The sequence below is a fragment of the Ixodes scapularis genome, unplaced genomic scaffold, assembly GCF_016920785.2.
Source record: "Ixodes scapularis isolate PalLabHiFi unplaced genomic scaffold, ASM1692078v2 PGA_scaffold11__112_contigs__length_91849675, whole genome shotgun sequence".
Taxonomy (NCBI): domain Eukaryota; kingdom Metazoa; phylum Arthropoda; class Arachnida; order Ixodida; family Ixodidae; genus Ixodes; species Ixodes scapularis.
In genome coordinates, this window is record NW_024609837.1 from 11,815,633 (window position 1) to 11,959,238 (window position 143,606).

At 46.7% G+C, this 143,606-nt stretch overlaps 4 protein-coding genes, 2 long non-coding RNA genes and 1 pseudogene across 6 annotated transcripts; all 7 read right to left on the bottom strand.

Annotated features, from left to right (window-relative positions):
* Positions 1-26,050: 26,050 nt before the first annotated feature.
* Positions 26,051-32,169, bottom strand: LOC120844410. The gene is made up of 5 exons (XM_042289140.1): positions 31,673-32,169; positions 31,229-31,288; positions 28,023-28,085; positions 27,868-27,927; positions 26,051-26,124 (listed from the first exon to the last, which is right to left on the bottom strand). Exons 1-5 carry the CDS (start codon positions 32,130-32,132, stop codon positions 26,051-26,053), a joined length of 717 nt encoding a protein of 238 aa, XP_042145074.1. The 5' UTR covers positions 32,133-32,169.
* Positions 32,170-36,220: 4,051 nt separating this feature from the next.
* Positions 36,221-37,193, bottom strand: LOC120844409 (annotated as a pseudogene).
* Positions 37,194-37,433: 240 nt separating this feature from the next.
* LOC8039250 lies at positions 37,434-86,294 on the bottom strand. The gene is made up of 19 exons (XM_040503050.2): positions 84,480-86,294; positions 81,483-81,555; positions 79,049-79,108; positions 49,824-49,877; positions 48,513-48,575; positions 48,359-48,418; positions 47,280-47,321; positions 47,146-47,205; positions 47,027-47,077; positions 45,838-45,897; positions 44,289-44,342; positions 42,802-42,864; positions 42,636-42,695; positions 42,497-42,550; positions 42,361-42,420; positions 42,242-42,292; positions 41,358-41,666; positions 40,619-40,678; positions 37,434-39,239 (listed from the first exon to the last, which is right to left on the bottom strand). The coding sequence occupies exons 1-19, from the start codon at positions 84,969-84,971 to the stop codon at positions 39,082-39,084; spliced, it is 1,884 nt and encodes a 627-aa protein (XP_040358984.1). The 5' UTR covers positions 84,972-86,294; the 3' UTR covers positions 37,434-39,081.
* LOC120844404 lies at positions 60,296-68,246 on the bottom strand. The gene is made up of 7 exons (XR_006077414.1): positions 67,806-68,246; positions 61,970-62,059; positions 61,677-61,784; positions 61,328-61,433; positions 61,092-61,245; positions 60,639-61,005; positions 60,296-60,313 (listed from the first exon to the last, which is right to left on the bottom strand). It is a non-coding gene; the product is annotated as an uncharacterized LOC120844404 (long non-coding RNA).
* Positions 65,831-66,438, bottom strand: LOC121834994. The gene is made up of 3 exons (XR_006077415.1): positions 66,246-66,438; positions 66,013-66,102; positions 65,831-65,864 (listed from the first exon to the last, which is right to left on the bottom strand). It is a non-coding gene; the product is annotated as an uncharacterized LOC121834994 (long non-coding RNA).
* Positions 86,295-93,094: 6,800 nt separating the features above from the next.
* Positions 93,095-94,082, bottom strand: LOC121047633 (UBX domain-containing protein 1-like). The gene has a single exon (XM_040503048.2). It carries the CDS (start codon positions 94,064-94,066, stop codon positions 93,296-93,298), a length of 771 nt encoding a protein of 256 aa, XP_040358982.1. The 5' UTR covers positions 94,067-94,082; the 3' UTR covers positions 93,095-93,295.
* Positions 94,083-100,713: 6,631 nt separating this feature from the next.
* LOC121835173 (vicilin-like seed storage protein At2g18540) lies at positions 100,714-102,021 on the bottom strand. Its single transcript, XM_042289141.1, has 2 exons — positions 100,958-102,021; positions 100,714-100,766 (listed from the first exon to the last, which is right to left on the bottom strand). Exons 1-2 carry the CDS (start codon positions 101,796-101,798, stop codon positions 100,714-100,716), a joined length of 894 nt encoding a protein of 297 aa, XP_042145075.1. The 5' UTR covers positions 101,799-102,021.
* Between the last annotated feature and the right edge of the window lie 41,585 nt (positions 102,022-143,606).

Here is a 143,606-nt window from a genome sequence, read left to right on the forward strand (position 1 = left end):
AAATATTATATAGGAAAAGTTTCATCCTAAAAATTTATTCTTAGATTTGTTAAGAAAAATCGCCGAAAACTGCCTAATATAAAAGAGTTACGGAAGATGCCAAGTTCGTAACTTTATTTCACTTAAAATATAAACTTAAATAAACTAAATCTAACTGCGTCGAGGAGATCAGCTGGTGTGCTTAATACATAAAAATGGTTACGTTGTAGAATTTTTTTTATCCCTTTGGCACTCACAGTTGAGTCTACGTGCAATGGACCTTTTTCCAGTAAGGAGTGCCCCATGACGGTTTCGCCGCCTACTACAAATGGAGGGCAACCGGACTCGCCTTCTCCCATAGGAACAGATTAGTGTCGCAAGAAGACAGTGCCCCCCAAAAATGGCGAAAGGGTGGTCAAGGTCAAGTGGAAAGGGTGTGCGCGTGCGCAGACGCTTACTGGAAAAAGGTCCAATGTTCTACGTACCTCCCCTCAGACGCGACAATTCTTGGCGAAAATCAGGAAGATTTTTTTGCATAATTGAGGTACATTACGTTGTATGTAAAGCCCCTCAATGTGTTTGCGTTTGTCTTTCTAGTGTCAAATGCTTTAGTGCACGAGGAACGTGTCTCGAGCGGCACTTGGAGGCAAATGGCGGCGCAGCACTGAAATCAGTGGTCCTTGGAAGCGAAAGACGGCGAAGCACCCGTTCGTGGCACGCGTCTTGCAAGATTCCAGAACAATGCTTGGTGGTACTTGTAAGCCTGAATTTTACCGAGGGACTTTAGTTGTTGAATTCGTTTTTCTACCTCATACAAAAATGTAAATTAAAAAAAAAATTCGGCAGAGACATTTAAGGCTGTTTATGTGTAGGAATGCGAAAGGCATTTTTACAAGCAGCGCATTCCCACGAGCAGCGCGCCACGTCTTCCCTTTTGCACACGGCGCTCCGGCGGTGACATCACACTCCCTCACTGCGCAGGCGTGGCGAACCCTGCCGGCTTCACGACGGCTTCCGTGACGAAGCATCGGGTTGCTCTGCTTTTCTTTGTGTTTTATTTCTGAAGCGCGTTCGCTTTGACCTTGAGCACACCCGCCGGCTTTCGTGACGAAGCATCTGCGATGCTGGGCGTTCCTTTGTGTTTTATTGGGAATGCAAATTTATGTGCCGTTTTTCTGCTATAGACGGTTGCAGACAACGCCGGCTTCGCTCTATGGGACAGTTAATGCTTTCGCGGCGTGGATGTCGTGAAGCGTAAACACGGGTTGCGTAAGCTTTGTTCGCGTAAGCGCCGGCGAAACCGTCCCATCCGACGTCCGCCCAGGCAATACGACGGTCGGAGGCAAGGGCTTTCAACGCTCTTCGATGCTACGAAAACCCTCGCCTCCCAAGGTCATTCCGGCAGTCCGCACGTCGGACCGGAAGGTTTCGTCGTACGTGTGTTTCGCGCAGGCCGACCAACAAGCAGAAAGAAGGAAACTCTCCCTCAATTCCTCCGTTCCATTTGAGAAAGAGGGAGACCCTCCTCCTCTCTACCGGGAGTAGTTCACAGATCCGCTCTTGTGTGGAGAGGAGGGGAAAAGGGGGCGAGTGGGAATGGAGACTGGGAACCGGTTTTTTCCCCGGTAGAAGACGATTCTGTAGGTCGGACTTTAAGTTCGTATGTGTCGGTAGCTGAGAATGACGTGACCCCTTGACGTTGTCCTAGAGGTCGCCCTAAAGATCGTCCTAGAGGTTGTCTTCAAGGCCGTCCAAGAGGTCGTCCTAAAGTCCGTTCGCGTAGGCGCCGGCCGCGTAAGTTCGTAATTGTGTCGGTAGCTGAGAATGACGTCACCTGACGTCGTCCTAGAGGTCGCCCTAAAGATCGTCCTAGAGGTTGTCTTCAAGGCCGTCCAAGAGGTCGTCCTAAAGGTTGTCCAAGAGGTCGTTCTTGACATCGTCCTCTAGGACGTCATCCTCGACGTCGTCCTAAACGCTGTCCTTGAAATCATCCTCGACGTCGGTTTAGACGGCGTCCCAGACGTCGTTCACGAGGTCGTCCTGGATACCGTCCTTGACATCCTCCTGGGGGTCGTCCTCGAGATAGTCCTAGACGACACCCTGAACGACGTCCTAGATGTCATTCTTAACGTCGTTCTAGACATCGTTTTAGACGCCGTCTTCGATGTGTGCACGGCACATTGCAAACATGTCATCACCATACCATTTCCTTTCCTAATCGTTTTCACTAACGACGTTCCAGTAAAGCTACCGCATTTCATCGCCCTTGGTCGAATAAACGTGAATGTAATCTTTTTTTTTTTTTTTTTTTTTTTTAGAACGTTGCTTTGAACATTTGTGAGGCGCGTCCGCGAATACTTCTGTCTTTGTGTCTGCAAAGAACACAATGTCTTTTGTAGGATATACAAGCTGCGCCTTTGCGGCTTTAGAATGTGTAGGTGCGCCTAGAGGTCACTGACTTATTGAGTGACACTGCGCCCATGCTCCGATGTACGCGCTTCGATGGCCTCGCCCGGCGATTGCACGGAGGAGGAAGCTCCCGATTGTAAGGTCGTAACTACGTGTACGGGTGCAGAGCTTTTCAAACCGCCACCTAGCATTTTTTCTTACTCAGCAAAACGAACATCGCGTTGCTTGGCAGGATGAGCCCAAAGACTTTGATGTGGGCTCTCTGTGGACATTCTGGAGTCTGTTTAGCTGCAGCTCCAGTTGGGTCTGTTTTTGTTTGGTTGTGCGTTTTGTTGACTAGTAGCAGCTCGGATTTTTTCTGCCGAGCGGCTAAGGACTCCATTGAATGCGTAGTCTTGCGTGGTATCATGGCCACTTTTTGAGACACGTCTTTTTAGTTCCCGATTCTCACGACACGTGGCGTATCAACCCTGAGCAAGATAGAGTGCCTTCATGCACACGCACGCTTTTGCTTGAGTGGTGACATCTCAGCCATTTTTTCCGCCCAATCGTTTTTTTTTTTTTTTATGCATTTTGAAGCGCGCGCAATCTGGTGTCACTCAGCTCGAGCGCGTAGTTTTGGTTACTGCATAGACGCCATTTTACCGCCCAAGTCACGCACCGAGTGCGCGAGAGCGTCACGCGTTGGCACATTCAGGGCAACAATGAATGTCTTCGCCCTGAGACAGACAGACATGTAGGCATTCTAGAGCAAGATAAACGGAGAATTCGAAGCGTGCGACCGCCTATCTGAACCTCCTCTCCTGTGCATCTCTCCGGCCTCCCACCCTTTTCACCGCTTGCGTCTGGCCAAATACTTTACTAGGGGGAATACATTCCACTTCGCTCATTTGCATCATTAACAGAACGCCTACAGCGCCGAATCCAGCCCTGACGGAGGGAAGGTCCGCGCCGAGTCTTGCTTTTTTTTTTTTTTTTTGGAAAATAAGCTATTATTATCATCAGTCGCAGACATTTCACGACTGCGCGCTCGGTGCGCCAGTGCAAGCCAGTGTCTCGAGGTGTGAAACAACGTCAAATGTGTTGCGTGGGGTTTTCGTTTGATACTTTTTCGAAGCGATGCACACGATATACCCCGAGTTTCAGCAAACATTAGTTTAGTTTAGGTTTCTGAAGTTGGCTTTCAGAAACAAAAAGTTTCCCCAATTATGCGTATCTTGCCGTTTTGCGTTCAAGAGACCATCTGTTATTTTCTGTATAGGAAGTATGCACTGGCGGCCATAGCTGTGTGCCCGACTGCTGAGCGCGTGCTGATGGCGAACTTCCACAGTTCTGTTGTAACGTGCATCCCTTACCCTCAAGATTGCCGGTCTTAGCAGCCTATAATTGTGAGCTCGTTCAGAGCATGCGCTCTAGACATCACCCACAAATATGGCGCCCAGTGAATACTCCTTATTGCGTGTGCTATTTCAGTGATGTGCGCTATGGTGTAGCTTTGGAATTTGTATCCTCGAAACGAGGAAACACTATTATTCTTTCTTTTAAGGCGCTACCGGCTGTTGGTCAGCAAAGCATTTTGACTTGAGTCCTTAGTTTTTAGTCTTTATTTATTTGGCTCTGGAGAGCCGCGGCACCGCGGAAAGACAGCAGCCCGTACCATGGAGGCCCGCGGTGCCAGGTCTAATGAACATTATAATGTGATGAGTACAGGGTGTCAAAAAAGAAAATTTACAGGGTTTTTTTCACCGCAAAAATACACTAGGCATCGCCGAACGCTCATTCTCCGCCCAAAGGTAGCGCTAGAGGTCACAACCAGATGCCAATTTTCTGAAATTTCAATGGAAAAATGGAGCCCATTTTCGCCCGTTTTCGGTTTCTGGTGCCATAGAGCCCCGTGTATTCGAGAACTCCGTCGGACGCCATTTTCCCAATTAAATTTTCAGAAAATCACTTATAACTTCTGATTAAGGTATCAGATCAAGCTGAAACTTTGGCATCTGGTTGTGACCTCTCGAGCTACCTTTGGGCGGAGAATGAGCGTTCGGCGATGCCTACCTAGTTTATTTGCTTTGAAAAAAAACCCAGTAAATTTTCTTTTGTGACACACTGTATATACATGCACGATGACGACGACACGGATTGTTGGTATTGGGGAGGATGGCAGTTCAATTCGCAGAAGTCCAGATTTCGTGGAGGTGGATTCGGCCGGTCAGTAGCGAGCCATAGGGATCTGGCACGCCGTTCGATCGGTGCATGAAGGAGCCCCAGGAACATGATGGCGCTGTTGCTCACTGGGGTCCACTGGGGTCGAAGCATCCGGCTCCAAGGAGGTAGCCCAGTCAAAGTAGAAGCTGCCGCTTCCGAGCAACCAGGGCTCAGATTGAGGCACCGCCGTCGCCCGGTGTGTCATCCTCTCAAAGTCGTCGTCGTCGTTGTGTTCTTTATTTATACGCGTATATATGTATAAATAAAATAAGATAGACAAAAAGACACACAATCGAATGGCCAGCGGCGCACCGTTCTAGTTATATTTCTAGTTATACACGCCTGAAAACATTCTGTTCAGTTTGTGTCTGTAACCGAGCTAAAACTTTACGTACACAGGCAAATTCAACGCAAAATGTACACAATGCAAGTGTTTCTAACCCTACATAACAATTGCTTACATTTGAAATCCAGGGCACAAATTTTGATTCTAAACATCTAATTATTATATAGCCATAATATAACCGCCACATTCTTCTTCAATATTCTGTCACAAACGCATCGCACAAATCTTTTTTTCGATAAGGCTATGTAAAGGTAGCTTGGCCGCAAGCTACTTGGTGCACGGCGGAGTGCTAACTTTACAGGGGCAAAAAGCGGGCCGAATTCGAAAGTCTCGAGGAATAAAACGTATTAATTAAAATACCGAAATTTTGACTGCGGCGTGTGATATGAGTCGGCAGCTATCATATTCCTCGGGAACTTTACGATTCTTCATTTCAGTGAGAAGAAATTTAAAATGTTGTTAAAGTGGCTCATAGGACCCAATGCAATATTATATCAGGCCAAGAATAAGAAATATACAATCCTGAGGTTCAAGTAGGTATTACATAAGAGTGTATTAGTGCCCTCTATAGATACCCCGAAAAACTTAAGAACTTTTGCAGTAGTTTGGCTGAAATTATCATTTTACTGCGTTTTGCTGATAATAGCCAAGAGAGGGCGCAAGGAGACCGTGTCCAGTAGAGTTCCTGTATAGGCTCCCTACGGGAGCCAGAGTTGCGCATTTGTTTTCCCCGCGCCGCCACGCCGCTATTCGCCCAGATCCATCACGTGAGGAGCAAAGCATCCGGTGGCGTGCAAGAAAGCCACCTTTACGGTCGCTCCGCCGACGTTTCTCTTGCCGCGGCGTATGTTTCCCTGCTTTCCGCCTCCTTTTCCTCCTCTCCTGTTTTCCATGCGCGGCGGCGCGCGCGGCGCCGCTATTCGCCAAATTTAGTCACGTGAGGAGCAAAGCGTCCAGCTCGTGCGGGAAAGCCGGCGCTACGGCCACGCGCCGAGGCTGAATGCGCAACTCTGCTACCGTAGGTAGCTATACAGGAACTCTAGTGTCCAGGAATGCTGGGGATATGATGCTTCGTTTCCTGCCCTGGGTACTTTTTTTTTTCGATACACCGGAGACTACGTCCAGGTATGGAAAATGACCTTATTCAGCCTCTTGTGAGTAATTTATTTGAACAGCGTACTATTCTTTATTTATTTATTTCACGAGAGGGTTTGGGCCTGTTGGCGCCGCTTACTCAGCTCTACGCGAAAACGGTCCAGGCTTTCTTTTTTTTTCGGAACAACTGAGCGCGAGAACCCAAGGATTATGCAACCGTAATAAAAAAAAGTTCAATGAGAAGTAACGTGGGAAGTAATCGATTACTTTAGAGCAATTTTTCGACAACTTTTTTTAGGCTGTAATTGTAATTGTAATCGGTTACTTTTCACAGTGAAGTAATTGTAATTGGTTACTTCTTCAATAACGTATACAATTCTGGTCGTAGCTTCCACAGTTTGCCAAGTCGTACTGAAACGGGCTTATTGGTGTGCAACCAGCAATGCAGTTCGGCGCTACACTTTGCGCCATTTAGCGGCCGCAAAATAAAACAAATTGGGTAGGCCAGGGCAGAGCCTTTTATACTGGCCAGGGCGGCCCGGTTCGCGGGGACTGCGGGCGGGCGCATTTAGAAACCACGTGTGAACGTGGCATTTCGGATCGGCGTGCGCCTTTTTGGCGCACGCCCCCCCCCCCCCCCCTTCTCCTTCCTCTGCCCTCCACAGCTGGTTGAGACATTGCGGAGGGCGCAGGCAAGGAGGAGCCTGCAAGAACAAGCACCCCCTCCCCCTCCTCCTCCGCCCTCCACAGGTCCCAGCGCGTGTAGATGGCGGAGGAGCAGGCGAGCGACACCCAAACCAATCCTGAATCCCACGCAGTAGTTGCGAAACGAGAGTCTCCTCGGCCAGTAAGATGGCCCGGGAGCTCACGCGATCAACCCAGCTAATACCAGCGCTCACCGCGACTCATCATGGCCATGTTCCTCAGACTCGCGTCATCACGCAGGCTAATGCAATCACCAAACTCATATCCACCCTATGACTCACGTCTTCAGTCAGGCTCATACTCATGAGCCTCGAAACTCACAATCACACTCAAGAGATCTCAAAACTCACACTCATGAGTACTTCACTTAGAGCTCAAGCTCACACTCATGAGGCCTCAAAACTCACGCTCGCACTCACGCTCATCAGTTTTTCAGAACTCACACTCAAACTCATGAGTTCTCAGGACTCAAACTCACACTCAAGAGTTTTCAGAACTCACAATCACACTCACGCTCATGAGTTCGCAGGACTCACACTCACACTCATGAGTTCACATAATTCACGATCACACTCACATTCACAATTTTTCGAGACTCGCAGACTCACTCACGATCACCTCAAATCTGACGGTGAGCGTGAGTGATCGCGAGTGATCGCACTCATGAGTGAGGATGCCGAGGTATGCATCTAGCACGGGCGGACAGTGGCCTTGATGTAAAAAAGGGGCCAAACCAACCATATACCTATAGTATCCCAATTAATCTTTTTTAAATATATTTATATGTTATTTCTTCTTAAAGGGGCCCTGCAAGGTCTTTTTTACTGGTTTTTAATTTGCACCGAACCTGAGCGCACTCAACGCAGTAACTTAATGCAACGGTTCTTTTCTCGAAATTCGCTTTATTTTTAATGTTATAGGCAAATTAAAATCACAAAAACAAGCAAAAATAACCTTCATTACGTCCTTGGTTGCTTGAGTGGCCGTGAACTAGAGGAGGGGTAGTGAGCTCAGCGAGCGGTCACGGCTGCCGCACTCCGTGTCGACGGCTCGAGAGGGCGCCACTAAAGCATGTTCTGGAAAGGCTGTATGAAGCGGGCAGCCAGGGCGGCTCGCATTGCATTTGCTGCGCGATTAAGCACTAATTCGGCATGACACTTCATTGGCCACAAACGACAGCAGACACGGAGTAAAGATCAATTCAGAACGGGAGCCACTTCGCGCTGCCATACCGCCAAAAGGCGCCAAACCGCAAGCGAAAGCTGCTCGCTTGCGGTTGGGAAAGCTCGGAACCGGTTGGATCCTCCAGTCCGTACGACCGCAGCGCCGCCGCGTATATCCGGGACTTTTCTATGTTCGCCGCTCGCGTTGGTGGCTGATATCGCTACACGTTTCTAGTGTGCGCAGCCTTTTCCACCGCTTGGGGGCGGGTATGTCGACGGGTCATTTCTTGCTCCGCACTTTCTAAACTGCATTTGTTTCTTTTCTGATCTAAGGTAGTGAACAAAAAATTGCGGTGGTTTAGCTCGGCTATGCCAGGATATACGTAGCATGAGCTTATGCGCACAAAATGAGAGGCGCTATCAAGCGGCTCCGGTGCAGCGTCAGACTTGACTACTGCGCAACGGAGGCGGACAGCTGGGCACGCGGCAGCGCCAGTGAGTCTGCCCGGATATGACGTCACTCCTCTCGAATGTGCAGACCGGCGAGGCGCGCGCGGTGGCGGCGGCTCCGGCCAACGTTATTAGATTAGCTCAGTTACGGAAGTGCTCAAAGACGCCGCATGCACGAACAGTACCCCCCTCACTCATTACGACTCGCCAAGCGTCGCTCGACGCGCCACCATACGGCTGCTTTGGTAACTGAATCAGGATACGTACGTTTCAACGTTACTAGAAACGTAAAAACCAACGGAAAAAACTCTTTTTGTAGTAACTTTTATTGGAGTTTAGTACAAAATGAGGGGCGCCTGATGTTTTCTAAAATCTTGAGTTTGCAAGGTTTTGCGGTACAATTAATATTGTTTTAATACAACCATGCCTCAGCGGTGATTTCAGGTAGCGCGTCCCGACCTATGTTCATCTTAACTTCGGGGCAAATTCGCGGCGCGTCCGCTGGGGAGACGGGGGTGGCATCCCTGTAACCCTTTCCACTGTATCTGTTTCGACTCCGAAATGGCCGATTGAAGCCAAAATAGATGTTACGCGCAGTTCCTTGAGTGACCGCTGCAGGATAAATGGCGGCGTTGTGATCGCCATTTGGCGCTTCAGCTGGGGTTTTTGGAACGCAGTTATGAAACGAAAATATAGATGGCGCTTCGAACGACGCTAGGCGGTCTGGAGTGAGGGGGGTACCCCCCTCCGCGGGAGTTCCACAACTGAGGTAATCTAATAACGTTGGCTCCGGCGCGCCAGCTGTGCGCCGTGTGACGTCATTGCTCCTCGCGCATGCGCAAACCGATGAGGCGCGCCACGCGCGGTGGCAGCGGAGCGCGCGGCGGCGGCGTCTCCGGCGCGCCAGCTGTGCGCCGTGTGACGTCACTGCTCCTCACGCTTGCGCAGCACGGCTCTTCGGGAGCCACGCGAAACTGCTCAACTTCGGCTAGTGTAGCTAACGCTACAAAAACTACCTTTTATAAATAATTGAAACGGTTTGCGCCACTTATATTTTGTATTTCGACTAAAAAGAAGCTTTTAGCGGCTCTGACCAGTAGTAAGCCAAGGACCAAAGACTTCACATATCGCGCACTTTCGGCACCGCGGGTCGCCCCCGTAGGTGGACGAGGTTTCCGCATCGTCCAGTTAAAATATGACGCACTGATATTTAGTTACTCTCTCCGTGCCCGCTGGCTTACCCGAACACCAAGAGACGTAGAAACCGCAAAAAAGGTAGACGCCTTCATATTTAGGCGTCTACCTTTTTGCGGTTTCCACGTCTCTTGGGGTTCTGGCAAGCTAGCGGGCACGGAGAGAGTAACTAAATATCAGTGCGTCATATTTTAACTGGACGATGCGGAAACCTCGTTCACCTACGGGGGCGACCCGCGGTGCCAAAAGTACGCGATATGTGAAGTCTTTGGCCCAGGCCTTACTACTGTTGAGAGCCGCTAAAAGTTTCTTTTTAGTCGAAATACAAAATATAAGTGGCGCGAATTGTTTCAATTATTTATGAAAGTAGTTTTTGTTCAGTATTTCAAAATCTGCAAAGAAACAAATGCAGTTTATAAAGTACGGAAACAAGAAATGACCCGTCGACATACCTGTCACCAAGCGGTGGAAAAGGCGGCGCCTGTATAGTGGGATCAGGCACCAACACCGACGAGCGTGGAAAGGTCCCGGATGTACGCGGCGGCGCTGCGGTCGTATACGGGCTCGAGGATCCGACCGGTTCCGAGCGATCCAAAGGCCTTCGGCGAGCAGCTTTCGCTTGCGGTTTGGCCTTTTGGCTTTATGGCATTACGAAGTGGCTCCCGTTCTGAACTTATCTTTACCCTGTGTTTTCTGTTGTTTGTGGCCAATGAAGTGTCATGCCAAATTAGTGTTTAATCGCGCAGCAAATGCAATGCGAGCCGCCCTGGCTGCCCGCTTCGTACAGCCTTTCCAGAACATGCTTTAGAGGCGCCCTCTCGAGCTGTCGACACGGAGTGCGGCAGCCGTGAGGGCTCACTTAGCTCATTACCCCTCCTCTAGTTCACGGCCGCTCAAGCGACCAAGGACGTCGTGAAGGTTATTTCTTGGTTGTTTTGTAATTTTAATTTACCTATAACTTTTAAGATAAATCGATATTCGAGAAAATAAAAGTTTAAGTTACTACGTTCAGTGCGCTCAGGTTCGGTGCAAATTAAAAACCAGTCAAAAAGTCGTTGCAGAAATGAGCTCCAAAATTTGATTTCCATACCGCTTTAAGTAAAATGTACTTAAAGTACTTCCCAAAACTGCCTGCCACCCCTATCGATGAGATAGGGGTGAGTAGTCATATGGCTGTACGATTTCCTGGTGGGCCTTTTGTTTGGGGACTTTAACTTTCCAACTATTAGGTGGTCACACCCTTGTACCTTCTCTGAACCTGCTTTCGGTGAGGCGGTCATTTCTCTTAATGTGTGTTCCAACTTCAATTTGTCACAACTTGTTAGCCAGCCAACGCGTGCAACACCTACAACATCCTCACTGCTCGACCTGGTACTTACATCCTCTCCAGACATCATGTCACCACCGAGTCGCATACCAGGTTTGAGTGATCACGATGTGCTTCACTTCACAATTCCTCCTATTGACCGTGATGTATTTTTCATAGCACACGAAAACAAATACGTTCCAGGCTTGAGGAATTTATTTAAATCTACAGTTACGTGTTTTATTAACAAATATATTCCCCTTAGAATCATTTTTCGTACTTCAAATGCTTCCTGGTACAACAGATATCTTAAAAGCTCATCTAATAGGAAATATAGGCCTTTTCTTACGACCAAAAAGTCCTCTAATACTGATCAGTGGTCAGCGTATACTAATGCAGCAGAGGCCTATACTAGTGCCTTGAAAGCAGCTGATTCACCTTTTTAACTTAACTCTCCCATCATTACTGGCAACTAACCCTAAACGCTTCTGGAATACTTTGAAGTGCAGCAATAATAACATTTTATCCCTTGTCGACCAATCGGGTGACCCTGTTCCAAACCACCTTTGCACCTCATTATTGAATGATACTTTCACTCGCTCATTAACTCGTTCATTAGTTAGCAACCGTCCTTTGTTCCCCGAAGCAAATTTTTCTCGATGGGCCCCACTCTTCGTGACCCTGCTGGAATTAGAGCAATCATAAGCTAAAGCGATAGTCTTGAGGCATTGATGGTATTAATTCACAGTTTTTTCAAAACACAAGTTAATATAGCTTTTTAATTTTGAATCGTATTTTCGCTAAGTCTATTAGCAATGGTTGTTTACCTAAAGAGTGGAAAACAGGCGAAGTTGTTCCACTTCGTAAGTCTGGCGCTACTCATATATTCCCTGTAACTATCGTCCAATTTCCCTTACCTCCGTACCTTGTAAAATATTGGAACATGTCATCTTCACACTTCTGGTTAACTTTCTGGAATCCAATCCGTTTTCTCACCACTCTCAGCATGGCTTCCGCAAATCTTTCTCCAGCGAAACGAAAGTGCTTTTATTTACTAACGACTTGCAAACATTTTTTAATTCAGGCCATGTAAACGACCGGATATTTCTGGACTTCGCAAAAGCTTTCGATAAGGTGAAACATCAGCTTCTTATACTAAAACTACAGCACCTAAGCATTGACTCTCCGATTCTTCAGTGGATTCAAAATTTTCTTTTTTAATCGCACGCAATACGTAACTGTTAACGAATCTGACTGTACTGAGGTATCCGTCGGTTTGGGCATACCCCAAGGTTCCGTTTGGAGTCTATTACGACAGGAAAAGTTGAGCAAGTTGGCGATACATATTTGGGCAAACCCAACTGAAAATACAATTATCAACCATCCATAAAAATGAGAAGAAAAGAAAATGCGCATTCAACCGCTGGACCTACCGTACAAGAATTGAAAAGTAAGGACCTTAGGCTGTGCATATCACACAAGGCAGAAGGGTTTGTAGTTCTCGAATCCGGAGCATATGAAGAAAAAGACCCAAAAGCCATAATCGAGAATTTCATCCCAGTTCAAAACAAAAAAACAAAAGCAAAAAAAAAAAAAAAAAGCCATTCTCACATTGTTAGAGAGCAACCACCAGGACAGTTCGTGCACCAAAATCAAAACCGCCAAGAACCACCAACTATCCGTGTGCTTCTCAGCAAAAACACACAAGGACGAAGTTCCGTTTCGGGCAATTCTGTCGGAGAGAGCCACCTGGCAAGCATGTGGTTCCAAATTTTTATCCAATCAGATTTCCCAAATACAGATACCAGACCCCTCCCGGATACTTATAACTCGAAAAAAGTGGTATCCTATATATGGTTTCTCCTCCTAGAAGTCCTCCGATCCACCATTGAGGACCAAGGCCTCGGATCGTTCCAGAATGCGGCGGGCATGCACTTGGATACCTTCTTGGAACTTTCACGCTTCTACTTGTCAGCGAAAGAGGTGTCCCACTAAGGCCGCCAGGATGCAGAGGAGCGGAGTTTGCATAGGTTCCAAAGTAGCTCCTTATCGCAGTGAACTGTTTCTCAGTGCGTGTGGACTTGCCATTCAAGAACATTCGGTTATGCGGACGATTTTTTTAAATGTTGTGTACTACGGTTTGAAGTTGACAAACAAAATGATGGGTGTCTCAATACCATCATGAGGAGTTTCCAACAATGTTCCATGTAGCTCAACTTCACATACAAGATTCCCATTAGGAAAACCATCAAATATCTTGATTCGGCATTAGAATTCAGAGAAAGCCATGTATGCCGGAGGTACCAAGCCCGATCGGGTTAAGGGTTCCTCCCCTTCAATTCTCAGCACTCTCCAAAATTGTAAAGCAGACAGTAGCCACCACAGCCCTGTCATCCAGCCTAAAAAAGTCACGTGAACATCAAATCCCACGAAGCTTCGATACACAAGTATTCAGACTTCAGAATACTGGCTACCCCCAACACGTACTGGCCTTTATATGCGAAAGAATATGCCATAACATCAAGACCAGGGATGGGCAGTATTTCAAATACAAGTATTTTAAATATGTATTTCAAATACTGTGTATTTTGCATTTGTATTTAATTGCAAATTGGGTAAAGTATTTGACGTGAGTATTAAAACGTGGGTATTTCAAATACAATTGTAATTAAATACAATTTTGTGGGCGAAAATACATCCCTCAAATTTATTGTCACTGTCCAGAGCAGGAAGAAAAGTACGTTCTGCACCGAATGCAGTGTCTGTCAATCAAGCACAAGCGTTTAGTGAGTTTGTGATTACGGCGCTAGTCCACGGCAAGAATAGTGACGAAATCGACGTTCACAGGCAGACTGGCTAAATAAGTGCCTGTGACAACTTGTGATGCTTTCCAGCCTGATTTCTATCCATATTTTTGCCTGGAACATTCTAAATGCGCGGGTCGTCCAGATTTTCGTAACTGGTGCGAGTTGCAACAATAAAAATCTCCAGCTAGTGCTGCGCGTCTTGGTCGTCTCGGTTCTTTGTTAGTCTATACCGAAATGTAATCGACAAAAAAAGCTGCTTGAAGCTCGGTACTTTTTTCACCTATTACCCCCCATTTAGGGGAAATTTTTCCGCTAAATTTAGCGGGGAAAATGTTCCGCTAGATTTAGCGCGGAAAATTTTCCGCTAGATTTAGCGGGGAAATTTACCCGCAAATTTAGCGGGAAAATTTTTCCGCTAAAGTTAGCGAGGAATTTTTTCCGCTACATTTAGCGGGAAAATTTCCGCTAAATTTAGCGGGAAAATTTCCGCTAAATTTAGCGGGAAAAATTTTCCGCTACATTTAGTGAGGAAAATTTTCCGCTAGATTTAGCAGGGAAATATTTCTGCTAAATTTAGCGGGGAAAATTTTCCGCTAGATTTAGCGAGGAAATTTACCCATCATGCACCGCGCGGTTACGCCGACGGTGACGCCACTCAAGCCGGAAACGGGCACCTAGAGCTGTGTTGAAAAAGCCAAAAAGAAATGCACGACGCATTTCTTTTGTGATTTGCTGCTGTTGCCAATTGGGGAGGGGGCTCAGGACTCTGCAAGCTGCACAAATGTAGCTTTTTTTGCTCAGTCCCCTTCCATCATGTACTTGTACTTGATGGAAAATAATTTTTTTTTTATTATTATTTACGATGATGATGATGATGACGATCAAGCGTACCCGACTGCCGGCCTTAGCCGGCCGCGCACCTCGCTGCCCTCTGGTGACGTCACGTTTGGATGGAGGGGAAAACTGGGGAAAAAACTGGAGAAGGATGTATTGGTTTTGGCAGCAAACAAAATGTCACTTTTTTTTAATTAACTATAGTGAATCTAGAGGAACGAGATAGCATTTCGGAATCCGGAAGCCATTCGCATTCAGATGAATCCTTTGGATTAGGTAGCTCAACAAATCGGCGGAGCATAGTACACCACTTCGCGTTCTCAATTTTTGCTCAGTTCATCCCCTTCCATGCCCTCTTCACCTTTGACTGCCTTGGTCGTTTTCTCCCCCCTCGCCGTTTATGAAGCGGCAGGATTATCTTTCCTGAAGAAAACCGAGGCCGTACGTCGGTGGTGGAGTTTAGAGCTACAAACTAACAAATATTAAAAGGACGAGCGACAGAAGTGCAGATGAAATGAATAGCAGGTTTTGTTTTCCACCAGCTCTGCATGATAATCAAATTACCTCATTTCTTCATACTGGCTACTCCAGGTCAGGAACATCGGTGGTTTTGCAAGAACCGAGTTGGATGGACAACTCGGAATTCTAAGTTATCAGTGACTATATATGCAATTGAGATCAGCGCAGCTGCTTCGAGAGCCTCTTCCAAATGACACGTAGCGGCGCTTGCCGCCACTTAATTTAGCAGAGGCCACACTTACACTGTTGGCGAATGCCTTTGCTGCGTGATTGAGGGGTCGATGTCGGTGGTTTAGCGATTGCTACGATTCATATTTTGAAAAGTCAGTTACTCTATTTACTCGCATAATGAACGCACCTTTCTTCCCCGAAAAATCAATGCAAATTTGGGGTGTGTGTTCATTATGCGAGGTTAAACCTCAAACAATTATCTTAACGCTGAAATGGGAAACACATTAACAACCAAAAAACTGCATCTTAAGACTCACCTTTATGATAAAAAGACAGGTACGCTCTCGGCCACAATTGACGCTGTCAATTTATTGTTTTTTACTTTCACTTCACTCCTAGTCGAAAAGCTCAGCGATGTCACTAGCCGCATCTTTGTCTTCGTGGTCCCAAAGAAGGTGGTCCTCAGAACCGTCAAGCCTTTTGGAAATCCCGGTCTCCTTAAAACTCTCGACGATGATGTCCCCAGGAATCATGTTCCATGCCTCCAAGACCCACTCGCAAGGCATTTCGATTGATGGTCTTTTGATTTTGCCCTTGGGTGTAAGCGCAAAGTTGCCGGCTTCCATCCACCTAGCGTAGAGCCTCCTCACATTGTCCTTAAATGGCTTGTTGAGCGAAACATTGAAAGTCTGCAGCACTGAAGTCAGGCCACCCGGAACGACGGCAATGTCGGTGCATAGCTCCTTCAACTTGAGGTGAACACTGTCCAGGGGATGCCCAAGAATACTCTCCAGCACGAGAAGCGATGGAAGAAAGGCATTTGGCTGGAAACCCCACACTGTCGTAATCCAGTCCACCCTCAGGTCCGCTGAAATCCACCCCTTCTCTTGTACACGAATGTGAATGACATCTGGAAACTTGCCCTTGGCAGGTGTTTTCCTTTTGAAGATCATGTATGGTGGCAGCTTACAGCCATCCACCGTCACTGCCAGCACCACAGTGCACCTTTGCTTTTCAGTTTGTGTTGTCCTGATGTGAACTCTCCGTGCACCCTTCTGGTCTGATCGGCATTTCCAATCTGGGACACGATGAAGATTTTTTTCTTGGCGCATCCTTATAAGGTAACGGTGAAAATCAGCGATCTTGTCCTCGTAGCTTAAAGGGAGCCGTTGGCACAGTGTCATACGTCTTCAGAGACAGAGTCCGTTCCGTCGCATAAAGCGTGTTGCCCAGCCAATACTGGCCTTGAAATCCTGCGCTGAGATGCCATGTCTTCTTGCAATGGTCCGTGCGTGATTCTGAATCAGCTCATGTGATACAGCACAACCCTTCTTCCGAAAGTTCGTCACATATTCGAGCACTTCCTCCTCAACGCGAGGAAACTTTCCCTGCTTCGGTCCTCGGAAAGAACGACGCGTCTTCTTTGCGGCTTGCAACTTTTCACGTTGCTGTTTCCAATACCGGACGCGCACCTCGTCGATGCCAAAATGTCTTGCGGCCGCGCAGTTGCCATGTTCAATGGCATGCTCAACAACCTTCAGCTTGAGTTCGCACGTGTAGCTGGCGCAACGGACCATCCCTGCATCATGAATCAACACGAAGATGAAGATGTCGCCAGTGCCGTCGCAAAATGATGGAAATGGGAAACTCTTGCGGAAACTTTCTTTTGCTTCCCGCAGCCGTCACGCGCTCTGCAATTAGTTTAATTTTTCTCTTCTCTTCCATTCCTTTCAAATCGAGTCAAAATGTGTTTTCATTTGTAAACAAGATGTTACGAGTCAAAATGTGTTTTCATTTGTAAACAAGATGTTAGTTGATTACACGAGGACTTCTCCGTTTCTCTTTCTTATCTCTTCGTGCAACCCCGCAACAAAACTGCACTGCGCAAAAAAAATGCTCCTCTCCATATTTTTTAAGCATTTTTCTTTTTTTGTTTTCGTGGGATCCATCCTTTTTTACTGCCTCCCGCAAGGCGCTTGTTCGCCCATGCTGCCCATGTATTTGCAACCTTGCTGCACCAGGATAAAGAAGTGCGTTCATTTCGCACGGGGGGGGGGGGGGGGGGGGGTCAAAATATTGATGACTGAGTTGGGGGTGCGTTCAATACGCGTGGGGAAAAAAATCGAAATTTTGATAACCAACTTAGGGATCATTACACTGGTGCGTTTATTATGAGTGGATACGGTAAGTTTGTTGTGTGGAAGTTTGGACAGCGGGAAATTCGTCTGCAGCAAGCAGCACCTGGTATCTCGGCTGTAGATGACAAACGTTTCCAGTCTGGGTACTGGTGGTTTGACTGCTAACCTGGCGTCTTCAAATTGCGTCACGCAGCGGTGAGTTCACAAACACATGCCAATACAAATTTCATTTAGAGACAGAAAAATAGGTGCTGGTCGAGCCCAAGGCGCCTGGATTCTGCGGCACGAGCTTTCGCTCCATGTGTTCCGAGGTGAAACGCACTAGCAGATTCTGCCACCGTTTCCCTCTCGATAAGTCAATTGTCGACATACAAATCCTCGTTTCTGATACCGCTATCAATACCATTTGGCACCATACTGTTTCCTAAAACACCTTAAATGTAGTGCAGATACGTCAGTATGCGATGACCCTAATTCGGTTTCACGTGATTTCATTTTTCGTGCTAACTACAACCAAGTTAGCTTCACTAGGAAAAATTGTGTCAGTCGCGAAGACTTTGTCATAAAGGCGTTTGACGGTGCGAAAAAGCCAATGAACAAAATGCAATTAATCTTTACACAAAAGTGTCTTGATGTGGTGCATTTTTCATACTCAAACTTGGCAAGCAAAGGTTTTTGGGAAAAAAAAAATGCAAGAAGAAAAACCTATTTTGAGGAAAATAACAGGCAAAGCATCCTATTGATGCTGCCACTCGCATATGGTACCACACACGCCCTGATCTATTTATTATGTTTATCTTAAGAAGAAGCTTCAAGTTTTAGAGCATAGCTCTTTGGTGCTCTTTCCGGGTTGAGCGGCGTCGCTGTCGGCGTAACCGCATGTTGCATTCCGGGACATTTCTTCCAGGGACGTCACACGTGACGCGTGTGTAGTAGCATCAGCTGGACAGTTTGCTTGTTTTCATTAGTTTCACTATTAGCTCCGTTCATTAGCTAATTTATACAACTTTTTTTACGACCGCAAAGAGCTCAGGAACATAATATATGAAGAGTTTTCAGAAAACGCAATGTTTTAATGTGAGGACCGTTTCCCCCCATACCCACATGGCGGGTAGAAGCCAAAGCCACTGGATGCTGGGAAGGTAGCGCCATTGCCTTCCCCACCTGCTAGCCAAAGTCAGAGGAATACTAACATAGAAACGACCAAAACCATGCGAGGTGACTGGCTGATAGGTTTTTGATGACATGGCAATTGCCATTTCGGTCCTTCCAAATTTTCGAAGCTTCGAAAAGGTCAATCCGAACCACTCGCGCCAAGATAGATACGCAGCATCGTACTACTGGAAGCGTTCCTAGCCAGTATACAGTAAACACTCACTCGAGGGAACTGTGGTTGAACGAATATTTCAGAATATCAGGCTTTGAAAAAATCCCCGGCGGTTGTCCTACGCGTTCTATGCAAAAATGGTTCAGGTAAACGAAAAAAGAATTTCGGAATAGCGAGTATTTCAGTTCAATGAACTTCATCGGTGGACCCAGGATTATTTTTGCAATCAGTTCAACCAAGTTCAGTGCTCTGCAGCGCTGGCTCAGCTGGCTTCTGCCAATGCCCGGTGCCGCCACCTCTGCAGCAGCGGCGTATCACTGCTAACGTTTACAGAGCCGCCAAGGCAAAGTGGCGGTGTGCTAGACGAAAACGAACCACATGGTGTGGGATTTTTCTTTGTCATCGGTTCCGTTCGGCCATCTTACTTTAAGGTATCAACGGCAGGATGGCAGTTTGTGCGCCCACTTTCGTAATGAGTACAACGCAACGGAAGCGGTTGTCTCTATCAGACAAGCCCAAAATCCTTCAGCGTCTGGACAACGGTCAAAGGCAAGTGGACGTTGCGAAGAACTATGTGATTCCATTGTCAACGATAGTGAACCAAAAGACAAAGCTTGAAGGAGAAACAGCTATCAATCCCAACAGGAAACGACTTTGTACAGGATATTTCGAACCAGTGGACGATGCTGTTGCAGTATGGCTTCGTCACTCTCTGGACAGCTTTGTTACTTCATGCACCTGAAGAGTGCTGGTGCAAATTAAAATTAAATTTTTTTTTTTTTTTTTTTCAATGTGAAAAAGGCAGCAACATAACTGTTACGCACTTTGTATATATCGATGTACACAACTCCATAAATTGCATTTCACACTTTTGACTTGTATGCTGTGCCCTATGCTGTTCCATATTCTAGTGACTATATTAAGTTTAGTGAAGGGACTATTTCCTTGGATCCCTTGAAGTTTGCTCAAGTGAGAGTTTACTGTAAGCGACTCTGGCACCGTGCATGCAGTCAACCAATCAATCGTGCTTATCTCCCCCGATTTCTTACAAAGAAGTCGTTCTTCCATATTCTAAGACAGAAAATTGTTTGTCAATACCGCCAAGCACCGAAGCCCCACATGACGGCGGGGCAGGGACTTGCTTTCGCTTTGCCGGTGCTTGTATAACATAATTTTGGTATACGCCAAGTGCCTTTATAAAGCAACCCGTTGCCGGGAATTCGGGTCAGCTCGCCAAGATCGGGTAGGTCAAGGAGAAACTGCTCACTGCCCAAACGAAAATAGCGACCGTACGGCGCCACTTTCCCAGGATCAGGCGACCTTGGTAGAAACCAGACGTTCACAACAGCGACGCGTCGCACAGGGAGCTTTTGGCAATTTTCGTTGCACACTTTTTTAACCTACTTTCACGGCTCGATTTTAGACCGCGAAGCACCATGAATGATCAGATTCCCCTAAAAAAAAAAAAGCTGGCAAGCGTGACAGTTTTTTAGAAGTCGCCAAATGTCGTCGAAAGGGATGAGAGCGACAGGACGTCTCCAGCAAGCACCCAATGCCTTCCGCCGACCGAAACTCATCCGGCCAGCGACCATAGGAACAGAGCCTTTACGCCTCAAAAGCAATTGAGTTGAGAGTTTAATTGTGGTCTTTGCTGCGATCCAAGCTGGCATAAAGTAGCGTACACGAGCAGTTCCTTTACCACAGTAAGTGTGATGGCTGCATCTCACAGCCATAAAAAAAAGCCTAAACTGGGAAAAATAAAATAAAATTAAGCGTAACTACATACCCGTCTCCGCGGGAACTGCCCGATTGTTCACTTCCGTCGGATCCTCAGGCTCTGCAGACAGAGACGGTTCCAACATTCAGAATGGCACCTAGCTGTGAAATGACGAGACAACAAACCAATCTCAGCGGCCACCGCTGCGTTGCCACGTTGTTGGGCCCCTTTGAAAACCTGCGGCTCTGCGAAGGACGACGTTGAATTCAAACTGTTGCCAGCGATCGAATGTCAAAATTGCCATTTAATGAAGCACAGACCTGGATTCGTGTGGAACGTAACCTTTGTCACATCCGTGTAATCTGGTGGTTCGCCTGGTGGGGAAAACAATATGACGAGAGACATGACGTTCTGGTTACATGTTCCCAATTACAAAAATAAATGTTATCGGAAACCTATACCTTCTGTAAGAGCTGGCACAGGGTTACTAGGTTTTCGAACTTCCTCGTAACATTCTGTCTCTGTGGGTGAAGAAGGAGGTGAGGTACTTTTAAATAAAAGATAATGTTTTGTAAGGCCCTGTCTAAAAATAAAAAAAAGAAGCTCTAATTTTAGGACTGACCTGATTTAACAGATACAAGACGGCTGCTAGGCAGCTCTTCGTCCTGTTCAACATATTCTGGTGGCTCTGCAAATGCAGGGACGGCACAGCGACACATTAGCTTATGCTAAATCACCATGAAAACAATCCTATTACAATCCTAAAAGGAAGCTTAGCTTGAGATGTTTTGCTTATGCCAAAATACGAAGGAAGGCGCTACATGCCTAGGCTTAACAGTTACAATAGAGATGCCCTGGGCCCGTTTTCTCGAACGCGAACCGTGGTTTAAAGTTAACTATTGTCCCTAGAAGGGGGAATTCCAGGTCACGTGACAGGCAGAGCAGGGGCGCCGAGGGAGGAGCAGTACCTAGAAGCAAAATGGCCGCGGCGTTGCTTAATGAGGGCCAATAGTTCTGCTTGGTTCTGCTGAAAATTAATTTCGATCTGGCTGTTATATTAATGACTCACCATCAACCTATTAGCATGTCAAGCAAAGCGATAGTTCAGAGGGACTACTAAACTAACCCACGGCAGCATTCCGCGAACGCATCACTCTTCAGCAGTCCGGGATCCAAGACATATGACGGTACATAAGCCTTGCAAGTGTTTTTATGGTGAGTAAAAAAAATGTTTTGCGAACGAGTGTTGATACATATTTATACTCGGACGTTTTATTTGTTACACTATGTACGCCAACTCGTGAGCAGCGATTACTTTGCGGAGAAAGGGGGTTATCCTCAATAAAGTCTTCGTTCCGGGTGAACAACTGAGACATTGTACTGTTTTTTTTTTTTGTTCACAGTGCGTCGACAGTATGCCGACAGAATTGAGGTTTCTACATATTCCCGGTGGCCAGCAATTCAACGGTGACGAGAAGCTTAGCTTCTCGTCACCGATGAATCGGTTGGGCAAACGGAAGAGAGGGCAAACAGTTGAGATCAGCAGGAATCATAGAAACGTGCGTCGCAAGGAACGAAAACGAGATTATAGCACCGGCGTTGCCAGACTGGAAGAAACACGGGAAAGTTATGCGTTGTTTATGGCGAAACATATTGAAGGAAATGTTTCTTACATTTTCGAATATTCGTCGACAAACTCTAGCATAGTAGCTGAAATTTCTTCGTACCATCGGAAGCAAATAAATTGGTCTTCAAGTACAACATTACTATATTTTGACTTAAAATACCATACTAGATCGATGACAACCAGCGGGAAAAGAGGATAAACAAAATGACTGACTTGTTTCACTGATAGAGGGCGCATCTTATTGCCCAATCAAAAATAATTATTGTTGTTCTATATCCAGCCGTTTATTACAGTAACTAGGTACTTTTCCCTTACTAGGCACCGTGGTTTACCAAAATGGGTTTACCATCGCTTCGAGAAAACCGGCCCTGGACATGCTTTACTAACAAGAATTTCAAAAAAGGCACCAAGGGACACTTTAGGTTATGATGAAATTAAATAAATCTAGAAGACACCTGGGCTAACAAGTTTTCTAACAATAAGGAATACCGTGAAATGTGTCAACGAAGAGGGCAATTAACCCTGCTCGTAAGATTCTGGCTCTAAATATTACTTTTTTATTTTTTTTATACAAGGTCTTTTTGTTTTAGAAACTAATTAAACATCCTGACAATAAATTTAATAACCATCCACCAAATAGCTATGTTGATATAAAATATTTTCGACAGATTGCAAGGCATAACAAAGTAAAGAAGTTCAATGTTCGAATGCATTTTTCTCAGTTCCACTTTGTGCTGCAAATTTTATACGAAAGAATCTTTTGGTTGAAGGTAAAAGTATTCTGATACCACAATAATGATGTTTCTGAATTAAATTTACTGGGGAATTGGGCTATCCACTTAATTTAGTTTTTAGTTAGAGTCCTCATTAAGGAGAAAACTATGTTTTCATAAATTGACATAGGACAGGTGTGCATCTCATATTTTGAGGTACAGTAAAACAGTCTAAGCTCGTTAAAGAGACCTTGATTTTTACCGAGGTTTCGGACTGTTGTAAAAGGAGTATGTTGTATGCAGATATGAAGTCGAGTCAATGGCATGTAGAGGAAGGAAAACCATTACCAACCGAACTTCACAAATCGGTGTTATATATGAAAATGTCTGTTGTAACCAGGCCTGTTTTAATGACCTTAGATCGTAACTCTTCCTGAAATATTGATATTTGAGATATAAAAACTAGATAGCCTGAAGTCGCACAGCCCAGACCTTATATTCAAGCAGTCAAAATGGTGCTTAATAGCCTCATTTGCATATCATAGATTTCTTATTGAAGAATGACACATCATCTTATGCAGGTATGTAAAATTGTCCTAGAGCGCTGCAAGTTTGCACAATTCACCTACCTCTGATGTTAAATCTCCCCTGCAAATTTTCTACCTTCTCAAGATCTGGGGGTTACAACAATCTTTGGAGCAGTCAGCCCTCTTGAATTACAGGTTTTTGTTTTTGTGCTGTGCACAAAAGGATAAATGGTGGAATAATAACACCAATTAGCAATTGTAAAAATGAAGTGGAGACATATAGACCACATAAATTATACAGAATTAAGGCATTAAATATTCTACCTCATCTTGCTTCAAAATCTCTACAAAGGAAGACAGTGCTACATTATTAAGGCCTAGCGTTTTCGGAAGCAGATTAGAAATTAGGTGTCAAACTAGCATAATTGTTGCTAACCGTGACTTGGCAAAATTTTAAAAATATTTTTCATGCCGTAACTTTTTAAAATGTGGCTTTCTGTGGCACATTTCTTAAAATGAAACTCGCAGTTTTCCATTTTTTGTAAATTATTCTGGCTCCTGAAGTTATATTATTGGATTGTAACAACGATCTGGTTAAGAGAAAGAGCTGTACGACTGCAAACGTCTAGGACAATCCCACTGCAAACGTTTAGGACAATTCCGTTTCATCGTAGAAACTTCGAATGTTGCCAGTACTTTTCATGCACAGTTTTAACTCGAAATGAGCAACTATACATTGTACGTAAACCGGTCATGTGGCAACACACCCGTCTTGATAGTAACAGCTGCCATCGCACTATTGTCGCTGGAACCATCCAACCCTGGAAGAGAAGATGGCAAGAGGCTACAGTTAATAAAAAGTTACGCACTGGAAATTATGGTGCCATTAAATGGGTACTCCAGCCATTCTTTGAGCTACCCCAACTAACTACCGTATATACTTGCATAATGAATGCACTCGCATGATGAACTTGCACCCCCCACAACGGGCTTCAACATTTCGACTTTTATTTCTCCTCGCGTAATGAGCGCACCTCCAATTTTCGGCTCCGCGAGTCTCGAACTGTGTCCAACAAGCCAATTTTCTTTTTGCCGCCAAGCGGCCAGGGCGAAGGCAAGGCAAGTCAAGTCAAGCCAAGCCAAGCCGCTCTCTAATGGCTGCGAGTGCATAGCTGCGGAAGTGGTCGACCGTGCAACTGAGCGGCGTGCACACCTAACGAAGCTGGGGTCAAGTAATTGCCCAGCCCTGGACATGCTTCGCCCATCGCAGCATTACTAACACGCCGTCATCTGTAGTCCGCTTTTGGACAGAAATCGTGAAAGTGGATAGGCCTAAGAACGGTCGCGTCGCTCCCCATGCTAAGTAAGCTTCGTACGGCCCTTTTCGTTCAGCAAAAGGCACACCGAAAGCGCCCTAAAAAGGCTCGCAATTTATAGAGCATGGTTACTGATATACAGGGTGTTTCACGAAAAGTGGACAAATTCAATATTGCGAAAACTGCGTCGCGACAAAAACAGGCTTGTGTCGTTTTGGTCCTGGGCCAGGGGCCCATTTAGGAAAATTAATAAAATCTGGAATAATTAAGTTGTTCATTATTTTTGCGTAATTAACTTTTTTAATATTGTGTTTAAGGGCATTGTTTCAATTATAAAATTTTTGAGCATCATCGAAAAACACAAAAATCAATAAATTGCAGAACGATACAAGGCACGTGCAGCATTTTACGGCTTTCTAAAAAACCGCACAACTTCAGCGGGTTTTTAGGTTTCGGTTTGCAATCGCAGCGCTTTTCGGCACCGACGGCACCACACCCCGTGGAGGAATAGTGCAACCAGCTGCCTCTGCTGCGTTACACGAGGACAGCGGAGCAGAAGTTTTTTGCACAATTTCTCGCCTGGATCGCCGTGCCACCTACGTCGGCGAGACGAAGGACTTGGACGAAGGACTCTGCCAACCCAAAAATGACGTGCGCAAGTTTGACCACGAGCGCAGCAAAGTAGCCGAGCGCCGCAACGCCGAAGACCACCGGATTTCCTTCGACGACACCGGCGTCGTCGACGCAGAGACCAACCCTTAGCATAGAATTTTCGTAGAATCCCGGTACTATCAAACGATGCCAGGAAACATAAATGGATGCCTCGGCGCTTGGCCAACAATCTCTGTCGACGGGCTTTGTCACGTCGTCGAAAGATAGAAAGTTACTGCTCCTCGACAGCCATCGGCAGGGCGGTAACCAGGGGGGGGGGGGTTAGGGGGTTCTGACTCCCCCCGAAATTTTTTTTCTGGGCACGGCCCTGGTCGGTGCACTGGCAGCCAGCCGATTTTAATCTCTACCTCTGCGCACGCGCAGTGGCACCGGTCGGCTACCGGGTACCAAACCGGGACCGGTTCTCCGGTTTGCTGTAACTCTCCATTATATGCCACCGATGCACATGATTCATAGGCGAAAATAAGACAATAGACACTTTCAAAATGGCCGCCGTTGTCCCCGAAAACCCCCCCCGAAATGTTTTTCAGGGTACGGCCCTGGCCATCGGCGTAGTCACCCCCGAAGAACCGAGTAGGCCTCGAAATGTGGGGTCTCTAATTTTAAGATTCATTCAATTGCTGCCTTTTAATCTTTTTTTTTAAGTACTTATTGAAAGATTTTATTCTGAATTTCGTAAGTTATACAAAGCTTTAAGCTGCAGGAACAATCGTAAGTTTACGTACCCGTCCCCATGGCAACTGCCTCGGTGCAAACTTCCGTCACGTCTTGCGGCTCTGCACACACAAGTGGTTCCAAATTTTAGAATGCTAGCTAGCCGTAAAACGCCATTAAGACAACAGACCAATCTTAATGGCCACCGTTGTGCCATCGTATAGTTGGGACGCTTCGGAAACCTGCGGCTCTGCAGAAAAAGATCACATTCAACGTATTGCTGGCGAATGAATGTCAAAATTGCCAGGTTAATAGAGTACAGACCTGCATTCAAGTGGAACGTGACCTCCGTCATGTCCGTGTAATCTGGCAATTCAGCGGGTAGAAGGAAAGAAAAAAAAAGAAAAAAATGAAAGCCGTTTACAATTCCCTGTAACGCCGGTTAGAGCGCAGCTCTTGAGGAGGAAGATGGAAGCGTACTGAGGGATAGGTTACTCCTTGAGGTCACGTGACCTCAAGGGGGTCACGTGACTTCAGGGGGTCACGTGACCTTAGGGGGGTCACGTGGCCTCAAGGGGGTCACGTGACCTTTGGGGGTCACGTGACCTTAGGGGGGTCACGTGGCCTCAAGGGGGTCGCGTGACTTCTGGGGGTCACGTGACCTGGGTGGGTCACGTGACCTCGGGGGGGGGGGGGGGGGGGGGGTCACATGGCCTCGCGGTTACGCCAAAAGCGATGCCGACGCCGCTCAAGCCGGAAACGGGCCCCTAAGAGCACGCTCTAATATGAGACAACATTTAGATGACATGATCTTACCGTAAAACACCGGAGGAGCGCCAACCCCACTTTCATAGAAAATTGGGTTAATCTAGATGTCGGCGCTTGTCCGGTCAAATCGGGTGCTTGACGTATGGAGTGGGATCAAAAAGGTCCGGGACTGATGTTGTAAAGGGACCTTCCTGCATCATTATGCCAAAAGGCGTCGCTATGTGAACATTTAGAACTGCGCTACGCAAGTTTGTTTGACCAGATGCTTGAGCACAATGACGATCTCTCCATAGACTGCCAACCAAAGTGAGAGCGAACATCAGTTTTATGTCCAACTCAACAAATCTAAAACAGAGATCTCTGAAATGATTTAGAAGGCTTATGTCAGAAAGCAAAGAGGTGTGCGAGGTGTTCTAAGTGGTACTCGTGCCACAAGAATGGCAGAACGTCGCCGAAGAGAAGTCAAACAAAGCCGTCCTACCGCTCTTCGTCTTCCAGTGATGTTCGGCCGTTCCCGAAGCGTGAGTGCCAGTTAGCAAAATTTGCTGCTTTTTGTCCCGAGCCTGCTGAATCATTTCAAAGGTCTCCGTTATACTTTTGCCGAGTTTGACGTAGAACTGATGTTCGCTCTCGCTCTGCTTTGCTGTCTATGGTGAAATCACCATTGTGACCGTGCACGTGGTCACAAAAACTTGTGTAGCGCAGCTCAACGTTCAGAGAGCGACGCCCTTTGGTATAACAAAACAGGAAGGTCACTTCCTTCGACTGCTGCACATGCATCTCTTTTTGACGCTAGAAAATCAGTTCCGTAACGTTTAACGCAAAAGCATTAAGTGTCCCATGGAGAGGAACCCAGCGCTGTCCGTAACACAGAAAAAATGGCAGAGAAATTCCCTCCGTGGAACGGCTCTTAAAATGGTTGCGACGCGGCCCGCGCGTTGGATAGTTACAAGGAAGGCCACTCCACAAAGAAGCCCTCTCCTGGCACAGCTCTCGCGTGCTGCCGCTCCCCAAAGCCCGGCCGGCCTCTGCAGAGGACAGCGAGAGTGCCCCGTCTTCCCTGTAGCCAGTCTTAACTGCCCTGTAATTTTTTTTTTATCACACCTCGTCTAAATTGCAGCATTCCCAAGTATGGCAGATGCTAACAATGGCGCTCTTGAACAAAGCGGGTAGCTTTTGCGGCATTTTATGGTAGGTACAAAAAGAAGGGTTATCAACAACCTACCTTTCGTAAAAGCAGACACTTGGCTGTCAGGTTTCCAATCTTCTCTGTAGCGTTCAGACTCTGCGAGAATAAAAGAAAGCGATGTTTTTTCTAATAAAAATAACATCTAGAAATGCTCATTGTCCTCAAAGCAGGCGTAAAATTCGACGACAGACCAGACTCCGTGGACGAAAGATGGCTGCCAGGCTTTTCGTCCTGTTCAACATAATCCGGTGGTTCTGCAAGTGGAGAGCAGTGGAGAGCAGTGGAGAGCAGTGAAAATGCTTCAACGTGTCATGCACTCCGCTTTTCCAACTTTGTCATTGAAGATGACAAATATGGAGCCAAAACGGGGAAGAGGGGTGTTTTAGGCTACACCGAAATGTATGGAAGAAAATTAAAAAAACTTGGGAAGTGACACGCTCGTATGTCACCTACGTTTAGAATTTTGTTTTGGAAGCAAAGGGGCAACACCCGCGGAAGCAAGCACCGCAGGTGTTGCCTCTTTGCAGTGCACCGGTGCTTGGAAAAAAGCTCACTCGACGGTGCCCCGAGAATAGAAAGTATGAATTACACGAAAACGCCGTTCGAAATAACCGCCTTATGAATGCATTAAAAACATAGCGGGACAACCAAAATTTCGAAATTTGTTTGAACGAGTATAAAATATCAAAGTTTGATTTATCGCGACCCTACCGTACGAGATGCAAACATGGGAAAAACCATGCGACACAAGCATTCGTCTAAATATTTATCATTTGAGCATAAAAAGAAACTGTCTTCTTTCTTTGAAACTCTGGAAGGAAGAACTGCAAGTACTACACTCCGTTTCTCGATAATTTGGCGAACTGTGGAGCCCCTGCGATTCAATAAGGGCGCCGGAGCAAGCCATGTGATAACACTCAATGGTCGTGGCCTCCCAAGGAGGTTATATCAAGACTTCTAAAAGTGGAGGTGGCACCCCATAGCCGACACCGAAAAAACCGACCGTCGCCATCTTACTGAGGGCAGAAAACGGATCGACGCGGCCTGCAGCAAACAACTGATGTGATCTTTGCCTTGAATTGTTGTGATGTGAGGCGTTTCATTGAAGCCAAGTCTTTGTGAAACAACTGCAGCCATTCCCATAGACGATGGTGGGCTCCTGCGTCACTTTTGGCTGCGTAAATCGCGTGAAAACGGCAGGAGTTACTTTTCGTTATATTCCTAATGAGCGTGTAGGTAAAGTAAACTAGATAACAGAAAGAATAAAACATAGGATAAAACACAGACGAGCACATTCTTCCGATTCGCAACAAAGTTTATTCCATGGACTGCAAACGCCCATTCCCCAGTGCAATTCTTAAGGAAGGGGGAAAAGGCAGAGGGGGAAAAAAGTCAGAAGAAGAAAGGATGGGTGGGAGAGGCGGAGCGGTACGTCGATCCGTTAGGGACAACCCCTCACAAAAGTTGTCTAGTCACCTCGGACAACTCCAGCCGCAGATAATCCACCTCTATCAGAGAGGGCTAGCGAGGGGGGGGGGGGGGGGGAAGACATAGACGCCGGAGTTTTTTTTATTGCAAATTATTCGATTACCACCCTCCCGAATCTCAGACGATGGCGCTTGAGCACTCATTTTTTTTTTAACCTAGGTACACATCCTTCGAATGTGCTGCGATGTGCCGCTATCGGGCGCACCGAATCCTCGCTGGAACCGACGACCTCTCGGAAGTGCCCCCTCAGGCAGTCATTTAGGCACCGGTCCATGTGCCTGATGTCCTCCTCCGCCAGAGAAAGGAGTGGAAAAGATTCCCTCTCTCCGGCAGGGAATAATCTGCATTTAATGTTTATGAATTGTTCCCGAAGTGCTCGCTATTCTAGCGGACGGAAATGTTGCTGCAGTGGACGTTCATCCGAAGTCAGTCGGTTTCGGATCAGACGACTCTTGGTTGGCAGACGACAGCCGGTTCCTCCGGGCCTCGCGCCTCGCATTCGGCGTGGTGACACAAATGCTCTCGCAACATCGGGTCACGTGCCTCGCTCCGACGCTCTTACTGGGTCGCGGGGCCTTAGCCTCCACAGTTTGCCAAGTCATCGTGAAACGGAGTATAATGTTGAGTGTTTTGAGAAGCCCTATTAAAACATTCAGCTCTCAAAACTTTAAGCTATTGTGACTTATAATTTGTGTGAATTCTCACCCTTCTAGAAACAGTGACTAGCAGTTTTACATCTCAGTGCAAATTAATATGCTCTCAAATTGGAATGTTGTCCAATTGTAAAAAAATTTGTGTTAGAAAAAAGGAGCCATGCAAATGCAGAAATCGAAGCCGCCGATGCACTGGATCGCTTCCTGTAGGACGAGCAACTTCTCAAAATTACTTTTTGTTCCTGTTCGCCAGATCAAAAAAACAGAGGCCTAGATGAGAGTGCAGCAGTCCTTCCTATATGGTTCGTGTCTGACTTGTGATGCCTGTTTGATCGTATGAACCTCAAATGTTGGCAGCCCTTTCCACGCCACGTTTTCACCCGACATGAACTGCTACATAGTGTGAAAACTGCCCACGCAGGAACGAACCTGTCTTGATAGCCTCAGCTGGAGTCGCACTCTCGTCAGTGGATCCACCCCAACCTGCAAACAGAGATAGCAATAGGCTTTAGGGACACAAAGTGTTCCGCTGTGATTTATGGCGCTATTAATGTCCAGCTCTGAGCACAAAAGTGCTCTGCTTCCAGTGTTGGGTAAAGTATGTCTAAAAAGAATTCTTTAAGTAAGGTCTAAGTAAATTGGAGGTTATGTACTTTGAGTATAGTTCACGGCCGCTCAAGCCACGACCAAGGATGTCATGAAGGAAGTTATTTTTTGCTTGTTTTTGTCATTTTAATTTGCCTATAACTTTTCAAATAAAGCGAAGTTCGAGACAAGAAAAGTTTAATTAAGTTACTACGTTCAGTGCGCTCAGGTTTGGTGTAAATTAAAAACTAGTCAAAAAGTCGTTGCAGAGATGGGCTCCAAAATTTGATTTCCATACCACTTTAAGTACAATGTACTTAAAGTACTTCCTAACACTGCCTGCCACCCCTATTATGAAATTCAGCTATTATTGTGTATCACACCTCAAGAATGTTTTTTATTAATCAAAAGGTTAAGTTTTTCAGATATTAATCAAAAGGTTAAGTTTCTCAGATGCAAGCAATGCACTTCATCTGAAGTCTTTCAAGAATAATAAACTGAACTGCCACCATTATTAATGTATCCCATTGACACTAATGTGCTTATGGATTTGCAGGGTTTTTTTTGTTTTTTTTTTCAGAACCTTAAAGCTCTGGATGAAGAATAACCAATAACGCCAACCTCGTAAACTACTGGCCACATGGGCCAGAGACATAAAAGTGAAAACTCACCCAGTCCATCATCTGGCAGTATGGTTTCGCTCTCTTGGACTTCAGAGTCATTCTGCACACCTGAGACAAAACATTTAAGACATAATAAATAATATATATATATATATATATATATATATATATATATATATATATATATATATAAGAAATAGTAAACTGGCCTGTCAGACGGCCCACAAAACAGTTATTTCGCAAGTTCTTGTCAGAAGCCTCCATGTCAAAATTTTGTAAATTAAAAAAAAAAAAAAAGCTTTAAATTAACCTGACCAAGAAATGGTCTGCTAATGGCAACAAGGAATAAAGATGCGATTACAACCTTTCTAAAAAAAATTAAAAGTTTACTTTGAAACGGTCTGCTAATGCATTGATTGTACATTATGCCAAAAAAGCAAAAATCACGAGCCATTCCACTCTATGAAGCTGGATGACCAGCGAAGCAGGCACCTTTGAGCAGAGAGTCTTTACACGTCCCGCACACTTGGAAGTTTTCGACGTCCCCGGCGTCCGGCAAGGAGTCCGACAACACTTGCAGCACACGAGTCCTCTCTGCAGGATCCCGCACATCGGCGATCTTGGTCAAGTCGTTCTCGAACCACAGCCGACCACACACCCTACAACTACACACATACTGTCTGTCCAGAAAGTCCCTTTTGAATTTAGCGGATGCTCCGTTAAAGCTGTCCAATTTGGCAGCATGGTACCTGCGTCTTTTTGACGCGTTCTCTGCCCCGCGACGTTCGTCGTCTTGTCTCATTTGCCGCAGGCGCTCGGCGTTTCGGGCACGATCTTCATCGGTGGTGTTTGCAGCCCGCCGCCGCCGCTGACATTCTCGTTGCTGTTCCCGCCGTCGCTCTTCGTAAGCGCGTTGCTCTTCGGCAGTCCGGATTATACGCGGCCTCCCCATAACGGCGAAAGAGAAGCGAAACTGAACCGACTGAACATGGAAAATGGAAACGGCAACTTGTCCAAGCTCCGGCAAAAAGCGAGTTGCGCGGCGCGAACACGGATGGCGCCACCATCAAGGTGTACAGCAGCGCCAGGAGGTTCCAACTGCGGTCAGAAATGCATGGAGAACGTGAGAAAATCGTTGTTTCTTCAGTGTTGTGGGAACGTACGGCATCGCAATCATTTTTGACATAATAATGGAACACTTTAGAATAATTTGCGCTAAGTTTTGTGCCCCGCAAGGACCTGACTTTTTTTTAAAAATTGCCTGAGCGGCATCATGCAGCAGACGACACGGCGACGTCACACCATTCACGTGACCCGCTCCGGCCAACCCGAAAAGCCCATCTCCGCTGCGAGCAAAAATCGTCTGCTTCAAACGCCATTGCCTTGGAAATTGCCTTCTCAAAATTTGCACACGTATCCGATATTGTTAAAACTTTGATAAAGTGTTTAGTGCTTTACTAACTTCACGACAGACTAGTTTTGAAAAGTGTGAACTCGCCGTTCATTTTTTAATCAGCCGTGTTGTGTTGATCTCCATGTATTCTCCCATAGGGCGGGCCGCCTCCTGGAACCCGTGGAACCCTGAGTACCACGTGACTCGCGCCGAGCCGCTCTGTCGGCCATGTTATCGGCAAAACACGGAGTTCAAAGGATTGCGCTACTCTGCTCCGTAGGAGCTATATAGTGCTCTAGGCCGAACTTTTGCCGATTTGAAGATTCGGCAAAGCCCAAAGCCTAATTTTTGCCGAACTTTTCTAAAGGATGAATGGATAGGAGGTAATGGTAACGGGCGGCAGCTTGCGCCACCTAACCTAACATTTTGTCATCCCTTTTTTTTTATTTGTTTAAATTAAATTTTTAAATTAAAATAATTTAATATAAAGATTCAGCAAAAATACATTGTTGCCAGAAATAAAAGTTTAAATATCGTTTTTTCATGCGAAAAAAGAAAATTGGTGTTCTTTATTGCACATTGACAGTTATTAGTAAATAAGGTAATATTCTACAAAATAATTGTATCGGTGTCATTCTTTGAGTGTTTACTGGCAATTTTAAAAGCGACTTTTTGCGTAAGTAGTGCGACAAGGAGATTGGGTAATAGCAGCCGCAGGGGCGATACGGGAGTTTCGGTTTTGGGACCTAATCAGCGCAAGTTGGCTCAAATAAAGGTGGTCAGCGCGAGTCACCGTTTCGTGCGCGAAGGCGAATGCAACGGCTGCTGAGCCTTCACCAGAAGAGATTACAATATTATTGTAAAGAAGCATTTTTCGATTTGAGACACTTCAGCTTTGCATTAAAGTGTGCGTCCCATATTAGCAACGTCTCATTTTTTAATTTTAAAATGCCGGTTTCTGATGTTAAGCGCGAAACACATGTACGACGAAACCGTCCGATCCGACGTCCGACCGCGCAATGCGACGGTCGGAGGCGAGGGTTTTCAACGCTCTCCGATGCTACGAAAACCCTCTCCCCCCAAGGTCATTCCGGCAGTCCGCACGTCGGATCGGAAGGTTTTCGTCGTACATGTGTTTCGCGCTTTAGGGCACAGATGGGCCCGCATTTGGGCCCGCGTCGCACCGGTGCGGTGCGGTTCGTGGTACACGGAAGGCTAGAGGGGAGCTCCCTTCTCTTCCTGCCAGACTTTTGTTTACTAAAGTGGAAAGTTTACTGCACTGGACGGGGGTGCGGTGTGCCCCAGACGAGTAGGAATGTCGGATGTGCAACATGGAGCATGATAGTTCTGTGTTTAATTTTATGCGGATAGATGAAAACCACGAAATAACGCTAATTGAAAAGCAATATTATTTTGTTTTGGCACAAACTACTTGTGGGCCGAAAACAGGCGAGCGGTGCTTTAAAGTACCTGTCGGTCAATGTTTCAAAAGCTCGTTGCATATCACTGGAAAGATCAAATGAAAATCATGTTTTCCGGAATGTACCGGATAATTTGTCACTTGCGCAGTGAACTGCGTCGTTTTTGAGCCAATATCTGGTCGACTTTCTGTTCTTCAGGCAGAAAATATTGAAAATATTTTCTGCCTCAATTTTCGCAAAGGGTGACAAACACAGTTACCATGTCACCTACTCCGCACCTTGCCGTAACCGCTGCTGGACGAACTACAGTGAAACCCGTTAAGAACGGACCCACGTACAGTGAATTATTGTCGATATCGAACTCACAGAAATTTGAATAAAAATTCACGTAAAAAGTATGTTTTATAATGAACAACATATTGGCTATACGAACTTTTTCCCCCGGGAAGGCTTCCAAAAACGTGCAAACAATCTAGGGGTGTCGCGAACCGGCCGAGGTTCGAGTTCGACCAGGTTCGACTTTTTCTAACTTTTTGTGGAAAATTCGGCGAACCTTGTATTGAGGTTCGACTCGTGTGCGCATGCGCGACAGGCTGGCCAGTTGGCTTCGGATTGGATGGTGATGGCTAAGAGATAAATTAAGGGCAGCGCTGATTGGTTATTTCATTTAATACAGTACAAAAAAATTAAGTTATTAACTTCTTCAGTGATTAGAATTAGTTTCTTATAATTGCAACTGTTTATATAATAAAATAACCCTTTTCGTAAAAAAAAAATTATCCAAACCTAGACATGCTTGTATCAAGGTCTAGCCACACTGTCCACAAGGTCGAACCGGTCGAATCTGGTGAAAAGTTCGAAGGTTGGTCGAATCTGGTGAAAAGTTCGAAGGTTTGTCGAACCGGTTCGACCCACTCGAACCCCAAAAGTTCGACCTAAAAATCTGGTTCGACAAAAGTTCGCGACACCCCTAAAACAATCGTCTTCTAGCCTGTCCCTTCCCCAAAAAAGAAGTAGGAAAGAAAGAACATTCCAAAAGCTCAAGTGGCGAACAAAATTGAGCGAAGAGAAGCGATTCAGAAGGGGAGAAAGCTGAACAATACACTGCACGCACACAGAAGGAAAAAAACAAAAAAAAAATTAGCGCGGGGTTACAAGGTAGAAGTGAAGAGATGAGAAAGAAACTGAAGCTCCCGCCTTACAACGAACTCATCGTGGAAGTTCGTTGTAAATGTTTTTGCTAGATCGAACTGATCATAGCGTTTCCTGCTGTTCTTTATAAACGGGTTTGACTGTACACTGTATGATGGTACAGAGGCTACAAGATGACGGTAGCCGCATGATCGTACAGCGTCCATTTGCAATCCGTGGTCCTGTCTTGTCCTCGCGCAAGCGCAGACGTTTGCCAAATCTTTGCCGAATCTTTTGCCAAACCTGAAGTTCGGCAGGTTCGGTCCATCACTACGAAAAACTAGAGAAAGAAAACAATAATGAATCAAACTTCATTTAGCTCTAGTTATAACTGTATATAATTTTACTAAACACAAATTACACATTCCTAAAGATATATCTTTTTTTTTTTAATTCATGTCCACATTGCACTTTTTAATTTTTGTCTTTTTTAGTTTTTTGCGCTTCTAAAACGAAACCGCTACATGTGCGCATGCGCGCCGCACCTCGATCATCGCACTTTCGGGCAAGTGAAAGGATTTTGGTCTTTGAACTACTTCATTTTGTGCGGTTACGCAAAGTAGTGCCCAAGCAGCGTCAGGGACAAGAAACACCCGCTTGTTCAGATCCCAACTGACGACGGTGAGTTTGAAAGTTTTCCTAAGCTGATCTTCCAGCCACAAATTGAACCATTTGAGGGTTATGTACTTTTTGGGGTAACTGAATATATCATTTAACTTTTGAAATTCACAAAATGCCACCGTGATATCATTGCGATGCACACATTTCGGTGAGCGTTTTTAGCACGTGGTTCTGTGGATGAAGACTGTCCTGCAAATATTTTATGATCTGTAGACTGTTGGTGAAATCTCACCTCCTCTACCTCTTGTCGATTTCGTGCACAACAGTGTAGGTCCCAGTTGAGTAAATTGTAGTCTATATACAAATATTCTTCTGCCAGTTATATAATATTTCAGAGTTCATATCTTACAATATCTTTGACAGCCCTGCGACTAGTTTACCATAGATTATTTCTTTCAGAAATAAATATAAAGCTGGATAGTAAAATAATTTTATTTTGAAAGACGCTTTTAAATTCGCGAAAGGTTTACGCATAGAAGGGCAGAATGCGGACAGCAGAGCTTGATCGAGAGATGTGCTATCCATCCTTCTAGGCTTCTACCAACAAACTCCTCTCAAAACAGTTAAAACTCACGTTAGTGATTTTTTTCTTGTTCGTTGCAAATAAAATAGCTTTGTGTTCCTCTTCCATCACTCTATTATTATTAGAAGGTAATAAATAATATGCCCCAATATCAAAGAAAACACAGTCATTATCAAAGATGAGCTCATTTAGCTATGCAGCCACTTTTTCATTTTCAAGCGATGTGCTGACAGATGTTGGCATCTGCTCCAGAAGCATTGGCAGTTGCTCTACACAAATATTTGGTCTGCTACAGAACCTGTTGCAAAAGGTCAAATGGCGCCTCCATCGAAGTAATGAATTCACAAAATGGAAATGGCTGTACAATGAGTGAACGTGAAAAAAGAGTTCCAATAAGCTTGACAATGTCACACTCAATCGCTGACCCACTTGCACACACAGACACACAATGTGGCACTCCGACGGGCACTGAATGCGTCCACGAAAAGCACCGTGCAGGGCGTTCCATCTTGCACGGGCACAAAGACTCGTTTGGTGCATCGACGTTAAAGTTTGTAGCCGCACCACAAACGACAACACCTCACTACTCCAAGCGACCCTAGAGTCCGTCGTACCGTAGTCCAGGCCGCCAATGAAGAGCTTGCCGGACTGCTCGAGCTCACTCTTGTCATCTTGTGGACCCACAGCTTCCTGCGAACAAACGTGTCTATGATCGTCATGGAAGTGGCAACAGACCAGTGGAGGAGCGACTAGATGAAGCGGGACGTTTCTCAGATCTTGTCCCAAGACCAGCACTCCTCCAATTTTTTTTTTTTTTTTTTCCTCACAGGCCAACTTTCTTAGATCTACCGTATTTACTTGCATAATGAACGCACCCCCCACAACAGCCATCAATATTTGTACTTTTTTTTTTTTTTTTTCGGCTTTCCGCTACCCTTATTACTAACTACTACTACTTGTACTTTTTTTTTTCTCGAATAATGAACACACTTCATTTTCAGCTCCACGAGTCGAACTGCGTCCAACTAAGCTAGCCGGCAAGCCACTAAGCCCGCCAATTTTCTTTTCCCGCCAAGCGGCCAGGCCAAGTCAAGCCAAGCCGCTCTCGTAATGACAGCAATTGCGTGGTTGCAGAAGTGATCAAACGTGAAACCGAGAGGCACGCACACCTAGAGAAGTTGGGGTTGAGGAATTTCCCGGTCCCGGACTTGCTTCGCCCATCGGATGCAACGATGTCAACAAACACGCCGCCGTCTGTGATCCGCTTTTGAACAGTGATATCATGAAACTGGTTAGGCCTAAGAATGGTCGCGTTGCTCTCTGTGCCGAGTAAGCTTCGTAGGGCGCTTTTTCTTCGGCAAAAGGCACGCCAAAAGCACCATAAAAAAGGTTCGCAATTTATAGAGCATGGTTACTGTGGCGCGCCCACGACCAGCTTGGGCACGCCTCCGTCAGTGGATATGTGTCACAGTACTCTGCCATGTCATATTGGCACTTAAAATGACATTTGCGCAAAGTGTGTAAATGCAAAGATTTTACCCCTCGTAATAAACGCACCCCCCAAGTATATGTCGATTTTTCGGGAAAGAAAGTGTTCATTATGAGAGTGAATACGGTGTCAGTTGACAAGCTCCACGAAGAGAGATATTCGAGAGTGGTTCTTCTGTTGCCTGCACGCAAGCATGGCCCAATCGAATTCCTAGTGCCACTGGCGGCACCGCTTCCACGGGTAACAAAGAAAGATAGTTTTCTAACGACACTCTTTTTCCGCTTTGTTTACTATGAAATCCATAATAGAATTACTTTTCACCGCACGCCATGTGCATCCAACGTTCTGCCGCTTCTAGATAGTGTAGCCAGCGCCACCGAGCAGGCACGCTACGAAAGCTTGTCAACAGATTTTGATCTAGTAACGTTGCTTGCCGGCTGCCCTGACCACCGCTGCTTCTTCGCCTTGAAATCTAGTAGAACAGACATCTCACGCCCTCACAGTATAGCGTACCGTACATATTTGCTCGAAAAAGGGTCCGCCATTACGCAACTAAGCCTTCGTAACCGTGCCCAATAAAGTGTGCATGCCCACTTTCCTGCAGAGCATGCAGAAAGTGAATCGTTGCGGTTTACAGATCAAGCTCTGACAGCAATTGCAGACAAAAAAAGTCGCTTTGCTAAGGTATGACACCTGGAACGCGTCTCCGAACTATGTGCCCAGCGTCCCATTCAGCCCGCGCGTCTAAAAGTGGTCTCGAAGTGACAACGAACGACGTCGCAAAAGCCGGAGTGTTGCATTCCCAACAATCGGGCCTAGAAATTTTGGGAAAAAAAGCGCAAGAGACCGCAAATGTCGCTGTTCTGGCGGCATTCCAACTCCCCGGCTGCCAAGGCTACTGTGGAACATCAAACTCGAGAGCTAGCAGCGGCAAAACAGGAGTCTCCCACGCCCCACTCCACCACTGCACCACCGCTAGGATCGCGGCAGGAGACAGCGTCACACTTCTACGACGTAGTCCGGCGAAAATCGAGGGACCACATTTGAGGACGCGTACAACAGTCGGAGTTGCGTTCCAAGCACCGTACCGTCCCCTCCAAAAGCTAACCAAGGGAGTTCCTCACCCGAACCAGCGGGCCGTGCCGGCACGACGACGACTTGTTCCGGTTCAGTGTGCCACGACGCCGCCAAACGCCGTGCCGCAACAGTACCACAACTTTGTCGTGAAAACTGTCAAAACAACTAAGTCGCAACAGCTCTCTGCTATGACCGCTTGAACTCTTGGAATTGGACTAGGTCTTCCTGGAACTGTACACCTTCGTCGACGGCAGAGGGTGCGTGAAAAGGTGGCTGCACCGGGAGAGTCGGATCCACGTGAACCCGATGTTGCTCGACGTCCCGTAAAGATTCTGCACCTGGACCTAGAAACGGCAAACAGATGGAGGCACCTTAACTACACAGTGTACAAACGCAGATGCAATAGACCCAACTTTCCATTACGGAGGTGGGACCGAATGTCAGTGGTCGCGTGGCAGATGAAGGCTAGACATCTAAGGGCTGATATGGTGCAAAATGAATGCCAAGGTTGGAAGTTCCTAGTTTCAGAAGCTGGTTCTACTGCCTTACAGTACCGTATTTGCACGAATATAACGTGATGGCAAGTCACTTTTTAAATGAGACAGCACTAACAATGCCACCAAACCGCAAGAGTGGTCGCGTCCGCCCGTAAGCAACTCGACACCGCGCCTGCTCATCGGTTGAAATTGAAGGGACAAGAACACATCTGGCGAGGCAAGCGGTGCTGCGCCTGTTGAAGCACATCATGAGAGGACAATTCACGTTGGCGTGAACCATCTGCACACATAGAGAGCTACGCACAGCTCGTTAGGAGGAGAAGTTGCGATGTGCTCTCCTGTCCCTCCGATTGCTTGTCTCTCAGTTCCACGACGCGGTGCAGGCCAATGTTTTGACAAGTGCGGGGAGCTCGGCTCTGGACGATCGATGGGCTTTCAGTTTGGTGGCCGTTTTAGGAGAGATGGCAAGAGGCTGCCATTAAGTAACACCGAGTGACACTTTATATAGTACCGTATTTACTCGAGTAACGGCCACACTGTTAATAAAAAAAAAAAACGAGCGTCTGCTTTTCCGCGGAGCACGCAGATTGCCAATCACCAGGATCAACAGCGTGATGCCAGAGATAAGGTCTCCACGCGAAGGTATTATCAGTGAAGATTGCATTTCTACAGATAATCGTGTTCTCGACCCAGTGAATTGCTGTTATTTATGCGCAACGCGATGATTGGCTGTACATATCCTGCGGGCAAGTAGACACAAAGGCATTGTTCATAAACAAAGTTTACTATTACTCGACTAAATATGGTATTTAAAAAGGGGAGAGATGGGTTTTAAAGTGGCAGAAAAGTTAGGATCAATCAGGTTTTCTGAAAATAGTTCTCTAGTTCCCAATGTCGGGTCACACCAAGCAACCAATCTGCGGAAAATTATCACTACACAACTGGTAAGTTTGAACCACTTCAACAATTCTAAATACCTTGCATAGTATTTCTCTATCCATGCCTAATACAGATTAGAGAACTCTTCTGCCACGATTATTAATGGAATGACCAGTGCCGACACTAATGTATTAATGTCCTTTTCCATAATTGTAAACTTTTAAGCTTTGCAAAAGGCAAGTGACAAAGTCTTCTAGTGTTAAGGGCACGCAATCTCTAGCGACCAACGACGCCAACCCATTAAACTGTCGGCCAAGCAGGCCGAAGACGTGAATTGTCTATCTCACCTGGACCAGCATTCAGCAGAACGGATAGACCCTGTTGGGCACCAGACTCACCCCCCATGTCTGAAACAAATCATGGAAGATGTAATCAACGAGGGACAAAACAATATTTGTGATGGGTCCAATGAAGATAATGAACCCGGTTTTTTTCTTCACATAAACTACGCATTTCAGAAAGCTGAAACATCACGAAAAGGTAACATTAGCGGTATTGATTGAATGGGGAAGTTTCAGAACATGACATTACCTGTCTCAAAAAATACGAGAAAAAAAACAAAATCTCTCTAAGCTGACATCCACCTAAGCCTAACAGTCATCAAACAAAGAAATGACACTGTGGGTGCCTGAAGCATTTGTTTCAGTGAAAAACACTTGCCAGCAAGAAAGACAACATTATCATCTTTGTTGCTGACAAGTTTGTTTTGCAAAAGGTAATCTACATGACTGAAATGGCCCCTAACCCCAAACAGCACGAGCATGAAACTTGCGCTTTGCACAGATCAATCAATCCATGTCTTATAGTGCCCAAGGATAGCTGTCAACCACAGTTTCTCACTCTCTCAACATTGTGCATTGTTAAAAAAAAAAAAAAGTCCTTTGCTTTTATTGACAGAACCAAGAAATGTATTTTTTTGTCAGAATGTTCCCATGTTGGCTGTCATCTCGCTTGTTGCCCCTTTAACCGAAAATCCCGCACCGACATCACTGAAAACGCTGCACAGAAGATATCCGAGAGACTTGCCGGAACGAGGAAGCCACGCCGGCGCAACGACCGGCTGTTGCGGCTGCACTGCCACGACGACCGCCTGTTCGGACTCCGCCGCCACGACAGACTGTACTGCCACGACCGGCAGAGTTGTCACCACGGGCTGCATCGCGATGCCGTGCTGTTCCACCTTGTGGAAGTAGATGATGTTGGCCTGCGGCTGCGCTTTGTCGGAAACGGTGGGGAAGACCCACTGCTGTGGCTGCGCCATGACAGCGTACGAGCCCATGGGATTCACGGGGACTAGATCTTGCTGGAACTCCTTCGGGGCTGCCGCACCCAGGCCTGGGAAGAGCAAAGGAAAGAGCAAACGGATGGATGGCACGCTGATCACGCTATGTACGAGGTGTGTCAGTGCACTATTGGGCGTAAAGAAATGAATACAGTCAAGCGCTTTTATAACATCCACCTCTACTACGAAAACGCCCATTTAACGAAGTAGAATAATGTCCCAGACAATCTCCTATGTGTTCAATGTGTTTCCCTGACTTACAACAAATTCATGTTTAACAAAATTTTCCTTTATTGAAGCAGTTTCACGGCCCCCCGAAGCGAAAATGACGGGTATTACATATTTTCTAGGTCTAAAGAAATCAATTACAGATAAATTTTCACCCTGAAATTGCGTGTCACGAGAAGGAAAATACTGCGGCGACGGCAACAGTTGAAATCGTTGCCATTGCGTCGCGCGTTCTCGGTTTTAGGTTTAATTAATTTGTTAGTGTACAACCTTGCGCCTAGATGGCGCTACGTGACTACTATGCTCCTGCGTACAGGCTTGCCCTGCAGCAACATAATCACGTAGCGCGATCTAGAGATCTAGAACTGGGAAAAACAAAAAATGAAGCCTAGCTACGCACCTGTCTCTGCGGGGAGTGCCTGATTGTCGACTTCCGTCGGCTCCTGAGGCTCTGCACATAAAGGCAGTTCCAACATTCAGAATGGCGCCTAGCTGCGAAAAGACACAGAGACAACAGACCAATCTTGACGGCCACAGCTGCGTTGCCAAGCTGTTGGGTCCCTTCAGAAACCTGTGGCTCTGTGAAGGACGAGGTCAAATTCAACCTGTCGCCAATGATCGAATGTCAAAATTGCCAGTTTAATTAAGCACAGACCTGGATTCGTGTGGAACGTAACCTTTGTCACGTCAATGTAATCTGGTGTTTCGCCTGGTGGGGAAAACAATACGACGAGACGTGACGTTCTGGCGACATGTTCCCAATTACAAAAAGAGATGTTATCGGAAACATATACCTTTCGTAAGAGCTGGCACTGGGTCCCTAGTTTTCCAAACCTCATCGTAACATTCTGGCTCTGCAAGTGAGGAAAAAAACAGAGATCATTCTTTAATAAAGGTGATGCTTTGTAAGGCCAAGAGTATTAAAAAACAAACAAGCCAAACATTAATTTTAGGACAGACCTGATGTAACAGATACAAGATGGCTGCTAGACTTTTCGTCCTGTTCAACATATTCTGGTGGCTCTGCAAATGCATGGACGGCACAGCGACACATTAGCTTATGCTGAATCACCATGAAAACAATACTATGAGGAGACCCTAAAAGGAGGCTTAGCTTAGGAAGCTACGAGACATTCCGCTTATGCCAAGACACGAAGGAAGGAGCTACATGCCTAGGCTTAACTGTCACGACAGATATGCCCTGGACGTGCTTTACCTACAGGAATTGCAGAAAAGGTAGCAAGGGACACTTTAGGCTATGCTGAAATTAGATACAGCTAGACGACACCTGTGCTAATAACTTTTCTAACATTAAGAAATACAGTGAAATGTGCCAACGAAGAGGGCAACTAGGCTCGTAACGTTCTGGCTTTAAATTTCAATCCCTTTTTTTAAAGATGTTTCCGATATGAAATTTACAGGGGAATCGGGCTATCTATTTTATTAAAAGTTATTCCTCATTGAGAAGAAACTGTTTTTAGAAATTGACATAGGACAGGCATGCACCTCATACATTCACGTACAGTAATACCTCTTACTGAAATATTTACATTTGAGTTAAACTAGACAGCCTGAAGTCGCACAACTTCCACATTATATTCAAGCGGTAAAAAAATGGTGCTTAATAGCTTCATTTGCATATCATAGATTTCTTATTGAAGAGTGATGCATCATCTTATGCAGGTATGTAAAATTGCCCTAGAGGGTGAAGGTTTGCACAATACATCACAATGCACAACACAATACCTCTGATGTTAAATCTCCCCTGCAAATTTTCTTCTAATTACTTGAGTGGTTCAGAAGTTAAATCGCAAGATAGTGTCCCTTCTCAAGATCTAGGGGTTACAACAATCTTTGGAGCAGTCAGCCCTCTTAAATTACAGGTTTTGTTTTTGTGCTGTGTATAAAAGGATAGTTGGTGCAATAATCACACAACTTAGCTATTGTAGAAATGAAGTGGAAATATATTGATCACATTTTTCTTAATTATATAGAACTGAAGCATTAATATACTGCCTTGTTTTGCTTCAAAAACTCTACAAAGGAAGACAGCTCTACATTATTAAAGCCTAGCGTTTTCAGAAGCAGAGTATAAATTAGGTATGAAACTAGCATAATTGTTGCTAACCCCGATTCGGCAAAATTAAAAAAAAATATTTTTCCTACCATAACTTTGTATGATGTGGCTTTCTGCAAGTAATTTCTAAAAGCAAGACTCACTTTTCCATCTCTTCGCAAGTTATTCTGGCTCCTGAAGTTATGTTATTGGAATAAATAAAAAAAGAGCTGTACGACTGCAAACGTCTCAGACCATCCCACTGCACATCATTTGTGGTCGTTCCGTTTCACCGTAGAAACCTCGAATGCTGGCAGTCCTTTTCAAGTTCCGTTTTAACCCGAAATGAGCAACTACACATTGTATGTAAACTGGTCATGTGGCAACCCACCCGTCTTGATAGTAACAGATGCCATTGCACTATTGCTGCTGGAACCGTCCAACCCTAGAAGAGAAGATGGCAAGAGGCTACAATTAATAAAAAGTTGCGCACTGGAAATTATGGAGCCACTAAAGGGGCACTCAGGCCATTCTTTAAACTACCCCAACTACATCTCCAAAATCGCACGCCTTTACCCTTTCCGGTATATTATTTGGTATCGCAAAATTCGGAATACTTATTGGGAAATCGGCAAGTGAAAATGTTGCCAATACCAACATTCAAATATACCCCCGCTTTTCAATGCCCGGACATCGGGGGAAGGCAGGCTTGCAGATCGAGCGAGCAGTCTAAAAATGAACTATGCCCAGCATTTGTTTCGTGCTGTCCATTGAGGTAGAGGGCCTTTGAGCGATAACCTGACAGCTGAAAGTGACCCCATTGGCCGCCGCCATGTCACACATTTTTTATCAGTACACGCGCGACCTTATAGCTTTACGTCTAGATCTGTTACTTACAAAGTAACACGCACAAATAATTGCTTATCGATCTTTAATAACAGTACCGACAAGATAAGTTACGTTTCAGTTGTTGCAAGTGCAAATTGTGCTCTTACGGCGAAAACGCGGGCAGCTTCGCAATGGCTCTGCTAGCTGCTGTCAGCCACTGTGCTGTATTTTGGGTTTTTATCGGAGCTACACACTGATCTCTGGGGCTAACAGTATTTAAAAATAGTTTATCATGTGTTTTAGAGAAATCGAAATACAAACCTCGGCTCAGTTTTGCATAAAAGCCCCGGGATTTAGTACAGCCATGTGTCTACCGTAGAATACCGCGCATCCGCCCCCCATTCCACACTAAGCACCCACTCCCAAATTTGTAAGATCTCAGAAAATGTGCACAGTACATAGATATGTAAAATTGATGACCGCCAAAAAAGTGGGGGATGGACACTTGCCCATCCCCCGCTTTCTCGCAATTATCTCTTAATTTTGAGTGGGGACTTGCTCGGTATTTTACGGTAGTGGTCAAAATTGTACATCACGATGAATGCCGGGGTCACTTTTGTCTGCTGAACGGGATACCAGTTTATCGCTTCAAGCCCCTCTACCTCGTTGGTGCTGCCACACGGGTGCAGTAACTAGCTTCCAAAGCATTCATTTGACACCATGAAACTGCTTGTAATCAGTTGGAAACAAGGTGTAAAACCACGAGAGTGAACCCCTGCCTTCCACTGACGTCACTTCTTCATTGTTGCCAGTAGACTTACAATTTGAAAAACACACACAAAATCAAAAATATAGAAAAAATATTTTGGTCCAATATTTGGGTTATTATTTTAGCAATGTTTGTTGGTGCGTTTGGCAAATTGGGGACAACGAAGAGAACACCGGAGTACCCCTTTAACACCACAGAAGAGCTTTGCCATCATTATTAATGAAACGATCACGTTGACAATCCTGATGCACTTCGACGAATGAAAGACTTTCAGTGTCCAAGGCACGGAGCTTCCTACAACCAGTAACGTTAACTGTCGTCCACACAAAATGTGCAAACTCACCTAGTCCAGTGTTCGCCGGAACATTTCCCCACTGCTGGGTGGCAAAGCCGTCCCGCACGTCTGAGACAAAACACGCGAGACACAGTCAATAAAGCAAAAAATATATACATATATATTAAAAAAAGTCAACAAGCAGCTGGTGACATCGGCATGCATCTGGCATGTCACGCAGCCCACAAAACAGTCATTGTGTGGGCTCCAAAGTAAACGTTTGAGAGAAATTTCTCTGGTTGAAAAAACACTAAAGGACGACAACCAACCATATCCTAAATATAGGGACCCTACGTTTTAAGGCCTGCTCGGCTCTTCTTCGGGGGCTACTATGACGATGGATGTCGAGGTGCCTAGGGCGAAGACTACACGCTCGTCTGAAATGGACAGAAGAAAGGAAGAGCAAACTGTCTGTGCCAATCTAAAAAAGAATGAGGACACGAGCACCTTTATCCACTAAGTTGCCCGTCTTCGAACCTGAGATTACCAATACCAGCAGCCGCATACGCAGCCTCGCCCAACCCCGCGCATCTGCATATCCATCGCTGAAAAAATGAGCGAAGCGCTACCACGCGTGCTAACCCAAGAAGGAATCAATAAGGCCCACGAGTCGACATCCACGCTCAGACGGCTCACGCCCCGTCCAAAAGATGATTCGCCGAAAAAAAAAACCAAAAAAACTCGAGGCACGGTTTATAAGATCCCTTGTGCAGTCTGCCCAGACACTTACGTCGGCGAGAAGAAAATCTTTGACGAAAGACACTGGAAACACAAAAAACGACGAGCAAGTTTGACCACGGGTGCGGTGCAGTCGGATGTAGAACAACACCGGATTCCCTTTGACGGCACTGGCGTCGCCAAGCAAAGACTAACCCCCGGCATAGACTTTTCATAGAATTCCAGCACGGTCAAATGACACCAGGAACAAATGGGTGCCTCGGCGCTCTGCCGACAGTCCATGTCGACAGGCTCCGCCACGTCACCGACGGATAGAGAAATGCTGCTCCTCGACGGCCGTCACCATAGTCAGCTCTGAAGAAGAAGCGAGTAGGCCTCGAAACGTGGGGCTCCTGGTTTTAGGATTTGATCGGTCGTTGCCCTTTATTTATATTGTGGGCTTTCTTTGGGAGTCTCCATGTCTGAACTTCGTAAGTTACAAAAAGCTTTACGCTGCAGGAACAATCGTACGATTACGTACCTGTCCCCACGGGAACCTCCTCGGTACAAACTTCCGTTGTGTCTTGCGGCTCTGCACACACAAGTGGTTCCAAAGTTTAGAATGGCACCTAGCCGTAAAACGCCACTAAGACAACATACCAATCTTAACAGCCACCGCCGCGCCATCGTGTCGTTGGGTCGCTTCGGAAACCTGCGGCTCTGCAGAAAAAGGTCACGTGCGACACATTGCCGGCGATTGAAAGTTGAAATTGCCAGGTTAATGGAGTACGCACCTGCATTCAAGTGGAACGTGACCTGCGTCATGTCCGTGTAATCTGGCAATTCAGCAGGTAGAAGGAAAGAAAAAAAATGATGTGAGAGACAGCATTTGGATGGCATGATCTTACCGCAAAAAACTGGAGAAGCACCACCCATCTTTCATTGAAAATTGGGTTAATCTAGACGTCAACGCTCGTCCGGTCTATTCGGGCGCTTGACGTACGAGATGCGATCAAAAAGGTCCAAGACTGATTTTGTAGCGTAAAAAGGGAGGGCAGCACAGCGATGCGCACGCAGCAGTCGAAAGCAGAAACCTTCCTGCGTCATTTTGCCGAAGGGTGTTGCTCTGTGAACATTTGGAACTGTGCCACGTGGGTTTGTTTGGCCTCATGCCACAAGCATTATGGCAATCTCTTCGTAGGGCAAACCAAAGCGAGAGCAAAGATCAAATTCACGTCAAACTCGACAGATCTAAAATAGAGACCTCCAAAATTATTTAGAAGACGTGTCAGAAGGCGACGAGGTGTGCAAGGTGTTTTGACTGGCCCTCAATCCACAAGAATGGCAGAACGCCGTCGAAGTTGAAGAGAGGTCAAACAAGGCCGTCCTATCGCTCTTCGTCCTCCAGCGATGTTCCGCTTTTCCCGAAGCGCGAGTGCCACTTAAAACACTTCGCAAAATTTGCGTTTTGCACCGAGCCTGCCGAATCATTTTAAGGGTCTCCGTTTTATTTTTGCCGAGTTTGACGTAGAACTGTTGTTCACTCTCGCTCTGGTTTGCAGCCTATGGTGAAAACACCATTGTGCCCATGCACGTGGTCACAAAAACTTGTGCAGTGCAGGTTCAAATGTTCACAGGCTGACGCCCCTTGGTATAACGAGACTCAAAGGTGCCTTTCTTCGACGTTACCGCGCGCATCACCGTGCTGCCTTTTTTACGCTACAAAATCAGACCCAGAACTTTTATGATCACACCCCGTCTAAATTGTAGCATTCCCAAGTTTGGGAAATGTTAACAGTGGGCTCTTGAAAAAAGCGGGTGCTTCCGCGGTATTCTACGGTAGGCACAAAAACAAGTGTTGTCGGCAACCTACCTTTCGTAAGAGCAGGCACTCGGCTGTTAGGCTTCCAGTCTTCCTCGTAGCGTTCCGACTCTGCGTGCATAAAAAGAAGCGATATTCTTTCTAATAAAAATGATGTCTTGAAACGCACAACTACCTAAAAACAGGCATAAATTCAATGACAGACCCGACTTCACGGATGCAAGGTGGGTGTCAGGCTCTTCGTCCTGTTCAACGTAATCTGGTGGTTCTGAAAGTGAAGCCATGGGACACTAAAGTTCTAGCTCACACTAAAATACTACGCTACGCTAAAAGGCTTTAACGTGCAGCATATTGCAGCATAACCTCAAAGATCTTTCGTTGAGAGGCACAAGAAAACTAATTTTAAAGCTAATTAAACTATCTTTCCATGTGCACCTCGTGGAAGCATGTGGAGCCTATTTGGGAGGTAATCTAGCAACGTTGGGGAACTTGCTACATAGTCATGACGTAGCAAGTTCCATCGGAGCAGCGCCGCTCTTTGGAATTCAACATTTTCCTTCATAGCTTTCCTCAACTCACAAACCGCGCATTGTACCAAACCCTCAATTGTGTACCCGGACACAGCCCTTTTCCCCCAAGAAGATTAGCCCGTCTCTCAAAATTTGGACAAAAGTTACTTTTCCCACCCTGTTCACCCCTGAGCTGACAGTGCTGTGGAAGCTATGTGCTCCTTGGGCCAGCTACACACTCGTTATCCCACGGGTACTTCGAACGGCTCGGTTGTAACGCGTCGACACTATTGACACCACCACAACGCTGCCAATGCCACCAATGGCAAAGCTCATAACCACGCCAGCCTTGCTACGTTACGAATGCGGGGAATCTTTTTCTGTTTTTGTTTGCGCCGGATATTCCATGACGCATCGCGCTCTCTGTTCGCTTCTCTTCGAACGCTTGCTTGAGTGCACCAATTGGAACCAAAAATATAGCCAGTCGTTCAAAATAAAAACGGGCGATTATCATTTACGGTTATTATCCGTCGTGCTCGACTTACTTCCGAACGAAATTTGAATATTTCAATTCTTGTTTCCATACCCCTTTAAGCTATTGTGACCCATGATTTGTGTGAATTGTCACCCTTCTAAAAACGGTGACTAGTGGTTTTTTGTCCCAGTGCAAATTAATATAGATATTCTCAAATTATAATGTCGTCCAATTGTAAGAATTTTCGTTAGAAAAATGGAGCCATGCAAGTGCAGAAATCAAAGCCGCCAATGCACTGGATCGCTTCCTCGTAGGATGAGTAACTCCTCAAAATTACTTATCGTTCCCCTTCCCCAGACCAATAAACAGATGCCTAGATGGGGGTGCAACAGTCCATCCTATTTGGTTTGAAACTGATTCATGCTGCCTGTTTGATCGTATGAACCTCAAATGTTAGCAGCCCTTTTCATGCCACGTTTTCACCCGACATGAGCTGCTACATAGTGTGAAAACTGCTCACGCAGCAACGAACCTGTCTTGATAGTGCTGGCTGGCGTCGCACTGTCATCACTGGATCCACCCCAGCCTGCAAAAAGAGATAGGAAGAGGCTTTGTGAACAGAGACCCGCTGGAAATTACGATGCTACTAAGGGCCAGTTCTGAGCACAAAAGTGCTCTGCTTCCAGTGTTGGGTAGAGCACATCTAAAAAGTAATTTTTAATTGAAGTACAAAGTAAATTGGAGCACGCTTTAAAGGGATACTTCAACGAAATTTGAATTTTACCCGCCGTGTACAGAAATAGGTCGACTATGATCCACAATACTCGAAAATGACAACCGCACGTCCGTATTTTGAGCAGATGGCTGTATTTTTCGTTCTAAACGGCCCACTCTGGCAAGCAGTCGGAGAACAGCCAGCGGAGGCCACGTCACATCCGGCGCAGTCATGACGTAGGACGTCTCAATCAACGATTGGAGGAAAGCTGCGGCGAGGCTGACGTGATTATGAATTTCGTCACTTGGTGGCGTTCACGAGTAAAGTTATGTTACAACCTATACGTTTGACCTGCCTGCGGTCTGAACGGCCTCACAAGTCACAACCCGGCAAACACGGCCACCCTGTGATCCCAGTGTCCGTGAACCCACTAATCCCGTGCCAAACACGGTAGTCGGTTCGTGCTTTGTGTCGCGATGGCGTGTCGCGGAAACGGAAAACTTAGCGACACCAGCGAGGACGAAGACATCGCTTCTGCGATGGTGAAAGATCGCCGATTCGGCTTACAGCCGTACATTTACGACCCATCTGCGTCGTCTTCATCTGAAGGCGACGGGGACGGGCCGGACACGCCACCACCAGCCCGTCGTGTGGGCTCCGCGAATTGGTAAGTTTTCTATTTCATTCGCGATCAAGAAATATTTCATTTTTATTTCGTACATATTTTCGCGATTGGCAGGCGCGGCATGTATTGAAACGGCGGGATGTTGCTATGATATCAGGATATGCCTCCATCTTCTTGGTGCCGATCAAGGCTATGCATGCGCACTCTACCTTTACGAATTAGCAGTTGCAAAACATAGATACGCTGTGGCGATTGCCGGCGTGCGGTCGCCTCAGCCCGACAGGCTCCAACGCGCGAGCGATAATAATGGCAGTTTTCGGCACCGAAAACTGCCATTGTCAAAGTTTTATGGATGAGGTAGATGTTGCAAACACCTTAGAAAACATCGAGTAAAGTTTCGTAGTGCCCTTGTATTTCCGGCATTCATTCATTGAGCAAAATTTGTCCCAACAGGTGCTCTTGCAACAGCTGCAGAGCGATGCTGACGGACTACGAGTCCCTGTGCTGCCGAGAGGTTGACCGTGCAAGAGAGCTCTGCCAGGACCAGGGGGTGTCCTGTATCACCAAGCACCCCTGGTTCGAGCTCTACTGCCTAAACAGGCCAGTGCTGGACCTGGCGTATGTCACAATGCAATACTTCTGCCCTTTGGATGCGGGGAACCGGACCCAAGAGGAGTATGTATATTCAACTGATCAGTGGTGTAGCCAGGAATTTTTTTTCGGGGTCGGGGCCAAGGTGGCCGGGATGTCCACGACTTGGGGTGCGGAGAGGGGGAGGGGGTTCAAAATGCATGTGTATATTATAGTGTCAGCTAAATATTTGGGGGGGGGGGGGGGGGGGGGCTGTAGACCCCCCCCCCCCTTGTTGATTACACCCCTGCAGCTTATTGCAGTCATTCTAGTTGTTACGGCTGGCTTCCACTCCAAATATTCGTGTTTACAGCTACAAACACAGCGTTGGTGTCATGCTTTTTTCAGGCATTATGAAAAATCCTGTCTCTAAAATCAAAATCTTGATATGTGGTCATTTCACCACACTAGTAATATTGATAAATGTCATTATTCTCCTAAGTACAAGAAATTTATACGGTGTGCAAATATTTGAATATGAATCGAACATGAAGCTCTCAAATAATTCTATTTGCAAATCTGATTTCTCATATTAGGTATTGCGAAAGATGTGGTTGGTGCAGCACAAGCGAAATACTTTTTCCTTCCCTCCATTCTAGCAGGCTGTTGTATTGAACTTCCAAATATGCAAAATACATTTTAATTTTACCGGTCCACCCTGGTGTAGTGCGACAGGGTAAAGATAAATTAAAAGCAAGCTTTTGTGCCACTAACGGATACCAATTTTAGGGGGCACTGGAGCGTTTAAAATGAAAACATAGTTGGAAAGCACAATGTGTTACAAGAAAAAAAAATGTGATAGGCAATTTTATTTCAGTGGCCACATTGTTATGGCCCAATCAGCATGACTGACCACCAATAATGTTCAGCAGCTGGTACTGCACAGGAACTTGTATTTGAGCTTGTTACATACACATGGTATTCTATTCGATGATCGGTTCTTAATTCGATTTAGCTACTACGATTAGGTACTCGCACACCTTTCAAGAAAAAAAAAAGAATAACAGCAGTGTGCTTATCTGGTAACTGCAACACTGTGCATGTAAATAAACAGAATCAGACATCATTTATCTGTTAACTACCACACTGTGCATGTAAATAAACAGGGTCAGACATCATTTATCTGTTAACTGCCACACTGTGCATGTAAATAAACAGGGTCAGACATCATTTCAGAATAATTAGAGAGAGTACCCATGCTTTCAGAATTCCACCAAAAAAAGTTTATTGCTCTTTCCTACAATGACAATCTCGTTACCGTGAAACCGCACAATTGTCTATAGACCACAACATAAATATCGATACTGCAATGAAAAGCCCGAAAAACTAAATGCCAACAAACAGTGAAGATACACTTGTTCAAGCAGTATTAAATATAATTAAAATCCTTCTGCATACAAAATGTTGTTAGAAGTTCCCCATGCTACAGGACAGTAATGATGTAAACTGCGAGATGTCATTGGAGATTGTTGACACTATACAAACGCATAGTAGAAAAGGTCAGAAGCAAATAGTGATTAGCTTTTCCCTCTTTGCTCAGAGTTCAACGCTGGTTTCTGCCATCTCATCTCATTACAGGAAGTACCGCTACACGGCATACCACCAGTTCACCTGGTGGGTGCACAAGAGGCTGGGGCGGGGAAACCGAGTGGTGCTGCCCAGCTGCGTCGTCTGTCAGATTCGGCAAGAATTCCCGTCCACAGATGGGACATACAGCGGGTTCAAAAAATAAAAAAAGTATTGGCCACCTGAAGGACTCGTTTACGGCATGTTTTGTCCAGCCCTTCAAAGACACCTTCATCAATAAAAGACAGCAAATGTCACCAAGCTCTAGGCTCGTAAGTTTAGCAATAGGTTGCAACCTATGAACCTAAGAATGGCTTGCGAGGTCGTTAATGACTAGTAGGTACGATAACGTGAACAGTTAAGTTTTCCTGATTATAATGCGTTTTTCATTCAACAGAGCGGAACTTCACCTGTGCTTTTTCAGACTGTTCAGGCAGTGAAGAGGGAGAAGCTAAGTTTTATCATCTACCATAATATCTCAAGAGAAGACCCATCCCCAAAAGATAGCCCACCCTGATTTTCAGCATAACTTCTTATTATCCTAATGGCTTTAGTTGAACTCAATTTTGCACGCTGAAAGTTAGTCCACCCTGTATTTTCGCCTAATATGCTCTCAGTTTTACGTGGGCTGTCTCTTGGTATATTATGGTAAGTCGCTCCTATTTACTGCATAAGTGGTTTTAGTGATAAACATTTGATTTGCAAAAGTAGAAGTTAAAAACTAGCGATAGCTTATTCGCATTAACCGCACTGCACCGTGCGCATGGTGCAACACCGGCAACCAAGTCGAAGGTGTAGACAAATACATGTATGGTAATTCCAAATTCTCGTATATCTTTGTAGCAAGAACTTGAGCCTCCAGCAAAATTGGCGCATATATCCTGCATATGAGCTTCCATTCAAAGCAAAGCTGCATTTGTCCACAGAAAAGGCAGACTAACATAAAACAAAGTGTCACAGTAGCACCTGAAACTCGAGAATTCCGAGGCAGTCATTGGGTTCAAACGGTTGATTGATCAAAATGAAGTTGCAAGTGTTGCTCGCTGGAAGGACAAAACAAAGAGGTGGGAAAAGGCGGTGGTTCTTTGCCAATGAATGTAAGAAAATTTACATTTGTTATTAAACAGCTGATACGTAGTCACCTTGGAAATCACTGTCTAAACCAGATTTGTAACACTTGTGGTGATCAAGTCTTCAAGCAAGGCACAAAAATGCAGCTGGCAACTGTAGTTCATATGCTTGAGTAAGGTCCAGTGTAAAAAATACCAACCCACTTTGCAAATTAGTTAGTTTTTGTATCATCGTCATAGGATACACCACGGCTTTCACCATCTGCAGGATTATGACTGCTCACCACCAGATGACCAAGCAGCAGATGAGGATGAAAATCGTAATGACCAAGCGGAGAGCAAACTCCGTCTCCAATGGTCTCATTCCCAATGAATGGGCCCGTTCCCAGGTGGCTTGGGAGACAAGCAAGGGTACTACTGAGAAGAATCGCAGAGGATATGGCGTGCACACCCGAGAGAAGAGCAAAGTAGAGCTGAGAAGGACAACTACCAGTCTGCAAATTCCGTAAAAATTCCAGTAGTCCAATTGGTCTCGGATGCCTCCTTTGAGAATGCCATGGTCTTCAAACTACCAGCCAAGCACTGTAAAGAGCCACCTCTAGAGGGCCTCCTTACAAGCAACAACACTTCCTGCGTTCCATTCTTGATCATATTCATGAGGCAAGTTGGGATTTTTTTTTTTAACCCAACCTCCTTCCTATACCATCTGCCCTGTCCTCGCTAATATCAGCAGCCTCCGATAACCCCCTTTCTTGTCTTTTGGCTCCTGAAACATTTTTACTCTACTACTGCATGTGGCGATCAACTTTTTCCTCATGCAAAGATTGAAACTTTGAGCCTTTAAACAAAATCTTCGGATGCAAGTCGGCCAAGAACTGGCTTCTGTCATGTATCGGCTGGTGGCCAAGAGATAGCGTTGCCAGGCAAATGCACTTACCAGCGCTCTTCAAAAGCACGGGCCTGGGGCACGGTACGTGTGCACGGGCATTGGGATTCGAGGCACCATTAAAAAGCAACGTTTGGACGCTCCTTGGCGTTGTGCTTGGGCTTTACCCAGGATACATTACATTTTAGCGACGAGGTCGGTCAACGTCCAAGAACTACAGCGGGATGACCACCCAAGGCAAGCTGGAAGAATTCGACCAGACAGCTTCTACTGCAAGGCGAACAGAATAACAGATCCTTAAAAGAAAAGGGCCCTACTGCTTACACGTTGTGGAGCACAGACGTACAAAGTCGTGCGAGCACTGGCTGCACCGAGAACACCCAGAAGTGTCAATTTCGGTGAACTCATGGTGATGCTGCTTTGACCCGCAGCCGTCGGAGCTCTTCGGCACAACGAAGTTCCAGCGAAGAGACCAGCAGCCTGGGAGTCAATTTCCAGCTACACGACAGCCCTAAAGAAGCTAGCTGCTGATTGTAACTTTGGGATTCTAGTGACACAGGCGGCTGCAACAACTTCCAGTACCGCAGGCATGGGTTTGGCTACAACTGGAACGACAGCTGGTTCCGTCAACTTGGGAGCAACTGGAACTTCAGTTCCGGTGAGTCAACCAGTTTTCAACCCAACCATGCTACCTCTCGACGTCAGGCTGAGATTGTTTTGTTCGTGGCATAAGAGACGAGCATCTACAACAGAGTCTGTTTGCAGGGGCCAACTTAACGTTTCATAAAGCATACGACACGGCCGTGCGGACAGAAAGTGCTGCACAACATCAACGAGATTTGAAAACCCAAAAATCTTAGGTTTAAGCTGTCAAAAAAGCAATATTACTGCTGAAATTGTAGAAACGGAAAGACAAAACAAACTGTCAGAATCCCAGACGTGCTACCGATGCCAAGAACAGCATTCGGCGTTCTCGTGCAAGTTCCAAAATACACGATGTAACCTCTGCCCCAAGAAGGGGCATGTCAAAAAGGCTTGTTTCAAGAAGTTAAGGGCGCAGCACCAAGCGTGGATGACACACAACGTGGAACAGGACAATGAGACCCTTGATTCTGATGATGATCTTTCGGACAAGTCATGGAGCCTGCATGAGCTGAATGCTGCCTAAGGTCATCCTGGAGATTGAAAACCGAGAGCTGGAATTTGAGATAATTCGACAGATGCTTGCTCAATCATCAATGAAGCCACGTATTGTCCTCTGTAGCCCACGAAGCCCCAATCACTGAACCAGGAGGGAATAATCCTTCATACCTGGTCAGGAGAAATTTTACAAGTACTTGGAAAGGCGAATGTTTGCGTCAGGCATTGATTGAAACAATACATCTTGTCGTTGGTAGTGACACATGGAACCAGTTCCAGTCTTCAGGAAGAGACTGGTTCAAAGAGCTGAAGATTAGGGTCTGTGGAATTCACCTCCTCGGCACCAGAAACAACATTGTGAACATTTTGAAGGTACATGAGGATGTTTCTGATGCGAAGATCACGGGGCACAAGGGTCCGCCTGTAAACTTTGATTTAAAAGGGGACGCTACTGCCAATTCCCTCCAATCACAGCCCGTGCCGTTCGCACTGCGTACCGCAGTAGAGGTTGAATTGAAAACTCTCGAGAACCAAGGTATTTTCGAACCGACAAAGCACTTAGAGTGGGCTATACCGGTGGTAGTTGTCCGAAAGAAAGGCGGGACCATTTGGCTATGTGGAGACTACCGAAGTACGGTAAACAAGGAGGCGAAAGCCGCAGTGCACCCTATGCTGACGATTCCAGAAATCCTAACCAATCTGCAAAACAGGTTGGTATTTTCTACACTGGACCTTGCTCAAGCGTATCAACAACTACAGTTAACAACAGAAACAGCCGACGTGTTAACCATTAACACTGCAAAAGGCCTCTACAGGGTAAAAAGAATGCCATTTGGGATCGCCGCCAACACCAGCGATTTTCTATCGATTCATGAAAGCAGTACTACCTAAAATCCCGCGGATCGGGGTATACCTCGATGACGCTATCAGCGGTACGACCGCAGCAGAACATGACTCAACTGGATACAGTTTTGATGCGACTTGCTCAGGCTGGACTTCAACTCAAGAGGTGCAAGTTACGTTTTGCAGTGGAACAAGTTGTATACCTCGGATACATCATCGATACTGCCGGGATACACCCGACAGAGGAGAAACTGAAAGCGACCAAAGAGATGCCCGAACCAACATGCCAAACAATGCTGCAGTCGTTTCTTCGTCTTCTAGCGTTTTTCGATCGGTTTTTGGCAAACAGGGCAACAATCACGAAAGACCTCTACATATTTCTAGAGAAAGACGTCCCCGGTGAATGGCAGGAAACAAATTGGCGAGCCTTTAGACAGTTAAAGTATGTTATTGCACAGCGTGCAGTTCTCGCACACTACGATAAAAACAAAAGCTTGAGCGTGTCATGTGACGCAACCCTCTACGGCATCGAGGCAGTATTAGCTCAGCTAGATTCAGATAGAAACAAAACACCGATCGTCTTTACATCAAGAATGCTCATTAAGGTCGAAAAGGATTTCTTCTAACTGGATTGTGAGGGGCTGGCTACTATCTTTGCCATACACCGTTTTCATCACTACGTCGCAAGGCGTCACGTGAAAATTACTCCCAATTGGATCGTAAAAGGCTGGCTATTATATTCGCCATGGACCGTTTTCATCGCTAAGTTGCGGCGCATCACGTGACCATAACGACTGACCACCAACCACTGTTGGGCATCATAGGACAGGAGTCCCCAGTACCGACTGTGCTTTCACCAAGTAGGACATGCTGGTGTGTTAAGCTGGGAGCCTATGATTATAACCTAATCTCTAGACCAGGAAAGCGAAATTAAAACGCTGATGCTTTAGGCAGACTACCATTGCCCGAGACTGACAATGAGCAACATCCTTCAGGCAACGTACTGATGTTAGAAGCCCCGACGAAACCTCCCATGACTGAAAAGGAACTGGCCGACAACACAGTAGTGGATCCCATTCTTGCTGAGGTTTTCCGAACGGTCAAACACGGTGAAGTGAAAAAGCTGGAGCGTAGCGCAAGAAGCTGCATCAAGCAAGTGGAACCTTGGCCTACATCAGACTACCGAGTAAACCTAGAGCAGTGCTGTTGCACCAATGCCTGTTTATCTCCATGCTGATACGCACTAGAAAGAAATGGAGGTGCATCCTGGTTGCAGAGGGCAGCTGCAGCCTTGTAGGATGGCAGCGTTGAGCAGAGGTGCAGCACAACTGCCATGAGCTCCCCCACATACTCTGTAATGAGACATTCAAAGCAATTAAAAAATCTGCACCAGCCACGTACAAATATGAGCACGGGCATATACCATAGGTGCAGTCAGTCTTGCGCTTAGCAACAGTGGGTCCTTTCTTTGCTTTTGGATACTTGATGACCCACATCTTCTCTCCTTTCTTGGTCACCGCTTGGGGCCTTCCCGCATTTTCGTTGTAATGGAGGGCAGCGAGGTAGGTCCTGTACAAGATATGCATGACAAAAAAACACCTAAACAGGAAATAACCAAATTTCTTACACACCTGGCCTTCATGCTTCGGAAGCTGAAGTGGACCTGCTTCGGCGCAAACTGCAACAGAGTACTATGAAAGCACTCTGTTGCAAATGTCTGCGCCGATGTGGACAGTCGAGGAATGTCGCGAAGCAGGTGAGTGGAGAGCACGATCTCCTCCAGCTTCTGGTGCGCAGGGGACCCTACAACAAGAACGTGGGACATAGTGCAATGCAGAAAGCGTATTTCAAGCCTCACAAAAATAAAAATCTGTCCTTACCTTCTGCTAGCCACTTTTTCTCTAGCTCCCCATGCTCACACTCTGGGAAGAGAGGGTCAGCGTGGGTATGCACACCCACTACGTGTGCCACCAGAGACTTCCATTTTGGCAGGATGAGGTCCTGGTTGTCGACACTTGACCCAGCACACCAGTACAGATGGTTCACCACTGCCCTTGTCCAAGACCCGAGCTCCTCTAAATGCCGTGACTTGGCAGCTGCAGCCAGCTTTTTCTTGATGCCTGAAGTGAAATGTTGTAAACAAGGTAAACATGATGCATGCAGGGCACCTTTGGAAAGCCAACAGGCTCTTTTGAAACTCCAGTGCCAGCTGGAACCTGTCACGCATACTTCAATCTCTTTTTTACTAGCAGCAGCAACAAAGCGTGGCCAAAGCTGGCAGACCTTCTTTTTCTGGAAGCTGCCACAACGCCGTTCATATTTTTATGTCTAGATATACCAGGTCTTTCAGTGAAAGCTTTTAAAAATTACTGAAAATAGGTTATCTGAAAAGCAGAGAGGCAAAACAAAAACAAAGAATTTTGAAGGCTACCACCATGGTAGTAAGTAATGTAAAAAGTAAAAAGAAGCAACCAGCTTCAAGATAGTCACCAACAAACTCTGCGCCGTAATGGGTATGGTAGGACAGGTGCGTATAGTGATATCAAATTTCGAAAATCATACCCATTACAGTGCAAAGTCTGTCGGTGAATATCTCTAAGCCAGTTGCTTCTTTTTACTTTTTGTAAATTGCTTTAGATGACCATGGTGGCAGCCTTCAAAACCCTAATTGCAACATGGCCCTAAAAATTGCTAATTAGAAATTTAAATAGTCCATTTTAGTTAGTTAGATAGCTCAATTTTATATCTTTTGCAACCCTTAACACTTCCCACGGCTGGGGAAGTTTACATTTTCCCAAAGGCTGCCTTCAGGACCACTGCCCAAGCTGGTGATAGTCTCATTGGGATAGATGGAACCTTTTTAAATCTTACCCTTCCCCACATGCCAGCAATCAAAAAGGTGGCAGATATCTGGGTGTTCTCGTCCCAGCCAAGCATTGAGCTGGGGATGCCGGTCGGTTACCAGGATGGCCACAATCAACGAGTGGGCCTCAAAAATGCTGAGGGACCTCTTGAGGCCTTCCAGCTCCATATGATAGCTGCCCCCAGTTTCATTGGACTAAAAGAAACAAACGAGGACAACATGAAGCAGCAGAAACGAAACAAAATATGCCAGTTTGTACACCTCAATGTCTGAACATTGAGGTGCGTGTCTTTCCATTGCTGTGTCCAAGTCACAGTAAAGGGAAATGGGTGTAACTCACATCTCTCGATTTTGTAATTCACATTTCCACACTTTGTAATGATGATAACAAATTATTAAAAAAATTACAAGCTACATGGCCGAAAAAATGCTCAGCAGATATTTACCTAGTTGCAAGTATAACATTATATGCTTATGGCAGCATAGAATCTGGAGCACCTATAGAATTTGTGTACATACCTGGACGGTTTCAACGTGAATGACCTTGTTGTCATCGGCATCAAGCATCGTGTAGGAGCCATACTTGGCCGAGTGGCCAGGTGAGTCTGCTCTCCCGTCAGCGGCGATGGTGAGGTGCCTGCCTGCAGCAGCTGCGAACAACTCGTACTGATGCTTGTTCCAGACCTGGTTATGAAAAATACAGGATAGGCAACTGGGCTTGAAACAGAGACCGAGTTTAAATTAGGTCACATTTTCTTTACAGAATCTACTATTATGTCTTAATGAATGTGTTTTAATGGTTCGAGGACCAAATTTGGCCTACAAGACCAACACACGAGCAGAAAGAAGGAATTTCAGCCATGGGTTACTCCTTTCCAAACCAGGAACGAAACCACTCGTTTCTGTAGTAAACAGTTTCTAGGCCCACTTTATTGTGGTCACGAGGAGCAAAGAGCACAGGGAAAACATGGGGGGGGGGGGTTTCTGTCAGTTTTTAACTTCAGAGTACCTTTTCGATTGAGGGCAGGAGAAAGGCCTTCTGGATGTTGAAGAAGGTGCCATAGGAGAAACAGACAATCCCCATGCTGGTGAGTGTTCTGAGTGTCTTCTTTACGCAGCTGCCACTGAACAGGATTGCCGCAGCCATTAGGATACTCCCCACCGGCTTCCGCTTGATGATGGGCTGGCTGCACCAGTCATTCACGTGTCCACTCCGACAAATTGAGTAGACTTGCAGGCTGCAGCCAACGACACTCTTGTCCACGTGGATCAGGGGAGCAGCACATACTTGGCACTTCCCCAGGAGAAGGTCAAGGCAAGACTCGAATACAATGAATTTCCTCTCCTTTACCAAAGATGGTGTTTCCCTCTCAAGCCTGCGACACAAAAACCAACATCATCTCAACAAACTGTCTAAGCATGATAGATGATCTCATAAATTCTTACACGACTGCATACGGACCTAACAGAGCTGTCCTCTGGTGGACAATACGTAGGGTCATCTCTTTCCAGTGGCTGCTTCCCTGATACACCCAGGTCTTCTGAATCAGAACTGCACAAAAGGGGGGTCACAAAGTGATGTCTGGGAGTTGCAGGGCCTCAGGGAACTCCTAAAACTAACACAGAAATAGGTGGAGAGGTTGTTGCCAGATGGCGTTCAGATGCTCTAGGCATTGTAGGCCCAAGACCTTTGCATACCTCTGTTCTGGATCACCACAGTTTGACGAGGAAGAGGTCTGCGGCATAATTCCAGAAAGCTCCGTCTGCACTTTCTTGTTCCTCGATGGTATACATGCTTGTGTACCTAGCAAAAAATCTAAGGCATTAGAAATGTGCTCCATTTAAATATAATGAATGGGTTTTTGACTTAAACTCTGTGTGCTAACTACACCAAGCTCTCTTTAACAAATACCAAACATCTGCACAGCTCAAACATCGAGATATATCTGACACCACCTCCTTCTCAGTTTAACTCGCTCAAGTAGAATTCGAACAGAATTAAAATGATTCTCGTGTCAGTATATTTAGTTTACATGAATGACCGTACCTGCGTTTCTGCCGAAGCCTGTTGTCTGCGTCATCACGGACCGTGTCTCGTAACGTGACGATGCTGAAAACACAGGATGTCTAGCAGCAGTCATTGCTCTCAAGGCTGCTGTAAAGTAAACGAAAAGCAGAAATAGTCAATGATTGAGAAACAAAGGAACCTTTGTAGCAACAAAAGCGCTGTGTAGATGTCAAACGTGACAATCACTTTGCCAATATGAAGAGGCCTTTGACGGTTTTGCTCGATACAGGTGACGCAAAAGAGTATAGTCCCCCTTCGGTGTGCTTGCATACCTGTCTGGGTGCGGGCGTCGTCAGTCCATATCAGAGAGGTGGGGGAGGCCACAGGTGGACGCAGAATGGAAACCAACGCACCAAACGTACCTATGGACATATATCAATCAGCGTAAAGGTGCATGATTGAGCGACAAGAAAACTTTAGAAGCAACACAAGCACTGTGTACATGCGTCTGGTGGTTCTGCTTGAAGCAGGTGACACTACGAAGTATAGGTCCCGCTTGGAGCACCTGAGGGGGGATCGGTGGCCGAGTGGGCTAGCGCACACCAGCTCAGAGCACGTGGAGCGAAAGCTCGCGCTGCAGAACCCAAGATGCTGGGTTTTATCCCCACCCCTGCCTGTTTTGATCTGAATGAGCATCGTACCAGCGTGCGGTCGTGCATCACTACTGCGTGATGTTCGTTAAGGACCCCAGGCTAGTGGCTGTACTGCACTGGGTAAATTTCTCACCTACAGCTGGGAGACAAGTCGCCCGTTGAGGTAGACCAAGTTCTAGACTTTATAAACATACACACAACCCAATTTTTTTTTTTTCTTGAAGCACCTGCATACCTGTCGGGGTGCAGGCTCCATTCGTCAGCGTCAAAGCAGTGGGTGAGGCCGCTGGTAGAGCCAGCCTGGAACCCAACGCTCGAGGGGCGCCTATGAACAGACATGAATCAGCATAGAAGTGCATGATCGAGACACAAAAAACCTTAGAGCAACATTAGCACTGTGTGGATGCGTCTGGCAGTTCCGCTTGAAGCAGGTGACACCACGCAGTATAGGTCCCATCGGAGTGCCTTCATACCTGTCGGGGTGCGGGCTCCATCTGTTCGTGTCGGAGCGGTCGGCGAGGCCGCAGGTGGGCAACCCAACGCTCCAGGGGCGCCTATGAACAGACATGAATCAGCATAGAAGTGCATGATCGAGACACAAAAAACCTTAGAGCAACATTAGCACTGTGTGGATGCGTCTGGCAGTTCCGCTTGAAGCAGGTGACACCACGCAGTATAGGTCCCATCGGAGTGCCTTCATACCTGTCGGGGTGCAGGCTCCATTCGTCCGCGTCAAAGCAGTGGGTGAGGCCGCTGGTAGAGGCAGCCTGGAACCCAACGCTCCAGGGGCGCCTATGAACAGACATGAATCAGCACAGAAGTGCATGATCGAGACACAAAAAACCTTAGAGCAACATTAGCACTGTGTAGATGCGTCTGGCAGTTCCGCTTGAAGCAGGTGACACCACGCAGCATAGGTCCCATCGGAGTGCCTGCATACCTGTCGGGGTGCAGGCTCCATTCGTCCGCGTCAAAGCAGTGGGTGAGGCCGCTGGTAGAGGCAGCCTGGAACCCAACGCTCGAGGGGCGCCTATGAACAGACATGAATCAGCATAGAAGTGCATGATCGAGACACAAAAAACCTTAGAGCAACATTAGCACTGTGTGGATGCGTCTGGCAGTTCCGCTTGAAGCAGGTGACACCACGCAGTATAGGTCCCATCGGAGTGCCTTCATACCTGTCGGGGTGCGGGCTCCATCTGTTCGTGTCGGAGCGGTCGGCGAGGCCGCAGGTGGGCAACCCAACGCTCCAGGGGCGCCTATGAACAGACATGAATCAGCATAGAAGTGCATGATCGAGACACAAAAAACCTTAGAGCAACATTAGCACTGTGTGGATGCGTCTGGCAGTTCCGCTTGAAGCAGGTGACACCACGCAGTATAGGTCCCATCGGAGTGCCTGCATACCTGTCGGGGTGCAGGCTCCATTCGTCCGCGTCAAAGCAGTGGGTGAGGCCGCTGGTAGAGGCAGCCTGGAACCCAACGCTCGAGGGGCGCCTATGAACAGACATGAATCAGCATAGAAGTGCATGATCGAGACACAAAAAACCTTAGAGCAACATTAGCACTGTGTGGATGCGTCTGGCAGTTCCGCTTGAAGCAGGTGACACCACGCAGTATAGGTCCCATCGGAGTGCCTTCCTACCTGTCGGGGTGCGGGCTCCATCTGTTCGTGTCGGAGCAGTCGGCGAGGCCGCAGGTGGGCAACCCAACGCTCCAGGGGCGCCTATGAACAGACATGAATCAGCATAGAAGTGCCTGATCGAGACACAAAAAACCTTAGAGCAACATTAGCACTGTGTGGATGCGTCTGGCAGTTCCGCTTGAAGCAGGTGACACCACGCAGTATAGGTCCCATCGGAGTGCCTTCATACCTGTGGGGGTGCGGGCTCCATCTGTTCGTCTCGGAGCGGTCGGCGAGGCCGCAGGTGGGCAACCCAACGCTCCAGGGGTGCCTATGAACAGACATGAATCAGCATAGAAGTGCATGATCGAGACACAAAAAACCTTAGAGCAACATTAGCACTGTGTGGATGCGTCTGGCAGTTCCGCTTGAAGCAGGTGACACCACGCAGTATAGGTCCCATCGGAGTGCCTGCATACCTGTCGGGGTGCAGGCTCCATTCGTCCGCGTCAAAGCAGTGGGTGAGGCCGCTGGTAGAGGCAGCCTGGAACCCAACGCTCGAGGGGCGCCTATGAACAGACATGAATCAGCATAGAAGTGCATGATCGAGACACAAAAAACCTTAGAGCAACATTTGCACTGTGTAGATGCGTCTCGCAGTTCCGCTTGAAGCAGGTGACACCACGCAGTATAGGTCCTATCGGAGTGCCTGCATACCTGTCGGGGTGCAGGCTCCATTCGTCCGCGTCAAAGCAGTGGGTGAGGCCGCTGGTAGAGGCAGCCTGGAACCCAACGCTCGAGGGGCGCCTATGAACAGACATGAATCAGCATAGAAGTGCATGATCGAGACACAAAAAACCTTAGAGCAACATTAGCACTGTGTGGATGCGTCTGGCAGTTCCGCTTGAAGCAGGTGACACCACGCAGTATAGGTCCCATCGGAGTGCCTTCATACCTGTCGGGGTGCGGGCTCCATCTGTTCGTGTCGGAGCAGTCGGCGAGGCCGCAGGTGGGCAACCCAACGCTCCAGGGGCGCCTATGAACAGACATGAATCAGCATAGAAGTGCATGATCGAGACACAAAAACCTTAGAGCAACATTAGCACTGTGTGGATGCGTCTGGCAGTTCCGCTTGAAGCAGGTGACACCACGCAGTATAGGTCCCATCGGAGTGCCTTCATACCTGTCGGGGTGCGGGCTCCATCTGTTCGTGTCGGAGCGGTCGGCGAGGCCGCAGGTGGGCAACCCAACGCTCCAGGGGCGCCTATGAACAGACATGAATCAGCATAGATGTGCATGATCGAGACACAAAAAACCTTAGAGCAACATTAGCACTGTGTGGATGCGTCTGGCAGTTCCGCTTGAAGCAGGTGACACCACGCAGTATAGGTCCCATCGGAGTGCCTTCATACCTGTTGGGGTGCGGGCTCCATCTGTTCGTGTCGAAGCGGTCGGCGAGGCCGCAGGTGGGCAACCCAACGCTCCAGGGGTGCCTATGAACAGACATGAATCAGCATAGAAGTGCATGATCGAGACACAAAAACCTTAGAGCAACATTAGCACTGTGTGGATGCGTCTGGCGGTTCCGCTTGAAGCAGGTGACACCACGCAGTATAGGTCCCATCGGAGTGCCTTCGTACCTGTCGGGGTGCGGGCTCCATCTGTTCGTGTCGGAGCGGTCGGCGAGGCCGCAGGTGGGCAACCCAACGCTCCAGGGGTGCCTATGAACAGACATGAATCAGCATAGAAGTGCATGATCGAGACACAAAAAACCTTAGAGCAACATTAGCACTGTGTGGATGCGTCTGGCAGTTCCGCTTGAAGCAGGTGACACCACGCAGTATAGGTCCCATCGGAGTGCCTTCATACCTGTCGGGGTGCGGGCTCCATCTGTTCGTGTCGGAGCGGTCGGCGGGGCCGCAGGTGGGCAACCCAACGCTCCAGGGGCGCCTATGAACAGACATGAATCAGCATAGAAGTGCATGATCGAGACACAAAAAGCCTTAGAGCAACATTAGCACTGTGTGGATGCGTCTGGCAGTTCCGCTTGAAGCAGGTGACACCACGCAGTATAGGTCCCATTGGAGTGCCTGCATACCTGTAAAGGTGCTGGCACTGTCTGTCCGCGTTATTGCAGTGGGGGAGGCCGCAGGTGCAACCAGCCGACATGCCAACACACTTGGAGTCACTGGAGAGATGCAAGAGAGAAGACGGAAGAATGTTAAGGGGGTGTTATTGCTTTTGGCCCAGGAGTATGGGCCCACTGGTGCAGCACTCACAGCCCACACATTGTTACGTTAAAAGACGTTCAAGTTACGTCAATAACCTTACCTGTTCTAACGGCTGTTTCTTCTAGCTCGTTTGTAGGCTCCCAACATGTGTCTGCACCTCCGACCAGGAAGTTGGTGGAATCACGCAGAGGTGCCTGATGCTCAGGGGAAAATAGCATATGATTTACTGGCCATTAAGAAAAATAAAGTGCATGGAAATTTAGAGAGGTGGATGGTTGTCGTTGCAGATACGCTCTACATTGTAGGTAGGAAATCCAGCCAGTGCAGTACTACCGCTACCCCGAGGTTTTGAAGGGACGTCACATACTACTGATATACTACCGCATGCCAGCACAATGTTTATCCAAGTTAAGACTGGTAAGGTAGGGGTCGAACCCTAAATCCTTGAATCGCTGCAGTGCGTGCGTTCGATCCGGCGCTCTAACCCACCTTGCCAAAGCTCTTCGATGATGAGCGGAACGGCTTGAAAAAGAAAGCACGATCGGCCACGGCTGAACCGCATGAAAGCGATTTGGCGAGCGATGAGCTAGGCTATCGCTGGTCGCTGTCGCCTGTCGCAGTGTTCGGTTCTAAATTCCCTGAACACTTTGGTCATCGCCTGGAGGTCGCTGCGTGCGATTTGCCTCGGCGAGTGACGAACTGAGCGACAGGTCTCCTGGAAAATCGCTCACATGCTGGATGAAACAGACAAGCATAAACCGCATGAAAGCGACTTGGCAAGTGACGAGACAAGCAACGGCAACCCGCTTCGCTGTTGCTCGGTCGGTCGCGCGAGGAGGCAAACCGCATGAAAGCGACGGGGGCAAGTGGCCAGGACGGTGAGCGACGTTTTCTAGAAGAATAAAGCTATACGCACTATGTCGTGCACCTCGATCGGAAATGGCTATAAACACTACGCAGAGAGCTGATGCCATCATGCAATTTGGGTCACCCTTTTCGGACGGCGTGTGTTTAATTGAACCTTACCCCCCTTGCCTGCGTTCAAGCCGCTTCGCGGCGACACTGTGCGGCTGCTAATTGCAAAACTTAACCTGTACACGCCGCTTCGCGGCGTCCAGCCGGCAACCCAAGCCCCGCTGTCCCCTCCTGCACCTCCGGAAAGCGAGTCCCATACCATTCAGTTCTGCAAAATTTCGTAAATATCAATCCTTATCTTTTTTTTTTTTTTTTCAGTGTTATTTGTAGTAAAGAAATGTCTTAAACATCGTAAATGCCCTACAAAAAAAAAAATAGTGATAAAAAAAAAAAAAAAAACTAAGGAAACGTCGCCCTCATTGGGGATCGAACCGCGGACCGCTGCGTATAAAGCAGACACCTTACTATCATGCTACGCCACCTCTTTGGAAACTCGCCGCTGATACGAGCTTCGCGTAGTGCGCAGGGCCATTTCCAGTCAAGGTGCACGACGTAGTGCGTATAGCTTTACTCTTTCCAGTAATCTAAGAACCGAGCGATGCGACTGGCGACAGTGAGAAATCTCCGTCGCTCGTCGCAGACTCTCGACGCCGTCGCTCGTCTCGTCACTCGCTAAATCGCTTACATGCGGTTCGGCTTTCATTGCAGAACTCGGAAATACTCGACAGACAACATGCTCCCTTACCACTCTGCGTCGCTTGTCAAGGGGTTCGCTGCGCTCGCCAGATCTCCGCTTCTTTGAAAATAAACGGGGCAAAACTCCTGGTTTGAGTTGTACGTTCCTCACCGGGAAGCCCAAGGACTCCATCACCCTGGGGCTTCGCACGTAGTCCTCATCACGAAAGTGATAGGAACACAAGCGATCACTCGTAGTTGGAAGCCACGCCGGGGAGGACGGTCGTGCGAGCCGGATCCAAAGCGCACGAAGTTGTTCGTCCTTTGGGAACTGGTGAATAGGTTTTCCGCACCGAATCAGGAGGTTGCCGCAGTCCTCTACCGCACAGTGCCGCACCATCTCGGCATTAGAACGCGACAGGATGATCTAAGCGTTCTAGAGACCGAGGTACGCAAGCGATCGGGCCACCACAACTCAATGCAACGAGTCCACCGTCGCCATCGTCGGGAAAATGGCGAAGGGGTGAAGGCAGAGCGGCAGAGCAGGCAGCGAAGGCTTGATAATTGCGTTCAGAACTAGAGAAGAGACGTAGTGAGCCGTACTTCCGCAGAGCGGCGCTGCTCCGTTCTTCCAGGAGACAACCCGTGAGACGACCTAGGTCACTTCCCGGCAATGTACCTAGACGGACATTCCAAACGAGGCGTTCGCGACAAACACCAGGTGCTGTTTGGGAATCGTTTAATTCGTTCTAAAATTCGTTTTCGTGACTTTTTTAACAAGATATTGGTGTGTTCGATGTGATACTGCTACTTTGAACACATATAGACCATAAAATAGGCGCCAAAATTTCGTTGTAGTATCCCTTTAAGTAAGGTAGCAAGTACACAGAGCTCAACATACTTGAAGTGAACTACCATAAATACAATGAACTTTCAAAGTGACTTTTGAACACAGTCTTTCATGATGCCGCTATATCCCCATAGTTTCCCATATTTCCAACTGGTACACATTTCCCCAACGGCAATTAAGGGCGTGTCAGTTATTTTCAGAAACAGCGGCGAATATTAAATAAAGCAAAGTGGCAACATACTGCAGTAAAATCTCAATAAATCTATCACTGTTTATTCGGAACCCCGGAAAATTCGCAGAATTTCCACGGTCCCGTGACTTCCCACGAAAATATGACCGGATAATTTGAGCACTCCGCACAGAGAAGAGAGTGAGCGTGACTCAAACCGGCTAGTTCTCGATCGGTCGTTTTCGGGCGGCAAGAACACGAATTTCGAGCCGCGAACTGTTTTCTGGGTAGTTGGGGTCTTATATGTCATGTACAAATAAAAGCCTTGGCAAGCATAATTACCCTGTCAGTGTCCCTCTAAGGGCACCGAGGTGAGTCGGTCGGCATGATATTCACAGACTACTTAAGCATGGAAAAAAACGGGTAAACCTGCTACGCGAACCTTGAGAGCAAAATCGCCGAGTGTGACAGCACAGATTAAAGAACGACGATGAGCTGCCTAGGGAACGTTATACAGTTGCTGAATGTCGTCTGTAGCTTTGTGGAATGTAACGACGGCGATTCTGTGATGCTGCACCTAGTTAGCCTTCTTAAAAAAAATGACGGTCAGCGCCGCTAATTATAGAACCCGGGAGTCCCATATCGCCAACTACTTTGGGTGATGTTCTGTCGTTTCGACTACTTATTTTGAACAAAATGCTTCCTTCAAAACTTAGGGCTTCGAGCACAATTTTTTGTTGTTTTCTTTTGTTTTTGGATAATTCGCAAATCCGCTTAATTTGCACATTTTTCGCCGTCCGACGGACTTCGAACGAGGTTCGACTGTGGACGTTTTACTCTCGCTGACAAACTGTTTAACAGAATCAACTTGCAGTCGAACCCGGATATATCAAATTCAAAGGGGATCGTAGAATAGTTCGATACATCAATAATTTGATATACAAAATATATTCAATTAAGCTCAAGTTGACATTCCCTGGCGTGTCTGCTAATACTAAAGGTCGCGACTAACGGGAGCTCACCAAATAGAGAATCCAAGAGCTGCTAAATACAGTACAGCATAGTTGGCGGAGACCACAAACACAGCAGAGCTCAGGCACGATCCAACCCCCAACGCGCTTTTGTGCGCGCATAGGCCGTGCATATCCCAGAAATTGCGTATTTCGTGACATTGCGCTGATTCCTTGCTTCTTCGGGACGCGTGTAATAAAGTTGGATTATTGCAAATTTTTCTGAAGGTGCACGGAAACGCGCTGTGATGCAATAGGGTGCTGCTCACCCAGCCAATCGGTGGAGGGCACTAATTCCGGCTCCGCGTTTCTTCGCCGTCTAGTGCAGATGCTCTCCGCTTGCCCGAAGCCGCACCACACCGTCCTAACCAACGCGCATGGTTGAGACTCAGAAAGTGCACCGGAAACAGCAAAAACGTCACGAAATACGCAATTTCCGGGGAGCGCACGTCGTACGCACGCGCAAGGACGCGTTGGTTTGGATTGTGCTTTACACGCTCACCTGGCCGGGACCTCCACACAACATGAGTAGGGTTCCGTGTTTTCGGATAAATCCGAAAAATACTCGCCGGTAAATTTTCTATCAATTCGGATTCATCAGAAAACTGAATTTCGAGGTCACAGCAACAAAATAAACAGCAAAAAAACAAACAAAGAGAGTTTTAGAATTAAACTTTAGAAGAGCACAAGGTCAGTGGCCCCGAGGAGATTCCACTACAGTTTGTTTCATTTGAAATCTAGAACTACTGACAAAAGGGGTTTGCCTTTTAGCATGTTGAGGTTCATTTGGGACAACGGGTGATGGTACCCGAACCTTACTATCATTTTTTTTATTTTACTTTTTTTTTTTAAATTTTACGCAGTAAAATAAACATAGATTTCAAAGAATTGAGAATATAACAAAAATAAAACCCAATAAACCCCGAATCCCCAGCGAAAAATAAACTCCGAAAAATACCCTCCGAATTTCACGAAGACTAAACTCCGAAAACACAGAATCCTAAGCATAAGCAAAACACAAAAATAATAAAAAAAAAAAAAATGAAAGAAAAACGGAAAGGCAAGAATCATAAAAAAAAACAAAAAAACATTGATCCATAAAAAAAAAGTTAAGCAAGCAACAAAAAAGCTCATAATTTCAAGCAGCAAATAAAGAAACGAAAAAAAAAAAAAAAGGTCAAAGCAATAGACCCTTTCCGAAATTCAGTCTGGCCACTTTGATCACTATCATCATCTGTTGAACGGCATCTGTGCCATACCAATGGCGGCCTTCTAGGGACTGATAAAGGAAGACGTTGAAGATGCTCCTAAGCGGATCTTGCGAGGCCTGTACATTTGGGGGGTCAGCACAACGCGAAGTAGGAATGGAACACAAGAGCTACGTAAGCGTTTATTTCTAATAACTAGATTCAGTCAATCTGTGGACGGCACACAATCGGCTTTAAAGCACTTTGGTGTATAGAAACTTCTCGAGGCATCTGAGTGGGTAGCAGCTTTGTTCTGAATGCAGGTTCTTGGTCACCATTGAAATGAAAGTGATCGAGAAAGAACTCACACTGAACAATTCCTCGCGTGCCGTTGACTAGCGAAAGTGACGGTGCTGATACAAGTTCATTTCTGCCATTGATATGGCAAAACCTAAACTGCTTTACAAACCACCAGACGGCACTGAATTTCGGAAAGGGTATATAATGGCAAAAGAAAAGTGTCAAACAAAGGAAAAGGAAGCTCATAAATCCTAGCAGCAAAAAAAAAAATATCGCAGAGCCTATCCATACCTCGGCAAACCTCACTCATGAGGGCCCTCACTCACCCTCATCCTCACAGGTGAGGTGAGGGTGAGTGAGTTTCTGAACCAGGAAAATTCATGAGTATGAGGGTGAGTGAGGGCCGTGAGGGTGGTGAGGGCCGTGAGGGCGGTGAAGGCCGTGAGGGGTGTGAGGGCCATGAGTGCGTGAGGGCAGTGAGTGGCATGAGAGGCGTGAGGGCCGTGAGGGTGGTGAGTGCATGAGGTGTGTGAGGGCCATGAGTGCGTGAGGGCGGTGAGTGCGTGAGGCCCCCTTCAGATCGAGCATCTTTCTCAGCAATTTTGGTGTTAATGACTGGTTGTTCTCTAGCTTTCCCTAGATCGAAACGAATTGCTGAGATCGGGTCCGGCTCGAAATAGGCAAGCAACTCGAAGCAAATCGAATACGTTTGAAGCAGCTGCATCCAATCAGGGACGCAAAAGTTTCACATGATACCTCGTGCCGGTGATGATGACACCGAAAGACTTGGTTCTGGTTTGAAATCGATCGTTTTTTGGAAATAAACTGTTTCAGAAAGGTGCATTAGTATTCTTGACGAGATTTAAATGCATAAAAACACGTTTATAATGTGTAATTGTGTCTAAATAGTGCAAGAAAAATAAAAATTTATGATGACGATGGCAAATTGCAGCAATTGGTTGCTGCGTATGATCGCGGGCGGCCCGTGTTGCTGGTGTTGCGACGTAAAGTTTCTGGGCGAAATTGCCCCATCTGAAGCTGGCCTGAGTGGCGTGAGGGCCATCAGTGCGTGAGGGGCGTGAGGGGTGTGAGGGCCGCAAGGGCGGTGAGTGGCGTGAGGGCGGTGAGTGGCGTGAGGGCGGTGAGTGGCGTGAGGGCGGTGAGGGCGGTGAGGGGTGTGAGGGCTATGAGTGCGTGAGGGCGGTGAGGGCGATGAGGGCCGTGAGGGCGGTGAGTGGCGTGAGGGCGGTGAGTTTCGTGAGGGCCATGAGTGAGTGAGGGCCGTGAGGGGCATGAGGGCCGTGAGGGTGGTGAGTGCGTGGGGGCTGTGAGGTTCAGTGAGGGTGAGTGAAGGGCTGAAGGTGAGTGTGACTGTGAGGGTGAGTGAGGGGCTGAAGGTGAGTGAAGCTGTGAGGGTGAGGGTGAGTGAGGGGCTTAGGTGAGTGTGGCTGTGAGGGTGAGTGAGGGCGACCTAAAATGCCGACCTCTGAGCCTATCCACTTTACGTGAAGAGGGAGGACCCGCGAAGCTGTTATCTCTACGACGACGACGGGCAATGCGTTTGCGCTTGGCATCGGCGGCCCGATCTTCGTCGGTCCTTTTTGCCCGGCGACGACGTTCACACTCCCGCTTCTGTTGCCGCTGATGCTCTAGACGGGCACGTTCTTTGTCAGTGAGTGGAGGATCAATCGAAGCCGATGGACCCACACCATCGTCTGCACCCCGTCGGGTCGCTGCGCGTTCGGCTGCTCGACGCTTTCGCACAGATTTGCACTGTTGAACGCGACGACGATCCTTGTAGGCGCGCTCTTCCTCTTCAGAGCGAACAACACGCGGCCTGCCCATGGGGTGCCCAAAGGAAGCAGCTGATAACGTCGCAAGGAAATGGCTATGCCAAGAGACGAAGGAACACGGCCATTGGTTGGTAGCAGGTTTTACAGCGACGTTAGAGCGAATTGCTATATTGATTGAATAGAGCCACATACATACATAAAGGCCACGAGCTCTTTCAATACACGCCGTGGTAAGTTTTAACCCCAATTTTTCGAGGCACACCTCGAGGACAGTTTTTAACGACTGAGCCCAAGTCTCCTTATCAGCGTCGCGGAAGCGAAAGAAAAGAAGGCTAGATGGGCGCATTCTGCCCTTAGCCTCGTCGCAGCGCAATCTTAGCCGAGATAAGTCGGTGACCGTAGATGATAACAAGGGATCAGGGGCTCACTATCTAATAATGCCCAGGAAGGCTGATTCACGCGGGTCGCCCCCTCCTTTTATTTATACTTGCTACGACCAATCAGAACGAAGGAGCGCAATTTAAACGGGAGCTTTTTTGTTAACATCCATGGACGCATTTTTTCCCCAGATCTTATAGCACGTAACAGCTTCGCTGTAAAAACCGGGCAGAGCAATGACGGCTAAAGAAAAAAGGCAAACAAAGATAAGGAGTTCAAAGTGCGATGGCACGTCCGTTGTTGTCCACACACTAAACTTGCCAAAGACTTTTTTTTTTTTTTGGGGGGGGGGGCTTAAGGAGTTGCACAACATCAGCAGTGTTGGGGGAAGGGCGCGGGCTACCTTTCCGACAGCGGGCACGGGCGCTCTCGCATGCGTGCACTTCCCCTTGCTTTTAACCATCCTCCATTTTTTTTTTTTAAATTTTTTTACTATTGTTTATTTGTTGCATATCTTCCGGCGTGTATGTTGGCCCGGCAATCTTCCAGCCACGCAAGGCAAGCATGTGCTCGCCACCGGCGCAAAAAAGCAACAGACAGCCCCTCAAAAAAAAAAAAAAAAAGATCTTTTAGTCTTTCTGTTTTGGTGAAGAAGGAAGACCAGCGAAGCTGTACTATGGTGGGAATGAAGTAAGGGTTGCGATGGCGGCAAGCGGACAACCGGCAAACACAACACTCTGGACGGCTACCCCCATCTATGAGCGACGGCAACCAGAGTTTTGTGTCGACATTTCTTTGCAGGGGACGCGATCATGGGGAAACTAGCCCTTAACAGCTCCGCTGTAAAAGCGCCATCTGTCGTACGCAACGGCAACCGAAAGCGGTCCACGGACGATGGCGTGTTAATTGACATCAATGGATCCGATAGGCGAAGAATGTCCGGGGCTCGGAAATCCCTCGACCCAAGCTTCGTCAAGTGCGCGCGCTGCTCGGTTTCACGATTGATCACTTTCGCAGCTACGCACTTGCAGCCATTACGAGAGCGGCTTGGCTCGGTTTGACTTAGCCCGACCTCTTGGCGGTAAACGAAAATTAGCGTGGTGAGTTGGACGCAATTCGAGACGTTATGGGGGGTGTGTTCATTATGTGAGTGTGTTCATTATGCGAGTAAATATGGTACTTCCCGTTGTGGCACTGCTCTTGCTGATCTGATGCCGCATTACATCGAAGCTTCAGACACGCAATAATAAAAAATCTTTTAAAAAATATACCGTAAAACCCCGCATATAATATGAACCCAAAAACAAAAAACAATTTAACACTAAAAAAAAAAAAAATGTTTTATCCGTGAGTAATGCGACCCAGGAACACTACTTTTATGAAAACACTTCTTTTGGCTGTGCCCCCTTGGGACCTATTCACTGTCGTCAGTGCTGTCCCTAATCCCCGTATTCATTATTTAAAGGACCATCCACCGCACTCCCAAGGTATACCCAAGGTACTCTCCGATTTTCACGCTACCATGTAAAAGAACGGCTTGAAGTAAAGACACCCTGGATTCCGACCGTTCTTCCATTTTGACGAGGCCGGCGCGGGTTCAAGCGGAGCACCAACCCCTAGTCCACCCCCTTATAAAAAAAAAATAAGAATAAAAGAGGAATTGAAATATGCACGTAAACAATGCGCACAATCTTGTATAAAAAATATGTAAAAAAAAAACAAAACACAAAAGCTTGGCGCTTTAAGTGGATTCGAATTACCGCCACCGAGACGTCAGTATCGCCAGAGCAGCGCCTTATACCGCTTGTCCACGAAACGCGCGGAGTAACATATGTTTGTGTTTTTTCATGTGCACTACTTTAGTACCTTTCCCAGCATTGCACGCTATGTATGTAACGGAGTATAGGTACACTGGCGTTTGGTCGGCAATGCTAATTTGTCACAACTGAATGTTGACAGACTTTCGTAGTCCCAGAACGTGGCACTGAAACGAAACAAGCAAGCTCTTCATAACTTTCGGGCAGCTTTTGAGACACCAACGTTCGCCAACGTAGCGAAAACCCGGCGTGGCGCACAAAGCGGGAGACCCAACGCTTGCTCGCCTTGAGGTCTGCTTGTGGTATGCCTTTTTCTCTTGTGAGTTCCCTAGCTTTTGCCTGCAGCAGCTCGATGCTTCGGGCGAGGTGAAACGCTCGTTGCTCCTTGACGAACTGGGCTAGGTCTCGTTCAATGTCGGCAAACTTTCCCTCTTTGGGCCATCGAAAACGTCTTCTTGTGCCCTTGCAGGCGAAAAGGGCTTCCTTTTGTTTCCCCCATCCACGAATGCTACCTTCGTTCGCCGTAAACTGCCGTCCCGCTGCACTGTTGCCGATACTCTCGGCCACTAAAATAACTTTTCTCTCGAGTATTGCTTTCTTGATGACGCCATTACGCAGTGGGATCACAGGACGTAGTGCAGGGAAAGCGGGACACAGAGGCGAAGACAAAAGAACGAAAAGACACTGGCGACTGCGTAGTAGCAGTGTTGCCAACTCATAAAGCAGAAAAATAGCTAAAACGGTAACCAAAAGTAGCTAAAACGTCAAGACTCTAACCACCGTTCTGTTTGAGTCAAAAGGGCCGAACTACTTACGGCGAATTCCACTGGGCGTTTCGGAACGCGCCGGGATCAATTGACCAGATCCGGAATGGAGCACACAATACGAACGGGGTCGCACCGCCTACAGATCCCCAGTGGAACATGACCCCTCCAAGAATGGCGGATGCCTTCCCGTCATTCAACTGCCCGGGACTTCCCTTTCCGCAGCGGTCGTTTCGAAGATAATTTCGCAATCGCGGTGCTAACACGTGTTCGACGCACGAGCGGCAGGAATGGCTCACGAGCTTCTAGCAAAGATAGCCAGAATGCCCGTAGTGCGGCAAAACCTTCTCCTTTTTGGAAAACGAACCAGTTGTCGAGCCAAGGGGTAAGCAAGCGGCCATTATGAATTCTTCTGAGGCGAGATGGGCGAGATCAGGCGAGATGCCCCGCGAGAAAGGAAGTCACGCATGTGCATCGAAGGCTGGCCCGGCTGGCTTCCGGTTGAATCCGCCGAAATCGTCGGAGCGACTTTTCTCGGATCCAGATTGAGATCTGGAGCGGGAGCTAATCTTAAACGACCAGTGGAACATGTCCGTCTCGATCCCGATCGCCCAGTGGAATAGGCTCGCTCCAGAATTCGATCCCGGCGCGCTCCAAAATGACCAGTGAAATTCGCCATTAGTTAAAATGGACCGCAAAAAGCGGAGTCTGGTGGCGGCGCTACCGTGCCACTAACTGTTGCTGATGACGATGGTGGTGGTTGGAACCGAAACCATGTTCGTATGTACCCAAAAAAGCGTAGAACTGTTCGGATCCGCATATAATACGAGCGCAAATTTCACATGCTAAAGTCGGGGAATAAAACTTTGTATTACTACATTTACTTGAATAATCAACACACTTTTTTTCCTGAAAATTTACAGATATTTCGGGGGAGCTGTGTTCATCACGCTGGGTAAAATTTTTGCATTTACACACTTCGCGCAAATGTCATTGTAGGTGCCAATATGACACGGCAGGGTGCTGTGGCACCTCTCCAATGACAGAGATGCACCCACGACTGGTCGTGGGTGCATCACGGTAAACATGCTCTAAAAATTGCAAACATTTTTTGGGGCGCTTTTGGCATGCCTTTTGCCTAAGGAAAGTGCCCCACGAAGCTCACTCAGCACGGAGAGCGACTCAACCATTCTTAGGCCTCACCCCCTTCACTATTTCTCTGTCTGAAGCAGACCACAGACAATCACGAGTTTGTTGACACCAATGCATCCCATGTGCGAAACATGTCCGGGGCTGGGCAATTCCTCGACCCCAGCTTCGTTAGGTGTGTGCGCCGCTCGGTTTCACTGTTGATCACTTCTGCAACTGTGCACTTGCAGCCATGAGAATGTGTATTGCTTGGCTTGGCTTGACGTGGCCTGGCCACTTGGTGGAAAACAAAATGGCTTGATGTGCTTGGTGGCTAGCTGATTTGGACGCAGTTCGAGACTCGCGGACCCACAAATTGGAGGTGCCCTCATTATGCAACGGGATAACAAAAAGCCCAAATATTGATGCCCATTGTTTGTGGGGGGGGGTGCGTTCATTGTGCAAGTAAATACGGTGTATGCGGGTCTTTACGGTAATAATTTTGGGAAACATTTTTCTTTTACGTAAAAAATGTTTAAAAAAAGCAAAAAAAGAGAGCCAGTTATTTAATTAACGAGCTTATTATGTTGATTTCTGCAACATACGGTAAAATTGACATTAATCACTACAACAAAAGTAATATTAATTACACTGCACTTCATTTCGTTGACAGTTCAAGTGGAAGATTTAAAACACTACCACATCAGATTCACTAGTCCATCAAAAGAAAAGGAAGCGGTGCGGTAACGAAGCAAGGGAGAAAATGGGAGGAAATATAGAAGCGATTTTGGTTGTCTGCTGCCTCTATCCGTCGTCAAACTTAGCTTTGCCATAAAAGCATGCACCAAATGAGCATTGTTCTGCTGCTCAGTATAATTGTGCAGCAATCCACACTGTCGCAGCAAGGTTGCGACAGTGTGGATGGTCGGCGCTGAGCAGGTCCGCGGCGGTATGGTTGTTCGACCACCGAGAAAGTATTCGACGGAGAGGGGTGTCAGTGCTTGTGAGTGCTGTGCGTCATAACAACACTCAAGCCACCACGAATACTCGACCCCGACTGGCGGCGCAACGAACCGGACCCCCACCGGCATCTTGGGACCCTGACTCGGCTCTCCCCCTCCAAAACTGTATGACAACCTCGATTTGACTTTTGATATTTTTTTTCTTTCCTTTTTTCGACTGTGTGCACGTCCAGTGCGCCTTTCCCTTACTTTTGAATTATTTTATATAAAATACTGTTTGTAATGTCGGCATGCTTTGCTCTCAATTCCTCCCGCCTCTCAGGAAGTCTATCGCCAAGGTGTGGTCCTAACACCTGGACAGCGGTCCAAGTCAAATCCCAAATTTGTTTGTTTAAATGGGACCTTTAACATCCGAACCTGTGACAGGTGGCTTTTTGTAAGCATTTAATTCAGTTCGAACTGTTTTCTTGCTTTTTTTCTACGGAATATTGGTGTTTGTGAAGTCCTTCTTCAGTCTGCTTCAGATTGAAGCAGAGAGATGAGCTCCGAAATTTGGTTTCCATATACTGCTTTCAGTACAACATACTTTTAAAGTACTTCTTAACACTGTCTGCACCCTTATCAATGAAATTCAGCCATCCTTGCATACCACACCTCAAGAATGGTTTTTATTAATCAAAAGGTTAGATCTCTTAGGTACCCCATGCAAGTAATGCACTTCATCTGAAGCATCTTTCAGGAATAATAAACGGAACTGCCTCCATTATTAATGAAATGATCCTATTGCCACTAACATGCTAATGGATTTACAGGTATTTTCAGAAGCTTGAAGCTCTGCATGGAGATAAGTGATACAGTCTTCTAAGGTACAAGGCACAGAATCTTCAATAACCAATAACGCCAACCTCTTAAACAATCGGCCACGTGGGCGAAAGACACAAAAGTGAAAACTCACCCGGTCCATCGTCGGGCAGTATGGTTTCGCTTTCTTGGACTTCAGAGTCATCCTGCACATCTGAGACAAAACATTCAAAACATAATGAATGATGCATGAAAAGAAAAAAAAAATACATATAAGGAAATAGTAAACAAGTTGCTGCTAATACCAGCATGTGCGTGGTCTGTCAGACGGCCCACAAAACAGTAATTTCCCAAGTTCTTTTCAGAAGCCTCCATGCCAAAATTTCGTAAATTACGAAAAAAAAAAAAAGCTTTTAATTAAAGAGACCAAACAATAGTGTGCCAATGCAGACAAGATATAACTATACGATTACAAACTTCTAAAAATAAAGTTAGTTTGATAATGCATTGACTTCACATTCACATTATGCCAAAAAACAACACCATTTTTTTGGTCAAAAGATGTTCCTCAGTGGTTGGGTTTTGTTTCCAGAGGAATAGTCCAAAAACGGGGTCAATGCAAGGGCTCTATTTTCAAATATTTGGCGGAAGCACGTACAGTGCTTGCAAGTTGTTCAAGCTTAGAAGCGTTGAATGAAAATATTGAAGGTGAAAGTTGTTACCTTGCTTTCGTACGGTTTCACTGTGCCGCAGCTGCTTCTACGACATTCCGGCGATTTTAGAATCCGAATCGGTGGTACTTTACAGAGCTTCTCTGTCAAATGTAAGCTCCCGTTCCCTCAATTAAATTCTGAGAAGCGTTAAAAGTTTGAATCGGAAAGGCCGGCACTTCTATGCCACTACCGAGAAAGCTGCCTACAACTGAAGTGACCATCTCATGCGCATCACGTGTGCGGAGCTTCTAATTATCTTACAAACAAATCAAACACAATTAAAGAGTCAAACAAATAAAGAAAGATCTCCAGTCAAGAAAAACAAACAAATATACACATCGAATGCAATTATAAATCTTTGTCTCCAAGTAACCGCAAATTTGCTCGCTTTGTTCTTCAATCATTACAATGCTTTGGTATATTCCCAACTTAATTATTGTCATCTAGTTTGGGGAAATACAACAAAAACAAATATAAATAAACTACATATTTTACAAAAGAAAGCTGTGCGTGCTATTGCCAATGTTTCATACTATGATCATACTGAACACTTGTTCTCATTGTTTAATATAAAACCAATTTCAAATATTTACAGGTCCCGACATCTTGTGGCGTACAAGAAGTCTATGCAGTTCAAAAATAAAGTTTTTGAGGAATTATGTAACCTAGTCCTTTTCACTTCCTCATACCAACTATGCCCTAAAGCAAAATGGTTTGTTTCACCACCACATGTATTATTTTATAACCACATGCTAAATTCCCAATTAACTACTTTAATAAATGAATTATTTTTAAAAGGTGTTGATATTCATGCAATAACGCTGGCAGAGGTACGAGCATTATTTTAGGGTTATTTTCTTAAGTATGGCTAAGGCATACAGATCACTGTACCATTGTATATCACAATGAATGTATTAATTTCATGTTTTCTCTTGTTTTTGTTTGATCTGTGGTCTGTACATTTAAAATAGCATTCTTTCTCTCAAAGCAGCTATTTTGTCCATTTTTGAAATCGCTTAGGAATCGCCTGCTGTAAAGGGGGCCAGAGCCTCCGTCAAGCTGTTGCAGCAGCTGTTTGTTGTGGTCCCCCGTTTCAGTGATGAAACAAAATGAAGATTTATTATTATTATTATAAATTTATATTAATATAAATTTAAATTATTATAAATAAAAAAAATAGACTGTGAAGCACTTGCTAGATGTTTATGCATCCCATTCCCACCCTTCTTTTGGTTGTATTTAAAAGGAGCGCCGAGCGGTCCCAATGCCAACGACGTGGCATCCGTGCCACACAAATGGCATCGCTACGCCTTCAAAGCGCGACGGCACGAGCGGGGGGACACAGGGACGGAGGACAAATTTCTCAGGTTTAGTTCAGTCAGAACAGCAGGTACTCCCACAACATTAAGCTGCCGTTTCATTGTCAGACGTCAACGTGATCAGACTTGAGCGCCAAGAAACAGAGAGAGGAGCAGACGAGAGCGCACAAGGACATCAGAATGCAGAACTCTGCTTTTAATGATTAGTGGGTATACCAAAAGCTAGCTGCTCTGGTCTCCACTGCTCTTGTCGAATGCGAGAGATAAATGCTAGACGCTGGCGCTCCGACGCGTGCAGTGGAGAAGAAGGCAAGCTAGCTTCAAATCTACCCACCAATCGTTGCGACCAGAGCTCAGCATTCCGACGTCGCCACATGTTCTCGTCTCCTCCCCTCCCCGTTTCTCGGCGCACAACCTTCCATGCACTACACACGAGGATGCCACGTGAATCCTTAAAAGGCTCGACTTCAGCACGCGTCAGACAAGTCAGAACGGGAAACTTTTCTCGCGACAGCCCCGGACTGCGAAGCAGCCGGTTAGAGAAGAGGGTCCATACCATTGGCATTCTTCTTCCTTTTCTTGCTAATCCTCCCCGGGGCTATCTGGAGCTGATCTGGGGCAGTGTCTCCCTGAAAAAAAAAAAAAATAAATAAATAAAAAATAAGTAAAATAAAAAATTGCAAACGACCATTCAAAGTAGACTGCGATCAACAGCAAACAGCGGCAGCTCTTGCATTGTAGCAAGATGTTCTTTAGAATATATACTGTTAGCTGACGTGCTTTAGGGTATTTGCTTTACAAGCTCCTCTTTTAGCAGTATAGTTGTAGATATGGTCTGGCACAGTGATTTTACGAAAGGTGCTCTTTGGCGAGAAAATGACACTCAGACGTGCTTCTAATGCGGTGATCGCCGCAGCGGAGGGCACAACGTCTGGATCTTGCCGCCTCTGCTGCTTTACGTCCGCCACAAGCTCCCGCAGATTGTCGTCTGCGGCCCGTCGTTGACGCTTTCTCTTTGCCCCTTCCTCGCGAACGCGGGGGTCTTGACGCTTTCTGCGCTTACGCGCTGCCTCTCGTGCGTGGTATTCGGGGCCCTGCGCCTTTTGCTGTTGTCGCGCCGTCGCGGCCCTCCGTCGACTCTGCTCAGCACGACGCGCGTGCTGTTCCCGCTCCTCGGACGGAGAACGAATCTTGCGTGGTGTGGCCATGTCAGGGGAAGGGGAAGGACCGATCTATGGTTGCCCAGGGCTGCGCTTTTTCTTTGTAGGCGCGTCGGAGAACCTTCCAGCACTCCGAAGTGGTAGCAACTGCCGTTTCAGGGCTGCTTCTGTGCTGGGGGGTGGCGTGTCTCGCCATAAACGACGTGGTTGTGCAAGACGACGGCAATGGGGAGAAGATCTCACCGTGGGAAGAAGTCGTTATGATCCTACGTACGCCGCTCCCAAAAAACACTGGACTGCAACGTAAGGGCCGAAGAAAAAGTATGTAAAGAGAAACAAGCAAGAAGTCGAAACGATGCGAGAGAATGCAAACTCCGTCGTCCATTACATTGTCCACGAGAAGAACATCCATGGTTGCATGGCACATCGTAAACGAAGGATATAAAGCAACTCGCATCAAATGGTGCAGAACAGCAGAAGTGAAGGCCATCCACGCAGCATTAAAATACATAGTGGAAGAAACAACACCAGATTCGACAGTAACAATCTTCACGGACTCACAAGAAACAATAAGGGCTGCCAGATGCACCACGAAATCAGCCCTACAATAGACTTTTTTCAAAAGTCTAAGCGACATTGATGGTTGCCATTTCTTGGGCACCAAGAGCGTGACAGAATCAGAGTCCTCGCCTAATGCAGACGCAGCACCAGTCTTCAATACGAGCAGAGCTCACGCCGAACACCGACACAGCCCTCCTATCCAATACGTGCTCAGAGTATGTGATCCAGCAATGGCGGACAGGCGATGACACAGACTTTTGAGAAGGGTCCATTGCCAACGGTGCTGCGAGAGCGTACAACTGTCTCCACCTTCGCATTGCTAATGTTAGCAAGGGTCTCGGTCCCTGCATCGATGGGCCGGCGATTCGGACCCCCGCACCGCAAGACCCCGTTGGACGCCTAACAGAAGTCAAGGTCCATCTGAAGGAACGAAAATTGAAACGACACAAGGAAGATCAAAACCCTACTTCCAGAGGCCTCGGAAGGTAGCAGATGGTGCTCCTACGGAAACCAGGGACAGAAAGTGCCGCCACACCGGCCTACAAGAGGAAATGGACAGATGCCGCAAGTTTACATAAACATCCCAATTCCTACATGGGCAACATGCCCATACTGAAGGAGCAGACGGTAGCAGACTTGACTAGTCTCATGTGGGTGTGCTGCTGCTTCATGAACCAGCGGGAAGACGGCCTTGCATCAATCACTGCGCAAGACAGACCGACCGAAGCAACCCCAAGGATATGGTTGCACCCAACGGGTGACATCAGCCATAGATGCAAGATCCTGGCCTTTGTACTCGCCTACCTGAAAAGGACGAAGCTCGGGAGAGAAATCTAAGCCTCTCCCCCCTCCGCACAACCAACCAACCTTATCTTTCTAAGCCAACTTTCACCATCTGGCCCTACCATTTTGTAACTGTCAGAGAACAGTATGAAATCAATAAACGTTCCTCCACTCCACTGCAGCAGTGAGGGGGGCTATCCCCCTTCACCGAGTGCCACAACTGCGCTAAACATTGATCCTTCCCTAGCGTGACGTCACGTGCAAGGGAGCGCTACTCCCACGCCCAAGTAAGTAAAATTTGGGGGTTTTACGAGCCAAACCAACCGCGGTCATCTGGCGCGCCGCAAAGGAGGACCGAGGGTCAATTTGGACCACCCGGGGATCTTTTCACGTGCAACCGAAAGCTCGGCCACAACTTTCCGTCCGATTGCGGTCTTATGCCCACGAAGAAAAATGTACGCACCTCGCGAGAGTATCCCATGTTGACAGTCGGGACGGAGTTCTCCGTGCGCACCCCATTCGTGAAATGCTGCGAGCACACTCGGGAGTTTGGCGACGGGCAAAAGTCTTCCCGATTTACCGAGGCGACCCACTGACGCCGGAGTTCCTCGCCGGGCGGAAAGCGATGAAGCTTAAAAACATTACACCCGCACTCGCGTTGCAGGCTTCCGTGCACGCTGCAGGGCTGGTTACATGCTATTTGACGCTTCCGGTCGTTGTTCGAACAACGTAGAACCGCGCAATGGTGTCCCGATGTCCGGGAGATCGGGTACATCCAATCCACACAAGTAAAACCGAACCTACAGACAAAGTACGCGAACGACAATATATGCGAGCAAGCTCCGCACGGCCAACAGCAACACGGACCGAACCACACCGAACTCAACGTACAGCCGGTAGAGCCGTAAAGGAAGTGACTATTTCGATGTCTACCGTCAGAATATCTGCCTTATTTCGACGTCCGTGACGTCATTTCCGTCCCGAGGGGAAACATGGGGTGATGCGGAGATGCGCGTGAGGTTGTTGTCGAACCAAAGTCTATCACACACCTTGCAACTGTGTCCGAAGCTCCGGTCCAGGAAGTCACGTTTGAAGCGAGCGTCGGGCTGCGCGTGCTGCTTGGCTCGCGACGCCGCTTTTGCTGCGCGCTCGCGCTCGCGTGCAACATCGGGAGCAGCCTCTCGTTGTTGACGTTTACACGCCGCTTCCCGTTCTCGAAGGTCGGGTTCCGCCGCTCGCTTCGTACGTTTACGTTGAGCTTCACGGTCCCGAACCTCAGGTTCTGCTGCTCGACGTTCTCGAACCGCCGCTGCTTCACGTTGTCGTAGTTCCGCATCCGCCGCCCGACGTTGACGAATGGACGCCGCTTCTCGTTGCCGTAGTTCAGGGTCTGTCGCTCGCTTCAAGCGTTTGCGCTCAGCGTCGCGTGCCCTTCGCTGCGCAGCTTTGTCTTCAGTGGACGTAGCGTTGCTGTTAGTTTGTAATGTGGTGCTGACGTTTGCTTGTGCCAACCCACCAACTGACGGGACTGTTGCTTCCATCACACTTCATCGGAAGAACGGAATGAAGTGAAGTCAACAGCGGGTGAACTGAACCAGCAGCCAACACGCGCAGCTGTTGGAGAGAGGGAAGGAGAGTTGCGCATGCGTAGTGTGAGTGCGGACTACGACGCCGCATAGACCCGAGCAAGAGATGCTCCGCATCTAAAATTGTGGCTCCATTATTTCGACGTCCACCCGTCCGCTTTCGACGGTCGCAGTGGTAATGTGGTAGAAGCTCTGTCGTGGTTTTGTTTGTGATGGTGGTGTGTTGACGGATTCATGTGTTTTCGGTCGTAGTTGGCAGTGGAACCAGTGGAAATGTCTTATCCAGCGTGTGTGCGGGGGGGACTGACGTTTGGTCGCACTCTCGCTATGCATCTGGCTCCCGCCCTGTTTTCAACCGGGTTTCGTCAGCTCGTTAGATTAGATTTTTTTTTTCTTTGGTTCGTGTATAACAAGCCGGTTAACTTGGTTAACTAGGAAACGACCGGGATGTTATAGAGTGCTTACGTGTAGGAATGCGAAAGCATCACAGTTCCGCGGGTGGAATGTTTTCGCGGCCTCGCGCTTTGCAAGTTCTCGATCCTGTTGACGCTTGCGTCGTTTGTCCTCGGCCTCTCGTTGTCTAAATTCTTGATTCTCTTGACGCTTCCGACGCTTATACTCGGCCTCTCGTTTTCGAAATTCTTGATCCTGTTGACGCTTCCGACGCATAGCCTCGGCCTCTCGTTTTCTCAGCTCGGCGTCCGCGTTGCGTCTCGCGCGTCGTAAACTCGCGTGACGGGCACGCCGAGACTCCGGAGATAGGGCTTTGGTCGCTTTCGCTGCCCGCCTCTTCGCTCGCCTGGCCGCATTGATCCGCTCCCTTGCTTCCTCGGCTGTGGCGTATTTGCGTGGGCGGCCACGTTTGCATGCGGAAGCCGCCGCAGATGTATTCGCGGTCGCCTCCCAGTCCATCGCAGGCAGGAAACAGACGAAGCAGATAAAGTCCGAAGCGCCGGTGAGAGAGACGGCAAAGAAGGTGTTTGGAAAGGAAGAGATAGTCTTCTAATACAGAAAACAACCAAAAGCTATACTTTTTAAGCGAGCAATTTAAATTACGTTTTCTACAAAATAACTTTAAAAAAGCGAAAGCCCTTTAAATATTTTTTTGCGAACCCTTGAAAGCGCCCTCTCACGAGGTATGGGGGAACTAACTACTTTTTATGTCTCTTCTGTTGATTCCTTTTTAAAGATGGCGGCCCCCATGGCGTTTGGTTTGCTCCTGTCCTCGCGTTCGCCGGCATTGCTCTTCGCTTTCTTGTGATGTGCCCGTCACTCGACAACAACGGAAGTTGAATCAAAAGAAGAGAACTTGTTTCACGCGGGCAACTATCGATGCGATGGTTGAGTAATAATCCGCAAACACGCACGGTGGCACGAACAGCTCTTCATGCTTATACTGTTCAGATATTATGTCGGGAGTAGCTACTCAGTTTGAATAAAGGCACACAACTAATATAGCCAACTGATCCATAGCAACCGGTGCAAGCAATGCCTGTAAATATAAGGAATGGTCAATTTATTTTTCATAGCAGCACCGAATTCTGCTACTGCTCTTTTTATTAACAGAAGCTGGCAACACTATTGAGGAGTTTCAGCGACGGTGTCACCGCCCTGGCGGCCGGTCGCCGAAAGAGAACGAGGGGGATAGGTTCGCTGGGCGTTGGCTTTGTGTTAATGCGTTGGCCGCGAACGTAGGCTTATAAACTTCGGCAGCAAGAATATTACGCGGCTCTAGTGTTCCGGTACGAGCAACAGTGATGACACGAACTGCTACGACGAGCTACGACCACCCGCCGCAGCGATGCAGGCGTCGAAGGAGCGCAACCTGTGTACTACGCAGTCAGTCGCCGCCGTCGCCCGACGCAGGTCGTTTGGCATTCAGGACTTTCCGTCCCGGGTTCTTCGCTTGCACTTGGAACCGAGTATTATTCCCTGTGCTTCTGTGTGTGCTCAGTGGCTGGATGTGGACCTCACAGAGCAGAGTTCTTCAGACTCGACAGCGACTCAAAGTTGACGGCGGAGGGGCTTGCAGCAACGCTTTCGGTTGGTGCACGGGTGCGACGACTACACGGATAAATTTTAAAATTGCTGCTAGCAAGGTGGGCCATAGTCGCTTTATGTTGACACGATTTTGAGTGTAAGTACTCCGTGCAAAGGCGAATCTATCGCGTTTCTAATCCACCTTTGTTTTTGTTGTTGTTTTTGCGCTCGCACGACCGATTGAAAATGCTTCTGTACCAATCACGGAGTGCATGTCTTCGGCCTACATTGCGGAACGCCCAATAAAAAGTCATATTCGTTGAGCGAGCAAACTTCCCTTTCGAGTGACCTTCTTTGATTGATGATTTCGCCCGTACTTGAGTGCTTTAATCAACACGATCGATGAAGTTTGCTTCCCTAGTTAGGACATTTTTTGTGCCACATGCGGCACTAATGCTTGGCACGATGTATTCTACTGGTGGTATTGTGAATTGGTTTACTTCCAAAGCTAACAGTATGACAGGTGGGACCATTCAATTTGCTAAAAATGTGATATGGGAATGTCGTTGCATAACTAGCGTTTTACGTTTAAGATTGATAAGAAACATGCTCATATGATGACGCACGTCTACAGCATAAGCTTTGCAGATCCAGAATGGATGTGCTACAGGCTCAAGACTTTTAATGGACCAAATTGGTGATTACATGGCAATAAATATTGTGGAAAACTGCCCACTGACACGGTGAGTTTTGATCGTGACCATTGGCGTGCTGTTGGCAAATTAAAGGGACATTGCATCTAGATGTGCTTAAATATCTTTATTTCAAGGTTCAGTGGACCCCTCTGCATCATTACAGGAAGGCACTCTCAAGCCACAACAAACAGCAGTGAATATACAATGCATAATAACGGGCACCAGTGCCCAGGCGTATAGTCCACAGAAGCCAATTTGAGCGTAAAAATGTTTTTGTTTTGTTTAGATAGTTTGCATTTGGTGTATAATTCGCAGGGCCCGATTTCCGCGCCCAGTGCATAGTCCACCAAGCTGGTGCGTTGCGTCTTTGTGCTTTTTTTCCTGGGTGGCATTTTCTTCAGAAGTTCTTCGGCGAACGCTATTGAGCCTGAAGAACTGCTCTTGAGGCCCATATCTAGTCACTCGGCACACACACAAGCACAGAAAATAACACTCGGTGCCAAGTAGAAACGAAGCACCTGGGCGGAAAGCCGTGAATGCCAAACGAGCAGCGTCCGGTGACGGCGACTGACTGCGTTGCACCCCTTCGGTGCCTGCATCGCTGCGGGGGTGGTCGTAGCTAGTCGTAGCGAGATGATCTTCACTTCAAGCAAGAAATCTTGCCCTACCATAGTCAAGATATGTGTGCAAGTGTTCGACGACGTGGGCTCTCTCACGTTGGTGCAGTTGTCATCAAGAAAGGTACATAACAATGTTGAGTGTTTGAGGCTGAAACTATGACGCATACTTAACCTAAATTTATCAGTCTGTGGCTACAAACATTCTCGTTGACGTTGCTTAGATCATGTAACCATTCAGGCCTCAAATTAAATGGTGTTTCGAACTCTTCGGTTGTGTATGAAAACCTATTTGCTCTAATAAAAGACATTTTGAAAAGGACACATGTCTTCTGCTGATACATATCTTCCAATTTACAATGCAGAAGCAAACAGAAAATCAACTGCATACATCTACCACTTGGCATAAGCACCTTTTGCAATTCATTCTTGAGCTAAGGTTGCTCTTGTTTTAGAAGCTTTGCCCTGTTCTGTAAAAAGAAAACAGTTAAAAAAGCTTTACCTTCGTTCTCCTCCTCGCATTTAATAGACTTGTTTGTCAGCAGATCACACACAGCAGATATCACCGTGGCACATACAACTCGAATGACCGATGAGACTATTGCTATTACAATAAAGCTTTCCACAAGAGCCAAAATGAGGCTTGTAGGGGTGCACAAGCACATGGAAATGAGATTGGCGCTTCCGGGGCTTGTTTACATTATGCGTAAAAACAGGACGATCGGCGACCAGCTCATCGCAATATAACACCAAGGATACCGATGTTTCGATACATAGAACGCAGGATAAAGACCTCAATCGTCCCTTGTATGCTGTAGTTGTCATACTTTCCATCCAACCGCTTTTTAGCACAATTAACTAGAACAACCGAAAAGTTCGCAACACCTTCTAATGCGAGGCCTGAATGGTTACATCATCTAAGCCACGTCAACGAAAATGTTCGTAGCCGCAGACCGATAAGTTTAGTTTGAGATAAAGAACGCGTCATAGTTTGAACGCGCGAACATTGTTGATATGTACCTTTCTTTGGACCCGCGTACATTCGGTTCAACTTGATGACAGCTGCACCAGCGTGAGAGCTCACGTCGAACACTTGCACACCTATCTTGACTATGGCAAGGTTTCTTGCCTTCGACTGGCTTGAACACTTCATCTGTAGCATCACGGTAGGTCTTGGTTGAAATGATGATCGTCTCGCACACGGCAACAAACAGAGAACGACACGCTTTGTTCTATTTATACGCTACCGGTCTACGGGCGTCGCAAATCTATCCCCCTCTTGTCCGCCATGTTGGATCTATCGGAGCGCCCCCTATATTCGCTGAAACTCCTCAATATGCTAGTCAGGCAGATGTTTCAATCTTTCCGATCTCATCTTGCCGTGTTAAGGGTGCTGAATAAGCTAGGCTACGCATGCCCTTGCATGTCGAAAATAGGGGGTTTGAGAAGACGACAAATTAAAGAAGGACCTTTGTCTAGGCTCAAGGAGGAGATGGCCTTGTTCTTGTCTCAAAAGTCTTTATTTTTTCCTCCGTTTGGAGAGGGGAGGCAGAGAAAAAAAAAGCAACTCAGTGTTGCTTGACGAGCCTCTGCCCCCCTCCTACTGGCTAACACAACATGGTGGCAGTGACCGGTTAATGCCATCATCCTCCAGGTGATTTCCGAACGAATATAACTGGGCTGACGACAGCAAGCCCACAGCAACAGCTCCAGTGTTCAGGAGCGTGAAGTTAGAACTGCCACGACAGCTCCACTCTTCATGCGCCGAATGACGAGACTACTTGCACATAGCAGAACAGTTTGTGACCTGGCTCGACTGTATAAGGTTTTTCTTTGAAGTGCCTTCACAGACACCTGCAATGCCTTCGTGTTAGGTGTCCTAAAAATTTTCTCTCCGACGAATGACTGAAAAGAGCTCGAGACTGTTAGTCATGAAAAAAGTGAGCTTTTTAACCCACATTTTTCTGCAGCTACAGTGATTGCCCAACCAGTTGAGCAGAGACAGTGGCCTATGCTTTCACAGCACTATAACCTAAGACCTCATGAAGTCCAGCTTTGTTTGGCAGTCATGGGCCATGCAAGCACTTTCAAGTGTGCCACTGTGCAAGACTTTAGCATATAGACCCTTTCCGAAATTCAGTGCCATCTGGTGGTTCGTAAAGCAGTTTAGCTTTTGCCATATCAATGGCGGATATGAACTTGTATCGGCAACGTCACTTTCGCAAGTCAACGGCACGCGAGAAATTGTTCAGTGTGAGTTCTTTCTCGATCACTTTCAGTTCGATGGTGACCAAGAACCTGCATTCAGAACAAAGCTCCAACCCACTCAGATGCCTCGAGAAAATTCTATACACCAAAGTGCTTTAAAGCCAATTGTGTGCCGCCCGCAGATTGACTGAATCTGAGTTATTAGAAATAAACGCTTACGTAGCTCTTGTGTTTCATTCCTACGTCGCGTCGTACTGACCCCCCGAATGTACAGGCCTCGCATCATCCGCTTAGAAGCATCTTCAACGTCTTCCTTTATGAGTCGCTGGAAGGCCGCCATTGGTATGGCACAGATGCCTTTCCACAGATGATGATAGCGATCAAAGTGGCCAGACTGAATTTTGGGAAGGGTCTATTGAGCAGTTTACCCATCTATTTTAGAAACTCTGCTGTCTTGTGCCATCTTGTGCCTCACCTGGAACCCCGTGGGCAAGCCGTAATGAATGCAGGGGAAAGGCTGGTGTACTCCAGCCCATGTCCAAGGTAGGAAGCTCGCACTGGAGGCGGGATCACTAAGGCTCCTTATTGTTGCCTAGCCAGTGACTATACACGAACTTCACTGCTATGTCACAGCGCGGTGGGGCGCGTCGAGCGCACTTAGGTCTGGAATTGTGGGCGGAGGTCACCATGAGAAACGTGCATTCCTGCGTTGTTTTGAAAGAAGCCAGAGGAAAAACATGGCTTCTCGCCAAAACGCCGCAACCGTGGCTTTACCAAAAGAGCTGGGAAAGGTTTAAAGGTCGGTTTTCATGCATTTTTTGCCCTGTTCGGTTCATCCAAGAACGTAAACAGGGACCGTTAAAAAAGAAAAACGGAAATTAAAAACAGCGCGGAAAGACGAGGACCAGACAAAGAAGTGACACGGACGTAGCGCTGACTTACAACTGAGTTTATTGAACGCAAACTCGCAATATTTATTTGCGGTGTCACGAACAAAAGAACATAAAAAATTCAGCCCATGTGATGTATCACCAATAAAAATAAAACAATGATAAAAAACATTGAAAAAAAAAAAAAAAAAAGCGTTCAATAAACTCAGTTGTAAGTCAGCGCTACGTCCGTGTCACTTCTTTGTCTGGTCCTCGTCTTTCTGCGCTGTTTTTAATTTCCGAAGTATGTACCAACTCGCCCAAGCCTCAACTTAAGAAAAACGGACGTCGTCAGACCACGATTGCTTTAGCGGGAAACACTTTGGATTGAATTCATGGATACTTGTGGTCATCAGAGTTGTTTGTTTTGATCCAACATGAACACGGGAAAACCATCAAGTTGTACAGACTACCTGCGGACTACGTTTAGTGTGTCGTAAAGTTCAAATGGCCACCTGATCGTTCGAATTGTCTGCTCTTTCGAGCGTTTCTGCTTGTCGTCTGCTCTTTCAGACGACATTGGCTTGTAGACCAAACGTTGGCCCGGTAATTGAGATAAGACATAAGTGCAAACCTCAAGGACTCAAGTTTGCAGGATGGTTGGGGTAAGCAGGCTCAGTGTAAACAGTAGATACAAGGAGATGTTGACCATTGTTACCAGTTGCCATCACCGACTTGTTATGCCCGATTCACTTGATCCGATTCTGCTTGCGATTTTCAGTACCGATGTCGACCACCTCAGCTATGGTTCACGCTTTTGCAGCCAGTGTGACGTCTCAACTGAAAATTGCGAGCGGAATCTCATGATGCGAATAAGGCTTCAGCGTCCATTTTGCGGCGTCCACGCGGAATGAATCGCTGCATGTCACATTATTCATGCGAAGTTTTGCGGTCTAATGAGCCTTGGTAACTTCGCTGAGGCCGCTCGAGTGGTCAGATATTGCCCGGAAGCTTCTTGCCCATAGTGTCACTGGATAGGTTTTCAGAGTACCGCAACCACAACAGAAAAGTCTGGTAACGCTGTGCAAAATCCTTCATGTTTCATCCAGCACTTGAGACAACCAGCCGCGCTGCTCTGTGAAGCGTGCGGTTTGTGTTTACGGATTTCCGTGTTCCGTATATTTGCTAAATGTGTTCAAGAAAAAGAAAAGAACTGTTGACAAGAAGTACCAAGAACAGGGTGTGAACGCAGTTTCGTGCTATTAATGCTTTTTGGCAGCAACAGGGACGCCAGGAAGAGTTCTCGTTCGCCGAATGTGTTCAACGTTACTGCTGACCAAAAGTGCAACGACGCTACCAAGACTCTACTGATGTGTTGCGTCACAAAAAAAAATGTTTTCTTACGACTAGCACCAGAGGACTTGATCGTCGATCTAAACTGCCTGTACATGGACCTGGGTTGGCACCGCTTTGGGAAACGACAGCTGTTCAGCGGTGAGCTTGTGTTGCTATCGGAAGCTCGTGGTTTGCGTTCAACAACCCGAAGACTGTCGGGCACACCACCGTGGATACAACCTTAATTTGCTGCGATAACTATTAATCTGTGTTTCAAGCCCTTGCAGAGTGTAGCGCTACAGCTCATTGTCTAAACATGTTGTAGCAGGACCCTCCATGGCGGTAGTTCCGTCCACGTGACCAGAATTGGCGAATGTGAAGGCGAGCGGCGAAGGGAAAAGGAATGCAGTACTCTGAAAACTTATCCAGTGACACAACTTGCCTACACTCCATCGCGCATGCGCGGTGCCGGTGGCGTTCGCTAGGGGCGCTCCGGTTTGTTCGGAAACATGAGTTGGTCTACAAATCAGACTCGCTTTCGGCGTGCCCATCGTGCAAATGGTGAGGAGATCACATCATGTGGGCCTCACCTGCGTGGCGTAGTTTTCCGACCCCAGACGGTCACGGACGTAAGCGTCCACGACAGGCGTCTTCGCCAACTGCTCGTCGGCAAGCGCTCGCTCGCCGAATCGCACCGCCACCACACACCTGTCCCAGGCCGCAAAGCGCTGCCGTAACTTCCTAAGTGCCCGACGCTCGGCTTGCTTCCTGAGAAACTCGTCGTACTTCGGCCCTTCTTTGAGCCGCCGCCACCGCTCGCGTGTGGTCTCAGCTTTCTCGCCCCTCTGTCGACGCGTCGCCAGCGCCTCGGGCTTTCCCTCGTACAGCTTTTCTCGTTTCCGTCGCCGGTATTCGCGCTGGAGTTCGGCCTTCCAGGCTCTTCTTTTTAGGACCGTCTCGCAGTCCTCGCGCGCTTCCTCTGCTTTTTTGCGACGCCGGCGCTCACGCTCGGCTGCGGCTTTCCTGGCCCTCCTTCGAAGTTCAACGAGCGCGTATTTGGCGTCGTCTTCGCGTCGGCGGATGCATTCTTCGGGAGACGGGGGGGCTTCGGTGCGGGGACGACGGGAATTCCCCATCTCCGAGTTTTCTCCGAGTGAAGTTTGTAGGATCCGCGGGGGCAACCGCTCCACCTGCTCGCTCTGTTCCGATGCCAGAACTGGCCGCGAATCACCGCACACGCGTCCGCACCAACCGCACCACCGTGATCCACACATCATGAGAATGCGAGCACCGAGGCACTGGGCACCAGCGGTACATGTCAAAGTTGGCTGGGCTGATCGAGACATGAGAAGTGTGAACTTTTGGGCGCGATTCCACGCCGGCTTCCAGCTTCACTGGCTTCACTGTGGCTTCACTGGCTTCACGGCTTCACTTGCCACCAGCACGCGCAGCCCACCGCAGCCCACTACGACAGCTAACGACAACTTGCGCGCGGAGTCAAAACATGGTGGTGGCGCCACATTGCACATAAACGCTTCAGAACTGGACTGAAGGCTTCGCAGTATTGGGGAGATCAAAATCTACGCACTATTTACGAGAAACGGTTTCGTAAACCATTGTCAGAATTATCTAAAGCCCGTGGTGAAAGGATACCGCGTAAAATATTAGGAACAGGGCTACTCGATGGATGGCGGTAGCGTAGAGCGCCTAGATTAAAGAAAAGTTCAACTCAAACTATTCCGCGGTTTCTGCGCGCGCGCGCGCGCGAATTGGGCATGCGCGGAAGTAAACCACGTGTCCCAAATCAAGCAGTTGGAAACACTCTGTTGGCGAATTCGGGTGGTCAATCGCCGGCGAGCTCACGCCGGCGGCACAGGCAACGAAAACCGCGCCAGCGGCGCCCCACGTGACCCTCTCCACCCGAACACAAAGCGCCTGCAACTGGCGTTTTCGTCTGCCTGGGCCGCTCGTGAACTTCGTTAACTTCTTCCACGATTATTTTATGATACAATAGGCATGCTCTAGGCATCAGCAACATATATTCGGACTCTGAGACGTGGGTAAACAAATTGTAATATATTTTGTTTAGATTCTCGAGGAACTGTTGCCATCTTACAAGGATCCTAGAAGGCTCACCAGCGTCGCCATTTTATATTCCATTTTCTTGTTATTACCTTTTTGCTGGAATCCTCAGCATTTTGATTTGACCCAGCCCTCTAAAATAGTAATGCGCGTTCAAGTGTCGAGCTGCAGCACTATCAATACATTTTTTACAGCGGTGTAATAACACGCTGTGTCCCATAGGAAACTGATCTTGCGGAAGCTTCCTTTAAAATATTTTATCTTTATCTCCGTTGCTTTTGCTGTCTTTCTCGGACCACAGAGGGGTGTCTGTCTCAATGGCTTCGTTTTCTACTCGAATCCGCTATCGGCGACCATTGTTTCGTTTGGTTCCCTTTCCCGATTCGGATATGACGATACCGGATACAGTCTGGCAGACAAGCTGCCCGACCTCTTGGAGCTCGGGCAAAAATTGTGCCGGTAAATTGCCAGCACACGCCTGAGAACTGCCACCCGAACGGCGCGCACTCGCCAGCCTTTGACCACGCGAACGCCCTTGGCGGAGATATGGCAAAATATTTTGCCGGGAAATGACCACGCGAATTCGCCATGTGATACACCCTTCTCTACGTTCTCGCGAGCAAACGTCGCACTCCGTCAACTCTTTGTAATGGGCGGTAGCTTGCGCCACCTAGCCCAAGTCCAAGCAGTGAAAGTGTCCCAACAGTGGGAAAAGCTAGAACAAACCAAGAAACTAAAACTTTTACCTGTGTCGGCAATCTAAACCTTTGCTGACCCCCCTGTCTCAAAAGGGGTTAGGTACCGCTAACGACTTAACTAACTAGGCAAACAGGATTTCTCCTGCCCTTCTAAGACAACCTTCTCCCTAACTATCATCAGGCAGTGTGAGCTCAACTTATCCTATGCTGCCCATATATCGAAAGTGGTGCCGAAGTGGCAAAAAATGGCGTCACAGAAGCCGGAGTGTGTCATGCTAGGGCGGCTCTAGTGAGGGTGGGCGCAACTGCTTGATGGGGGTCACGGGATATGGATGCCATTTAATTACTAAATTTTGCTGGGAAGGGGGAAAGGGCCGTTTTATTTCCTGACTCAGGTCATAAGAGCCCATTAATATGCTTAAATAATTTATGCAGGTTATAAATGATAACTTTTCTATAGCCACCACTTTTGCTCCGATAGGTTAAGAATTTGTTTAACGTGAAAAATGGTAAATTCCACCAGCTTGGACGTTGCTGCTTGTCTGGCAACCCTGCTTTCTCTTCTCGACATTTATAATTTCCAGAGCGAGAAGGAAAAGAGAAAGGCTACGCCAAGGCATTCGCTGCTTGCAAGGGGGGGCGAGAGAAGGAAACGCAGATGGGCAACAGAGTTGCAACAGAGCGGGCGTCTGCTCTCGTGCAGGCAACATTGGCGCATATTCTTTCACAATCCTCTCCCTCAGGCGCCACCATTAAATTGCAAACGCTGAGTTGCGCCCACCTTCACTACTGTCTGAGGTCGCGATCCTGGCGGTTGGTCGCACAAATGCTGGTGGAAAGCACGAGCGAAAGTGAGTGTCGCTGTCGTTGCGGCGTCCCAACTTCTGGCTGCCGAAACTTCCATGGACCGTCACACTGGAGAGCGACCGGCAGCAGAACAGGCGTCTGCCACATCTACCACCGCTGCTCGGACACCGTCGGGGTCGCGACCGGAGACCGTATGAAACTTCTACGACATCATCAGGCGGAAATATAGGGGCCCTTTTTTGGACGCGGTAAACACATCAGTCGGAAACGCGTTCCAGGCGCCATAGTTCGTTTTTCTATCACATTGCCCCCCAATAATTTTTATCAACATAATTAGAATACAACTTGGACCTGTCGATGAGTTGATGTGCCACTGTTCTGTCACATGAAGGCACTCTACTCTGCCATGAGCTGCCACCTGCACCCCCCTAAGAGCCGATTACCCTGAGGGGGCGTAGCCGGAGGGGGGGGGGGGGGGGGCTTATGGGGCTTCAGCTTTCTTGAAATCCAGTCGACCCTATAATATATGCATGCATTTTGACCCCCCCACCCCTCCCTCTCTGCACCCTAAGTCACGGTCATTCCAGCCATAACCCTTCATTCACATAGTCGCTGCTCCGCGGATCTGTTATCGTCTCCTTCGCCGGAGGAAGCGATCAGCAAAGTCTCCAGACCGGAAGTTCTCTGCTTCTTCGTGGATGCCGAGAAAATTATCTCCTCGGCAAATGGCGAGAACCGAAAAGTGCCGAACATGTCAAAAGAAATAAATGGTAACCACTACCCGCCTATTTCGAAGAAGAGAAGGCACCGAAAACGCGGAACCCCGTTCGGGACTTGTCTGCAGCTATTTGGCGCCTTCACACTCTGCTGCGTGCGGTAAGTAATACAGTAAGTAAGAAGGATTGTTACGACAACTTCCCGTGCGAAGTATGAATAATGTGTTTTCAAGCAACAATGACGCCGATTCGTCACCTAATGTGCACACCCTGAGGAACGAGCGGGTCGGGGCTTCCGAATTCCAAAGAGCGGAGCCAGTTCTCTACGCCCGCTACTCGAGGACAGTGTACAGAAGTTTAACTAGTCGAGAACGTCGATACCTCCACCCAATGAGGTCGGGGCTGGATTGCGGGACAGGCGGTTGACCATAATCTTGAGCTCCGGTTAAACAAGGCGGGATCTCCGGCATTTTAAATGAGCTCGTGCGCAGTCAACATCCCTGGGTTAGAGGGTACCGCTCTTTTTTCGCGGTACCTCACGTAGCTCCACGAATCGCGCTTTCGGTTGCGGGGTGTTAGGTCGGAAGGCAAACTGCGGACTAAAGAACGACAGTGGAACTAGGAATTCACTCCAGGGATGCCACTTTCGTGCCACGGTGCACATAATTTGTCCAAGCTTGCACGAAACTCAACTGCCCAATTTTTCCAGTCGGACGGCAACGAAAACACGCGGACCGCAGGAAAATCAGTCTGGTGTGGCTTCAGCCGCGGCTGACGTGCACACATGCCCTGCCAAGCAGCTGGTAATCACATTTTAACGCAAAGAATTTCAACATCGTATCGACAAAATATTTCGCTTGGGATTGTATTACGTCCTACTAAAGCGATATCCTTAACCATAGGGGGTGAAAGGTGTCGTGGTCGAGATAAGGTTGATTTAACTGCGTAGGTTTATTTTAGCATAGCAATACAGGTACGTTTGAGTCGTGCCATGTCTGGTCGCGATTTCGTGGAGAGAGGGTCTGCGCGCGGAAGCGGCGGGGTCGGTAGACGCTCAGACTCCAAAGGAAACTCTCCTCCTATGACGACAATTTGTTTCTCGTGCAGCCAAAGCCGGCCCAAGGGCAACGAGCGCACGATGGGAGCGGAGCTTCTAAAAAATTCTTAGCCTGTCGCGACTATAGGTTTGGTGTGGACTTTCAGCGTAGTTTCCTTTTCAGTATCCCACCGACTTTTACTGAAAGCTTAATGATAGTCAGGTCCCACCCGGCAGTGTTGAGAAAGCAACAAACAGTGAATCCAGCCGGAGAATCATGCAGACGCCATCGCAGCAAGCTCAACTTCAAAATCTGAAGAAAATAAAAAACAACCGCAAAAACGTCGCCGAAAACCCATAGATAAAGTCTAGGAATGTATTCTATGTATAAAAAAATGAAGTTGGCAGGCCGTTTTTGTAACTTGCACCAGATGTAATGATTAATAAGCCAGTGATAATTTCTTTTATCAGCTTTAGTCAATAGGCCTGTTTGATGGGCAAAGTGCTGTGGACTACGCTCTGTATCGCCGTAACTTGGCAGACGGCGAAGGGTATGGTCCCAGCGAGCCAATCGGTGCATTGGAGAGAGGCGCGTCGCTCTATTCGATCTCATTAGTAGCGTGCAGTGCTGTCAAAGTCATGGCCGGGAGAAAGAGGAAAGCACTTTTGTACAAATTTTGAGTGACGGGCTAATCTTCCAGGGGGGAAAAAAGCAACGTCTGGGACATACAACAGAGGATACGGGTACCAGAGGAGTTCCCCCTTCCCCACTTCTCCAACTGCTTGGGTTATGCTCTCCCCTTGTCTTTCATCAAGAAATTCGGCAGATTTGTTTAAGTGCTGGAGCGTGCCTCAAGGGGGTAAATTATGTTTTGCTCACTTCTCGTTCTTGTCCCCTTGTTGTTTTTTTTCGCGCTGTTTCCAAGTTTGCCCTTGTATCCTTGGCGAGTGCTGTCCCCTGCTTTGCCCCCATTGCTCCGACCATAGAGTTATTACAATAAACGCTAGAGGCTCAGCTGGCGCTAGTGTGCTGTTGCAAATTGAAGCAGACAGCAAGCAGTCAGAAATTGACTTCCGGTAATGCATTTCTATGGGAAAAAGCGAGTGCATTTTCTCTCTGCGCTCGATTATAAGAGCAAATATCACGAATAATTTGAACGTACTAGGCACATTGGAACATTTCTCAGTCACGCAGACGAAATAATTGGTGAGGTACAGCATTTTTATTTGAAATTCGCGGCATTAAAAACGGTGTTAAAACCGCTTCGTACGTGTATTTATGTGCACTGTCGGACACTGTTAGCGCGAACACGGCGTCGACACTTTCCAGCATGGGGGATATACGTGCCAAACGAACGAACGACATGTGGAAAACCAAGAGAGACGGCAAGAACTACGCAGTAACACTGGGTAAGTAACTCCTTGTGCTTGCAGACGATCAAAATAAGTTGAAAGTCACGTAATATAGTCCGACTTGCAATAAATAAGTACTGCTTTATTCTTTCTGCTTAGCGAAGATGCTTGTTCTGTGTTCAAATCATCACCCGCACTCTCCAAATCTTTGCAAATAGGGGAAAGCCAGAGGACAGGTGCGCGATAAAAACTGCCCAACATAGTAAATAATAAGAAAACACACCTTTCGTAGCCAACACACTTTATTCTTTACGTTTCGAACATTTTTTTTTAACCGCTCGTAGAGATGCACGACGGGGTCATTTTCATATAGTGAGAGGACGGGCATATTAGCAATATATAAGCACCAACGGAATGCTGGCTAACTTTGAACACACTCTACATTCCTTTCGATCGTTGTTTTGCTTAGAATCGTCGCTCGTTTCTACATACCTGCCATGGAACAGAGGTTTGGGCCTAAAATATAGCGAAATTTAGCATCGTTCAGTGGTAAAGGAAAAATGCTGTAACTAAAGCAATTACACTTTCACAATATTAATAAAGGTACATACTACCCGGTACAACCGAAATAACAAAGGTTATTAATGTTATTTTCCGGCGACGAGACAAAATTCACGCGCGTTTTCCCATAGGAATACACAGGAAGACTGGAAAAGTAGACTGCATGCTGTCTGCTTCAATTTGCAACCGGAAGTCCCATAGACACTAGCGCCAGCTGAGCCTCTAGCGTTTATTGTAATAACTCTATGGCTCCGACTGGCTCAAAGGGGCCCTAACGCTCGCTCTTCGCCGAGAACTGGTGAAACAAAAGTTTTGTAGCGCAGCCCCACTGTGTGGCAGCGAGAGCTCGTTCCTGAACTACCCAAACTGGAGGAGTCAGTTCAAGAGAACTGGAAAGACCCAATGAACACCCTGCAGTCATAAGCAGGACTGTTCCAGTAAGTGACGACGGAACACCGAACGCACAGTGCACGCTGTCAAAAGGAATGGACTTGGTAGCAAGCTCACCCAAGTGGAGCCTCCAACAGGGATGCAGATGCTAGATGTGGCTACTGGACTCGTCGAGGCAACTGATCCCAGTGGCACCTGGTTGGGCTGCGCATAAAAAAAAGGATGTGATGAACGAGTGTATCAGACTTTCCAGTGTACAAGTCGTGGCGGCGTTATTTAGAAAATTTATGGCGGTGTGTCTTGCACAACAGTGCGGCTCCTCTGCATTTCCTCTTTCAAGTTGAAAGGATTTAAAGTTTCTGTTTGTTATACCATTTATGTTTGTTTGTTTGTTTCTTTAACTCTGGAGAGTTGGGTCACTGTGAATGAGGCGTTACGCCCATACCGAAAGGTGCCACTTTCCCCCACTGCGTAATCGCAAAGGAAAAGAATTAATTGGCGATCAGTGGGACTCATTGGATGGAAATGCGCTAGCATTAGTTCTTCGTAACCCTTTTTTCACCTCTTTCCATTCATTTACGACTCTTGTTTCACCCCTTTTAATTTTATTTTCACTCCATAGATCCTTTTTATGCCACAGTCTATGGCACACAGAGCATACTTGGCCAAATGGATTCTCCAGAAAATCCCGCTCGAAGGTGTTCGTAGCCCCAATGTGTAGTTGATGTTGGCGCTCCGCTTCCGCGACGTCGGCCTCCTTTTGCCGTAGTACAGAATCCGCTTTCCGCCCGCGTCGCTTCGCTTCGGCCTCCGCTCGAGTAACTGTACCCGCTACAGTTACTCCAGCGTCCGCTTGTCGCCTGCGTCGCCTCGCGTCGGCCTCCGCTAGGCGTAGTGCAGAATCCGCTTGCCGCCTGCGTCGCTTCGCTTCGGCCTCCGCTTGCCGTAGTGCAGAATCCGCTTGCCGCCTGCGTCGCTTCGCTTCGGCTTCCCTTTGCCGTCTCGCAGAATCCGCCTGTCGCTTGACCCGCTTGGCGTTCGCTTCGGCTACTAAACGTTGTTGCCTTTCCTCTTCGCTTAGCGCCGCACGCTTCAGACGCGCCGCCTCTGCTTCAGCTACTAAACGCCGTTTTCTTTTCTCTTCACTTTCCGCCGCACGCTTCCGACGCATTGCCTCTGCTGCTGTTGCCAAACGGTATTGCCTTTCCTCTTCGCTTTCCGCTGCACGCTTCCGTCGCCTTGACTCTGCGGCAGCAGCCAAACGACGCTTGCGTTCTTCCTCAGTCTCGGCTTGACGCCGCCGAAGCGTGGCCTCGGCTATCTTCCGTCGACGCCGTTGGACACGGTCTTCCATGTCATTCGTAGAAAGAACAACATCCATACCACTCGTGGAAGGAACAACATCCATACCACCCGTGGGAGGAACAACATCCATACCACTCGGGGGAGGAACCGCATCTATCCCTTTAACTGGTCACGCGAATCGCAGCCCTCGCACCGCTTCTACGGAAACCCGTAGCAAAGAACACCCGGCGAACGGCAACTGAGCACGACCGCATTCTTCCACCGCGCCGCGGCGCCTCCTTCAGCGCCGGGGAAAGAGGGAGAGGGTCACCCGTGCTGACGTCAGCGCTTCGGACCAATAGGAGCGTCCCACGCGTCATTTCCTCTCTCAATCTCTCCCACGTGCTGGCAAACTGACAGACACCGCCGGGTTTTTGTAAAAACAAACATACTAATGCTAACAACATACTAATGCTAACACATAAAACAAAACAAAGAACAAACTTGCCGATATACAGTTACGTGGGGAGGTTACGTGAACGACTGTGTCGCGTCAGTGGGAGTACACTGAAGCAAACGAAACCAATCCCCGTCTGCTGCTACACTCACCGTCAGCCACGTGGCGAACCGTCTTTTGTCTTGATTGCTCGCTCGCGACATTCAGCGATTCTAATCTTGAAAAGTTGACAATTGTGGAGGGGAGCCGCTGGGGTTTTTGAAGACGGAACCCAATGGGAAACCAGGTGGTCCCCCAATGACGTCGCTTGAAAGACAATGCGAGAGTTGAGGGGGACTTTGGCCTTCGGTTTGTTTCATTTTTTTAAGTAAAAGCTAGCACGGGCAAGAAAAAATGTTTTTCTATTCGTCATTTCATGGGTGACTGATTAATTCCTGCAGTTAATTGGTAAAAGTCAAAAACTCGTTGTACTGCCCCTAACTATGAACATTTGCAGCAAGAGTCATATTGCCCGATCGATTTGTTGACAGGAATATTGAAACTGCCTCCTGCAAAGGACGCAAACGTGGGACACACCGCACGGATAGAGTTTGGGATCCAAAGCGGATGCAGCACTCGTTCGTGTCCAATCTCGGCAATCGCCTCCTTTTGACGACGTAGAAAATTCAGCGCTGCGGCTTTCTTACATGGGGCGTTTTCGGCGGCATAATTTCGTTCGCCAGTTTGTTGTCACGAGCTGTCTAGCACTTGCTAAAGGCGAATATTTCGACGCCCTCAAATCAGTAGTACACTAAAGCTATTAGTTTGATCGTGACACTTTTTTTTCTCTTCCAATAAATAAAACATTTTCTCTCTCACTCACTCTAACAACAAAATGGCGGATCGACGTCGTGTGAAAACGCCCTAAAGGGGGTGTTGAGTATACGTCCACGTTACTACATTAGCTTGGTTAAGGAACTGCCCATAAACGCTGCTTCCACGAGCAGTAATGTCCACCCCCCCACCCCACAGCTCATGTTCCGTCGTTCAAAGCGCCACCGATTTGAGGATGGCTGCTATGGAAACTGCGATGTATATTCCACGGAATGCCTGTTTTTAAGCAAAGCGTTTAGAGGGTGTTTCATCACACTCCATGGAAGGCACAGCTCTGAAACGAAAATCTAGATTGCGCTTCGAATGACGGGAGGCAGACTGATGGTATCAACCAAGAGGCAACGACGCATTCGCCTTTCTTTTCAATAAACATAATTACTACCACTACTAAAGGAAGTGAGGGGAATGGGGGGTGTACTCCATTTCGGGGGGAGTTCCACAACCGCCATAACCTAGTAACGTTGGTATACGCAGGGATAGTGGACATCCATAGCGAAATGACGAGAACACATTTGGACGAATCCGACGCTAGGCAAGCACCCAACCGCTTGCAGCCAAATGGCTCGCAAAAGGGCACCTGTCGGTATCCCGTGGCCACTTTCACTGTGATCCTGGCCCCTGCAGCCCTCCACAGAGCAGCAAGTTTTTTAGCAAACCGACATCTTAAAATCGGCGTCTACCCGCACAAACAAACCAATGAAACGAAACGAGACATGGTTGGGGTGGGCCCGTAGGCCGGTAAGGCAAATCCCGGACAGAAGCTCGCCGGAGTTTTTGCAGACACGGACAAAGGCTCACCGCTTACTTGTGAGCCCGGATAAAATTTTCTGCTTTTCTACATGAGCTCAAATAAGATTACGGATTAAGTGGCACAATCTATTAAAAAGTGTGCTCAAATAAAATGCCAAAGTAATCGGTACATTCTATTAAAAAGTATGTAAAATGATAAAAATGATGTCTATTGTTCAAGTCTCTAAAGGCCAATACAGAATCCCACTAACTCCAGCCGTTTCAGCACGTCTCTGTGAAGCTGATAGTCCACAGACAACTTCCTTCGGGAGGTTCTGAAGACGCTTCGTTGCTTTCCGAAAACTCTTCACCAGGAGTTTCCCTTGGCGTACTTGTAGCAAAGCTATCGTGATCAACACTTTATCCTGTTGAAAACATTCTATCAGCTTCCAGACACTTGGATGGCTGTTCTGCACTTGAATGGTTGTTTGGAACCTCTTGTCCTACCCTTCACACGAGTTATTGGTCCTGTCCTTGACCCTTAGCGCGGCCTCGTGCTCATTCCGCAGCTCCGAAGGAAATTCTGGTCTGGTTTGACCTCAGTTTTCAGTTAACCGGGCCGAAAGAATATACTTTTCAGAGGCCTGTTGAAGCAACCCCATTTAGCCCATAGTTTAGCCCAGCCCATCTTACCCCGAGTGAACTTTTGTCCGGCTTATCAAAAAAAGAAATTAAGATTTTGTCCGGGTCTGCCAAAAAATAGGTGAGCTTTTGTCCGGTGAGCTTCCGTCCTGCTACCGGTAAGGCACTGCCCGCACTGCTACGATAACATGTTTCCCCGCAATGCTTCTGACAAAGACTACTTGAGGCAGTTGTCTGATTTACACAATGCCCGTTGAGGAACGACTCGCGCTCAGCAAAATTCCGGAGTTGAGATAAGCAGGGCATGCTCCTGGCACCCGTTCGCAAATGCTGGCAGCATTTGAAATCTGCTCTGCAGGCGCCGGCATCTTTTCTGATTTATGCACAATGTCGTTTGAAAGACAGTCCCGAGTTGAGGGGTAGTTGAGGGGCGGTGGCTTGCGTCACCTAGCGAATCTATTTAAACCGTGAATGAGGCGCGCGTAACTAAAGACTTACTCATGCCGCTATGCCAACCACAATTTTACGTCGCTTTCAGACACCTTTAAAGGGATACTTCAACGAAATTTGAAATATTCCCGTCGTGTTCAAAAATAGGTTGAATATGATCCACAATATCCGTAAATGACAATCGCACGTTTGTATTTTGAGCCTGGTGGCTGTATTTTTCGTTATAAACGGCCCACTCTGGCAAGCGCTTGGAGAAGGCCCAGTGGAGACCACGTGACATCCAACGCAATCGTGACGTAGGTCGTCTCAGGACGAGCAAAGCTACGGCGAGGCTGACGTCGAGAGGATGGCCTAGTCGTTCCAGCCACCGAAGCGGCTGCTTTTGTACGAATTTTGAGTGACGGGATAATGTTCTGTAATCTTGTAGGGGGACGATAGCAACTTCTGCGACACACAAAAGGCATTCTCGGGAAGAGGGGAGTTCCTCCTTCCCGTCTTCCCTCATCGTGGCCGGAGGCGAGACAACCTCCGTCACTAGCTGTCAAGGTTCCTAGACGGGCATTACAAGCGAGGCGTTAGCAACATCCACCAGGTGCTCTTTGCTAATCGTTCAATTTGTTTTAAAATTTCTTTCCGTGACTTTTTTAACAAGATATTGGTATGTTCGATGTGATGCTGCTCCTTTGAACACATATAAACCAAAAAATGAGCGCCGAAATTTCGTTGTAGTATCCCTTTAACATTGTGTTTTTAAATAATGAGTGAAGATACGATAAGCCATGCCAGCAAAGTGGCCACTAGGTGCATCTAGCAGCAGGCTCACTATGGGTTACCATGGCAACTTCTGGAGGCTCTCAAGCCCCAAATGGAGATCACTGTTGGCGCTTCCAACGTATTTCGTTCACCGACCTTGCCAATTAACTCTTCTAAGTAATTCTAAGTAATTGTTTGCCGACGCAAACCCCTGCTAATTGATGCCGTTTCTTGTAGTAGTGTCTGCTTGCAGCGTCTTGTTCCCTCACACGATCCTCTATCATAGCATAAAGAGGCCGCTTTGCTTCTCTGTCCTTGGCATGACGCTGTTCCCTCTTTTCCGGCGTCTCATTGGCACGATGAACAATCTGAGCTTCAGCGTGCCGGCGCTTCTCTTCAGCGACGTCTTCTTCAGACCGCTCCTTTTTTTCCTGCGACGCATCCTAGAGACGAATATCGCATAGAGATTGAACCGTTTCGCCACCATCCGGCCGAAATTGAGAATATGCGAAAGCAGAATTTTTCCGTACGTCGTCTGCTACGGGCGCGCATTCATAAGCATGGATCTCGATGACACAGGCCCATTTCCGGCTGAGCTGAACCCTCCTTATCAAATGCCTGTTTTTGTTGTTTTTTCTTACTAAACGTTGTGTTGTATCGTATCACAGGCGTGGAGATTGAACAAAGCGATAAATATTAGTTCAGATGCTTCAATAATCTTGCTGCTGTGGTTTGTAGAACCGCTGGCCCTACATATATTTGTTATCTCGCACACTCATAGCTTTCATGAAACAGTGATTGTTGATTAGAGCTGGGGGTTGATTAAAAAAAATTAACCCGAGTGGTCGCCACTCTCTAACAGACTAATCAATCCATAAATCCGTTAGTTGATTTTTCTAGTCGCATTGCTGGAAAGAGGATAAAAGTACAGATTGTTGTGCTAGTTTTATTATATCCTAAATGGCATGTTGCAGTCCCATTTCAAACTTCACGTTGTGATGCCTACAGAAATATGAACACAGGAAGCCTTTTAATTTGGAAGACATTTTTAAGTCGTAATTTAAACAGTAGATACAATTACAATTACAATCACAAGCATGCTGAAGTGGCTTACCAGGAAGCCTGTGAATTGAAAGCAATAAAGTCGTCAGAAATATTAAAACAGCCAATTCTTCACTTTTTCTTTTTGTCCTAACTCTTAGAAGCACAAGACTCCAATTAAACGGCTAAAGAAGATGATCGCAATTTAAGCATCACTTGAATAATCTGAAGAATAGTCAATCAACGGCCCAGTCTTGATATATGTGTAAGGTTTGGGCGGAGGGAATTATCAAAAGCCTGCGTCGTGGTGTGGATCGTTCGTTGGAGTCGCAGAGTCTGCTATGTTTCAATGGAAGAGGATTTACGTAAAAAATTTGAGCCTGTTGACATCCGTGGCCCTCCCCAAAACATTGAAGCGGGTAAACCCAGACCACTGAAAAGTGCATCTAATAACACACATGCTGCTACATTGCTCGATTACACCCGTTTATGCCACTTTGTTTTACTTGCCAATGAGAAGTTTGCGGATCGGAACCAGAACAGACACTCTCTCCTCAGCAGAGGGAAACATTGGCTGCAGCGGAACTTTTTTTGCTCTAGAAGCTAGCAATATCACGGTCATTTCTAATAGAGCACTAACTTCTCTCAATGTGCATTATTTATATCAATGCGGAAGCCAAAAGTTACGCGCAAACAAAAAATGCACGGAACCTGCGACTCAACAACCCACAGAACCAGTATGTAAGTATCCGGCTTGAAATTCCTTGTTTTGTTGCATTTCCACGCTAGTGATCCAAAACATCTCTTTTAAAAGGAACAAGTACTAACATAAATAGTACAGTACACATGAAAGCAGGCACCGGTCGTGGTGATCCATATTTCCCAAGTCTGCTTGGAGCAGACGACGTATCCACACAAACAATTATTGATTTAGGCGGCACGCTGGTAACACGATTCAATCTTCACTGAAGCACCGAAGGGTATCACACCATATTCCGCTAAAATTGTTTTCCCACCGATGCTATACAACAAAATAAACGCAAGAATCTACACTACATGTCTCAATTATGAACGTGAAGAGCCTATGGGGATGGGAGGCACTCACTTGATCGAATGACGTTTTAGCGAACGCCCACGTTTCATCGAACGACACTTTAGCGAATAGTCGGACGCCGCGAAGCGGCGTTTTTGGGTGGGCCAAGTGAGTTCATATTTTTGTAATGAGTTGCCGCAGACTGTCGCCGCGAAGCGGCGTAAAGCGCAGCGCGGCGGATGGGTTAACGCGCGCCCCCGTTATTCGCTAAAACGACCATTCGCTCAAATGTCGCCGTTTGCTAAAATGTCATTCGCTCTTGTGATATGGACCCTATGGGGATGCCATACTTCTATCCCCACTTCGGTGATGATGATAGCCAGAGAAGATAGCCTCTGTGCCTGTGTAACCGACCCAGACTCAGTACTTGTAGACAGTCCAGTGCCTGTGGATAAAAATTTAGTAAGAGATAATTAGTTTCGTGGTTTTGTCCCCTTGTGCCCATTGTTATCCGTACTATTGCAAATGCGAATCAGCAAAGGAAGAAAAATGTTGCAGGCATTTTTTTTACAAAGATCAGTGCATGAGACAGACTGGTAACAATGTAATCAGCTGTAACAAGAAATGATAACCATACTTTGTCATTTGTAGCAACTCGTTCCTTTGGTTGCTTTCTCCCCTTCACAGGTCCCTTGGGCGCATTGTGTGCAAATAAGGACGGGACGGCTGTAGGTTTAAGTTTTCTCCATCCATCCTTTCTGTTCATTTCAAACTGTGACAATTCGAAGTGAGCCTGAAACCAAAAGTCAAGTTTGATTGCGAACATATATCATTACAAAGATGCCAGTCTCACAAATTCATTGAGGTCTATCAAGCAAGTTTTGCTCAACTGCAAAGGCAGACATTGATCACAATGATTTTTGCCACACTCATTCTTACACTTTGGATAAAGCTGCCTGATCCAATTAAAAGTGTCACATCAAACTAAAACTTGCAGTTAATCTAGGCATGTTCGGTTGTGTTCATTGGTCTGAAACACTCCTGGATGCCTTAGCAGTTAGCCCTCTGACGCAAACTGGACAAACAGGGTATGTATTTGACCACCCTTCATCAATTGACACAAGGTAACAGGAGCGTGCAGCAGAGGGGAAACAAGAGAAACGGAAAGCCAGCTACTGCCATCTATGAACGACAGCGGCAATTAGACAGACGGCTTGCCGGTTGTCTAGTTGCCGCCGTCGCTCATAGATGGCGACACATAGTACAGCTCCGCTGCTCTTCCTTCTCCACCAGAGTGGAAAGGCTGAAAGCTTTTTAGACCCTCGCGTGATTCTCTTCTACTTCTACTTCTACTAGTGCCGATATTCCAGGTAAAATCGATCAAAGGTGTATGTAACCTGGTTCTTTCGAACGGGTTTTCTACTAATGCCATGTCGACGCACACAAGGCAACACAACATTGCTAGAGCTAATTCTTCATCCCCCGCAGTGTGCTGGCGATCGAGAGCAGCGTGATATTAATTCGCTCGAAAACTTTTGACGCTAAAACACAAACTTGTACGTGAGTGAGCACCGATTTGTTTACATGCTATTGCCATGCACCTCGGGAACTAGTTACAAGTGAAGTCGCGTTCAAATATCACTGTTCTGGCGAACTCCGCGTCGTCAGTACAGAGAACGTATTTAAGAAATATGTACCAATATCGCCTTACCTCACACAGCATCGTTCGGTCAGTGGGTCTCCACATGGCCCTCTTGATTTTTGCCACCCATATTTTGCGCCGTGTCCTGTCTCTTGGCAGTTTGAAAAGGCGGAATCCTTTTTTAGTGCTGTTGCTGCACCCGACAGCACAGCAGCCGGCCATTGCATTTTCCGCTCACGCCGAAAACATCCAGCAAAACACCGCCGTCGCCGAAAAACTCAAACGCGGCTGCAGCGCAGTACGTATGGGCTGGGATAAAATGAATGAAATTAGCGGTTTGTTTTGGAGCGTATGCAGGAGTAGTGATGGGACGAATCTTTATCCGAATTACGGAGTCGATTCTGAAGGTTCGGAAAGATTCGGAAGAGTAGCCGAATCTCAAGCGAACCGAAAAAGGTCGGAAAGGATGGATGGATTGATGTTAATAGCTATACCCTTTGTAAGGGGTGGTAGCTTGCGCCACCTAGCCTAAGTCTAAAAAGACAAAAACTTTATATGATTCCTTTTGCCCTTCTAAGAGGAATTTTCTCCCCCAACCAGTAGGCAGTGTGGGATATCACCAGGATAACCTTCGGGAAATCGGGCAAAAAAAAAAAAAAAGAAAGAAACTGAAAAATTGCGGTGAATTAGCTCGGCTATGCCGGATATACTAGTGCCACTAAATAAGCTACGCTTCAGAGTAGCGACACTTAGCCATATTGTGTCTTAAAATCATGGTTGCCAGCTATCTGAAGCTTTATCTGAAACCACAGGAAACGATTTTCCACCCTCCAGAAATGTTTAAACAGTTCGCGACAGGGCAAAGCAATATTACATGACCTTCCTAACACCGAATCTAATGCTGAGGAAGTCGCACATTTGAATCATGACGATCGACAGTTGCGTCTGCTCTGCATACGAGCCGAAATGGCGGCGGCCACAATAATGCGGGGGAACGGAGTGCCGATACTCTAAGCGCAGCTCATTTAGTGGCTCTAGGATATACGTAGCGTGAGCTTATGCGCACAAAATGAGAGGCGCTATCAAGCGGCTCCGGTGCAGCGCAGACTTGGCTACTGCGCAACGGAGGCGCACAGCTGGACACGCGGCGGCGCCAGTGCGTCTGCCGCGGCTATGACGTCACTCTGGAATACGCAGACCGGCGAGGCGGGCGCGGCGGCGGCGGCTCTGGCGCGCCAGCTGTGCGCCGTGTGATGTCACTGCTCCTCGCACATGCGCAGCACGGAGCACGGCTCCATTATGCGAGCCACGCGAAACATTTCCCTGCCTCTTTTCTTCGGCGAGGGAGTCTCCAATTTTCCTGGTCAAACCTTGTCGGCGTTACCCCAGCACCGGACCCACTGGGAGACAGGGTTGAGACTTTGGGCCGGAGCCACGCGGGAGGGAGTCCCAATTTTCCTCTGTCCCGCCTGTCTCCAGCTGTGCTAGTTACTTGTCCATCATTTAATTTTTTTAGATAATTTCCACCAATCTTCTAATCGTCTCTTTGTCACTGAAATCCTTTCCTCTTCCGTCCTTCCATCGTCGCCAGTAAAACCCAGGTCCCCGGCGAAATCCGTTACCCCTTCAAGGAGGGTAGGGCGAAGCCCCGTGCACTTCAAAGCCAAGTGCTCTAATGTCTGTCTCGCTATCATTATGGCAGGCGGCACATAATGTGTCGGTCTTCTAAAATTCAAAACTCCCGTTCTCGCCTCGAACAGCAAAGAACTTGTCAGTGAATTGACAAACACATTTTTCTTTCTTATGTCCTGTTTTCGTGACCTGTGCACTGTTAGAGCCGATTTCTCCTGCATTCTTCCCTCCCACATTTTCCTATCTGCCTCTTGCACCCCCTTTTTCACTGAAGTAGTCTGTTCAGCCCTGCATCACCAGTGTGTAGGTATTTAAATGTAAGCTTTCGGGTTCGGTTTATTCATTTTGTGTTTAAGCTTTTCATGTATAAATACCGGAATACATTCCGTGCCCACCGCGTATCATCCATTTCGGTCAACATTTGTTCAAATTTCAACTTACTAATTGCCCCCCTGCTCTCAAAAGACTACCATCCCATGATGCCCCCCTGTACTCCCTCATTTGGTGTTTTTCCATGTGCTCCCATGCCAATCTGCCTACGCTTCTCTGTCGAATTTCTAATAATTGCCCCCCTGCTCTCAAAAGACGACCATCCCATGATGCCCCCCTGTACTCCCTCATTTGGTGTTTTTCCATGTGCTCCCATGCCAATCTGCCTACGCTTCTTTGTCGAATTTCTAATCCTGATTGAACCTCTGATTTCATGCACAGTACTGCATTGCCGAAATACGGTCCTGGTACCATCACTCCTTTCCATACGCCTTTGATTACTTCATATCAATTATAGATCCATAGCGCCTTGAGGTTCATAATAGATTAATTTCTTTTCCTTTTCTAATTATATTCTCATGTTCCTCTAGATATTTCCTTCCCTAATTGAGCCAGACTCCCAGATATTTGTATTTTCCTACATGGCCTATTACAATGTCTTGTATCCACAGACTTGTCACTAAGGTGTCCCCTTCCTCTCCGCATACTCCAGCTAGTTCCTGTCGCGGGACGAGTGGTCACCCTAGTCGAAGTGTATTGAAAATGCCTCATACTGCTGAATTCAGAGCTCAAAGCTATGAAAGCGCGTGTACTTACGATCGCAGCCGAAGTGTAAACATGCCGGGGTAGTGGATCGTCGTGGCTTCGGAAGTACAACGGAGCAGCTTGGCAGTGACAGAAACATGCGGCATTGAGTATAAAACAACTATAAAAATGTTATTTCAGACGAAAAGCTTGTTTAACCTAACATCCGGAATTCGCCTCTTTGCTGACGATTGTGCTCTATACAGACCAATACGTAATAATAATAATCACTTACTCTTACAGGTTGACTTACTATTTATAGAATAGTGCCAAAAATGGCAAATGACAGTTAATGTAAATAAAACAAAACTAGTGTCTTTCATCAAATCATAGACCCCAACACTCTTCTTTTATCAACTCAACGATACAACAATTGACCCATGCACATCTTGTAAATACCTCGGCATTCATTTAACCTGTGATCTATCTTGGGCAACTCACATTTATTTTATCTAAGCCCAATTCATCATTGGGCTATCTTCGGCGCAACCTCAAACTTGCCTCACCTGAAATTAAACAATTATCATACGTAACATTTGTTAGATCTCGTCTATAGAGTATGAGTCTTTTGTATGGTCTTCATGGCAGCATCACCTGATTATGAAATCAGGGGCAATTCGAAACCAATCTTTAAGGTTCAATTTCACAGACTACTCTCGTTTCAAAAGCGTAACAGTTCTAAGGAGCAAAGCTAACCTTCACCCACTCTCGTTTAGGTGAATTCTTTCTCGACTAACCCGGTTTCATAAATTATACTGTAACAATGCCTCTATTAGAGCATCCCTCTTCCTTCCACCTCACAGAATATCTCTCCGCCAAGATAACTCTCGCAAAGTTCGCCCGATTTTTAGTTCAACTGTAGCATTTTATAATTCCTATCTGCCTATGACAATCAAGGACTGGAATAAATTACCCGATATCGTTGTAACCGAGACAAACTCCGATAGATATGCCGAAGAATTAATCAATCACCTTGGACTTAAAAATATGTCTATCTGTTAATCCTATTTTTTCCTTTCTTTTTAATCTTCACAGTATATATCATGAAAACAAATATTAATAATATTGCGAAATGTTGATAACTGGTTGCATTTTGTTGTTCTTTGATTCACCTGTGTTATTGACCCTCCTCTTATAGTGCCCTAAAGGGCCCTCAAAGAATAACAAATGAAATAAACGAAATTAAATGAGAGTGGCGGAAGCGGGCGAGTTGGTTCATGACTTATAAAATTACAATGACGCGCTCGGCGTTTTGGGCCTGACCCCGGCGTGTGTTTGTCGGGTCCGAGTTTTCCGAGGGGTCCGAGCTGTTGGTCGAGTCCTTGTGCCTGCCGTCAGTGGCGCCACCGAGGTACTTGGGGCTTCCAAAGAAAAAAGGAGTAGACCGCCGCCACAGGCGACTCCTCCTCCATGATGACGAGGCGCTCGCTGCCGCTAGAGACCTCAAGGTCTTACGTGTCACCTCGTTCCACTAGGTGCACGTATCCACAGCACGCGTGATTTCCAGGACCTTCCGCCTGAGCGGACGGGTGGACCAACAGGTCGTTGCGGACATAGGTGGGCAGGAACATGCAAGTGACGTTCGTCACCTGCGGTCCGGCTGGAACGATGCTGGAAGCGAAGTACTGCCGAAAGTAGTCGCCTGGTGTGAAATTTCCCTTGCTTGGATCGTTTCGGCACCCAGTCTCCATCACTGGTAGGCGAGAGTTGGAACGGGGGCTGGCCGAGGGTTTCCAAACTTTCCTGGCTGGCGGCCGGGATTCATCTTCATCACTTGATTCGTCGGAAGACGAAGAATCCTCCCTAACTTCATTTTCTGCTGCCACAAAATCACTGTCATCGTCACAGTCGTCAACATCAGAACTTGTGGCACCGCACACGATGTCTTAAATGGCATCAGCCTAACTTGTTGTTAGTACTGAAAAAAAAAAAAAAAACAATCAATCGAACCAATTGTTTTCACTTTGCGAGTGTTTGACATTGATGGTGAGTAAAACATAGTCATCACGAAATTCAGGTCACAAGTTTTGTGTCCCAGTGTCTACCCACGTGGACACACAAGCGACTACCGCAACCCATGCTAACACTGTTATCACTAGTAAGAATTACTAACCATCTGTGAACTTTAAAGAGAGCTAGAAACCTAAATTAACAAAGCCTCCGTTAGTGTAAATATTCGGTGGGAGTTGATACCACGAGGGCGCCACAGTATTTGGTGCCCCAGTAGACTTCCGGTATTGTATTTATTTATTCGTCAGCAACTCACATTGGTCGGGTAAGAACAGTTTCCTTCAGAGAAGTTTCTGTAGTATGTTTGTAAGAACATTACTGCATTGCACAAAGTAGTGCAAATAACAAAAGGAGGAGAGACAAATGGAAAAGCAGAGAAAAACCGGAAGCGCGCAGGGGTCCGCCGATAGGGGGTGGTAGTGAGCTGTTTGCAAACAAACATCGGTGAATACATTGCCGTCGCCCGTAGTACGTGCTTGTGCTCCAGGTTGTTATTAGGAACAGCGAGCAGCCAGTTTTTTGTAGTGTTGTTTGCTCAACACCCCTCCAGATGGCAGCATGTCCATGACGGTGGACAAACGTTCTTTCCTAAAAACGGCGTCGTTTTTTTTTTTTTTTGTGTGTGTCTGTGTTTAAAAAAAAAATGGACGCAGGGTCTCAGGAGGTTTTAAGAATGGTGACTGATACCCGTGCCACACGGGCAACTCGAATGCCATTTACAACGAATGACATTTGTGTGATCGGCGAATCAGCTCGCAATCTGTCGCGCGTGGAATGCGCCACGCCTGGAGTGTCGCGCGCTGATTGGCCGTCCGCTCAAATGTCATTCGTTGTAAATGGCATTCGAGTTGCCCGTGTGGCACGGGTGTAAGATACAGGCTATAGTAACAACGTATCACTTAGACGGCTAACTTGCGGATACCGGATAAATATGAAGATATTTTCCTTAGTCGCTGCAACACTTGTAATCGTTTCAAAGAAAGCGTATATAGCCTTCTATAACTTTAACATCCACCTGGGATATGTGTATTCACGAATCACGACAAAGTTTTTCACCAGCACAGATGAAACCTCGGCCGACACAAATAACAAAAGATTCAGAAGTTCATTCCCATTTGCTGGTAATCTTTCTGTCGTAATACGCTGGTCAATGATTGATAAGTTCTATTGTTAATCGAATATTTCAGTTTCGTTCACCCTGCTAGCACGTGTCCAAAGTTGGAAAGATCTAAATCCAGATATTTGTTTGGCGACGCAAAGCAACTGCTCACAACTTGTTTTGCCATCTTAATTGCATAGAAGAACAAAAAACAAGAAAAAAAGTAATAAAAAAAAAAAAACGAGTTAAAAAAACTGCCCTGTTTAAACGTCTGCGGAGTAAATGATCAAATATTGCTGTATGTTAAGTCTACGTAACGGTAGCTTTTCAATCAAGTGAGCTTTCTTATCTGTACAGGATGTTTTAGGCAATGCATAATGTAAGAAATCAAACACTTGAAATGAATACATATATCTTTCTTGACGGCATTTTAAAAGTAGCCCCTTATTCCTGCTGTCCAAGAGAAAACACAAAATGAGCTCCATTGACCAGAGTTGGCACCAGTGAAGTATGGAATCTAGGTCATGTTGTAGTTTTTGTGAGCCAGAGTCATTATATATTACTTAATAAATAGCACAGTCGTCAGCAAAAAGTTTGATTGAAGAAGAAACCACCGAATGGAAGTCATTAATATGTATTAAAAAAAGTAGAAGTCCAAGAACGGACCCCTGAGGTACTCGGGAAGAGATGGGAGCAGAGGAGTTAGTACCATAGTACACGTCACAAGGGTGGGTTGCTCCTTCCAGGTTCTTCAGTTGTCTCAGAGCTGCTTAGTAAGCCAGATGGCAGCAAGCCCGGCACATCCGGTGTTCAGGCAGATGTCCAAGCGACCTTTTGTGTGAACTCATTTGTGTATATTTATGTATTTTGAGTATATTTATGCGTTTTTCCTGCGTAATATTTAGTAATCAAATCTTCAGTAATTGACCGTGCTACGCAATCTTCGACCCTGCCTCACCGAGGTAGGTCAGGAATACCTGCCAGTATTTGCAGATGCTCCTTGTCACAGTAAGGCGGGAGTGTTTCGGGAACGTTAGGAGCATAGTCGATGGTTGAACGAAATGCTTCACCCACCCTTCCGCAATAGGAATTATGCCTCGCTATGATGCCTTCGATGAGTTCGGTTGTATTATGTGCACTGCGGAGGCCTAGTGAAATGTCGAAGCACTCGCTCTTGTGCTTGATGCTGTAGCGGGGAGTCGCCGGCTTCTACGAGTGTGGGCACATTTCGTGATGAAAAGGGCAGGCCGATGCAGAACCTTAACGCCATTCGGTGGAAAGTTTCAAGAGTTGTTTATTGTGGTCTTGCTATGGTCGAGTAGGGGAAGTGCTTAAAGCACCCTGCTTACAATGAGACCCCGATAGATTGTCAACAGTGATGAATGGAACGGACCCCAATTTTTGATTCGCACTCCGGTGAAGAGCACCACATAGTTTACGAGATTCCCTCATGACGTGCCGTAACAGCAGAGCGCCAGTTCACTCTGTCGTTTATAATGACGCCAAGGTATTTAACTTGTGTCCGCCTTCCAATCCGTTCTCCTTCCACGCAAAATCTTAAGAATTCAGAAAGTGATCGCCCTCGTGGTCTGTAGGTGAGTGCGGAGGTCTTAGCAGTAGACACTGTGAGGCCAGCGTGAAAGTGGAATGCCGAGGTGGTGTCCGGAGCCTTTTGGAGTTGTGCCTCAACTGTTGTTAAGAGGAGCGTTGGACCAGCACGCCACAGTTCGACGTCGTCGGCGTATATTGCACTTTTTACTGGAAAGGTACTTTCCTTTGGTAAAGCAGAGGGGAGTGTTGCCATGACAACGTTGAAGAGTAGAGGGCTGAGCACACTTCCCTGTGGCACTCTTTGTGTCCACTCCCGTGGCGTGCTCAAATGCCTTGCCAGTCTAACTTGGAGTGTTCGTTTGTTTAGAAAATATCGTGCGAAGGCCAGGACCCGACCTCTTGCCCTGATTAATTGCAATCTCTCTATTATTACGTCGTGAGGAAGAGCGTCGAAAGCACGATGTATGTCCAAGAGCACGGCATGTAGAACATGTTTCTGTGCTTTGGCATCTTCAAGAGACGAGGCAAGATCTCCGATGGCATCTGCTGTGGATCGACCTCTTCTGAAGCCCGAAAGGTCGTGTGGGAACGCGTGTTTATGTTTAATTGTTGCCAAGTGAGACGGCGGTGGATCATCCCTTCCATTTGCTTGCAGGTGCAGGACGTCAGCGATATTGGGCGATATGAGGACAGTCGTTCGTGCGTTTTCCTGCTTTCTTGACAGCTACCACGGTCGATTTCAACCAGGCATCGGGTAGTTCACCTCTCTGCCAAATGTTGTTGATGTAAACTAGTAGTTTTGGTCGGTCTTCTTTCTTCGTCGATGTTCTTTAGAGCCTGGTTAGTTATACCGTCAGGTCCTAAGGCACCCCGTCGACGGCAGTTTGACAAGGCGCAATTTAACTCTGATAATGTGAAGTCGTCATCAACTGACACTTTTGGAAAGTGTAGAACGAGCGGCCTGGGTCCAAGAAAAACTCGCTTTGGTGAGTTGATGTGACGAGTGAATTCGTCTGCAAAACATTCTCTGAGGGCAGCGAATGAGATTTTGTTTTTGATGGCGATTGCTGCGAAGTTGTCTTTAGGTGGGGCTACGGTGGGTAGGCATTTGACTGCCGTCCATGGGATGCGGGATCCAGCACAGTGTTTTGGGAATTGCTTCTCTGTTGCCACTGTTGACGGCCAAGTTGTACGGTATATCTGCGAAGCTTGGCCTCAATTCGTCGTGATGTTGTCCAGTCTTGTGGTCGCTTAGAACGCCTAGCTATTTTTTGAGCTCGCCGGGATGCCGCGCGAAGGTTTAAATATGTCGGGTCTGGGACTGGTTTTGCTGTTGGGAGCGTTATTGTTTTAGTGGTGACATTGAAGGCTGTAGTTACGGCCTCCTCAATTGCTGCGGGATTTGGGCTTGTGAATATAGTGCTAAGAGTCACGCGATAAACATCCCAGTTGGTAATCTGGTGCGTTCTGATCTTCCGTGGGATGGACGTGATGGGGAGAAGCAAGATGGGCACGGTGGTCACTTCCCCATGTGTCAGGTTTCTGTATTCTATACCATTTGTTTTTCGGGAGATACGAATGTAAGAACGAAAACACTGTCTGTTTTAAAGGGAAGCTACGGAGCTTCTTGAAAAAAAATTAGTTAGAAGTAAATTCTAGTGTATTTTTACCTCGTGAACCCGAATACCAAAACCATTAGCCGCGCAAGTATTGTTAAACGCGAGAAAAACGCGAAAGATAGTCGCTGTACGTGACGTCATCGACGGATCTTTTGGCTTGCCAAGGCTAGGGAGGCGGGGCTTCAGCCCTATTTTGAAATTGCTCGTATGGCTCTCCGGCGCGTCGCATTGAAATATAATTGTGATATCTGTTATTCTAAAGGCCAAATGAACGCAATTCAAGCGTTTTTTCTCAAATGTAGAAGTGCCCCATCTTCCCTTTAAGGAGAAGACGAATGAAGGTTGGCGATCCGTCGTTGAGTCATCTTAAGCCTCGATTTTTCGTTACATCAATGAGCGCATTTCCCCTTCGCGGAGTTGTGTCACTTCCCCAAACAGAGTGCTTCGCATTAAAATTTCCGCACCATATAATTGGCATAAGACAGCGCTTTCTGATATTTCTCATGTCATCGGGATCCCATGGTTTGTGAGGAAGTATGTTGCTTGAGACAACAGTAATATCCTGTTTGTCAATTCTTATTGTTACGGCTGTATGTTCATCGTAAAGAGAGTTCAAGTCGCTAAGGTTGATTTTCAATTGCTTGAGGTGACTCTGCACGAATATAGATGCCCTAGACTTCCCGTCGAGGTGCGGTGTCTTACTGGGATATTGGACGTATCAAGATAATCGATGAGGTCCTGGTAGCACATGCGTCTCTTGGAGAGTAAGGACATTTCTATGAAGCTCCAGGAGGCGGCGACGAAGTTCGGCAAGACGATGTCGAAGAGTATTAACATTCCTCTGGATGACCGGAGGAAGCATCTTGATACGACCTCGAGCGACCGGTGCGCGCACTAGGGATCCTGCAGCGTTGCTCTCAGGCATCGCTGTGTTGAGAAGTCTTCACGATTCCGACGATAGCTGCCTGAAGGAGCATCATTCCTTGTAAAATTTTCTTCAAGGTGCTTGTTGGCATTTCTGCAATGGCGCTCCGCAGTGCAGAGATGATGAAGCATATTGTGCCATCGGCGGATGTGGGTGATTCTTGCGTTGGCTCCTCAGACACATGCCGACCAGAAAGTACATCACTGTATGCAAGGTTTCTCTTTGGTCTAGTTTGGGTCATTTGTTGTTGGTCCTTCTTCGCATCTGACTTTCCTGAGTTTTCTTGATCACTGAATGGAGAACCTTAAAGGCTGGTTCACAGATCTGCGTTGGTTGCGTTCGCATGCCACCGAAACGACCGTAACGACAAAGTCCCCGGGACAAGTGTTCACCGTACACAGAATGGCAAGCGATGCGAGAGGTAGCTTCGCGTAGCAATCCACGAGTCACGGTTGTGGCGGTGTTTTGGTCGTAACGGTCGTTTTGGTTGCATGCGATAGAGCACTGCACGGGCCGGAATTTCTAGGCCCGGCCTGACCCGGCCCGGTAGAAACACGGCCCGGGCCCGGCCCGAGCCCGACAGAATTTTTAATTTCTAGGCCCCGCCCGACCCGGCCCGATGGCTGTAGCCCGAAACAACCCATTCCCGTTTGAACCGGTCCCGTTTCCACCCGTTCCCGAAACGAGCTCCCCATTTGAACCCGTCCTGTTTCGACCCATTCTTTAAACGCCCTTCCCATATGAACCCGTCCCGTTTCGATCAGTTCCCTAAACGCCCTTCTCGTTTGAATTTGGCCTGTTTCGACCCATTCCCTAAACGCCCTTCTTATTTGAACCAGTTTCCGAAACACCCTTTGCGTTTGAACGCGTCCCGTTTCAACCTACTTTTATAAGGCCCTGCACATCGCAACCTCTTCGCAAAAAGTCTCCATCGTTCTAAGCCTGGTCTGCGCACCTTTTCTGTTTAAGAATATGTTCTGAAGTAGCTTTAAATGCCAACGCGTTCTTAAAATATACAACCCTTTCAGGCAAGCTTAAGTTTAATATATTCCTACTTAACCCCTTAAAACGTTTTTTTCAAGATGGTTCCCAAAACGCGCAAGCGCGAAACGGACCGTACACTGCGCGACACTGATACCGCGAACACGACGTTGGCTCTTTTTTCGAATTTTACTTCGAAATGGTGTTAGTATGCACCAAAGTATACCGCTTAGGTCTGTGGCCCAGATGAGCGCTTCTAAAGACACTAATAGTATTGAAAACAGCCTTTTGATCCTATGAGATAAACATAAAAACACGACGATCGCTTGCTCGCGCTAATATAGTGTCGCGCTCTGTGCAAGAGTCTTAGAATAACGTACTCAAGCACTTTGGGCAAGCTAAAATTAGCATCGCCACAGGTTTTACATCGCAACGCTGCTTTTACGGTACTCAAAGCACTTGCGTACGTTTTTCTAAATCTTCCTAATAGTGAACTAGATATTTTTGAGAGCGATGAATCAGACAGGTTGACAAGCATATGACTCGGACTTTGTTTTGTTTACAATTTATAACACTGAACCCTCGCTCACACGGAAAAAGCTTGAAGGCTTTCTAGCTTCAAGACGTCTTTTAGTTATTATTTTTAACGACGCTGTAGTGAATTTGCACTTCGCTTTTTTTTTTTGTATTTAATGAACCTAAAAGATTAATGAGCAAAATTCTTGCTATCAACAACAATTCAGGATTTACGGCATAAGATTGCCCAGGCACGGCCCGGGCCGGCCCGGGCCGGCGCGGCCCGAGAACTTTTTTGTTCAAGCCCGAGCCCGGCCCGGGCCCGAGAAAATACGTGCTACCCGGCCCGAGCCCGGCCCGCGGGCCGGGCCGGGCTCGGGCTTTCGGGCTGGCCCGGGCCTAGCATGCGAACGCAACCGTTTCAAATGTGTGAATCAGCCTTTAGAAGGGATCTGCATTGACCTCGATGTAGCTTTTTTTGACGAGTCTTTCTTAGGTTGTTTTTATCGTCCTGCTTGTGCATTGAAACGATCTGCGTGCGTTGTTTCTTTTTGGAGCGCAGAATAACCTTCTTGTGCTTCAGGCAGTTCACGTTGCGTTTAAACAAGCTTTGGCGCGCGAATAAAATATTTTTTTTTTCTTTAAAGCGCTGTTCGGCGTACCTTGCAATTTGCATAAGAAGCAGGATGGTTTCCGCATAAGAAGCAGGCAGCAGGAAAAATTTGCACAAGAAGCAGGATGCATAAGAATCAAGAATGGCAGGAATCTACATCGTAATGAAAGCGCCTTGCCCGATCATAGTAGCCAGCCGCACTTTCGCACACCGCGAAGGCAGCGTCTTATAATTGCCAATGCAAATATCAGAAAGATAATATAATTGTCAAGCTAGGTGGTGGCACATTTGCTTTCTTACTTAGATAAAGTTAGATTTTCTTCTTTCCCGAGGGAGTGAGGAATGCTGCTTCTAATACTAGAAATGCCAATCGCTGTTGCCTAGCTGTACTATTTTTTTTTTTTTTGTGGAGATAAATTTTGAGTAGTTTAATGACAGCAAAACAGAAGAATAATTACTGTGTCGTACGAATAGAGATCAGCGGTTGTACCGATAAGGTACAACCGCTGATCGCGCTCGAGGCAAGTGACGTAGTAGCTCCTCACAGACTGCCATCGAAGCCCGACAAAGTTCCTGGAATTATCATACGTCTTGCACAACAAGAAAAACGCGACGAGTTGCTTCGGAATAAAAAAAAACTTGCACGGCGGTCAGCGAAGTATTTATGCTTTAGAAAACTTAACCAAACAAAACAAGGCACTTGTCTGGATCACAAAAGAATGGGCAAAGCAAAGGTCCCATCAGTTCGTATGGCACCAAAAGGGAAAGATTCTTGTCAGGCGGGGGGTGGGCGAGCGCGCAGCCGTTGCCAGATGTGAGGATGACCTGCGAAAGCTGCAGTAATCTCTTTCCCTTTCTTTGAAGGTTCAATTGGTCGTTTATCGTTTGAATGCTTGGTCATGATTGTTTACTTCCATGTGACCTTGAAGCATATCTTGGTACTGAACGCCATGCTTTCACGAAATATTTTCATGTGAATGCCCAATCTGCTAGAAATAAAAATATAGATTTCGAAGTGTTTCTTTAATCAGGTTCCTTTTTTGTTCGACGTAGTAATGTTATTAGAAACGTGGTATCGTAATGATAGTGATGTTTTGAAACTTCCTGGATACGTTAGCTTTTCCTTAAATCGTACTACTCGCCGAGGTGGCGGAGTATGTCTACTAATTAAATACACAATTAACTGTGAACTATTGTCAGATTATTCGTGTAATACACGGGACTTTAACAGTGCGCGCGAAATGTGTAATAATAAGTGTGTTTTATCGGCCTCCAGATGGCAATGGTGAGAACTTTTTGGAATTTTTCAACACATACCTTCGTTTTGTCAATGATAACGGTTATACCGTAATTTGTGGTGGGGATTTTAATATTGACACGCTGAAAGATACTGCATTGAAGAGGGAAATGGATATGATCACAGAAACCAATGGGTGTATGAACATAATAAATATTCCAACTAGAGTTACTGAAAGCTCTGAAACATTAATTGATCTATTTATTAGTAACGACGATAGTGAAAATATAAAATCCGGAATTATAATCTACCATATAAGTGATCACCTTCCAATATTCATGTGTTTGAAAACTAGGAACCCTAAACAAAATAGAAATAATGTATCGTACCCGTTTCAACATATAACCACCGGAGGGTTGAATGCATTCAAACAAGAGATTGCAGATACTAATTGGTGTGATATGTTTGGTTCAGAAGATGTAGATGAAGTCTATGGACATTTCCTAAAACTATTTAAAAGCATTTAAGTCGTCATTTTCCGCACAAAATGTTAAGGCAAGTAAAAAAATCAGAAAACCGTGGATAACACCTGATTTACTTGAAAAAATGAAAACAAAGAACGCGATGTACCAATCATTCGTTAAATCTAGAGACCCGCAAAGTCTACAGTCCTTTAAAATATATCGCAACCAACTAACAAAGTTATTACGTACAGCTGAAGCTGAGTATCATGATAAGGTATTTAGGGATACAAATGGTCGTACGGACTTGGTTTGGAAAAAAACTAAATTCAGTGTTAAATCTTGGTTCAGGCCATCAGCCAGTTGATAATATTAACCGGGACGGTGTGCATCTAAGTGGCCTTTCTTTAGCTAATGCTTTCAGCGAATATTTTGCGAATTTATCTACAACAAGCGTTAATACTGATCCTTGCAGATATATAAAAGTCAGAAATAGTCAATCCATGTTTCTTCAACCTGTCACAGATGCTGAGGTATTTTTTACATTTATGCAATGAAAAAACAGCTCTAGCTGCGATTGCGATGGTCTTCAAATGCGCCCACTAAAGTTCGTTATTGATATAATGGTGTCGTACGTAACCCATATTTTTAATCTTTGTTTTTCGTCTGGAGTATTTCCTACGGCGATGCAGGTGGCGAAGGTATCGGTCCTTCACAAGAAAGGAGATAAAAATAATTTCAGCAATTATCGACCGATTTCAATTCTTCCCGTATTTCCTAAAGGCCTCGAAAAAGTAATACAGTCCCGTCTCGTACAATTTGCTAATAAGCAACATTTACTCTCATCTTCGCAGTTTGTTTTCAGAAAAAATCGTTCCAAGGAATTAGCCCTCTTGTCCCAAAAAGAATATATATTACACAATTTTGAAGAAAAAAGAACGGTTGTTGGCGTGTTCGTAGATTTTACTAAAGCCTTTGAGTTCGTGGATCATAACATTCTGCTTTGCAAACTTAATTACTATGGTATTCGAGGGTTGCCGTTAGCACTCCTCAATTCATACTTGAGTCACCGCTTCCAATATATTATAACATTAGTGGTCATTCGTCCGATAGAAAGCGTATTATTTCAGAGGTTCCACAGGGAAGTATTCTAGGGCCCCTTATTTTTAACTTGTATATAAACGATATTGTGAATATAGACCCTGTTGCTAAATTTGTAATTTACGCAGACGACACTAGTATATTTCCTTCTTCTTTAAATAGCGATGAAATTGCGGATGCTGTTAATTTTACTTTGTCAAGGTTGGCGGCGTGGGCAAAGGAAAATGGACTAAGTATTAGCACTGCAAAGACAAAGGCTATTTTCTTTCGTGCGAAAAATAAACAAATTTTCATGCCAAGGCCTATAGTATTTAGTTCAAGTCCGATAGAGATCGTGGAAAATTTTAAAACACTAGGTGTATTTTTTTCTGAAAACATGTCATGGGATAGCCATGTAAGTTATTTGGTTTCCAAATGGACCTTTTCCACATACCGACGGCACCAGGCGGTGGCTGCACGAACTAAAAATCGAGGAAGTGACCTACCTGCGCTACCAATCGATAATGGGAGCTACGCTACCAGTTGCTTCGCTCTCTGAGCTGCGTCACGTGCCCAATGGGACTTGAAAGAGGGGCATCCGTGGCGTCCACCCAAACGTCGTGTTTTCCTTTCCGTCGACGTTCTTTTTTTTGTGTAACACAATTATATATATGCCGCAGTTACGTGTTCTACTCGCTGATATACAGCGTCCTTCCGAATTTCCTCGACTTTTCGTCCTGACTTCCGCCGCTCGGCATCGGGCGCTCGCGCGTGCGCAGAACGCTTCTCGGAAAAGGTCCATTGTCACGTGTTGGTTTAACGTATCGCCACAGCCAATTTCTACCAGTTCGCGTGAAATTAATTATTTACCACGCACTCTTTCACTCACTCCTCAGTTATTGTAACCTCGTCTGAGGCACAACAACGGCATCCAACCTAAACAAAATTTATCTGCTTAAAAAAAAAAAAAGTTAAGAGCCATCTTTAACGCGCCTTATGACTCTCACGCTGATAATATGTTTAGTGATCTGCAAATATTAAAAATTCATAAGCTATCTGATTATAGACTTCTACTCACCATTAAGAATGAAATTTAAAAAAAAGTGTTCTTTTAAACGAGATAGTTAGATTAGAAAAAAATAATACGGTTTACTTGACACGCCATAATGAATATGGGAGGGTTCCCACATGCAGGTCAAATTATGGGCTACAAATGCTTCGGTATTTAATTCCAAAGATTCTAAACAACTTTGAAGAAGAAAATAGAAATATAGAAACGGTATCTCCTAAAGAGTTGCGTACTATGTTTTTATATATTTAAGTGTTCTGTGTCTTGTTTCTGTTATCCCATTTTATAATGTAAAATTTTCTGTATGATTTTTTTTTCTTATTGCACGAAAACTGTTTGTTCACTGGCTGCCGATGGGACTGAGGGCCAGTCAAGCTTCTTGTTAAAGCTTTTTCCCTTTCGCTCCACAATTTCTTTAAATGGAAAATAAAGATTATTATTATTGTTAAAACGTTCAGAAAACTTGGTATCTTTAATGAATAAATTAAATAGTCAAGGATTAATTCATTTTATACAAAACACTCGTTGGAGTTCCAGAGAGCAGGATGTTTAAAATCAGTTTGATGATGTCAGGTATTATATCACGCTGGCATTTGGAACGCTATCAATTAGCGAAAAAAAATAAGTAGGAAAACAAAAATACACAATCCTGAAAGCAAGGAATTTTATAAAGGGTTACGCAACGGTCACTAGAATATAAAATTCGTCTCTATAGCAGCTAGGGCGCACATTTTTTATATTGTTGGTGATTTATTTATCGTACATTACTGTACACTATGAATCTATCATTCTTTTATTGTACGTTACACTATGAATCTATCATTCTTTTATTGTGCAAACGTGGCACATGCAGAATTATACTACGATATCACAAGAAGGTGCGGCACTTTAGTGCGGTCAGTCACACAAATGCAACATTGGAATGCTCTATTTGTATTTTGTGGCTGCAGCACAACAATTGCTGTCTTTAACCCCTTGTAACGTGGGCGGAGTTCGACGGTGTTTGTGTGTGTGTGTGTGTTTGTGTGTGTGTTTGTGTGTGTGTGTGTGTGTGTGTGTGTGTGTGTGTGTGTGCGTGCGTGCGTGTGCGCGCGCGTGTGTGCGCGCGCGCGTGCCACGTCAACTTTGTGCCGTGTGGTGGCACGTGCCGAACAGGTTAGTCGCCGCGCGTCCGGCAAAAAAATTAAGAAAACAAGAACATAAAAAACAAATGAAGAGGAAAGAAAAAAGGAAAGCTGGGAACGAGATCGATTCATGGAATTTTATTAGAGCGGGCAGACCAGGGTGTGGAAGAGAACCGCCCGTCGTCCAGACCCGGGCTCTGCGAGACTTCCTCCGGGCCCAACCCCTCGCTTACGAAGATTTCTCCACCTGAAGTGGCTGCCCAAAGATTCAGCGTATTCAAGCCGCAATGCCTTCTCTTCGAGCTCACCCGACGCCTCTAACGAACCACCCTCGTTACAACATCCGAACAATGCGCAACACGAAGTAGTCCATCGAACTTTAACCCGCCTTTGTTTCATTGCTTCAACGCCTGGGATTATGTAAATTTAATTAGTGCGTTTTTATCCTAGCATTTCATTTTCTAATGTAGCATAATTTTCGACGCAGACGGTCCTGTCTTTCCTAATTCTCGAAAGTAATTCACGTATCTGCTACACACTGTTCTTCACACCCCTTGAGTGCAACGCCGCATTATATACTCGGGCGTGTTCCTTTGTGGTTTCGGTTTTCCTCCCGGACCCTCCCAACTCGGATGTCATTTTCCTTTTACGTGTAGCGGCACGTGTGAGCAAGCGATAAAAGCGATGTTTTATCTTGTAACGTCACTTTTCGATGGCACATAACGCTTTTGTTTAGGCGCCTTCTGTTTTTGGTATTCGACAACCGCGAAAACAAGAAAGTTGCAGTTTCAAATGAGCGAAAATTGCCGAGTAAGGCCGCTCAAAAGAGTGACCTCGGGGTGCGAGGTCCACCTGCCACTGCATAGAATCGCCCCTCAAAATGTATAATACGATAAATATATCATATAGATTGGACGCGATAAATTAACTGCTTGCCCATAAGAAGTGTGAATTTTATTAATCAATAATATTCACAGATCCTGCTACAGCGCTACTGAAACTAAAAATAGTAATTCGGCATTAAAAACAAGGGTATTTAAGGAGTTAATGTGTTCACTCATCCACAATTAATGAATCTTCAGTTGACGCCTCGCCCCCCAAAGTACAGGGACACTACAGCTGACGTTTGTATCCCGATACTAACTACTCACAAAACGGCTCACGAAAATGGTTTGTCATGAATGCCTCATTATAAAATTCGTTCGATGCTCAAACTACGGTACTAAATCTGCTTAATATTCTCGCCTCCACCGACCCACAGGGATAGGCCACTCTCTACTAAAATGGCGACAATTAAGTCTTGTTATGCCGGCCCACGGGGTACCCCAACATTAAGCTTAGCTTCTTTCTTAATTATTTTAGAAGTACGACTCTCTGGATCACAGTCCACGTCCCAGAATAGACACTCGTCAAAAGAGCGTCCCCTCTAGCAGCTGCGGCGCCGCTTAAACGATAGAGTTAATATAATGTACGCTAGAGGTTCGACTGGCGCTAGTGTCTATGTGACTTTCGTGACGCAAATTGAAAGAGACAGCAACCAGTATACTTTGCGTCAAAACAAAAGGAAAAAAAAATCGTCAGTGTCGGGTTTGTTTGAACAGTTTCGCGCAGTGTACGTGTAATCATTGTTGAATAAAAACAATTAGATGAAAATATTTACAAATTGATGTACGTAAAGCAAGTTTGCAAAGGAACTTAAAATTAGTAACAAAATAAATAAACAAGCTCGTACCAAAATCTTTATCTAATTCACAAACTCCAGCGAAAACGCGAGCAAGGGAAAAACAACATAGAAATCATAATTAGGCGACGAGTTCTGAGTTTACTTCTCTATTTATTGCCTAGTAATGTTAAACAACTGCTGTCGATTTCATTCTGTGTTCCCAGAAGGCTACCAACATATTTCCGAGTTTATCGTTATGCTTTATCTCCATTGAATAAAAGCATATACCCGTTTTAATGTACAAGTTTACAAATCTCTGTAATGCGAAAACTAGAGCGCAGCTCTTGAGGGCGAGGAGGGGAGAGTACGAAGGGGAGGGTATATGCCCCTCTCCGTCCTCCTCCTCCTCTTCCTTTCCTTCTCCTCCTGCGTACCCTCCCCTCCTCCTCCATACCCTCCCCTTCTCCCAATGTTTCCCGCTAAATTTAGCTGAAAAATTCACGCCGCGTGACTTCAACATCAATTCAGTTACCCCGCTACATTTAGCGGGAAAATTGACGCCACTTGACCTCAGGAGCAATTCAATTCACCGCTAAATTTAGCGGGGAATGGAATTGGTGTTGAGGTCACGTGATGTCAATTTTCCCGCTAAATTTAGCGGGGTTACGCCGACCGCGACGCCGCGAAACGCAGAAACGGGCGCCAAAGAGCTGCGCTCTAAAAGAAAACTCTTAAAAAAATTGACTGAAATCAAGAGTGGAGGGCGTGGGGGGGGGGGGGGGGGGGGGGGGGGGGGGGGGAGGCTTTTTTTAATGTTTACCATCGAACTCTTTCCTCACCAAATTCCCGTGAAACTTTTCTCGGCGCGGCAAGCTCGTGACCTCCGCACACTAAACCCTTGCACGGACCACCGCCTTCGCCCCGCCTGCCAGCCTTGTTGTCACTATCGCATCTCGCTAAGGCGTCGAGGAAGTCACGCACAGGAAAGGCTGTCGTCCCTAAAGGTTCTAATTAAATTTGATGCTCCGAATTCGAGTATGCATTGGCCTGTTGCAATTTAATTAGCTCACCGTCAGCCTTCGCTCTCGCAGTTTTCGACTCGCTGGCGTGCGTCAAAAGTTGCCAGAACTAAAGTTCTCAGCGGAACACGTATTGCAGTCACGTTTAGTTTGACGAGCCTTTCGAAGAATAGGCGCGCTCAAAACCAACTTTTTTTTTTTTGCTTTAATACGTTTTTGGTGGGTACTTTTTTTTTTTATTCGGTGGTGTTGTGCTCGACAAACGTGCGGGGTGGTTTACGTACGAAAAAGAATATTTAAATCAAAGGCACTTGAAATGAAAAAAGTAGGGGTGTGCTAATCAAGGTTTTAGTCGAATTGCTTGGCGTCACTCATAGCCTTCACAGTGCTAGCGAGATTTACAAAGTGCCATCAGTTTTTTTAAGTATTTCTTTACAGTATTAAAGTTAGTGATGACGCTGAGCTCTTCGATTTAAAGCACTGTTCGCACACCCCTAAAGAAAAGTGTTTAGTTCGGACCACGTAGTTTTCCGTGGGAGACGTTTAGTACACGTGTTAAATAAAAAAATTATCAAACTAATGCCCTCAACTCTACTCAATATGGCACATTCCGATTAGGGATTCGTTACATCTAAAGAAAGGCCATCGCTTCTCTTAGAATTTAGCCAACTAAATTGCGCTCGGCATTTTTTTTTTTTTTCTTTGCGGGGGGGGGGGGGGGGGGGGGGGCAAATATATTTGATATACCGAAACTGAGACGCAGAGCGCCGGAAGTCCCTACTCGAAAGTGACGTCAGCCTTCGCCGTGGGCGCAGGTCATAGAGTTATTAGGGAGTTTTAGAATAACGTACGCAATTTTAGCGCACGCTAGCGCTAAATTTAGCGCTTGTATTAGCGCACACGACGCAAGAGAGTTTTAGAACAGCGCTTCTCCGTCACGACGCAAAAGCCCAAGCAGCTCGCGCTTGCGATGCCACCAAGATACAGTCACAATTTTTATTTCACACACGAAATGCTTTAACTTAAAAAAAAAAAAGTTTTTTGGTCCAGAGTATTATTTTAGATTTGTTTAAACGTGAGAATGCGACGCGAGCGGTTGACCGGTCGTGTCCGCTTGCGTCGCCTCGGCAGGAGAGGTCTCGTGTACTGACCTTCGCACATCGTACCTTCGCCAAGAAGTGTTCGCGCGTCGCAAGCATCAAGTTGCTAGTGATCGTTGCCAAACCGAGTACAATATCGTCCCGTATTGAAAATCGCAGTCGCGAGGATGCCGCCGACGTCGCACTCACGACGCCGCCAAAGCAGCCGCTGACATAATCCTGGAAGCCGCCATTTTTTTTTTCAACTCTGCTCGTCTTGGCTTTAGCCAACTTCTCATCACGAATCCTCCTTGGAGAAGCGCAAAGACTCTTTGCGTACGCACGCTATTTCCGAGAAATAGCGCACGCTAAAATTGCGCACGCAAAGCGCAAAATCTGGTTTGCGTTCGGAGCATGCGCAGTGGCGACGACGCTATTCTTTGCGCACGCAAAGCTTTAGCGTGCGCTATTCTAAAACTCCCTATTAAGGAGTTTTAGAATAGCGCACAGAGACACGGATGAAGAGACATAAGTGAGGAGGTCGTTAATATAAATTAAGAATAGCAACGGCCCTAAGACTGTCCCTTGCGGAACCCCAGACGCAACTTTGAGAAAAGAGGAGTTACTGTTATTCACAGTGACAAATTGAGACCGTTGAGTTAAAAAAGACTGTATCATGCGGGAACGTTATTGTCTATGTTAAGTTTGGAAACACTTTCCTCGTCAACACAAAAAAAAATAGCTACGTCATCTGCATAAGACAGAATGCGAACTTCGGTAGCTTGTAGCTTGGGCCCACGTAAATGACTGTTATTGATAATTCTTAAACTAAAAGGTTCAAGAAAAATTAAAAAAAAAGTAACGGCAAAAGTAGACAATCCTGTCTCACAAAAAAAAAAAAAAAACAAAAAAAAAAAAACGAATACGCTTACTGACACGTTTGTTGACAGCAAGGCTGGTAGCACAGTTTCGGTACACCATCAGCACACCATCACATAAAACGGAACCCAGATTCACATGCTTCAAGATAGAAAAGAAATAATTTTGTGAGATACGGGATCAAAAGCTAGCTCTATGGATCGACTTGCAACCGTGTCCCCTCGCGGTCGAAACGATCGCAGCATTCTAAAATACAACGTGCAACATGAATGTTCGTAACAATACTTCTTCCCTTCATACCGCACGTGCGGTGTGGGCCGACAATATTGTCTATTACACTTTGTAATTTGTCAGCATGACTTTTTATTAAAAATCTTATAATCAACGTTCAACAAAGTTATTGGACGATAAGAACCCACGAGACGGAGTTTTTCGCGATCATCACATTTCGGAATAAACCTCGTGTGCGTATACAAGACGGATGGAGGCAAAACATGCAAATCGTACACCTCCCTGAACACTCCACGCAAAAAAGGTGCAATATAGTCTTTGAAAGCCCTGTAGAACTCTCCTCCTAAACCATCCGGACCGGGCGATTTTCCCATTTTAACATTTTCAATCGCTCTTTCAATTTCCCCCACCATTATTGGATTGGCTCTTTTAATCGTTTTCCTCACGTCGTCCACTAGTTTTGGCATTAACTGCGGAAATTGCGTCTGGAACCCGTCTTTATTAAGGGCACGAATTCTAAAAAGCTCCTTATAGCAGTCTACGAACGCGCGTTAAATTATTTATTTATCGCTGGTTACAGTTCAATGTTATAAAAGTTCGCTTATCTCATTCTTACTGGCAGACGCTTTTTCTATTCCGAGAGCTCGTTTCGTTGGAAGCTCGCCAAGTGCTAACCGTTTTAATCGCGCTCGCACTACGGCCCCTTTGTACCGTTCAGTATCGAGAGCCTCGAGTTTCTTTTTCAAACTGACTATGGAATGAGCGAAAATGCCGGGCGCACGACATTCTTCTTGCAGCAACCTTTGTGTCAGTTGGCTGAACTCTCTTGTTTTCTTTTTTTTCGTGTTTCAATATACTTGAACGTTCAAGTGCTCTCACTTTTATGTCTTGTTTAAATAATTGCTATTTTTCTCCGAAGCCTCCCACTTTTCTGCTAGCGAAATCATCAAAACTTTGCCGAACCACATTTATAAAAAGATCATCTTCTAGAAGCTCTGTATTATATTTACATAAATCCCAATTAAACTTTTTAGGGGATTCTCTAGGTGAACAGAGCACAAAAGAAACAGGACAGTGGTCACTGAAAAAAACATTATCTACTGAAAAAAAAACAAAAAAACTTGCAGGCGCCGATGATTTTTACAAAGAGACGTACGCTCTGTCCAAGCGCGAGTGACTCGCTCCTTGAAAAGTGCGCGAACAGTAAGCAGCTCGCACTTGAAGTACAGTGGGCGATGTCTTCTAATTCGCCTAGCTGGACCAAGTCGTTCAGGAAGATTGTGCTAGCATCCCTGTTCCTTGAGCTGTTTGATCGGTCGCCTGGAGCGCAAACGCAATTGAAATCGTCCAGCGAACCGACAAGGCGGTCAGTCGTAACATACTGGTTAATGTTTTCGAAAAACACTAATCTGTCGTCTACAAGCTTATTCGGAGCATAGAGGCAATACACAAAAGTTATAACATGAAAACTAGAAATCGCACACTATCAATCGACCGGCCTCGCAGCTATATATTACTTGTTCCACAGTTCCGATAGATTTTCAAAGAAACAAAAGGACCCCCCCCCTTTTTCCGAAGTTCCGACAGCGTGACTGACACACACGTTGTACCACGACTCGAATAGGCGGACCGCTAGGAACTCCGTCACTGGCGCAGAACTATAAATATACTGCCACCACTTTTTATCTCGCGTGATGTCTCCTTTATTCTGGCTCATATTTACCTTGCCTGGCCGTAACTTTACCTTCCGTTCCTAAAAGATAAAAGGGCACTTAATTGGAACCCAGTTGAAAGCCTCTGCGCGGTCAGTTTCTGCGAGCGAAATTAAACTTTTCTACTCGAAGCGACACTGATTTCTCTGTCATTATAGGCAGGGACGCTAGGTATACTTGCTTGCCCCTATAGAGTTGATCACGCGACATAAAAATCCCCCTTGGCCGCAACCGCGGCCGCAGCCGCGAGACGAGCAAACCGCCCAGCGGGTGTCAAAAGATCCCCGTGTCAAATGCCCTCCTGCAAACACCCTGCCCTTATTGCACCGATTTCAAAAGCCCCAGTTTCAGAAGCAGACGACGCGAATCCCCCGTGTCAGGTGGCCGGATCCTCAACGTGACGGCATGCAGGGCACGCTAGCTTGTGTAACTTAACCAATGCCGTACCCAGGACTGAAGTAAAGAATGCCTGGATAAATCTTTTCGTTCTCCAGGCGTGGGCAATATAAACGATTTGCACACACGCCAGATTACAACCGCCATTGCCGACCTTCACTTATCTTATCGAGATGCCGAGCCACTGAAGAGGGCGTTGACGTGCCCCCACAAAGGACAAAGCTGGGCAATATCCTCCCCTGATATGGTAATGATAAAGTAAAAAGTAAACGGAAAAATAAAGGAAGCAAAAACTGAAGGTCGGTTATGGTGGCCCCCATGCACAGCTGCTGCAAAGCGTCTGTACACATTCGTGTTTTGCGACGGTAAAAGTGAAAACATACAGAAAATACAAGTCACTGGCAGAACATTGAAAGTCAGCTTTTATCAATAAGCATGGAACCAAAGCTTTCGTCGGTTCTGAAGCACGCGCGGATTCACAGTTCCGACGAAGTGGGTTCTGTCAAAACTCTTAAGCCGCAGCTCATGGCGCCATACTTATCGCAGCACCAAACACCAGTTCCATTAAAAAAAAGAAAGAAGAAATTTGCGTTCATCTAGGTAGACAAAGTCTATAATTCTGCGTTTGAGCTTCCTCCATGAAAGCGGGGAGCAACGTATTAAGTTAAAGGGATGCTGAACTGATATTTGAAGTTTTCGAACTACGCCCCGGACAAGCTGTCCCGGACGTTACTATACCTAAAAATCAAGACCATTCCAAGGAATGGTGATTCGATTACTATATTTCTTTGACTGAAGAGCCGCGATCGGGCAATGCGTCGGCCGGAAGCCGCCGGTGCGAGCGACGCTAGAGTTTCTGTATATGCTACCTACGGTAGCAGAGTTGCGCATTCAGCCTCGGCGCGTGGCCGTAGCGCCGGCTTTCCCGCAAGAGCTGGATGCTTTGCTCCTCACGTGACTAAATTTGGCGAATAGCGGCGCCGCGCGCACCGCCGCGCGAGGAAAACAGGAGAGGAGGAAAAGGAGGCGGAAAGCAGGGTAACATACGCCGGGGTGCGAGAAACGTCGGCGGAGCGACCGTAAAGGTGGCTTTGTTGCACGCCACCGGATGCTTTGCTCCTCACGTGATGGATCTCGGCGAATAGCGGCGTGGCGGCGCGGGGAAAACAAATGCGCAACTCTGGCTCCCGTAGTACAGGAACTCTAAGCGACGCCACCGCGGAGGAGCTAGAGTGCCTTCATGTGCGCTTCTCCGCTAGGCTCCCTAGGAGGAGCCCTAGCGGAACTCACGTCAAAGACCTCTCGCATATTGGCAGCCTGCAGGTTGTCCCGCCGCAGTCCTAATGGAAGACCGCGCCGAGTATTTCTCACTCTGATCTAGTTTCTTCAGTAGTTATGCCGCGGCACTGCGCTGCACGAGACTGCTCGAACAACGTATGTCACAGCGGCAGGCCTGTGCACAAGTTTCCGCGTGAGCCCACATTACGCAAGCCTGTGGATTCGCGCGGCCCGTCCTTCCCTGCTGCCAACATGGAAGCCGGCCAAATGTGATTGCCTGTGCACGGAACACTTCGCAGATGAGGACTACCGGAGGAGCCTGAAGTTACTCGAAAGTCTAGGCCTGCATTTAAAGCAGGCCTGGCTGAAGCCGGGAGTGGTGCCATCGCTCTTCACACGAGAATGCAAGCGAGAGAGGCACGGCGGCGCCGTGGAAAAACGGCGACGCATAGCGGTGAGCGTAGCTACTGAAATATAGGGTGTCCCAAGTCACCAGACTCGATCTAAAATGGACCGTAAAAATGGACGCCTGCACGTAGCAATCTGAACTTTCCGTCACAGGTGTATTTCACAGGTCGGTTTTTTCTGTGTAAAATTACGAAGCGTAGCTCCCTCTCTGTAAAAAAAACAACAACAAAGAAAAAAACAACAACAATAGGGCCAAGAAACTTGCCAGGGTCAACGGCGAATGGCGACGCAGACGACCAAGTTGAGTTGCAGGGTGTGTTTGGCGCGCGTATGATAGATGGCGTCGGGAGCAGCGTCCGAAGGTGTAGCCGACCAGCGAAAGAAAGCAGACGACACCCAGGCGAAATCCGTTGGCAGCCAAAGCGCCGTCGTTATGCAAACGCGTTTTTTTTTTACTTGAAATTTTGAATTTATTGTCCGCGTTTATTTTAAAAGCAAAGGTACATTACAAAAAGATTATGTTTCTAAGAACACACACAAAAAAACAACAACAACAACAAAAAAAACACAGTGATCGCGAGCACTCTTGGTAAAGAGGTAGCGCCATCTGTCAATACGAGCGCCAAACGCGACCCGCCACTCGACTTGGTCGTCTGCGTTGCCGCCCACCGTTGACCCTGGCAAGTATCTTGGCCCTACTTTTTACAGAAAGGAAGCTACGCTTTGTAATCTTACAAAAAAAAAAAAAAAAAAAACGATTTGTGAAATACATTTTTGACGAAAAGTTTGAATTGCTACGTGCAGGCATCGATTTTTACGGTCCATTTATAGATCGAGCCTGGTGACTTCGGACACCCTATATTTTTCTGCTTGCTTCCGAGTGGAAACCCGAATGCCAGTGGTCGTGGAATTAGCGTAGTACACAGCGCGACACTGTTAGCACGAACAAGCGAACGACGATTTTTTGCTTTTGTTCTGCTCTCATTGCAGGTGGGAAGTGCTCATTTGTGGCACTCACTTGAGCGGTAAAGTCTCGTGCCTGCTAACTCGCCTTTGAAGTCAAATGCGGAGAAGCGCCGAGGTCGCGTTCCCGCTAACAGTGTTGCGCTGGGTAACTATGTACATCCGTGTTCGCTCGTACGACGAAACCGTCCGATCCGACGTCCTATCAGGCAATACGACGCCGGGAGCACCAGCTAGCCTTTTATGACAGTTGCACCCCAATCAAGAGGCGATTACTCGCTCTTGTTCAATTTCTCGACTCGGGGCAAGGCCACTAGTTAACTGCGGTCGTCGTTTGACCGTTTCAGCTTACAGTGTTCATGATTGTGCACTTGGCGGTGCCATCTGCTTACCATTTCGAGCAAAGTCAATGTGAGGAGGGTACACAGAGTGGCATGAGCCTAGCGAAGATAAGGGCTCGGGGCAGTCACTCTCATTTGAGCCAACCCCGTGCTGTTTGCAGCGTATGAACAGTGCGTTTCTTTGCATGTTGTAAGTTTTTATGCCTATCATTTACCGATAATTGCAAAATATATGAGGGGGATCGCCACAAGTTACGGCCACGCTCATCGCTGAAGAGGTCTGCACATTGTCAACCTTTTCTGCTGACGACACAAAGCAAAGTCCGGTCTCTGGTCGTGAACTAATGCACGATGCAAGTGCTGGAATCAAAGAACAGCTTGTTCAAACTCAGGTATGTACGCAAATTGAAACCGCTCAACTTACATGTTTTAGTACCTAATTCATCGAACTTAGGGTAATCTTCAGGCCACATGAGCCAAGGATGATTTTGTTTAGAATCACACTTCACCTTCTCTGCTGTGAACAGCCCCCTCCTTCAGTATGACGCCAAACAAGCTCAGTTTGACCTTCGGAACGCTGCTACGCAGTCCTCGGGCATCTACAGTAATCAACGTACGTATATGCAGAAATAAAGTTCACAGAAGGCAGCACTGTCCAGATCGTTGTAACACGTTATGATGGCACAGGCACACAAGTCACCATGAAGACTTCATCCCAACAATCCCAAACAAGTCCTGTCCTCGTGACACAACGATGCTCCTCACTAAATCATGTCTCCCAGGCTCAATGGGATTGGACGTTGCCTGTAGGGCTGACACTGTCGCCACAGCCGCTAGTTCCCAGACAACCAGCTCCACCACCAGACCCATTACAGCTGCCAACAACAGACGATGAACTGCCAACTGCAGGCCAGGAAGAATCTGTTGAAGAGTGCCCCACGGAGCTGGCAGAGCCAAACGTGGAAGCGGACAGCTTATACCTCCCCTCAGACGCTAGCTTTCTCATGATGATGTCCGACACCGGCTTTCTGAGGTTGGTATAAGTTAAATGTATGTCATCTTTAGTACAGAGTATGAGGGGATGTGTGAGTAAGAGGTTGCTTCTTTTTTTCTACTTTAGGGATGCATGGCAGAGCACCGCAGGTGACCGCGTACCCAGTCAGCATGAAAGCATGGAAAGCATCGACTACATCTCAGAACAAAAGTTTATTATTTTTGAGTCTTGTTTGGACGAGCTACGAGGTGCACTTCACTGTGCCGCATCACAGAGAAGAATCTGAAAGGAGCGTGTCTCTGGGTACTCAGAATGAGCAACAATGGCCACGAACACACCTGGACCATCCATCCTTCTGTGACAATGAGGCCCCTAGGCAATGTGCTTCTAGCTGCAGCAACGCTCTTCTCTTAGTGCATCGTCAAAAAGTGCTGAGGCTCCTCGGCCAGATGGGCGTGCCCTAACTATTTCTCGTGCGAGACATACTTTAGGATTCAAGGTGCCTTTTTTCTACCAGCGATCAGACAGGTATGGCATGCTTCAAGCTTTTCCTTACCTATGCTTTTATAAAAGATTTTATTGAAAGTGCCAATATCTCAGGCTCAACACTCCAATGGGATCCTAAATGGCTTAGTACATGCGTTGGAAGCGCCATATTTTTTTGTCTACGGGTGCGCAAGGCAAAACTCCATTGATAAGCTGTCATATGTATATTCTTATATAAGCGCAAGTGGGAGCCAGCTTCAATGTTCTTGCAAACGAATCAAGGGGAAAATAAACTGCCATGAGAAATTTGTCATGATGTGCCGGCTGTAAGTTCTGCTGGAAGTCGGCATATTGCCGGGGTGAGGATTGTAAAAAAAAGCTGATCCGCAGTACCCGGAGGCTACACGTAATGGACCTAGATCTGTAGGGCGCAATACATACTACAGGCTCTGCCGTCTTTCCTATGTTGTAACTTTTGATACGACCTTGCACAGCTACGGTGTATACTTCTAGAAAAAAGCGATGTAAGTCGCACCTCTGTGTAAGACGCACTGACAGAAATTTGAGGAAAGAAAGGCAACTTATATGCCGGAAAATATGGTAGGTAGTAGAGCTGAGATGTATCCTCTGCTCCTATTTTTAGCGCACTCCTGGGGTGGGAGGGTACCAAATGTGTGGGCAAAGCAGGTATATATACAGGGTTCACGGCACATACTTCAAACTCGGAGACTCGCCGCATTCCACGTGGGCTTGCGGTTCTAGTCTTCGCTGCACTACAAGATAAGCTGAAACGTAGGCGTAAACACTGTGAGAGCATTAGTGTGCTGCCATCAGCAACAACAGGCCGTACAGTGTTCTCGCATTCATATACTTTGCTCTAAGTGTGATGGACGCTGCATTCTTGCAAATACTGCTCGCAAACAATTTTGTTTTTAATTATTTGCATGCGAATGTGAGCTCTTACCTGCAGCTTATAAAATTCATGATATCAATACAAATGATATCGTATGAATTGATTTTACAGGAGGTAATAGACCTTCAAAAGTAATCCGCTGATATTTTTTTTTTTTAAATGCTGAGGATTTAGTCTTTGCGAGATCGATAGTTCACAAGCCTCTCACGGAGCCTGTTTGAGAGGCATTTCGCAGGCACACATTTTCGCAGTCCGCAATGTTATGCTATGCATTCGGTGCCATAAAGGTCTTTATTTTCAGGATACATTTTTCAGATCGTTTTCTAGTTTTGAAATTTACAAAATTAACGCCCACACAAAAAAACCAAGATTGACGTTACGGAGAAGGCAACACAGACGAGAGGAGAGAAAAGATAGACTGTTGTTTCTCTTCTTGCGTGTGTTGTCTTCTTAAACTTAGTCTCGGTGTTTTTCTAAAGTTAAATTTACACCAGCTCACTTGCACTCTTACATTCTTGCATATCCGTGCAATTTATGATCCGACAGATCATAAACAAGAGAATTTAACTCGTTCCCGTAGCAGAGTATTCTCTATTCAATACAGGAAAGTGTCCAGTAGTGAGATATTGCCATATGTGTTTTGTGTACTTCAGAAAATGGGGCGTAATTAGGTTTTTATTGTTTTTAGCGTTCATAATTATGGACTCTTTATTTTGTCAGGCTCTGGTGTCTGGCAATTTATAAGCTTGGTGCTTAGCAGAATGAATTCTTTATTTTTCAGGCATCAAGAAACATTTGGTCTAGTCTGGGAAACTGAAGTCCCCTGAGGGACTCCATGACTAGGTTCAGGAAGCTGTCAAGGTGCGCGGAATCGCGTGATAGAGTGCCGGACGAGATTCTCCCAAAGTTGCACTTCGCTGGTGAGGCACGGGGCTGACTTCCCCGAACATGCCAACCCCATGTATTCAAGTTGGCAGCACAGAGACCTGGGGAAGAAAAAATGGCTTCCTGAAAGCAAGCAGACAACAGTGTTGACATGGCAGTGTTTCATACCAACTGATGCTGTGAAGTATACACCGACTCATGTACGAACATATATACCGGCGCGGTCGCTAGCGGCGCCAGACATTGCGGAATGAGTTGTGGGCAGGAAGTGCATGCGGCCTCCCGCAGCAACAAACCATTGGGATGCATTGTTTTTTGGTGTCAGTTTGAACTTCCATGCTCTTTCTTGCGTTGATATCGTTAACAGATTGTCTTGCCAGCAACGCGTGATTACTCCAAAAGTCTAAGCATAATGGACAAGGCTGGCTAAACCGCAAAACGTTGCGTAAATGATAGCAGTGCTGCCTGGTGGCAGACGACAAACGGGACGTTCTGGCACCTGCCCTCTCCTTCTGGCACATGCCCTCTCACACCTTCCAACGTGCGCCTTCTGGCTACTTGGGGCTCCCTTCGCGCCACGACTTTGCGGACATGTCCAGATGTGTTGACAGTCCGTTGATTGGACGTACGGTGTTAGGGTCATTCTTAGTGTATTTTAGCGTGTATTACCCGCCCCTGTATATAACCTGCACCACCAGCTTACTATCTTAAAAAAAAAAAGAATCTCATATTACTCGCACTAATCATGTAAAGGAATGTCCAGGTCTCTCTAGAAACCTTACCTTCATTTTCGATACGCTCATCGCTGCAGTCACTGCAGCTATTTGAGGTGCTCCATTGTCACAGGCAGCGTCGTAATCCTTGCCGTCAAGGTGATTGCTGATGCAGCCCTTATTGAAACTGTTCCGCATCATCTCGTCTGGAAAGGTCGCGGTAACACCGGATCTCTGTCAATACGTCGTGACCGCGACTTCTCTTCTCGGCGAACTTTGTCAGCTCTTTTTAAAGATCGGGGTGTGCACCAGTCGTCGGACTGCTGGATGATCTTCAGTCGTGGCTTGCGGTCTGCAGGCCGTCTGTCCTTCATTTTCGCAGGCACGACTCGTCGACATCGTAGCGGCCGCAGTTCTGGCTTGCCACTCAATTTCCGATTTCTTTGACAACGGATCAGACGACAGTCGGATCCTTTGCCGTAAAGATTGGAAACCGCGAAAATCGTTGCCGTCAACAGCAGCTCGCGTTCGACGGCAACGATACTTTGCGCGTTGTCGTCGAATTGACGGCTCGGCTCAGCTGCTCAGTTCGCAGAAACAATGCAAAGATGGCTACCCGAAAAAAAAAAGACAGGAAGGTGTGGAGAAAAAAAGTCCCTAGGAGAGACCGGAGAAGAGGGACTTTGGGGAACCTATCCTTACGACTTCATGCGCATTGCAGTGAAGCCGCACTGCCAGCCGAAATTCGCGCATAAGCCGCACCCCTACTTCACCTTTGATTCCATATAAACTTTGATGCGGGTTATATGCGAGACAATACGGTATTTGACCATGCGGACGACCGGAATGTTGTTACAGCGTGTGGACTGCAGTCCGGCCTTCATGATAGACTACCAGAAATAAGACTCGTCAAAGGTCTCCATGAACTCACCGACTCGCTTTCCGCACAGTTGGTCGTAGTGCAACGGCGCCTGGTTTCGCTTCTTCGCGGCGTCTGTCTATGTGCTCTGTTAGATCGAGAGGACAGGAAATGTGCAAAACTTGATCCTGATACATTTCCTAGCTCTTTCATTGCAGTTGCAGCATACAAAACCCTGCGGCATCTTGACGAGGAGGTGGTTTCCACTCCTTTCTACCGAAACGCCATAGCAATATCCGTCTCGTCTGATTGCTTCCGCCCTCAACGGCAGACCGGAAGTGCGCCGGAACCGAAACTGCCGTGGCGTGACGCAAGAGAGTTGAGTTGGTGTATAAGAAAAAGAGACACCTGGTGTGCCTGCTCTAGTGGAACTACAATGGACCTTTTCCGAGAAGCGTTCTGCGCACGCGCGAGCGCCCGATGCCAAGCGGTGGAAGTCGGCACGAAAAAATCGAGGAAATTCGGAATGAGGCTGTAAATCGACGAGTAGAACACGTAATTGCAGCATAAATATAATTGTGTTACACAAAAAAAGAAAGTGGACGGAAAGAAAAACACGACATTTGGGTGGACGCTACGGATTTCCTTCTTTAAAATCGCGCTAGGCCTAGCTCGTTGCGTTGGGCACGCGACGCTGCTCAGAGAGCGAAGCAACTGGTAACGTAGCTCCCATTATCGATGGTAGCGCAGGTAGGTCACTTCCTTGATTTTTAGTTCGTGCAGCCACCGCCTGGTGCCGTCGGTATTTGGAAAAGGTCCATTGGCTCACGTATTGTCCTCGGGTTGGATTCTTGACCAAGCTCTTGTACTGGTTCTTGGTTGTAAGGTGTGTGGTTCTGAATGTGGGAAGTTTCACTGGCCGTATATATTAGTTAGTGTGTGTGGCAGGCCAGGCGTTCTTCCCAGAAAGTTTGGAGAGATGGACATCGGACTATGGACGTGGGGTAGAGGGGAGTGAGCCGACAGGCGGTAGCTTCAGCTTTCTTACTCGTCCATTGCAACCACGTGGTGTTAATAAGAATCGCGAGAACCTGTACCTACACGTTCGGGCGCGCTAGTCGACCAAGCACGACAATTTTGTGTATATATAAAATAATATATACAAAATAAAAATTGGCATCATTTGGTATAATCACGGAAAAAGGTATACAGGACAGCGTGAACATGGGCAGTAAGCAGGACTGATGGGTGGCAGAACTACTACCGCCACCGAGAGGGAAAGTCCTGGTGGCAGCCCATTAATCGCAGCAATTTAATCTGTTCGCATCATCTCTAACGTTTAATTACCCTCTGGATATCATATATTTGTATTTAAGTACACAAAACTGCTGCTTTTTATTGTTTTCTTATCGCCTTTGTATTATTGTTCTAATAGCAGTATCGAAACCATGAAGTCTGCAGTACAAGTTTTTTGTTTACTTCATCCAGGGCATCAGCCACATGAGAAACTGAAGAACATTGTGCTGTCGAAGCCGCTGCTGAGGATATTCCGCGGCTGTCAACCTCAGCGCAGACCTATACGCAACGGAGTGTTTCCAGAGCACGGTCATTCAGTTTGCACCAAAGTCGACACACTTCGGTTATGAGAGCATGCAAGCAAGGTATGCGAGCTAATTACTTGTTTGCACGTGCCCGCTATAACCTTAACTTTTCAGAGTCTATGTGGCAGCGCTACTTTTCAACGAGAACGGCGACGGGCCACAGGCAACCACAAAGGATAGCAGGAAGAAGTTTCTGTTGAAGCGGCCGAAGTAAACGAGGAGACCATTTGCGTCTCCCATGAAAGGTCCCTGCACATATGTTGAGATGTCAAAAAGGGTACAACCTACCAGCTTCTAACGTCTAGTCTCAATTTCAGCTCACTCACGTACACGAGCTGAGAGAACGCCTTGAACTGCCAGTACCTATCGTACATAGCAGCACGAAAAACGAAATGCATCAACCCCCCCCCCCCCCCCCCCCCCCCCCCCCCCCCCCACCTCTGTGGAGTGGATTTCAACGCCCCGACAAGGACTCCTCATCTCTAACCATCGTTCACGTTTCAACTGCTGAGGCATGAAGCTTTGCTTCGTTTATAGGAACTCCTGAACCTGTTTGTGAAGGGACATGTACATTGCTTGTAAAGTTAAAAATTGGTAAGGCGAGCTATAAAGTAACTTCTCTGCAATGACCAGTAATTTTGTTATGTCAAATATTGATATCTTTATTTTAAGGTTAATTATGTCTAGGATTCCGTGTTTTCGGAGTTTATTTCTCGTAAAATTCGGAGGGTGTTCTTCGAAGTTTATTTTTGGCCGGGGATTCTGGGTTTATCGGAGTTTATTTTTGTTAGATTTCAAATTCTTTGAAATTCGGAGTTTATTTTACTGCGTAAAGTTTAAAGAATTCGAAATAAAAATAAATAAGGTCCGAGTACCATGACCCGTTGTTTCCAAGGAACCTCGACGAGCTAAAAGGCAAGCCCCTTTT

What these genes read in the sequence shown, in the direction of transcription:
- LOC121047633 (XM_040503048.2), bottom strand. Translation starts at nt 94,066, where the DNA reads ATGTCTCGATCAGCCCAGCCAACTTTGACATGTACCGCTGGTGCCCAG.
- LOC120844410 (XM_042289140.1), bottom strand. Translation starts at nt 32,132, where the DNA reads ATGGGGAGGCCGCGTATAATCCGGACTGCCGAAGAGCAACGCGCTTAC. An exon ending in TAAAGACTCTCTGCTCAAAG is followed by an intron (nt 31,289 to 31,672) that starts GTGCCTGCTTCG and finishes GTTTTGTCTCAG; the next exon opens with GTGTGCAGAATGACTCTGAA. An exon ending in AGTGTCTGCTTTTACGAAAG is followed by an intron (nt 26,125 to 27,867) that starts GTAGGTTGTTGA and finishes CTTTTTCTGCAG; the next exon opens with AGCCGCAGGTTTCCGAAGCG.
- LOC121835173 (XM_042289141.1), bottom strand. Translation starts at nt 101,798, where the DNA reads ATGGATGTTGTTCCTCCCACGGGTGGTATGGATGTTGTTCCTTCCACG. An exon ending in TGAAAATAAAATTAAAAGGG is followed by an intron (nt 100,767 to 100,957) that starts GTGAAACAAGAG and finishes CCAACTCTCCAG; the next exon opens with AGTTAAAGAAACAAACAAAC.
- LOC8039250 (XM_040503050.2), bottom strand. Translation starts at nt 84,971, where the DNA reads ATGGAAGCAACAGTCCCGTCAGTTGGTGGGTTGGCACAAGCAAACGTC. An exon ending in AGTGCCTGCTCTTACGAAAG is followed by an intron (nt 47,322 to 48,358) that starts GTAGGTTGCCGA and finishes CTGAATTGCCAG; the next exon opens with ATTACACGGACATGACGCAG. An exon ending in GGAGGTTCCCGTGGGGACAG is followed by an intron (nt 45,898 to 47,026) that starts GTACGTAATCGT and finishes GTTTTGTCTCAG; the next exon opens with ACGTGCGGGACGGCTTTGCC.